Source organism: Podarcis liolepis, assembly GCF_965112155.1.
Source record: "Podarcis liolepis genome assembly, chromosome: 3".
Classification (NCBI taxonomy): domain Eukaryota; kingdom Metazoa; phylum Chordata; class Lepidosauria; order Squamata; family Lacertidae; genus Podarcis; species Podarcis liolepis.
This window is the reverse complement of record NC_139557.1, coordinates 108,390,176-108,533,490: the sequence shown is the minus strand read 5'-3', so window position 1 is coordinate 108,533,490 and position 143,315 is coordinate 108,390,176. Positions and strand designations below refer to the sequence as shown.

Sequence of the window (143,315 nt, the reverse complement as noted above, 5' to 3'; positions counted from 1 at the left end):
ACTTCATTGATAGTTTTCATAGAAAAGTTAAAATCTCTTTGCCCCAGCTGATCAATCTCTAAAATGGATATAACACAAGACTTACAAAAAAACCCTCACAAACCATGTATGTCAGCCCACCAAGGGCTCAATAGATGTCCTGTTTCATTGCCTGCTTGGGACTGCAAAAATTATTGAGGGGTTCGAGCACATGTTAGGGCCCAATCCAAGGCGGAGAAGCTGCCGCGTTCAGAGTTGGATTTAGGCATGGGTTCAAATTCCCATTCAACCATTAATCTTTCTGGTTGGTGTTCAGGCCAGCTGCTAAATCTCAGCCTAAGCAACCTCACATGGTTGTTGTGAGGGTAAAATGGGAGGGGCACTGTAAAAAGAGTAGCCAAATAAACATGTGAAATGAATAGCAGCTGTGCAGGATTGTACCTTACTCAAGAAAGAATGAGCCCACAGGAAACTTTACAAGACCTGGAGGGTACAAACCCAGGCCATGGGTCATCCACCATCAAAAAACCAAGTAAGGAGAACAGGTTTCAAGCAGCCAAGGATGGCTCGGACTGTGCAGAGACTTGGACAGCTCCCAAGAAAGATGAATATCGCTTTGACTTCATCAAAATAACATAAATGTAGACTACTGCAGACTGCTGAAAGCTAACAACATTTTCAAAAGCCAGAGCCCTATAACAGAATCTCACACTAACATTTGTGAGTAACCACCCTCGATGTTTGGGACGCAGGTGGCACTGTGGGTTAAACCACAGAGCCTAGGACTTGCCGGTCAGAAGGTCGGTGGTTCGAATCCCCACGACGGGGTGAGCTCCCATTGCTCGGTCTCTGTTCCTGCCAACCTAGCAGTTCGAAAGCACGTCAAAGTGCAAGTAGATAAATACCGTAGGCACCGCTCTGGTGGGAAGGTAAACGGTGTTTCCGTGCGCTGCTCTGGTTCACCAGAAGCGGCTTAGTCATGCTGGCCACATGACCCGGAAGCTGTACGCCGGCTCCCTCGCCCAATAAAGTGGGATGAGCGCCGCAACCCCAGAGTCGGTCACGACTGGACCTAATGGTCAGGGGTCCCTTTACCTTTACCCTCGATATTCACCTTATATCTGTTTACAGTGGAGAATGGAGCCTTAAATGGTTGGTGAGGTGAGGAATCCTGCATCACCGTTTGAGAAGTCAAAACGATGCCAGAGAGGGAGAAGTTAATTTCTGCATTAAATGTGAGTTTTCACACAACGTAAAAGCCACTTCCATAAATCTAGCAGAATATAGTGGAAGTTTAGTGCTCATTTCCATGTTAATTTCTTCCAGAAAGAAAACCGTTTGCAACCCCCTTTAACGCAGAATATCGTGGGCGTACAGAGATGGAATTTGAGGTGGAATACCTGCATACAGTTCATTCCTGCTGTTTTCATGGGTGACTCAAAGGGGAACAGAAGCAGGTGTGTGCTGAAAGCATAGGGGAGTAGCAATATTGTCCAATAATATTCATTGCTGTGCCACACCACGCCCACTGGTATGAATGGAATTTAGCACGGCATGCTCATATACCAGTCAAAAAGCCACAGTTCTATAACCCAGCAGGTACGGCAATCAGAAAGAAACATGAGAAAGCAGGGCAGAAGTACTAGTAATATAATCAGGAAAACTAGTGAACTGTTTTCCATATCCGAGGCTACATTCACTTGGCAGTTTATTCTGTTTTCGCAATGTTTCTCTGACTGTTAAGTTCCACATTACGTTCGAGCTTTCACACAATGTAAAAGCCATTTCTAGAACAATAGTGCAAAATACTGCAAGTTTGGTGCTAACTTCCATATTATTTGCTTTCGGGGGGGGGGGGTGGAATCCATTTGCAAATAATATGGAATGGAGCGGTAAACTTGCACTATATTCTGCTATAGTTCCAGAAGTGGCTTTTACTCTAATGTGGGGCTGCCCCTGAAGTTGACTCAGAAATGCAGCAGCTGAATTGCTCGCTGGAGACACCATCATGTTATGCTGCTAGTGAAAGAATTGCAGATAGCGACTGGGCTAAGTTCAAAGTGCTGGTACTGGCATGCTTGGGACGGCGCTGTGGTCTAAACCACTGAGCCTCTTGGGCTTGCTGATCGGAAGGTCGGCGGTTCAAATCCCTGTGATGGAGTGAGCTCCCGTTGCTCTGTCCCAGCTCCTGCCAATCTAGAAGTTTGAAAGCACACCAGTGCAAGTAGATAAATAGGTACCACTGCAGCGGGAAGGTAAACGGCATTTCCATGTGCTCTGGTTTCCATCACGGTGTTCCATTGCACCAGAAGCGGTTTAGTCATACTGGCCACATGAACTGGAAAGCTGTCTGTGCACAAACACCAGCTACCTCGGCCTGAAAGCATGATGAGTGCCGCAACCCCATAGTTGCCTTAGACTGGACTTAACTATCTAGGGGTCCTTTGCCTTTACGTTTACCTGAAATGTCATTTTACCTTGTTCATAGTCAACTGAATGATGCATTCTGCAGGAGAGAGCCTCCTATAGACACCATTTCACCAGGTGGTTTGTTCCATACAATGTAGGAACTGGGCCTTTAATGTAACAGCGCCTACCCTCTGGAACTCCCTCCCACTGCTTTTTTGATAGGGGCCATCTCAAAGCCTCCCTGTTGAAGACCTGGCTTTCCTAACAAGTTTTTTAAAGTGGAGGTTTTTATCCAAGTCTGCACCTGTATTGGATTTGAAAATGTTTTTATATATGTTTCCATTGTTAAACTGCTTTCAGAAATAAACAAATAAATAATACACATCTGTAGCACTGTTAGTAGGGGCAGGGGGTCTTCATGCAAGGAATACAGTCATGAGAATATTTCGATGACACATGCATCAGTGTGCTTTTGGATGGAGAATGCAAAGGATGAAGTCACAAGACTCGCAGTATGGTAGCTGTACCTACAGTATGCTACTAAATAACTGGCATGTTCTCAGAAATTTATGTACTAGCCTAAACCATCTGGGTAGCAAAGTTAATTCAGAAACCTCTCAAAACATGTCTTTTCTAAAGCTGTAGTTCTTAACTGGGTTTGTATCCATCTCATTTTACTTCTGTGCTTGAATCCATAAAATATCGAAATCTCACAATCTTCTATTCTTAAGGCATCATTTATTTTGAACCTTTTTGATTATGTGTTTTATGGTCTTGTTTTCTGTCATTTGCCTAAGTTTTCTTATTAGGGCTGTATTTTAGGTGTTGTTATTTTTAAAGGGTATTTTGGTCATTATACACGCACATTCTGTATGCTGCCTTGAGTACACATCATCATAGAAAGGTGGTATATGAATACTGAAACAAACAAGCAAACACATGTAACAATTTAAATTACAGAATGAAACATTTGGGGGATAGGAATTAAGAAACAAGGATTTGGGGGGGGGGGACTGAAACATGTATTGAAAACAATAATAAAAATATGTAGGCATTTATTTTGGTTCCTTGTTCATACCATTTGAGATCAGCATGATTATTCGGGGATTCATCTGTTATTGCTTTTTTGTTATTTAACAGCTGCACATTAATAACAACTCCATTTATTGAAGGATTTGAGTTGGGATTGCTATAATAAAATATACAGATTTATACTGTTCGCTTAAGAGAACTCTTTGCAAAAGTAGAATTTCCCCTCAAGTGATTATGAGGTCCAGAACATATTGTTTTTGCTCCAAGCTGCAGCAAAGCCCCATCACTGCTGAGCATGGTGACAGATGTCTTGTGTTAATGTTGAATGATTAAATATCTCTGTAGCCACTCCCTATCTATGTAGCACCACAGCACATCATCCGTGCAATCTGTCTTCAATCTGTTCTTTTTGCTGAAAGCTTCGAGTGTCACCGATTGTCAAGGAACTGACACTGTGGCACAATCTGCATGCTGTTTCTTAGGGCCAAACCTCCACTCACAAAATCCTTGCAAGAAGGGAAGGGCATCCCATTTACATTTCAGGCAGCTGCCGAGATCTCTGGTCAGTGATGATCGCTGCAGACTTTTTAAGAAGCTGGAAGAAGCACCAGGAAGTCTGTGCACCTTATAGTCTTGCTGCCTGCCATCCTTGTTCTAAAATTGGTACCAGCTTTACCGCTCCAGTACGCTAATGGTATCGCACACATTCTGCAGAATATGATCACAAAGGTCTCTGCTGACATGTGTCATGACTCAGAAGTGATCCAAGCACAAATCAGTAGAACCAAAGTTCCTAAGGATTTAGTATCACCACTTTTTATGCAAGTCAGACATTATCTGGAGCACTTTAAGGAGGATATTTTTAAAAAAGATTAAAGGACCCCTGGACAGTTAAGTCCAGTCAGAAGTGACTATGGGGTGTGACGTTCATCTTGTTTCAGGCCGAGAGAGCCAGCATTTGTCCACAGTTTTCCAGGTCGTGGCCAGCATGACTAAACCACTTCTGGTGCAACGGGACATTGTGATGGAAGCCAGGGCACACGGAAACACCAATTACCTGGTGGTGTGCTTTTGAACTGCTAAGTTGGCAGAAGCTGGGACAGAGTAATGGGAGCTCACCCCGTTGTGGGGATTTGAACCGCCGACCTTCCGATCGGCAAGCCCAAGAGGCTCAGTAGTTTGGACCACAGCACCACCCACACCCCTTCAAGGAGGATATAGACAAATTGCAATGGGCTCAGAAGAGCACAATGGAGATGGCCAGCACTATGCAAACCAAGGCTGAAGATGCTGGGAATGTTTAGCTTGGAGGAGAAGAATATGGAGGGACGCAATAGTACTTTTTAAATACACAAAGGACTATCATATAAAATAGGGCAAAGACTTGTTCTCTGCTGCCCCAGAGGACGGGACTAGATCTAAAGGGCTTAAGTAACAGGATGGTAGATGTCAGTTGAATATTAGGAGAAACTCCTTGATGGTCAGTGGAATAATGGAAACAGTTACCTAGAAGGATGGTGGCTTTTCAAGCAAAAGCTGGCTAGCCATCTTTTGGGTACGCTCTGCATTACGCACGGGATTGACCTAGAGGTAACTCCAGGCTGTTAGTATGTTGCAGGATGGATTCAAGCGCACGCACACCAGAACTTTAGGTTTGAGCACTTACAGTGGATTAAACTGTGCTGTGGCCTTAATGGAACAAACCTACTTTTTAAAAGACAGAATCCTTGTGTCTTGAAAAGTGACAGAGGAATGCACTGATTAGTGGGAAGATGTGTAAACACCCCATAAGCAAATCAAGATGAAAGCCTGCTGTCATATAACCACCCCACAAACAAATCAGAATGGCTGCTCAATAAAGATCAGACATAGTCTAACCACCACATAAAGAGATTAGGATAGCTGCTGAATAAACCAGTCACCCTAAGTAGCCTGGCAAGACCCCTTCCAACTATGTGATCGTGGAGCAGCTACATCAGCTGGCAGTTTTTGAATGCCATTAAAGGTAGCAGAAAATGAGACTGAGAATGGTCCTGGGCAAGCCCAGTTGAAATGACCCAAATGTAGGCAAGAACGTTATTCTATTCTTGTGCAATCCCTTCCCATTCATTTCAGTGCGGCTTGATGGTGTATATCACATGTTGATTGCAGGGGTGGGGGAAGTAGTACTATTTGCTTGTTCCACAGGACTCTTCTTACGTTCTTAAGGCCAATGGCCCATCCAGTCCACCATTTTCTCCTCACAGTGATCCATCAGTTGCCTGTTGGAAACCTGCAAGCAGCGTCCAAGCACTCTCCCTCCCTGTGGTTTCTAGCAATTGGTATTTAGCTGCATTACTAACTTCAACTTTCTTGGCCTCCATGATCACTGCAGATGGTGAGAACAGTCACGAAATTAAAAGACGCCTGCTTCTTGGGAGAAAAGCAATGACAAACTTAGACAGCATCTTAAAAAGCAGAGACATCACCTTGCCGACAAAGGTCCGTATAGTTAAAGCTATGGTTTTCCCAGTAGTGATGTATGGAAGTGAGAGCTGGGCCGTAAAGAAGGCTGATCGCCGGATAATTGATGCTTTTGAATTATGGTGCTGGAGGAGACTCTTGAGAGTCCCATGGACTTCAAAAATATCAAACCTCTCCATTCTTAAGGAAATCAGCCCTGAGTGCTCACTGGAAGGACAGATCCTGAAGCTGAGGCTCCAATACTTTGGCCACCTCATGAGAAGAGAAGACGCCCTGGAAAAGACCCTGGTGTTGGGAAAGATGGAGGGCACAAGGAGAAGGGGACGACAGAGGACGAGATGGTTGGATAGTGTTCTTGAAGCTGCCAGCGTGAGTTTGACCAAACTGCGGGAGGCAGTGGAAGACAGGAGTGCCTGGCGTGCTCTGGTCCATGGGGTCATGAAGAGTCAGACACGACTAACCGACTAAACAACTACAACAACTAACTTCAACTATATACATTTTATGAAATAAAATATAAAATGCAGTGGCAAAACACTTCTCAGAACACTTGGTCCCTCCCCTGGATCCAGCTCCTTACTCTCTAGCTCACTACCTGCCTCCTCAGGTTCTGACATTTTGGGGGGGTGAGGGCTTATTTTGCCTCCTGCAAGCCGCTGGCACCCTCCCTGGAGTCCTCAAACCCCAGCTCTCTGAGATCCTCCCACCCTTTCCCCACGATCAGACCATTCCCTCTATGGCATCTCCACGGGACTTACAACATCGGAGGATTTCGTCCCTTACATTGTGCTTCCCACTCTTTTGTCCCCATTTGACACAAACAGCTTGGTGTTTATGCATTCCAGAGGAAAGGCAGCTTCAAATAATCAGATTGATTCTATTTCCTAGCCCCAGATAATGGCTTCTTCGTCCAGCTTTCTAATCAAGTAAACCAATCAGTTAGCGAAGAGATTTGCAAAATGAATGGTGTCTCCTGGTCAACTGAAATGCCAGTTTTTCACCCCATGGGTGGCGCCGTGATTTTCACACACTGTGTGACAGCAGTAATGCCTACACTGAGCCAGTGATAATGGCTCCTGGTTTCAGAACATTAATACACAAAGGGTCTTAGGACCTCTAATGACTTTTGATAATAAAATTTACAAAGGCTCATGAGAATGTTTCAGTTTCCAACTCCTTATGCCAAAGCTGATACTACAAGCCGCCATTGCTAGACACCTGACAACGTCCATCCCCAGCAGAAGTCCATCTGTGGCAACCTCATGGCACTGCTCTTCCTCTTCCTCTTCCTCTTCCTCTTCCTCTTCCTCTTCCTCTTCCTCACTGGTACAGCCCATTCGCTTGCCCTCTCCAAACGTTCAAGCAGGGAAAAGACCAACTTCCAGTGTCAGAGGCAGAACGCTTTGGAGTAACAGTTACTGGAAATTGCAACTGGGGAGGATGTTGCTGAGCTCAGGTTCTGTTTGCGGGTTTGCATCCAGTTGGTCACTATGGAAACAGAGAGCTGGACCGGATTGACCTTCGGCCTGATCCAGCAGGGCTCTTCTTATGTGCTGAAGGAGCAACAGCTGCCCCTCGCCTTGCACTCTCCCTCTGAGCAATTGTGTAGATTGCCGCCGGAGGAAAACAGCAAGGGAATGGTCAGTGGGCAGAGTGGTGTCGAGAGGCCAGCCCCCCACCCAAAAAAAGTCTGGCAGGAAATGCTGCTTTATGCTAAAGGGCAATCATGACATCACTAGTGGAGGTCTGTATAACCTTCAGTATCAAACTGAGTGGTATCAACAGAACACAGTGATTAATAATAATAATAATAATAATAATAATAATAATAATAATGTGCCTAAAAGTTACTAAAAACAATACAAACCCCTGACCGTTAGGTCCAGTCGCGGATGACTCTGGGGTTGCGGCGCTCATCTCGCTTTACTGGCCGAGGGAGCCGGCGTACAGCTTCCAGGTCACGAGGCCAGCATGACTAAGCCGCTTCTGGCGAACCAGAGCAGTGCACAGAAACGCTGTTTACCTTCCCGCTGGAGCGGTACCCATTTATCTACTTGCACTTTGTGCTTTCAAACTGCTAGGTTGGCAGGAGCAGGGACCAAGCAATGGGAGCTCACCCCATCATGGGGATTCAAACCGCCGACCTTCTGATCGGCAAGCCCTAGGCTCTGTGGTTTAACCCACAGCACCACCCACGTCCCTTTTACCCAGATGTAAGTCCCACTATACATAGTAGGGCATTTTCCTTGGTAAGTGTGTTCAAGATACAAGCAAGTTAATTCCTGACCACAGGTTCACGACCTAAAAGACACAACATGAAAGGAAAAAGGAATGCGCAGGGAAGGAGAAGACAAGCAAATTTTGGTATCCGTTCATCAACTTTCCTAACTGTAACTCAGCAAAGAGGGGAAGGGGTTCTTGCTCCTTTTGGCCCTGAGTGGAACTGGTGCATACGTTTTCACTGATGATATGGTGGTTCTTGCTTGTCTTACAAATGATTGAGTGAGGTTCCACATGTATAGAAAACCTTCGGAATCCTGAAACATATCAGCTCCATGAACCACTTCCAGGCACCTTGAGCTATCTGTTAGCCTCTTGCGGTACCTCAATTTTCTGGAGGTAAGAACAAGGAGGCTGCTCCCTGCTGTTTTCCAGCCTTGCTGTTTCTGATATAGCTTGTTGTTCCTGCTCAACATAAGCATGAATAGCTTAAAGAATCAAAGAAGAAAACAGTCAGAAATTCCTTCCTTGCTCCTCTCTAACAAAACAAAACAAAACAAAACAAAACAAAACGCTTCCAGAGGGTGAGTAGGCATGTATCAGCATGTCTCTCCTTGCCTGATGTATGGGACAAGGAGAGGACTAGACAAGGCTATTAAGTCACAGGTGCCTGTAGTTGTGGGTAAGGATCAAATATGGGAGATTTTGTATGTGAAGAATGCATTCCACCTTCTAGGACGGCAGCTCAGCTCTTGAAAGGTTCTCTTGGAGCAAAGCTTCAGTGAAGCAAATAGGCGTGTGTAGCCAGAGAGCAACATTTTTTTTATTTATTTTGTTTGCAAATGCAAGCTCATCTCCCTTGTACAGAACATCTGTATAATCTGGAAGTATATTGTCTTCCCCAAACTATTATCTGTTTGGCATCTGGTTGCAATGACCTACTCCAATGACAAGTCACACGCGTTGTTCTTACACACACACACACACACACACACACACACACACACACACACGAGCCATATGCAAAGGACAGATGAGGCTGTTTTTATCAAAAGGGGCCAACGTGGGGAGGGGAAGCTGGTGAAGCTGGGATCAATTCACATGCTTTTACACATGCCACTTTAACTCCCACAACAAAAAAAGAAAGAAACCTGTTACGAGGGCACTTAACCATGTCAGAAGACAGGACAGATTGTAATAAGGCCTAAATCTCTTAAGTTCTAGTCCAGCTTTCCTTGGCACTACAGTAAAGTGAAATATTTATATATAGTACATGATGAGTGTTCAAAGTGATCTGTATGCCGCTTAGTAATCTTTACAATAGGTAGGCCAATATTAAGGTAAAGGGACCCCTGACCATTAGGTCCAGTCGTGACCGACTCTGGGGTTGTGGTGCTCATCTCGCTTTACTGGCCGAGGAAGCCGGCGTACAGCTTCTGGGTCATGTGGCCAGCATGACTAAGCCACTTCTGGCGAACCAGAGCAGCGCACGGAAACGCCGTTTACCTTCCCACCGGAGTGGTACCTATTTATCTACTTGCATTTTGATGTGCTTTCGAACTGCTAGGTTGGCAGCAGCAGGGACCGAGCAACGGGAGCTCACCCCGTCGAAGGGATTCGAACCGCCGACCTTCTGATCGGCAAGCCCTAGGCTCTGTGGTTTAACCCACAGCGCCACCCGCGTCCCAGGCCAATATTACTCCCCCTCTATTGCCATATTCATTCTAAGAGCCAAATAAGGCTGCTTATGGCTCATGTTTTCTTCCCACATTTCCCAGCAAAGTTTAGTGAAAGCAGGTGCCCAATGTGACACCATCACACTCAGCATTATTATTATTTATTAATGTATACACTGCTTGATGCCAAAATAGGCTTCCAAGCAGTTTACAAAATATTTAAAAAGTCATACAAAGAGTAAAATGTAAATTTCTATAATTAAAATACGCAGTAATGCAATCCCTTTAAAACAATGCAGCAATTTCAAAAAAGGAGAGATTGAGCGATCGAGGGATTGCCTGGGCAAAGAGGTGTGTCTTCAAAAGCTGGAGGAACGTCAACACAGATGCGATGTCTTGTATTTCAGCAGGGAGTGCGTTCCATAACACCTGTGCTGCCAGTGAAAAAGTCTGCCTCTTGTGTTACCGCAAGCCAATAATCACCGGCTCCTGGCCAGATTTATTTCCCTCCCTGCCTCAAGTGGCAGCCAGACTAGCAGAGCTGGGACAAGGAAACACTCAGCATGATGACATGATATTGTGATCCTGTTCCAATTTAAAACACTTCCAGGAGCCATGAGATGATGCAGGGTGGCAGCAGGCGATGCATTTATGGTAATGTACAATCTGGCCTTTAGAGAATGTCTGAAATTAGCCAGTGGCCAAGATGAGAAGAGAGCCAGCGACCTTCCGGATTGCAGCACTTTCCCCTGCATGTTTTCCAATAAGGCTCCCCTAATTGCACACGTTCTTTCAGATACCAGCACCAAGCACCCTTGGGCAGCTGCCAGGGCCCCAGCATCCTGGTAGGGCCTTCTGGTGCTGATGCCTGTCCTAGGCCCTAACTATTGACTTACAGACATTAGGTGTGAGGATTTCCCACAATACTCCCCAACATAGCATTGCTTTGGAGCAATCTTGGGTATTTAAACAGCTACCAGGGGAGCCTGCGGATGAAGACCCACCAGTCTAAGAGGGAACCCAACATAGGAAACTTAGCCAAAGGCCCATCAAATCTGGAGCCGAGCCTACATTCAGAAAAACAAAAGCGTCTATTATCATTGGGTGCTTGACCATTCTCTCATGATCAAGCATCCAATGAAAATGTTTTGTATTACAAGTACTGGGTATTGAGGCACTCCAAAAATTGAACAAAGTTAAAAACAGGCGTTTAAAATATTCAAAAGTAAAACTTCACAGTTAAGCTAAAAACAGATTAAAACATGTATCATCTTCTACATGTCTGGATAGCGTTGTCTGGACAAAAATACGCCAATAAGTATACAGAGGAGCTGCTTGTCTGATGTCAGGGTGGATTCAAATATGGGTTTCTTAGAAGAGCAGAATGAATATTATGTGGCCCCTGTAACCATGCCAGTTCCACATTTTTAACTGTGTATTTGCAAAAGAAGCCAGGCATAACTTGCATGTTCTTCTACCCCTCATTATCAAATATGAAGAACTGAGAAGTTTCAAGAGCAGCTGTAAGAGGGTGGCCAGAAATAAATTTTGGCTTTTTGACAGCAACCCATGTCCCACCCCAAAAAGCCTATCTGAAGTTAAATCCATTTTCAGACAATTTGTGGGACTTTTAAACACACACATACACATTTTAAAATAGGTTGGGAGTTTTTTTAGTGTTTGTCAGCCAGCCTAGTACAGTGGCTTTTTCACTTAGTCAATTGGCTTGAATACAGAGCCTACATATCTTTCCATACATCCCCATGAGTAAAAGGCCTTTCTCTTAAAAAATGAAAGCTGAATATTCAGGGAAAGGGTCTACAACAGCCTGAAGGAGTCCAGCATCTCGCTGCCCCTCCTCCTCGCCTACAATGCTGTTTGGAGTTTATCCATCTAATAGGTCACGCTAAAACAGGGCAGTCCATTTTTTCCCTTCACTTTCCCTACACCTAAATTTGCAAGTTAATAACAGGTTTCCATTAATTATTGATTTTCCTGATAATTCTTGTTAGAGTGGAATTAACACTATTGTTCCTGAACAAACACTCTGCCCAAATGCTGTGTTTAGTGGGCTTGTAATCAGCTTTACCCACTTTTCTTCTAATCTGATTGAAACAGATTTCCTACCCAAATCTTTTTTATTATTTTGTTGATATTAAAAGGTCACATATTCGCGATCCTGCCTTCAACTTTAATTTAAGTCGCAGAGGCTGAGTTATCATGATGGGCAGATGAAGAGAAAATTCCAAATAGCTCACTTTAAATTAAAATTGGGGTGGGGTGGGAGGAAGCAAAGGAAGAGTTTAATGATAAAAATAAAATATAAAATGGAAGAATTCCCCATCTGATGGAATCCAAAGGTGGGTATTTAGTATTATTACTAGATATGTTTTAGCCAGTTTCCCAAGCGGTATGTTATGTAGCTGTTCATCATAATGCTTTTTGACCCTCTGCATTTACTCCATCATAATTATCCTTTAATACTCTTATAAATGAACTTTTAGCTTATCTTTCATTAATTCTCAGAACAAGCAAAGCACTATAACGTAACCAACAAACCCATCTAAATAAAGTGCTTAACCCTTTGGAGAAGAGAGGGAGGGATGTTTTGAAAAGGGTAGCAGCACACTTTTAAAAGTTAGAGGGCGTTAGGGTGCTTGCAGCTTGCAGCAGAAGATCATGCTGTCGAATGTACAAGTGCTCTTCCAAACAGAAAGCAATCTAAGGGTGAAGACAAATATTTCATTTTGGGGGGTTGCTCTGGAAATGCCCACACTGTAAGTCAATCCAAGCAAACTTTAACTTGTGGGTTGTGGGGTTAGGGAAAGATTCTGGAAGTCTGAAACCAGAAAACTGTTGTACATAACACTGGCTGGCTGCCCTGCTCTCCAAAAAGCCCAAATAGTAGTTTTGTACCTTTAAAAATAAATAAATCAAATTTTCAGTGAAAAGGGGGAAATGTTCAGGCAGTACTTTTATAATTTAAAAAATGAAGGCAGACCACTTGCGGCACAGAAAGAAGGGCCAAAACTGATGGGTGAGCCACTGTTTAAGGCAGTTGTATATATACCTATTACTAGTTCAGTTGTGAAGCTGAGCATGAGCTGTATCTAAGGCACCTATACTATGTCTTCCCCTAAGGGTGATGCCCAACTCTGCCATCCTGGTAACATGAGTGGAGGCACAAGCAGGAGGAGAATATACTTTAAAAGAGCAGAAGTGGGTACTCCTAAGGAATGAGAATTTAAAGAGATGTGAATTAGCTAGAGATGTCCATCATGATATGACACATGGCAGCAGGTACTATGAATGAATGAATGAATGAATGAATGAATGAATGAAATTTGTATGCTGCCCATCATTTGGAGATCACAGGGCGGTTCACAACATAAAAAAACCAAAATGAGAACAGAGGGACAGAGGCATAGACCAGGTGGGGAGCTGTCCAGCAAGAACCAAGTCTGCAGGACTCAGCAAGGGAGTGTCTTCATGAGTTATTTGTTCATTTATTTTCCATACTGCAATTACATGTTTTAAAGAAATCAATGCGGTTTGCAACAATTATATATATATATATAAAGTAAAGGTAAAGGGACCCCTGACCATTAGGTCCAGTCATGACCGACTCTGGGGTTGCGGCGCTCATCTCGCTTTATTGGCCGAAGGAGCCAGCGTACAGCTTCCGGGTCATGACTAAGCTGCTTCTGGCGAACCAGAGCAGCACACGGAAACGCCATTTACCTTCCCGCTGGAATGGTACCTATTTATCTACTTGCACTTTGACATGCTTTCGAACTGCTAGGTTAGCAGGAAAATGTATGTAAGGCTGTTTCTGCCTGGTTTCAAACCAGGGACCTTTCGCGTGTGAGGCAAACGTGATAACCACTACACTACAGAAACCCAGCTGTATATATAAAACTTTCATAAGTCAGTAACTTGTTTTAAAAATAGAAACAATTTCTAAGGCTGCAGCCAGGGTTGTCCCCAACTAAATTCTACTTTGAGTAGGACTAGTATTGAACACCGCTCAGTTTTTTCTTGAATAGCAAATCCATTCACCCCCTTTTTATAAAGTAAAGAGATAGTGGTGCTGTTGGCATACATACCTAAAACATATGTCAGTTTAATTACTTAGGAAAATTGTTATTCTGTAGAACTAAAGGTGGGCCAGACAGACACGTGCTCCTAAGTAATAATCACATGTATTCTGAAATGTAGTGGGAAATACTTCTCCTGTCCTCCTTAAATAATGCCTCTGCATCCCAGTCTCTAGCTAAATTGACAAGAGTCAGAATCATAGCTGTCAAGAGTCCGTTACTTGGCGGAACAGTCCCTTATCCCAGCGCCATGTCCTGCTGCTGTCCCTTATTGATGATGTCCCTTAAATAAGCTACTGAAGGTAATGGGGCCCTTTCTATGTCCAGCTGTCCTTTGTCAACAACAAATTGTTGTTTTTTGTGTGTTGAATATATGCTATATGGTAATTTATGGACCTAATAGGTATCTAAAGCCATTTGCACGCAACAAAATATGTATTTTATCAAAGTAATTGTTGATCCCTTATTTTGGCTGCTGATCCCTTATTTTCGAGGCTGCTGGTCCCTTATTTTCAAATCTGTAAGTTGACAGCTATGGCCAGAATACCAACCCACTCCCAAATATTGCAGTCAAAGAAGTTGCTGGGTACCACTGTTTTCTGGTTTGATGATCAATATGACTATCACCCGTTATTCTGGCCAGTTTTTTATTTAGGGGGGCAGTAAAGTAAACAGGGGTGTTTACTCTTCCCATGCACTTTTCCCTTTCTCAAGAAAAACAGCATCATTCTGCTAGAAGCCAATCCAGTTTTCATGGAAACTTCTTTTGTGACATTCTCTGGAAAGGTATTGCATTCATAATAAGGAAAATACCTAATTCTCTTGGAGAAGAGTTTATGCCCATAAGGGCATTGACATTAACCTGGGAGGGTTAGATTATATCTGGTAATGCCCTACAGAGCTTTAAAGAAGATTAGGCCAAGAGTATTGCTAGGCCAGGTGTACGCCTCCTGATTTTCTGTAGTAAATAGAAATAATATCAGTAATAAAAAATGTAGATAATCATAAAAAGATTAGCAGCTCTGTCCTGAGTTTCGAACTGACTTGACAAATTGGTAGCTTTTCAGATATTAAAACGTTCATAAGATGACAAATTAAATAGTCTCTCTCTCCCTCTCACATGTCCCTAACCTACCTTATTTGCTCTTTAATATGATTGGCTTTCATCAAATCCTGTTATATGATTTCCCATGATTCTGATAGCAAGGTGATGGTTTGCAAGGAATCACATGGCTTTATCTTCAGCATAAAACTATCATATGAAATAGAGTTGCTCTGATTTACACCAGGAGAAACCTCTACACCAGCCGAATGCCTGATCCCCAGCAGTGCTTGACTTGGAAGACCCAGATAAATAAACAATGTTATTATTTAGCTTTGACATTATTAACTTTTTATTATAAAGAAATCACATTGAAAGCATTTTTTTTCTAATCAATTTTGAATAACCCAATCCTCTTTTTTGTCTTAAAGGCATAATAACAGTTTCAATCCCATTCACCCCCAGCAGCCTAGCATAGTGCAAACGGCAAAACGTCTATTTCCTGACAGCAATAATCCCCTCATCCTAGAGAATTTGCCACGATAAATATACCACTTTTTCTATTGCCAAAGTGTTAATGGCACAGAATAAAGACACAAAGCTGGTTTGGAACTGACAAGTTTGGGAAGGGAAAGTGTGCAATATGGCATAAGGCTACTACATGAACAAACAGCAATAAGTTCATTGCTTCTTTGGTCAGCTGATGATGTTTTCCACATTTCACTAACAAGGCAGTAGCAAGTCCTCTCAAAAAATTGTGCCACAACCCAATCTGAAGAAATTAAACCCTACCAACAATCATCCATTCTACAAATTAGGGGCATTCATACATTACGGGGAGGCCAATCTGGGTTTTGCCACCAAGTGTATACACTCAGCAGGGAGCTGCAGCCAAGAACATATGAGCATGTGTTTGCAAACCTGTCTTTTTTTGTACTCACGTGTTCCATTTCTGGGTGCACACTTTTTCATTTAGAGAGAGGTTTCCTGTGTTGCTCAATAGGAAATAACAATAATAATAACTACCCACAGACTGCCGTTGTTTTCTGCAACACAAATAGATTTGCATCAGAAGAGCAACGTTCAGCCACTTTTGATTGATGGGGTCTGTGTGGAGAGGGTAACAACGTTCAGATTTTTGGGCATTGAATTACAAGAGGATCTGTCCTGGAGTGTCAACACAAGGGGGCTTGTGAAGAAGGCGCAGCAGAGACTGTATTTTTTGAGAATACTAAGGAAAAACCATCTTCCGCAGAAACTGCTGCTTGCCTTCTATCACTGTGCCATTGAGAGCGTGCTCACTTATGGCTTATGTGTGTGGTACGGAAGCTGTACTACCCAGGACAGCATGGGGTTGTGCAGGGTTGTTAAGGCAGCAGAGAGCATTGTTGGCTGCCCACTCTCCACCTTAGAGCAGATTTATGCCACAAGGTGCCATAGGAAGGCACTGGACATAGTAAAAGATCCATCGCATCCTGGTCACTGTCTCTTTGAGCTCTTGCCGTCGGGACGGAGATACAGGACGATGAAGAAAAGAATGAGCCGTCTTAAGAACAGCTTCTTCTCCAGAGCGATCTCAGCCCTGAATGGGAAGCCCGGACTTTGAAAGTCATCTAATCTCCCTTGCTGTATTATACTGTATTATTTAATTAGTGTTTTTATGGAGCAGTCAAGTAATTTCATTGACCCCGAAGGGGGCAATGACAATAAAGATATTATTATTATTATTATTATTATTATTATTATTATTATTATTATTATTGCATATCTGTAATATGTGTGTGTCATATACATATACGTATATATACATATACATATATATATATATGGGAAATGTAACATCTTCCTTTGTCAAGGAACGGAATCAGAAGCTCCCACTTCCAATTTTTAACAAACCACAGCTCCCATGGTATCTGTTCTAAAGGGAATGTGTGTTTTTCACCACTAGTTAGTGAACAAACTAGAATCTGAAACCACAGTTTGATCTGGTTTATCCCCACTAACTAGGGTTAAAAAAACCACAGTTTCCGAAACTTAGATGTCACAGTGAACTGATATTTGTTTAAACTCAGAAGCTTCTAATCTGCTCCTCTGATAGAAGGTGAAAAGAGAGTTTGCTGCAGTTTATTCACAAAGGCAGAAACCTTTGATTTCCATTACAGGCAAAACAGACCATTGTCCTTCAATATAGTCAAGCTTAAATGTTGTATGATGAAGCATCATCCCTCGTGGCTTGAACACTCCTCTATTATATTGCTTGTTTGCAAATTCTTTGCAGCACTTCAAAAACCTGCAAAACTTGTTGTTGTTGTTGTTTAGTCATTTAGTCATGTCCGACTCTTCGTGACCCCATGGACCAGAGCACGCCAGGCACTCCTGTCTTCCACTGCCTCCCACAGTTTGGTCAGACTCACGCTGGTAGCTTCGAGAACACTGTCCCACCATCTCGTCCTCTGTCGTCCCCTTCTCCTTGTGCCCTCAATCTTTCCCAACATCTGGGAAGTCTTTCCAGGGAGTCTTCTCTTCTCATGAGGTGGCCAAAGTATTGGAGCCTCAGCTTCAGGATCTATCCTTCCAGTGAGCACTCAGGGCTGATTTCCTTAAGAATGGATAGGTTTGATCTTCTTACAGTCCATGGGACTCTCAAGAGTCTCCTCCAACACCATAATTGAAAAGCATCAATTTTTCGGCAATCAGCCTTCTTTATGGTCCAGCTCTCACTTCCATACATCACTACTGGGAAAACCATATGTTTAACTATACGGACTTTTGTTGGCAAACTTACTTGACTAGAAACAATAGCCAGTCAAAGGAAAATATTGTAATACAAGAAGAATGATGGGTGAATCATACCATCTTCAAATCAATTCAAAAATTATTCTCTGACTCCAGCCTAAGATACAAGCAGAAAGTGTTATGTATATAATTCCCCCCCCCCGTTCCCCCCTTAAAGCCAGTGCTTTTTTTCTTTTAAAAAAATGTTTATGGGTACTCTCATTTTGACTCAAGAAAATCACCATTTTATAGTTCAAATCAGGGAGAATAAATACAGTAAATGGACAAAAGTACAGAGATTCACAAAATGTTTAGGGGTACGCGTACCCTTGCGTCCCCCCAGAAAAAAAGCTCTGCTTAAAGCTGTTTCTTCTTCCACTTGTCAAGGCAGAAACAATTACTCTTTTTGTTCGGTGCTCCTCATCAGATTACCCTACTTATTCATGGGACTTCCTTTTATGAAGGGAGGGGAGAAACAACAACAATCGTAATTGAAAATGAAAGCACGCTTTGGGGAGAGGAAGGTAACTGATTCAGGCCTGGATTTACAAACAGGCAATTTGCAAATTAATTGCCCCCTAACAATATGTTCAGCAGACAGGTTGTCCACACAGAGGCTGCATCCTTTTTGTTGTCTGGCGGCTGCCTGGTAATGGGCAGTTGAAATGCCCTTTTAAAAGGAGACAATGGGCTTGCTCATGTGTGCAACAATTTAGTGGAGAAGCTGTAACGCCCACCCCGGGTGGCAAAGGCTTGTTCTGTTTGTGTCCAGCTGCTGTAGCCTGGTCCCGGGAATACAGAAGCCATGTGTATGCAAAAAAAAGCACGCTTGCCTTATTGCCCCTTCTGGCCTGGAAATGCCGATCCGCAGATGGGCCTTAAGGGAATCTGCTCATTTAACAAACCTTGCATTCTCCCTAACAAAATGAAAATGTTATTGGGCCTTCGATCAACCAAGTAGCTCCAATTAAATTCCCCAGAGAGCCACAAACGGGATGCTAATTGGCTTGGCTCATAGATTTTCCACGCACCTCCCCATGAAACAGATTGGGGCATTTTTCAGGCGACTGATTGTTAATTGAAGTAATGAATAGAGGGCTGGAGGGGCATATCACTTTGGTTTGGTAAATTTCAAACCCAAGCTACTCGTGGGAGCATTCTAGCAATGGGAATGCTTTTCATGGGAGATGGGTCAGCAATAGGTTAGCTGGAGGCAGTCTCCAGCCTAGCTTGGTCTTTTTTGGACAATCCAACTCTACCTATTTACTATTACCTAGTGTGGCTTCATCCTTGGGGAATAAGAGAGGGAGAGTTTACATTTGATCAGGCTTTTCTTGACAACTGTTGCTCTTTGGGAGGATCAAAGGAGCTCTTCCCAAACCAAGAGCTATCTGCACTGTAACGCTCCTGCTTCTGAGATTATCACTGTCCAATTTCCATACGGCAACTAAATTGAACTATCACTGGTTTATTGCAGTAAAAAAAAGTTTTTTGTTGATACCAATGTTCTGGTCAGTAAACGCATATGCCTCGCCTTGGTGGATAAGGGTTTTGTCATTTTAAATTTTATTAATATCTAATTGTTTGTTGTTATTATTATTTAACAGAAGTTGAAAATATAAAGTCTTGTTAGCCCTTGCATTTGTTAGCAAAGAGCCTAGTAACAAGTAGGATTAATTCTTGGTGAACGAAAGACCAGAAAGCTGTATGCCTATTATTTATTTTATCTTTGAAAGCAAAAGATACTATCTCTTAAAGAAGAACTGAAAGAGAGGGAGCCTAAATTATTAGTATTGGCATGTCCAATATAATGACTATAGCTTTGTTCAGAGAAAAATGTCAAGCCTTGGAAGAGCCCACACAAATCACATCAAGATTTTCCCGCTGTCAAAGCTGGAAAAGACGAGGTTCCAGTTCATCACAACAACAACCGACCAAATCCTCAGACCCAATTCATTCTAAATTAAAGCCAATGTTTCTCCCCTCATCAACAGGTCTGCTTGGTGGATAAATCAAATTGCAGCAGCTGTGCCTGACTCTTCAGTTCTGTCATCTTAATGATTAATTGAGGGCCAGGGCTTAATTGGAGAAGCGTGTTAAAAGTTAAAGAGGCAAAGGCTAGCTAAGAAGCTGAAGGTTTTGCTGGACAAACACCATAACACTCTATTCTGCTGCTTAGGGGCTTTTATCCAGCTTGCTTTTTAAGGGAGGGGAGGCCTGCTCAGCCTTAATCCTGATGTCAGTCTATTTATGTTTTGCCAGCCTGCTTTACACATTTTGCACTCTGATCACATGCTTATTCAAACGTAAGCTCTTCTGAGTTCAAAAGAACTCATTCCTAAAGTGTTCATAGGACTGCAGCAGAGCACCACCAATCTCTACTTGCTTCACTGAACTGTTTTCTGTGTAAATGTGCATGGGATTTGGTTGCCTGTTACAAAAAGCCACACTGACTTCCATTCACTTCTTTCAATGTTTACTCAGTAGTGAGTATCACTGATTCCACATGGATGTATTGCTGTTGCCTAATCTACATGTTTCAGCCTCCATTTGAAACTCATGAGACTTGAAAGGGCTGAATCATGCCCACCATTCATCTTATAATAATCAAAAGGCACACTCCTCATGTTTTCCGTTTAGCAAGCTCAGAAAACCTGATGTGTAATTCAGTGGAATAGGTGCCCAGTTCCCCAGGTGTAGATGGTCTATCACACTCCCATTCTGAGTGACTATTGCCTGCATAGATTGCTCTAGCCATTTCTGTCTGTATGGTCTCTCTCTCCTCTTTAGGAATCAATTCTATCACAAGCCTTTTTCATCCCTTTATATCAGATTGAGCCTGAATCCTGACAAGACAGAAGTACTGTTTTGGGGGGACGGGGTGGGTGGGTGTGGGGGACTCCCTGGTCTTGAATGGTGTAACTGTGCCCCTGAAGGACCAGGTGCGCAGCCTGGGAGTCATTTTGGACTCACAACTGTCCATGGAGGCACAGGTGAATTCTGTGTCCAGGGCAGCTGTTTACCAGCTCCATCTGGTACGCAGGCTGAGACCCTATCTGCCTGCGGATTGCCTCGCCAGAGTAGTGCATGCTCTGTTTATCTCCTGCTTGGACTACTGCAATGCGCTCTACATGGGGCTACCTTTGAAGGTGACCTGGAAACTACAACTAATCCAGAATGCGGCAGCTAGACTGGTGACTGGGGGTGGCCGCTGAGACCACATAACACCGGTGTTGAAAGACCTACATTGACTCCCAGTACGTTTCCAGGCACAATTCAAAGTGTTGGTGCTGACCTTTAAAGCCCTAAATGGCCTCGGTCCAGTATATCTGAAGGAATGTCTCCACCCACATCATTCTGCCCGGACACTGAGGTCCAGCACCGAGGGCCTTCTGGCGGTTCCCTCACTGCGAGAAGCCAAGTTACAGGGAACCAGGCAGAGGGCCTTCTCAGTAGTGGCGCCTGCCCTGTGGAACGCCCTCCCATCAGATGTCAAAGAGAACAACAACTACCAAACTTTTAGAAGACATCTGAAGGCAGCCCTGTTTAGGGAAGCTTTTAATGTCTGATGGATTACTGTATTTTCATATTTGGTTGGAAGCTGCCATGAGTGGCTGGGGAAGCCCAGCCAGATGGGTGGGGTATAAATAAATTATTATTATTATTAGTCCCCCCCCATCCCTAAAGCAGCAGCAGAGCAACCATAACTGTAAATTAGAGTTGTCAGATGTCCTCTTTTTCATGGGTATGTAAACTGAGTCATCATAAAGATCCAAAGTTAGAAGTAGAAGTCAGCAAATGTGTCCTCTTTTCTGCTCTTCAAAATATGGCAACCCTGCAGTGTAAATGGGCTGAAGGGGCAGGGAGTATTTAGCTCTTTCTCTACACACAATCGTCCCAGTGATCCCCCACCCACCCACAATTTGTCTCTGATGCTATTTAATATCTCTACATGAAGCAGATGGGAATGGCTGTTATGAGTTTTGGAGCAGAGTGTTAGCAATATGCTGATGACATGCTGCTTGGTTTCTTCATAATATCTGAATGTGGCTGTGCAAGTTCTGGACCAATGCCTGAATGCAGTGGTGGACTGGATGAGGGTCAATAAACTTAGGCTAGAGCCTGTGAAGATGAAGGCTCTGTGGGGAGGTGGTTCCTGTGACTGGAAGACAGGCCAGTTGCCTGTTCTGAATGGGATTGCACTCCTCTGACGGAATACACCACCTTGATGTTTTAGGAGTGGGCAATATATACATTTATATTTTTGTAAATAAATAAAAAATAGGGTGTCCAGATGCAAAAGAAAACAGGACTCCTGCATTTTTAATAGTTGTGTAGAAGAGATAATCTCAGCAGGTGTAACTTTCATTTGAAGTCTAATTGGGAACATTAAGAACTTAACCTGACACCTGTGTTCTCCACTGAGCTACAGACCTTCCCAACCGGCACTATGAAAGGCAGTCTGAAAGCGCTAGCAGCTTGGTTCGCCCATGCAAATGTGAAGATAATTCTGTTCCAAGTAAAAGGACTCAGCCTACGCACTTCACAAGCAGGAGTCGAAATGCAAGTTTGCATAGCAAAATGTTGCCCCCTGTTGGTTAAAAACTGTTTTATTGGTTAAAGAACCTTAAAGAATAGAACAATTTCATCACATTTCATGATTTCAAGTTAAGAATGACCCATGCACAATGACTTGGTAGGAAGTTCCACTGAAGCTCAGATGGTCCAAGTCACAAAACCAACAAAATTGGTGTTTAGTTAGGAATTCCAAAACCGCATAGTTCTGTATCTTGAATTTCTCTACCCATATGCACCCCTACATAATTCCACTATACAAGAGGGGCTTGTTTTCCTGTGAATGAACAATAATTTTCTGCATTTAGAATGTGTAAGGATGAGACATGTAGCCAAAGAAGCATAAATGAGACCTTGGGGTTGTAGTGGATAGCTCAGTGAAAATGTTGTCAGTGTTTGTAAAAAAGCAAAAAAAAAAAAAAAAAAAAAAAAAAGGAAAGGGTTCTGACCTCCCTTTGTCTCCTCAGCCTGGTCCTCGGACCCTTGTCGGCACAAAAGAGTCCACGAGAATATCCTTGCAGTTTTATTCTTAAAAGTCTTTGTGCAAAAACAACTGACTAACTATACACACAACACTATCAGCTTTCACTAACTAACCAACCAACTCAACCTCAGCAAGAAACTAACATTTCTCATTCTATATATACAACCCAGTGCAGGCTGCTGACTCATGCTGACCCAGCTTTATTCGCATTAAAGAAACAGCGGCCATTTTAACCGTGACAAATGTCAACCCAATGTATGGCAGGGCAAAATCTATCTTAGGCATCGTAAGGTAAGATTGAAAATAAAACTGCCAATATCATGAAGCTGTTATACAAATCTATGGTGTAGCCATATTTGGAATACCGGAATAGGTTCAACCAAAAGGACAAAGAAAGTGGAGTAACTCCTCTATGAGGAAAGGTTACAACATCTGGAACTTTTTACTTTAGAAAAAAGGCAAGTAAGCAGGAAACTGACAGAAATGTTTAAAGTTACCATTGTGTTGAGAAAGTGGAGAGAAAATTCTCTGCATCTCTCATAATATTAGATCACAGAACCATTCAACAGGCAAAATAAACTATTTATTTACACATGCATAGTTAAAACTCTTTGTGATGGCCTGGGATTCCGATTCAGAGGCTGAACCGGAGGAATCCCAGCCTGCACAGGAGTCCCTGCCTCCAGGGCCAGCTGAACTGGGGCAGGGCCTTGATTCTGAAGCGCCTGCACCTGTGCCGGATCCTCAGCAGCAGGCACCAGGTGAATCCATTCTGGCTCCAGAGGTGGTTGAGGACTCAGTGCCTACAGGTGAGTCTCCCCCTGGGTCCAGTAACCCTTCGGCCTCTCCTGAACTGCAGAGGCTCAGGGCAGAGAGGCGAAGGGAACTGGTTTCTCCCAGGAGGAGTGCTCGCCTTAAGGATCCGGCACAGGTGTAGGCGCCTCAGAATCAAGGCCCTGCCCCAGTTCAGCCGGCCCTGGAGGCGGGGACTCCTGTGCAGGCTGGGATTCCTCCGGTTCAGCCTCTGAATCGGAATCCCAGGCCATCACAAAGAGTTTTAACTATGCATGTGTAAATAAATAGTTTATTTTGCCTGTTGAATGGTTCTGTGATCTAATATTATGAGATTCACCCCCAGAGGCACACTCCATTGTCTCTTGACCCAGAGGCCAATGAAATTATCAATGAAATCACTAGGCATGATAGCTCCAAATTAGAGATGGTGTGCCTCAGTACACCAGTAGCTGGGAATCACACTTGGGAAGAGTACTGGTTGCCTAATATGGGAAGAAGTTGCTGGACTAGATCTCTCTTGGTGTGATCCAGCCTGGCTCTTATATTCTCACTGGCAAATTTTCTAGTGGTTATTTCCAGTTATAGCCACTAGATGTCATAATACCACAGGCAATATCAGATACTGGACTGTACTAGAATGAGGCAAACCTGACACAGATGCTTTCACAGATTTCTACCTCCAGGGCTCTTTTGACAATAACCTATTAGAACTAGGAAAATGAAGATTTTGGATTGATAAAAGATGTATGCATTTTTTTAGATATGGCAAAAGCTGATGCACATAGCCATTTGCCAACTTAAGTAGAAGCGTCTACATAATTGCTTCTCCATTTGTAGCAACTGCCCATGTGGAGAAGAGAAACTTGTCACTTTCTTCAGATTCCTGATTTAGGTGCATTGCAAAATCCCCTTCCCCACTTGGAACTTTCTGCTCACATAAACGACTGTTTCTATATCAAATGTGCAGAACACTAACACACTTTCAATCAGAGCCTAACCAAGCTTACTCGAGAAAGCTAACATCAAGTGTAATTCCAGTACCTTTCAAGGATTAATTGCACCTACAATTCTTATTTTAAGCAGCAAGCATACTTGCTGGCTATTTAGTTTTATTCAGCGTTTATCCTGCCCTTCCTCCCATTGAGGCCCATAGCAGGAAACGTTATCTGTAATATAAAAAACACTTTTGAAAAAAGAACTTTTGAAACGTTTGGAAAACAGGTGATTTCTTTCAACCTCGCCAGGAACTTCAGGTGTATGTTTCTTTCAATAGACAGCCATAGGACACTGCAAACAGTGTTAGCCGAGCAATAAATATTTAACTGCATGGTAAAGGAAGCAGGTCCATATAGTTAAAGCTATGGTTTTCACAGTACAGTGGTGCCCCGCAAGACGAATGCCTCGCAAGACGAAAAACTCGCTAGACAAAAGGGTTTTTCGGTTTTGCGTTGCTTTGCTAGACGAATTTCCCTATGGGCTTGCTTCACAAGACGAAAATTTCTTGCGCTTTTTTCTTAAAGCCGCTTGAAGAGGCGCAGTTGCGACAGACCGTGCTTCGCAAGACGAAAAACATCGCAATACGAAAAGACTCGCAGAACGAATTATTTTCGTCTTGCGAGGCACCACTGTAGTGCTGTATGGAAGTGAGAGCTGGACCATAAAGACGGCTGATCGGTGAAGAATTGATGCTTTTGAATTACAGTGGTGCCTCGCAAGACAAAATTAATTCGTTCTGCGAGTTTTTTCATCTTGCGAAGCACGGTTTCCCATAGGAAATGGTTTTAAGAAAAAGGAAACAAACTTGCAAGACGTTTTCGTCTTGCAAAGCAAGCCCATAGGGAAATTCGTCTTGCGAAGCAACTCGAAAAATGAAAAACTCTTTCGTCTTGCGAGGCATTCATCTTGCGAGGTACCACTGTACAGTGGTACTTTAGGTTAAGTACTTAATTCCGGAGGTCCGTACTTAACCTGAAACTGTTCTTAACCTGAAGCACCACTTTAGCTAATGGGGCCTCCTGCTGCCGCCGTGCTGCCGGAGCCCGATTTCTGTTCTTATCCTGAAGCAAAGTTCTTAACCTGAAACACTATTTCTGGGTTGGCGGAGTCTGTAACCTGAAGTGTATGTAACCCGAGGTACCACTGTATGGTGCTGGAGGAGACTCTTGAGATTCCCGTGGACTGCAAGATCAAACCGATCCATTCTTAAGGAAATCAGCCCCGAGTGCTCACTGGAAGGACAGATCCTGAAGCTGAGGCTCCAATACTTTGGCCGCCTGATAAGAAGAGAAGACTCCCTGGAAAAGACCCTGATGTTGGGAAAGATGGAGGGCACAAGGAGAAGGGGACGGCAGAGGACGAGATGGTTGGACAGTGTTCTCGAAGCTACCAGCATGAGTCTGACCAAACTGCGGGAGGCAGTGGAAGACAGGAGTGCCTGGCGTGCTCTGGTCCAGGGGGTCACGAAGAGTCGGACATGACTAAACGACTAAACAGCAACCAAGGCAGCAGGCGCCAGTGCCTTCGCTGGGGGGAAGGCTAGCCGATTCCGAGCCGATTTCCAGCAACGTCTTTTTCGCTCCCCACTTAATCAATATCCTCGCGTCACCCTCCAGCGCCTGAGGAGGAGTTCTGTGAGACCCAAAAACTCGCTCCCTTCAGGGTGACTTCCAGATCCTACTACACTACAGGCACTCGCCTGCCTACCCTGCCCGTCCCTGAAGGCAGCTCCGTCACCTCGCGATAGGACCGGGAGGCGCGAGACGACAGGACCTCCCCCTCTTGCGCCCCAAAGCCGACTGAGGCGGCGAAGGACACGACGCAGTTTCAAGCGCGCGCATGCGTGGCTCCCTCCGGCCTGCCCCGCCCACTAAGCTCCCCTCGCGCCAAACGGGCAACCGTCGAGTGCGAGGGCAAGATGGGAAATGGAGGCCTCAGTTAGCGAGAGCGGCCGGGGAGCCGAAGGGGCTTCCGAACGGCTGAGCCGCCAGCTTGTGGTGAGTCAGGCGCGTCTCCCACCCTTCCTCCGACTGAGGCGAGCCCAGGGAAGGGGCTTCCAGTCCTGGCGGATGGGGCGCAGCGACCCCTCCCATAATGCGTCTTGTGTGAAGGCTGAGAGAAAGCCGGCGACGGCTTCCGACACGTACTTTGCAATAGGCTAGTCCTCATGGAGCCGCGTCGCATACTCCGAGGGGAGGGCGCTAAATTCGGTGTGGGGGTGGTAAGGGTTCAGGAGGACCGAGGACTCCTCCCGAGCCCCCTTTTTTAACAAAAGTAACTGGCTGTGAAGGAGGGCGGGGTCGGTCGGTGGGACGAGGAGGATGTTCTGGCAGGTGCATCTTGTCGCTAGGAAGCTCCTCCACTGTGGAACTCCCTGCCACAAGATGTGGCGGTGACCCCCTTGCTTGAGGTGGCTTTCAGTTGGGCAGGTTTCTTGCAGGGATAAGGCTGTCGGCAGCAAAGGGGAAGGTCGCAGCTTTTGCGGCTTGTTAATTCGGAGAGAAGGCGAGTAAGAGGTAGCGCGATAGAAGAAAGGGGTTTTCTCTGCCTCTCCCAACACCAGGACTCGCGTGGACAGACAAAAGAAAGTACTTCACGCCGTGTGTTGCTAAATTACAGAATTCGCTCCCGCAGGATTTCGTGTTTGCCACCAACTTGGATGGCTTTAAAAGAGAATTACGGTAGACAAATTCATGGAGGAGGAGGAGGAGGAGGTTATCAATGGCTACTAGCTGTGGTGACTGTGTTCTGCCTCAGTGGTCAGAGGTAGTAATGCTTCTGAATATCAGTGAGGTGTAGATTTCCCACAGGCACCTGGTTGGCTGCTGTGAGAACAGGATGCTGGACTAGATAACCCTTGATCCTATGCTAATTTAGCATATTGACCTCAAAAACGTGTTTTCTCCATGGTTATTCATTTGCAATGAAATACTATGTTTTACTTGGTACTTAATAGTGGGCTATTAAATTCAGTTTTTAAGAAATCAGATTTAGCATGCTTGAATTCAACTTTAATTTTTAACAGTCTGTTTTTAATTGATATTAAATTAAAATAATTAGTTAAATTGTTAATTTTGTTTCACTCTTAACTTGACAGGATTTTTACATGCTAAGAATGCTTTCCAGTCTGCAGTGTGTTGGTTAATGCAGCACAGAGAGCGAAAGAGAAGCATTTTTCAACAGAACGAGCATCTTAGGCATCATAGGTTTTGCATTCCAATTACAGGTGCAGAAAATGCAAGCATCAGTTCAGTGGTAACTTAAATAAGGTCTGATCTAGAGCCTTGATATGCAAGTATGCAAGTGCAACTTCCATATTTGCATGTCCATGCTGTTGGTGGTTATTTTAATTCCTCTGTAAGGCAAGAGCACAGATTCCATTTCAGACAAGGATTTAATTCTTGGGGCCCTACAATCTTCAGGTCACCTTAATAGACTGTTAAACATTACTTTTAATCATATTTTCCAGTTTCTTTCCCAGACCTTGTTAAATTGACTTTGCCATAGCCTTGAGTAAACAATTTACACCACACCTGACAATTAGTTTTACAACTAGTTCTCAAAGAGAATTGAATTGCACTGTTTGGGTGGGGAGGAGGGTTGCCCTCCCTTTATTTCTGAATTGGGCTCCTCAAACGGCGCAGGCTAAAAATCTAAATCTAGTAGCCATGTTTTGCTCTTTCATGAAAAGGCCTGTATTCTTGGAGATGAACTGTACCAGAATACACAACGTCCTTAGGCAAAACACACAGGTTCCTTTCAAGGTGGAGAACAAGTATAAAGATAAACAGTCCTTATGTAAACAGAGGAAGGAACTTGTAAACCTGAAGGAAATGACCCTCATAGCCACCATATTCTAACTGAAACCTTACCCAAGTTAAGAGGCAGATTGTGAAATCTTTATTCTGAATGTGGTTGGTTAATTGTTGATGCAGGAGAAGTGTGTCAAGTTGTAGTGACCCCTCAAAAGGGCATAAATTCAAAGGGTAGATTTCAAGATTGTACTAATACAATTGTTCTGTCGGCAAAAGTGTTTATGCTTGCTGGATGGAGCAATCTCCCATTTCCTTCCCCCAACCATGCTGGGTTTTTTCCTAACGTTTTGGACCATATTTGGCACAGAAGGAGTGGGGGGGGGGAGTCCCTTTACATTAACAGGAGTCTTTGTGCTGGCTTCCACTAGCAGCACAACAGGTTAGTTGATTCTAGCCCAGAGTGTTGGGCCAGTATAACTTTGTATCCACATCATTTTTAAGATGCTTTGATAATTAATTTAAAACAAAAACTTTAACATACTGTTTGGCCAGTACAGAAGACTTTTCAAAGACTGTAATAACCTGTCTCAATAAGCTAGCTTCATTATCTTAACCACCATTATCTTAACCACATACACTTGTGTTCATATTGGTATTCTACCATTTTCTCTTGCACCCCCTCACTTTCAAGCCAATGTGTTGAAAAATTTTAGTGTATTATTTTTAAAAATAAGGTTTCAGGCATTTCCATTTTCAGTTAGCTCATAGGTTTCTAGCCCTAGAATTCTTACAGTTAAATATAGGTAACATTTCTGTGTAGATCTTAATTGTCCTTTTCCCTTCTAATAAATTAATTATCAGTCTAATAATGTTGGTCTAATTGCAAAATATGACCTTGTTCTTTCATCAGTATTTTGTGTAATTCTATAGCATAAACAAGTTTTTGAAGACTAGTCTTCGTAGTTTAAAAAAATTAAATGGCCTATCTTTAGGGATATCTTCATAATTCTAAATATTAAGGCACGTTTTAATCAGTGGGCATCTTTATGTCACACCTGTAACTTTTTATATTGCAATTGATTCTTCAAGACTAAAGACACAAGGAAAATATCAACATTTTGTGCTGTATCAAGACTATAGGATGGATGATTCCCACATATTTTCAGGTTAAGCAGTCTTTCAGGATACTTTGCATTTAACAAATAGGTTCTGGTAACTTTTTCTTAGTGAGCAGGAACATCCAGCAGTTTCAGTTTGATAGATATTTTTGAGTAAATATTGAAAAAGAGCAGTGGATGGAAGTAGCCACATCATACGTCAGCTTTCTCAGTATTTGTTTGTCAAGTTTACGTTGGTGTTACTTTAGTGTATAATTATTTGTTTTTCAATGCAGAGGCATCATGCATAACTCCAGTTTTAAGTGAATCAAGGAAGATTAATGGACACTATGAAGATACCAAAACCGCTCTATGCTTTTGCAGTTTTTACATGTGCTGCTATTTATGCGGTATATGTAAAATGGCATTTGGACTTTAAAACAAAAACTACCGTCAATGATTTGGAAAGCCAGCTCAAAAGTGCGTCAAGAACAGATCAGGAAGTTCTTTATGGAATCATGTTTGATGCTGGAAGCACTGGGACTCGAATACACATATTCAAATTCACACAAAAGCCAAAAGGTAGGCTAACATGTTTCAGTTAAACTGCAAAATTTGTATTGGGACAGTACCTTTATTAGACCAACTGAAATGTCGCAGGACAGCATGCAAGTTTTTGACTTCTCAACAGTTCATCAGGCTAGATAAAGTGAGGGCAAGGAGAGAGAAAAATGGTTGCTGATAAAGCCAGGAGCCTGCATTTTGTAAGAGTCTTAAGATAAAATTGTGAGTAGGCACAAGAGGCTCTGAAAGTACTATGCAGGTTTTCGGTGTGAAGACATAGGTCCTCAGACCAGTTCTGTTGTGTTATCTGTATTATGGCAACATAGTTTGCAAGGCTTCATTACTTCAGGATGAAAGAGATGTGTTGCTAGTGAAACATAGCCAATAGCTAGTTCTTTATCTTAATTTTTATTCTTACACCTAACCTGGAGCCACTGATATCTGTGGGGATGGAGGAGCTTAGCTGATATCTAATTCAAAGGCTGAATTTGAACATTGCCTTCAGATGATGCAGCCTAATTACAGTGTTCATATGAGCCAGTAATGTTAACCATATTGTGTAGCAGGGTTTCACGTTAATCCCTGGACAGTGGCGTTATCTTGGCCTTCAGTGTATACATTTTTTTATTGTAGATTAACTCAATTCTCTTGCACTTCTTTAACAGAAATTCCTAAATTAATCCATACCACATTCAGAGCACTAACGCCAGGACTTTCTGCATATGCTGACAGTGTTGATAAGGTAATTTGAACTTTACTCGTCAAGAGAATATGTCTGTGATTCTCACTTTCTGTAATGTGAAAATTCAGCAATTTATGCTACAATCCTCTCCATACTTTTCCTGGGAGTAAGCACCTCTGAACATACAGACACTTACTGTGTAAACATATAGGCAGTGGCACTATCCAGTTGACACTTTTCCAGTCACTAGGTTACAGAAATACTATGCGTACATTCTGTTAAATAGCACTACACTTGGTACTTCAACAAGATGCCCAAGTCTTGTGGATTTGCAGCTTTGAAAGGCATGTCCTACCAGTTTGTAGAACATTGTGAAGTTCCACTGTGAAGGCTGTTGTGACGTTGTGCTAAAGGACCAAGTTATAACTTAGAGGTTCTTTTAGCTTCAAAATGTCACTGCTGAGCGGTAGGAACAGAGTCTGACCTTGGCACTCAGGATTACTCATGTCAAACAGCTGGAACCAAAGTACTTAAAACACTCTGACGTGCCCTGGAGAGGCCTCTATAACTTCCCTGCACCTTTAGCCCTCAGGCCAGAGGTTCTCTACCCTTCCGTTATGTTGGCTAAAGACTGATGCAGGATCTCAGAATGGTGGTGGCAAAAAAGATCTTCATGTATCTCGAACTGGAAAATGGGAAGTGATGAGCAAAACATGAATACTAGTGTGTGTGTGTATCTCTACCAAAGTCTTCATTTTTTAAGTGCTAAAATTGAAGCACATTTATTTATTTATTTATTTATTTATTTATTTATTTATTATCTATCATCTTATCTATCTATCTATCTATCTATCTATCTATCTATCTATCTCTTCAGAGTGCTCAAGGAATAAATGAACTACTGACAGTTGCTAAAGAAGATGTTCCTCTGGAACTGTGGAAGTCCACTCCTTTGGTCCTTAAAGCAACAGCTGGCTTAAGACTGCTGCCAAAAGAAAAGGCACAGAAATTGCTGGATAAGGTACTTTGCTTCTGCTGTTTTTTGCAACTAAGTTAGCTGCACATATTATATACACTATGCCAAAATAATCCAACATCCATGCTTCTGTCCACTAGCTAATAAACTTTGAGGCATAAAAGTGAACAGCACAGTCTCAAAGAATGGCTGCATCATAAATGAGTTGTTATCTGACAGGGTACAGTTAACATTCTGGAGACTGAAATATAAAATACATAGATGAACTGTGCTTCCTCATTATGCACTTTGGAAAGGTATATAAATGCCAAACATGCAGGATGGATTACAACAGCAGACTTGCAAAGTTGGCAACAACCTTCTTTAAACCTTGGAGGGGGGAGTCTGTGACATGATAGCTAAATGAAGAAAATCCAGAGTATCAAGATAAAATCCAGGATAACATAGCTCTCCAAAAATAAAAGTGAACAGAAGCTAGTCTAGGTTTTCTGGTGACGAACTCATGAAAGAAATGAAGGGAGTCATCATAATAAAAATTCTGAGGTAACACCCTCCTAACTACTCTGCAAATGCTGTGTTACTTTGTCTACAAATGCAAGCTTCCAAACCCTATCATAGCAGTTTTGCATGTGGAGAACTCCACTTCTCCATAAGAATGTGATCTTTATCTGGGCTGCTACCAGAAAATGGTTTATAAATGCTTTACGTGCTTTTTTGCGGGTGTGGAAGGGTGCATTTTTAAAACACTAAAAAATTTAGTCTTATTTCAAATTTAGGTTAAGGACATCTTTCAAGAATCTCCGTTCCTTGTAAGGCGTGACTGTGTCTCTGTAATGGATGGAACAGATGAAGGTAGGGATCTTACCTGTCAGCAATTAAGCAAATTTTCTTTTCAGTGGTTTCATAAAATTACTTTTAATTCAGCAATAAAATCTGAACCTCTGTGAAACTCAGGGAAGTTGTTGCTGCTGCTAAATAGTTACACAGCACTGTATTTCCATATGGCAAGTACAGAGCAAAGCAAACAAATCAGCAAGTCCATGTCTCAGTGAACTTGCAGTCGAAGACCAGCAAAGGCAAGGCAATTTCCATTCCTCCTCCAGCTTTGTTGTCAGTTTTTTTCCATTCAGCCAGACAGCACTCCCTGCCACTGAGTTCTTGCAGGTCTGTTTTGAGAGGTCCCCCTTAGGTTTTTTCCTTAAGATTTGTACTTTTTTAAACCTCAGGGTCCACCCAAATCTGCCGATTCCTCCCACATGTGGGCAAGTGCTACAATTTTGGCTGCATAATAGGATGCATTCTCCCCTGAAGATAAGCTATTTGTTGCAGCATGCATCACTTCCATTTGCTTACACTAATGAATCTTCTCTGCCATTCTCTTGCTCATTTGTTCAGTTTGGAGAGACCCTAACTGAGCAAACATGTCCTGTTTATGCATTCATGTATTATGTATATTGACTACTAGAAGTGGAAAACCACTTTGTGTCTATTCACATAATTTCAATTTTTTTAAACCAGGTATTTCAGCATGGATCACTGTCAACTTCTTAACAGGTATCTATAGAAGTAAATTGTGATCTGTTAATGATGAGCTTTATGTTTTATAATTATTTATGTATCAAATATATATTCTGCCCTTCCTCCCAAAGGAGCCCAGGGCAGCAATTTTGTGGCAATATATGCCGTACTGTGATCCTTAGTAAGTTTATAAATTGGCTTTGTTCTGTAAAACTACAAGATTCTCAGTATAATTTCATGCATTTTTACTTGGAAGTACTGCTGTGTTCAATGGGGCTTACTCCCAGATAAGTTTAAATATGATTGTAACTTCCTGAAGATGGTCTGCTTTCAAATCATATCTGCATTTATAAATAAAAAAATTCCTTCCAGTAGCACCTTAAAGACCAACTAAGTTAGTTCTTGGTATGAGCTTTCGTGTGCATGCACACTTCTTCAGATACCCATCTGTAACTGGAACCATGGAAGGCACCACATTGAGCCGCATGAAATGGAAGTCCATCAGGTATCTGAAGAAGTGTGCATGCACACGAAAGCTCATACCAAGAACTAACTTAGTTGGTCTTTAAGGTGCTACTGGAAGGAATTTTTTTATTTTGACTATGGCAGACCAACACGGCTACCTATCTGTAACTGCATTTATAAAGTAATATGTTGGCAATAGAGGTAAATAAAACAGCTGTATGTTATGACCTTGTAATACAAAAAATACGCTTCTTGCATTTGCACCGTAAGTACAAATATTTAGCAGTGTTTCAGAGCAGGGTGGCACATAACACATTGCTCACTCAGCAGCTAGTTATTATGAGTTGTTGAAAAAAGTAATATTTGCAAATGTATTTTTAAAAGATGCCTATTTAAAATTCTTAGACAGTAACCCTTATTTACTTCTGAGTAGGTATGGTTAGGATTGCTCTTTTAAATGAATTTATTTAATAGGATCTCACATTTTGTTCATAGAGCATAATTCCATGCAGATGCTGTGTCTGAGGTATAATGACTAAACACGCTATTAACTTTGTTTTTTCAAATAATACATTTCAGATAGCTTGAATACTCCAAGAAAGAGGTGTGTAGGAATGCTGGATTTAGGAGGTGGCTCAATTCAGATCACATTTCGCCCAAGCACTAAGGTAACAAGAACACGGGTCCCCTTAGTCATGTCAGTTGTAATGAACGACCAATCGATGTGTTGCTTTTTCCCCTTTGCTCTGCTTCCAGTTTGATTTTTGAGTGTCAAACATATTGCTTGGAGTGTATATTCAGAACTTTGTGCTTGAGAAGAAGCAGGGTGACCTTTCATTCCGGCATTTTCCCCCTCAAGGCAACACTTTGCCCTGGGCTTTAAGGCTGTAGAGCTGAACACATGAGCTGTTACCCTAGTACGATTCAATAACTTTGCGATATGGAGTGTTCGGTGCTATTTATCCATACAAGTTTTTCCACAGAGTTCACGCAATGCCGTCATCAAAACGCCACCCCTTATCCCTGCCAACCACCACTTCATCTGGATTTACTGTTTCTGTGTTATTGTTGTTGTTTGGGGGGGGGGGCCGTGGAACATCATTTTGTTGAGGATGGTGTCATGTGGCTGCTGTGTAAAACATATGGGCGTGAGCACCACCAGCTCCACAAGAAACAATCATACTTTATCATAAGTGATATTCCTAAACTGACCTACCTCATAGGGTGGTTGTGAGGGTAAAATGGGGGAGGGGGTGGAACTTCCTCTGAGTCCCTGTCGTGGGAAAATGGCAAGATATAAATAAATAAATTAAAAACAACAATAATATCTGAGCTCCTTGAAGGAAAGGTGAGAGAGAAATGTAATAAACTTTCAGATATTTCAGATTGGCTACCAGTTCTAAACATGTATGAGCCACACTTTGTCATTTATTTGAAATGGAATGTGCCATTAAAAGGGGTTGGTATTTCATCAGGTTTCCAAACATACCCAATAACCTGCACATTCTTTTTTCTACATTCAACCTGATAGGATGCTCAAAGCCAAGTTTTCCCACTTATTTTTTTATGGTACTTACAATGCCTGGCTACATAAAGACCATAAAGTTCTAAACCCTTCAGAACACTCTTGTTCAACACTCCTGAAATCATTGAGTTTATTATTCTGCTTTGCTTTGTATGGAGCATTCATGGAGTGTTCAATTTATTTCTCTTTATAGACAGCTCTGGAGAGCTCCCCTGCTGGTCGCATCACTTCATTTCAGATGTTTAACACCACATACCAGCTGTATTCACACAGGTTAGTTGTGAGTAGGAATGGGCAAGTCTATCCATTTTAGTTTCTCATTTTTCCAATCTAAAATTCTGTTCAACACATTTTCCCATTTTTAAAGGTCCTTGTGAAAATTCACCTGCATTTCAGTTGTGAATTTCTCCTATTATCTTCTTTGGCGATCACGCGTAGCCGAGTAAGATTGTCTTCCATGAACACGGTCTTAACAGTGAGTCCTTAAGTGACTGTGGAGGCCAATTCTGGATCTACACGTCCTTCCACAGTTGGGGACATAGGTTTCTAGCTGGGAGTTGATCACGGCAAGGGTTTGCCAAACATGCCTTCCTCTTAGCACATTTCTTCCTTACATCCTGAGTTTGAGCATCTTCAAAGTCCATGACGCCTTTGGTAAAGGCTGTTCTCCAATTGGAGCACTTGCAGGCCAGTGTTTCCCAGTTGTCAGTGTTTATACTACTTTTTAAAAGTTTGCCTAATACACACATTTATACGAAGTGATAGTCCCTAATATTTCTGGTTTTGTGCAATACTTTCAGTAATACATGCATTTTTATGCACAATTTACCCTGGTATATCCTCAGAGATCTCTTTTTTTCATATAAAACATAGTTTCTATCTCTGGCGCAAAAATCAATTGTTCATATTTTCTGACAGTTTAAAACCTTAATAGCTGCCAATAGCAGATTCTGTTTCTGTGTGTGTATTATTTACAGTGGTACCTCTGGTTACGTACTTAATTCGTTCCAGAGGTCCGTTCTTAAGCTGAAACTGTTTTTAACCTGAGGCACCACTTTAGCTAATGGGGCCTCCCGCTGCTGCTGCGCCACCACCGCTGCACAATTTCTGTTCTCTTTTAAAAAAAAAAATTATTAACTGGCCAATCACATCAAATTAAATCATATCACATAAATTCCGAATTACAAAGCCGAATTTTAAATTTTGTTGGGGGGACCCATATTTCAAGATCCGAAGGGGGATTCTGATCATCATCTTCTTGCTGCTGCGTTAATGTCCCAATCAGTCCAAATCAGTCCAAACAAAGTTCATAGTTCTATCCCATCTTATCTTGCTGTTTCCACATCACATCTTGTTCATATATTTTCTCTTTTTTCTTTATGATCTCTTCTGATAGTCTCCTTAAGCCGATAAACACCAATAGTAATAATAGTCCTGTGTGAATTTTCCGTTCTTCCAATCCTCAAATCGCGATGGTTTCCATATATCGTCTCCTTCATAGGTAACATCACTCTTTCCATCATAGTCTTGTAAAACTGTCGCTCTTAAGTCCCACAATTTCTGTTCTCATCCTGAAGCAATGTTCTTCACCAGAGGTACTATTTCTGAGCTAGCGGAGTCTGTAACCTGAAGCGTATGTAACCCGAGGTACCACTGTATTTAGAGATGACCCTTAACGGATACCATGTAACAATAAAAATGAACTCTGCCTCAGTGCCAAGAGTGTTGTGTTTGATTATGTTTTACCTCCTCCCCAGTTATTTGGGACTTGGATTGATGTCGGCAAGGCTGGCGATTTTAGGAGGAGTTGAAGGTCAAGCCTGTAAGTATTGCACATTAAGCTTGAGTGACGGGGATTTTAGATTTTTAGATGCTTCTGTTTAAGCTGAGCTTTGTGCTATATACCGTATTTTTCGCTCTACAAGACGCACCAGACCACAAGATGCACCTAGTTTTGGGAGGAGGAAAACAAGAAAAAAAATATTCTGAATCTCAGAAGCCAGAACAGCAAGAGGGATCGCTGCGCAGTGAAAGCAGCAATCCCTCTTGCTGTTCTGGCTTCTGGGATAGCGGCGCAGCCTGCATTCGCTCCATAAGACGCACACACATTTCCCCTTACTTTTTGGGAGGGAAAAAGTGAGTCTTATAGAGCAAAAAATACGGTAGATAACTTAACCAATAGCAACCCATCTTTGTAGATAAGGGATCTTGCCAGCTTTTCTTTATACTGTGTCTGCTTGATAGCTAGAAAATTGATGCTAAAATTATATCTATTTAGATCATTTTGTCTGAAAAAGATAAGATTCCTGCTGCGTCTCAAGTAAAGGACGAAGGTTGTGCAGTTGTAGGAACAGGATTTAAATGTTCTGAGATTTGTGTGGCTGAATAGAGGGACAGGGAAATCCTTTGTGGAGGGGGAAGATCAAGATCTCCATATGAACTCTTTCCCCTTGTGTCAGTGCATTTCTTTCCCTTTTACAGTAACGGAAGGTGAAGATCTTTCAAGTTCCTGCTTATCGCCTGATTTCCAGGGTGAATGGGAGCATGCCAAGATAATATACAAAATTAAAGGGCAGAAGGCAGGTATAGTAACTGGTCATCTCTTCATTTGGTAATGCACATTTCCCTTCAGTATCTCCATTAACTTCGATCGGGAATCGCCAGAGTGGCATGGGAAAGGAGAGAATTTTGAAAGTGGAAGGGGAGAATTTACTGAATTCTGTGCCCCTGCCAGTGATTACACTTTAGAGATATTGGGTCCTTATTTAATCAGAATGCTCTATACTGGGATTTTGTACTTCTGTTAAGTAATATTCGATATGTACTGTTGCCTGCTTGGTGTCCTTATAACTTCACTTGTTTACAATTGAACAATGTTCTAAAACTGTTTGCTCGGCAAATCTCACATACTTGAATGTCATCACTAATGTTGAATTATTAAGGATGTTTCCCCCCTGCTTTTAGGAAAACCTCTCTTTGAATCATGTTCCGATGAAATAGCAAAACTGATCAGCATGAAGGTTCATAGGACAGATGAAGTAAAGGATTTGGATTTTTATGCTTTTTCCTACTATTACGATTTGGCAGTGGATGCTGGCTTAATAGGTAAAATTGCTTTTGATTTCGCTAGTAATATAAAGGTGATTGGCAGTAGTGTTCTGGTTTGAGATTTAGGGACATGCGAAACTGCCTTATACAGAGACCATTTGGCCCATCTAGCTCAGCACTGTCTACACTGGCTAGCAGCTGCCCTCCAGGATTTTAGGCAGGAGTCTTTTCCAGCCTTACCTGGAGATGCCAGTGGGAATTGAACCTGGAACTGTCTGCTTGCAAGGCAGACACTGAGCTATGGCCCTTCCCAAAGTGAGACAAACTCCCATATGAAATTGCTGAGCTAAAATTCATGTGTAGATATGACACAGTGGTCTGAAGAGAGATTGGGAGTGACTAGCTCGCTACAGAAAGTAGCTGTTCTTTGTTAGGTGTTAATGTACCCTCTGTCAATTTAAATGCAGTTGGAACTGAGTCACTCCCAGATTTAACTGGATCTTTTACTCTTCCCCACTGGGTTTTTGCTTTCATTCAACACTGCATAGTAATGGTGATCACATTTAGACTTTGTATTACTGACTCCACTTTGTAATAATACTCCTCTCCTATACTCTTCTATACTGCGCTATTATACTATGTGAGAGTCAGTCTGGTATAGTAGTTAGTGTGTTTGACAAGCACCCCGGAGACCAGGGTTCAAATCCCCACTTGGCCATGAAGCACATGGGTGACATTGGGCCAGTTACTGCCTCTCAGCCTAACCTTCCTCACAGGGTTGTTGTGGAGATTAAATGAGGAGGATTAACCTTGAGCTCCTTGGAGAAAAAAGTAGAATATAAATGCAGAAATAAATACTCCATCTACCCCAGGCCATCAACTGTGGATAACACACTTTTGCATCTCTGTGGTAGGTTATGGCCCATGATGAAAGTTTAAGCCCCAACCATTTTTTTGGTGTATGGCACTACAGGACACGTTATGGGCTGCAACAGAGTCGAGGCCAGTTCTGAAATTTGTCACCATTAACCCTACTAGCCAATTTTCTAAAAGCAAGTATAGTGGAAGAGGATTGAATTCAATAGACTTCTGATTCTTTCTGTTCCCACAAGTCAACTTTATATAAACTGACTTCCTTCTGCTTCTGACACCCAAGAAGCATTAAACTTCCTGAATTTCCCAGGGACCTCCTTCGATCTCTCTCTGGAGTCCCATTGTCAGAGACAAAAAGCATATTATTTTATTTTATTTTATTTTATTTTAATTAATTAATTATACCACTCTTCATCCAAAGATCCCAGGTCTGTTCACCACAGAAAAATACAAAATGAGAATGCAAAAATGATCCCAGGAAGGCTTGGTTTATGCTTCATATTTGTGCTCTTCACAGTCCTTATTGTATCACATTACAATGAAAGAGCATAACTGGGATGGCTGTAAACATAGCCTCTTTGTTGCCAGCATACTGTTACAACTGAACACAAAACTGTTAAGAGGTGTATTTTGCGGCATCACTTCCAGTGGCCAAAGTCTGCTGTTTTTCCCGTCATTCTTAGGAGCATTAGCAGTGATGCATCCAGACAGCTCTGCTCTGTCTCAGTACTTCCCATCCCCACAGTCAAGGTATGTAGGGTGCTTTGACTCATGTTGTTCCACGCCCCAAAACTGGTCCACATGGCTAGCAGAGATTGAGACAGGATTAGCGTGACCAGTACGGTTGACATAGCTGGCTTCTTGTGGTGGGATGTAAAGAGAAGTACCTTCCTTCTTCAGGACTGCGTCTTTCCTGGATGTGCACTCTAGCAATTTAATTAGGAGAACAGAAAACCTCTTAACCTGTGCTTGCATGCATTCTTTCTTTCCTTTTTATGTGGGGTCATTCTGGCTAGATAGTTGTGCCATGGTGGGAGAAGAAAAAAGCTATCCCTGCACCAAACACAACCTGCAGACCATAACTTATTCAGTCTCAATACAAGACAAACTATGTAGAGTCTGCCTCTAGCAAGGGCCTGGATCTCACTGATGATAAACTTGAGTCTCGTCTGTTCCACAATGGACTACAAGTGAGGACTCAAAGAAAGGAATGTTCATCCATGTAGAAGGCTAGATCTTGGAAGGAAGACCTCACTATATACCAGTGTACATCTTTGCCCTCCCCTCCCCCCAGCATGCTAGTTTTCTATGTGCATTTTTCTGAGTGGAGGAGCATTTAATTATGTTCAGTCTGAAAGCCAGACGGGTTTGCCTCCCTCACTGAGCCCTAAGCTAAAAAGTTCAGTTTGAAATGCACAGAGCAGTTACTGCTTGAATTATGAATTTAGAATACCTGTAGGCTGAGTGTTATTCCAGCACAACTCTTCCTTCTCTTCCTCTACAACTGAAGAGCCCCTTTTTTCTCTTTAGATAATGAAAAAGGAGGGACCCTAGCAGTTGGTGAATTTGAAGCTGTTGCAAAGAATGGTAAGCCACTTCACCTTTCTATTTGCTTGCCTACGTGTGAACAAGGAAAGCATCATTAAGAGGTTGACAGTTAAAACAGTAGCCCACCAGAGGACCAGCACTGAAAATGTCATTGTTGCTATTATTAATTACCCACCCTTCAGCCTAAGATTCCAGGGTGGGTTGCAACATTAAAACACAATATTGAAAACAGTATAAAAAAACTTACCATCAGAAAAATAAGGTGGTCCTAAAACTATACACCTCAAGTGGCAAAAGTATTGTGGAAATACAATCTGCTTTTTACAGCTCATTTTTCTGTTTCTATCCCCAAAGTGTGTAAAACCATGGAAGATCAAGAAGGAGAGCATCCTTTTCTCTGCATGGATCTCACATATGTCAGTTTGCTTTTGGAAGAACTAGGCTTTCCAAAGAGCCATGTTCTTAAGGTAATAATTCTTAACCACTGTATTTAGAGCTAAATGTGAGAAGAGGCTATCTCACAAAACAAGCATTAATTCTGCAGGTTTTGAAAAGGGAGGCACATACAGCAGTATTCAACTAACATGTCTTGCATAATAGAATCTCCCCTCCTCTTTTCCTCCTGCTCATGCCTCATGCCCTCCCCAAATCTGCTGCAGAGGGTTGGGAAACCCCTAGAACAGATTAAGGTGATAGGAGAATTCCATGTGCAAACAGAAATCCTTGTGTTGATGAAACATTCACGTAGTGCTACTTTGAATACAGCCCTACTTGCAAATTTCCTCATTTAGAGTTGCCTGTGCAGTATCTTGAAATCTTGGTTTTGTTTTTTAAAAATATTTTTCATCTTGTGACAACAAGGGCTTCAGTTAGTAGACCGCAAAGAGCTTGGGGTGGGAGTGGTGGAAGAGAAGAGACTGAGGACTCTGCAGGAAGGAGGGAGTTTTGCCCAGAACATTACAGCTCCAGCACCAATTGCACACCAAGTTCTTAAACTACGAATCACACTGCTATTTGCAGACTAATTTTTAACACATGCAGAACTTATTTGGAACACTCCATTGACTTTCCCCTTTTCCTATTATGTAATCTAGGTGTCTGTTGGATCACATGACCTTGTTTATTTAGAGAGCTAGTGCACACATGCATATTCATCATTTAACTGAAATGTCAAGTGTTAGCTTGTACTTCTGAATGGGCCATCATGGCTCCTACAAACTCGGAGAACTTACCTATCACCTGAGGCAAAACACGTTTTGAGTTGGCTTGCATATACAACTGCAAATCATGAAGTACAGAGGGGCCAAGTGACGACTGTGTGACGCAGGCAAGAGAAGCATAATCATATCTTTGTCCACTTTTCATTTTAGCTTGCTCGAAAAATCAACAACACTGAAACCAGCTGGGCTTTGGGAGCTATACTTCACTATATGGATTCACTTCACAAACTGCAATATTAGGGCTTTGGGAGCCTTGGGGATCCAGTGAGTCTGGGAGGATGTGATGTGGCAGCATTGTGGAAGCTAAGCAGGTGTGGACCTGGTCAGTTCCTTGGACCGAAGACTACTGGAAGCTGCACTACTGGAAGACGACTACTGTAAAAGCTATACATGTGTGTGTGTGTATTTCATAAATACATTTCAAAAGGCCTTGTCCTCTTTCAGCAGGGAACTCAGGTGCTCGTTTTTGGTAGCTTAACATACCACTACCCTGTGAAATTGTGTACCTTTCTAAAAGTGTCACTTAAAGTCGGGGGTGGTGGTTCTGAAAAGGACTAGGCCATGGCAGCTGAGATCCAAGTCTTGGGCAACATACCTGAGCTGAAATGGAATGAATGCAAAAATCACCCTGTGATTCATGATGAGAATATAGTCATGTTCTTCGGACTGCCAGGGGTACCTCCTTTCTCCTCCTCTGTCCACATTTGCCTAGTTTTCTATATTTTGGGGACAGTTCATTCCCTCCATTGCAGAATTTCTACAGTGTTTGTCATCAGGGATTTGGTCAGCCTTTCTGTCACAGCTTTTCAATGACAGGGCAGCTTGAGGAAGGTTTCCTCCCCTTCCAGCTGTCCAGCATCACCTGATCCTTCAATCAAGTGCTGACTCTACCTCCAGGACGAGTTAACTCTTTCTTGCATGCTCCTCCGCTGACCAGGAGGAAACTTCACAGCAAGCCAAACCTCCCATTCTCTATCATGTTCTACAGTCTCTATGAGAAAAGCACATCATCCTCAGGCAGGCTTTTTGCCTTTCCAGCAAGCATTCTGAACCTAGTCTCAGAAACAAGTGTGACTTTTATATTGCAGTGTGTGCGCGCGCATTTGGGGGAATTGCTTTATTTTTCTTAAATGTATAGAAACTAACAAATGGTGTCTTTTAAAAAAAATATTTTGCTTTGTCCAACTTTACCAGTAGGCATTGAGATTAATCTTCTGAAACTCAGCATTTCTGTTCTTCATAGTCTGTACCATACTGGGTTATTTTGGCAGTGTTCTGGTGGTTTTAAGGCCTTTCTCACAATCTGAAGCCAGTTAGTGTCTCACTTGCTAGCAGCACACTGAATTCTTATTGCTGAAATTGAGTTGATTTTTAAATGAAAGGTTAATAGCAAACTTCTGCCCTCTCCTTAATGTTGATGGCAGAAAGAAAGGTGGTTAAAATGGCATGTTGGTGTCTCTCTGCTGGAAGGTGGGTTTTGTCATGATGGAGACCCCAGTTGTGACCCAACCATTGGTTGTCCTACCAATGATAGCAAGCAGCCCCCAAACCTGTCTTTCTTAAAAATCTTGTTTATTTGAAAATATTAAAACCAGCCTGTGACCGTTCTTGCTATTTCTTCCTTTTTTCCAATCTTATAGAACCCTCTTTAAATTCAAGAAGATCTCTGTATATTCCCCAGTTCTTTTTCCATATTTAGTTTTTTTACAGCAACTGCCTCCATTGGGGATATCCAGCATGGAGTCTTACTTCTAGGAGATCCTTATGCCTTACTCAGACACGATACATACTCTTTCTGATCATGTTAGAGAATCCCTTGTGAACTTCAGCTTTATCATAATTCAGATAACATTGCCACCCATACACTAGATCAAATCCTTTTAAGTCCAAGATACCCGCATCTTTCAAATCCATCTACTCCTTCATCCGGCCCAGACAGGCTGCCTCATAATACATTTTTAGGTCCAGCAGGACAAACCCCCCTCTATTCTTTGTGCCAATTAAAATTTTGTATTTAACCCTAGGTTTTTTTCTCTTGCCAGACAAAATGTGTTATATCTTTTTCCCATTGTTTAAAGCAGTTGGTATTTCTGATCACAGGCAGGGGTTGAAATAGGAAGATCATTTTTGATGACACATTCATTTTAATTGCAAAGATTCTTCCTAACTTTGCGAGGTTAACTCAGTTCCATTTCTCCATGTCTTAACTTCAATCCAAGTTTTATTATACTTGTCTTGGACGAGGTTTAATTTTTTAGAGGCGAGCCATACCTCCAGATACTTAACTTTCGTTTGAACATGGATTACAGAAAACAGGGCTACAACTTAAGGGTGAAACTGCACATTATGAAGCACGTTTGATTTAAATAAGAAGAAGAAGAAGCATGAGGAGAGGGGGACTTATTTTCATTTGGATTGTGGTGTATAGGGAAAAGGAGTTTAGCCTTTTCTTTCCCCACCACAATTCCAGTTAAAAACTGCCTTTCCTCCCTGCCACAAGCTGCTGTTAGCCTGAGAGGGGAAACACTTGCACTGTTGTCAATGGGGAACTTTCCCCTCTGGGCTAAAAGGGGTGGGTGGAGGTGCAGTTTTAGTCTGCAGAGGAAGAAACAGTTAAACTTCTGCTCCCCTGCATACTGCAGTCCTGACAAAAATTGCACTTGCTGCTGTATAGTTACTTTTTAAAAAACCTGACTTGGTTCCTAATGATGTACAGTCTTGCGGGGCACCACTGTATCTAATGTACATCTGGTATCCTGTTCATGTATACTTAATGGAGTATTTCATTTTAAGGCTGTGAAGGGTCTGGTCTAGGAGCCACTGTAGCTAACGGAATGTTAATATTTTAAGCACCAACTCTTAGGTTAGAAAACAAATTGAATGCAAAAAAACTTCCAGTTGTTCGATTGTCCTTGGCTTGTCTGTTGAAGTAGCATGTGTGCAAATGAATTTTGGATATTCAAAAATTATTTTTACTGTCAATTAAAAAAAAAAGCAAGTGAACACCTGTACTGTTCCAATTCATGGAGGTGAATAATGAGTTACACAGCATGTTAAACTGCCATTTTTTATTATCTTCTATCTGGTAGCAGCACTGGGAGAAGAGATGGTGAGAGACCTCTGTTGGCTCAACAGGGACCATCTTACCACCTTCTCAGAACACTCTCATGCAATGGTCCTGGAACATGGGTTTACTTATTTTTTTCCTTTTTCCTTACCGCTCTTCCCCTACCCCTTTGTATTGTGTCTATTGAATTGTACACCTTTATTTTCAAGTGTGAACCACCTTGAGTACATTGGCAATAAGGTATCTTTCCTTTCCACAGGGGAGCATTTGTGCAGTTATCCCAAGTACAGGCCTACGACATAGGCAAAGCTGAGAGAGAATAAGGAGAGACTTGTCGATGGTTACCCATTCCTCACCAAGACTAACACTTAGTAATCTGCCCTCTACTGGCTCTTGGGTTTGACTTCCACAGAACGGAACTTACAATTCATCATACATTTAAAGTGTGTAACTTCCCCCAAAGAATCCTGTCAACCATGGTTTGTTGTGGGTGCTGGGAATTGTAGCCCTGTGAATGATAAACTACAATTCCCAGGATTCTTGAGGGGGGAGTGAGCCATGCACTTTAAGTGCATGGTTTATATGCAGCCAGTTTGTATGCATGCATAGTATGCAAATACAGTACAGCTTTGTGTATGTACCAGATATCAGTATATACTATAGGTAAAAGCATTCCAGTAATTGCCCAACCATTCGGGGATTGTGCTGCTTCAACACCTGATATACACATGCTGAGGAATGAGCTTGCACTATAAATCACTCTGCAAATAGGCAACCAGGAAGATTCTGTCCCACGTCTTTTTGGCTGTTGTGGTTTTACAGTGGTGCCTCGCAAGACGAAATTAATTTGTTCCACGAGTTTTTTCGTCTAGCGAATTTTTTGTCTTGCGAAGCACGGTGTCGGAAAAGTTTTGGAAAAGCTTCAAAAATCGCCAAAAACCTCAAAAAAGGCTACCACACCGCGTTCTATGAGTTGCTCCTTGAAGTCAAGTCGCAACTGTATTAATGGTGTTAAGAAAAAGGAAACAAACTTGCAAAAAACGCAAGACGTTTTCGTCTTGCGAAGCAAGCCCATAGGGAAATTCGTCTTGCGAAGCAGCTCAAAAACCACAAAACCCTTTCGTCTAGTGAGTTTTTCGTCTTGCGGGGCACCACTGTATTCGCAGAACAGATTTTATTCAAAAATTGTCATTTCTCACCTGGAAGCTGAAATGGGGCAGTTTGTTCTGTTGCCATGCTCTGCTTCCGAGGTAGAAAAAGCCTTGGCTTCTTCAGAACTCTGCCTCTATCAAAAGAGGCAGAACCCACAGTCAAAGATCACTTTCTGGAAGCTCTAGTCTAGCACTAGTCACAAATCAAGAACACTTGAGCACTTTTCTCCACACCAGCAAGTTTTCATTATACCACTGAAGAAGCATGCAGCCATGCACCCACCAGTGCTAGCTAAACTTAAACTGGTAAATAATTCCCACAGAGTCCACTAGGACTCATTTCAAGTAAACATGGTTAGGATTAGCTTGCAAAGTGAACAGACAGAAACCAGTCATAAAGCTGCCTAGATATAGTTCTTAAGAACCTTAAGAGTACAGGGGAAGTTCCCCAGGGCAATAAATGTTCTACTTATTGTTTAAAAAGGGAAAATGGGACAACCCAATTGGCATAGGATGACTGGAAGAAAGGACAAGGGTTAAGCTAGATCAAATAGCAGAGAATGAGCGAAGATAGGGATTGCCTTGAAAAGTAGGTTATTGGACTGATTACAGAAGGTGCCTTCAATGTGTTTTAGGTCAGTATTTTCAAAAAGCTATTACCTTGAGGCTGAAGGTTCTAAGCAAGGTGGTGAAGCCAAATTAATGCCTTCATTAAGAGTTACGATGTTAGTGTCAGTAGCAAACTATTTGTTTATGTAGTTCCATCATTGTGCATAGTGCTTCGCAAAGTACAACAGGAAGGATCCTGGTCCTAGAGGACTTATGTTGTCGTTTAGTCGTCCCCGACTCTTCGTGACCCCATGGACCAGAGCACACCAGGCACTTCTGTCTTCCACTGCCTCCCGCAGTTTGGTCAAACTCATGCTGGTAGCTTCGAGAACACTGTCCAACCATCTCGTCCTCTGTCCTCCCCTTCTCCTTGTGCCCTCCATCTTTCCCAACATCAGGGTCTTTTCCAGGGAGTCTTCTCTTCTCATGAGGTGGCCAAAGTATTGGAGTCTCAGCTTCATGACCTGTCTTTCCAGTGAGCAGTCAGGGCTGATTTCCTTAAGAATGAATAGGTTTGATCTTCTTGCAGTCCATGGGACTCTCAAGAGTCTCCTCCAACACCATAATTCAAAAGCATCAATTCTTCAGTGATCAGCCTTCATGGATCACTGCCTTGCTGTGGCGAAGGGGCTTGAATAACTCAGAGAAGCTATGAGCTATGCCGTGCAGGGCCACCCAAGGTGGACAGGTCATAGTGGAGAGGTTTGACCAAACGTGATCCACCTGGAGCAGGAACCGGCAAGCCACTCCAGTATCCCTGCCAAGAAAACTCCATGGACAAAGACAACAGAGGACTTATAATCTACATAATTGAGCGTGGGAAGACGGCAGAGGAAAGGGAGCTAAATTAACACTTAATAGGTATACCTGGGACTTGCACCTTTTTGCTGCCTGCACCTGTAAGAAAAGTGGAGATTGCTTGCTTAATGTTCTTGGAAGAAATTTCTGATGGCTCAGAGCTGTTAAAAACAAGCTGTCCCACCGCAAAAAAAACATAGGAAAGGAAGTAGAACCCAAGGTTAAGGGGTTTTTTCAGTTGCTTCTGTTTTTATTTTGATTGCGCATTCTGTGTTCTTATATCGTGATTTTATCCTGTGAACCGCCCTGAGACCTCCAGGTGTAGGGCGGTATATAAATTTAATAACTAATAAAATAATCATAATAGCTGGTTTATTCCTAATTGTTTATCTCCATTTGCAAAACAATCCCCTCACTGCAATTGTTCCACTGTCCCATATAAGTAGAAGCACAGAATTATAGAGCTGGAAGGAACCACAAGGGTCATCTAGTCCAATGACCCTTGGACTAGACCCAATGACCCTAGAGATCACACCAAATAATCCCTGACAGATGGCTATCCAGCTTCTGTTTACAGACCTCCAAGGAAGGAAAAGCCACCACCTTCCGAGAGAATCAGTTTTACTGTCAAATGGCTCTTAGCACCAGAAAGTCCTTCCAAATGCTTGGTTCGAATCTCCTTCATTTGAACCCATGGGTTTGGGTCCTACTCTCTGGAGCGGCAGAAAGCAATATTGCTCAGTCTTCCATGTGGCAGCCCTTGATGTATTTGAAGATGGCTGTCAGTTGAGTTTCATGTGCATTTGATGCAATACATTCTCTGCCCGGCAAATGCCACTTTAGAATGCTGCCTCACTGCTTTTTTGTGTACTTGTCAAAGTGGGTTCTGGTCTGTGAAGGTTTTTGCTAGAATAAATCAATTAGACCAGCCTTTACCAACGTGGTGCCCTCCAGATGCTTAACTCCCATCAGCCCCCGTCAGAATGGGTTGTTAAAAGGGCTGTGCCAAGTTGGATCAATCATAGCTTACCTCTCCACACACTCTTCTCAGACAACGGCCAAGTCAGTCACAGAAGCTGCAAGAGACAGAGTGGTGGGATTTTCCATTATCTGCCATCGACTCCCAGCTTCTGGCCATCTCAAAGGTACAGGGATTGTCTGTGTCTTACATATGTCTTTTTTCCATTAATGAAAATGGCTGGGATGGCACTTTGCCACTTGGCACATTCAAGGCCCTTGGGCAATGATCCAGAGGCTCAGCGCCATGAGTCTCACTGTCTGGTGTGAGATGGCTTCCATTTAGGCTTTGCCTCCTTTTGATAATTGGCAGGGATGAGGAGACCTTATCGTCTGCATTTCATAAATTCCAGTTGCTGGAAACCAGAGGAGGGGGGAGGGCTTTTGTGCTTCTACTCTGCTCCCTGGTTTCCCTTTGGGCATCTGGCTGGCCACTGTGAGAACAGGATGCTGGATTAGATGGGCCAATGGCCTGATCCTGCAGGCTATTCTTGTCTTTTGCTAATGCAGTTTTTATTCATTTTCATCTTTGAACATGGTTCCACTGAGCTATATCCCTGTTTACATTAGAGCATATGACATGCAACAATTACAAAAATAAAACACTCAGATAAATATTTCTGAATATATTAACAGTTGTATCGATGCATATATACAAAATTATCAGTTATTACAGATGTGAAATGATGCAAAGTAACATGGCTTAGATTGGGACCGTGAGCAAAAGTCATTTTGTATCAATAGCAATTAGAATTAATAGGAATATATAGCAAAGGGAGTGAAAAAAATTAAAAATTGCACTTTGTGCATGCCAGACTGCTGCAAACTACGGGTACCGTTCTGCCGTGTTCCTCACTATTTGTGTCATCAATATGGCAGAAAGGAGGAATTAAAGAGCCTTTAATGAGGGTGAAAGAGGAGAGCGCAGAATATGGTCTGAAGTTCAACATAAAAACCAAGATCATGGCCACTGGTCCCATCACCTCCTGGCAAATGGAAAGGGAAGAAATGGAGGCAGTGAGAGATTTTACTTTCTTGGGCTCCATGATCACTACAGATGGTGACAGCAGCCACAAAATTAAAAGACGCCTGCTTCTTGGGAGAAAAGCAATGACAAACCTAGACAGCATCTTAAAAAGCAGAGACATCACCTTGCCAGCAAAGGTCCATCTAGTTAAAACTATGGTTTTCCCAGTAGTGATGTATGGAAGTGAGAGCTGGACCATAAAGAAGGCTGATCACTGAAGAATTGATGCTTTTGAATGATGGTGCTGGAGGAGACTCTTGAGAGTCCCATGGACTGCAAGAAGATCAAACCTATCCATCCTTAAGGAAACCTGCCCTGAGTGCTCACTGGAAGGACAGATCGTGAAGCTGAGGCTCCAATACTTTGGCCACCTCATGAGAAGAGAAGACTCCCTGGAAAAGACCCTGGTGTTGGGAAAGATGGAGGGCACAAGGAGAAGGGGACAACAGGACGAGATGGTTGGACAGTGTTCTTGAAGCTACCAGCATGAGTTTGACCAAACTGCGGGAGGCAGTGGAAGACAGGAGTGCCTGGCGTGCTCTGGTCCATGCTGTCACGAAGAGTCGGACACGACTAAACAACAAGACTGCATAAAAATTGCCCTACTTCTTTCGGCGTCTTTTGGGGGTCAGTTTCCAGGAACGCTGTTTGCCAAATTTCATTATACCATTGGTCCATCGTTAATCACTGTAACGATTTCCATCATGTCCTGGCAATAGTGGTTCATGCAGCGGTTAACAGACGCGCTACGAGTTCTTAGACTCGTGTGGTATAGTGGTTAAGAGCGGTAGATTCGTAATCTGGGGAACCTGGTTCGATTCCCCGCTCCTCCACATGCAGCTGCTGGGTGACCTTGGGCTAGTCACACTTCTTTGAAGTCTCTCAGCCCCACTCACCTCACAGAGTGTTTGTTGTGGGGGAGGAAGGGAAAGGAGAATGTTAGCCGCTTTGAGACTCCTTCGGGTAGTGATAAAGCGGGATATCAAATCCAAACTCTTCTTCTTCTTATCCTATCGCGCAAAGGAAGCTGGATGCCTCCGTCTTGTTTTTGAAAGCCGCTCAGCCTCCCTCCGCACCGCGCAGGCGCTGCCGCAGCGAGTCCCGGTCCCAGTGGGCGGAGGATAGGCGCTTGCTCGCTGCTTCCCTTGCATCCCACCCCTCTGATGCTCTCAGCCGAGGCGCCTCCCCACGCAGCAGCCGCGGCAGGAGGAAAGCCGAGGAGAGAGGAGGGAGGGGAAGAAGAAGGAAAACACTTCTGCCTCCAAGCCCGCCTTTGCCCGGGAAACTGAAGCCGGCGCTGCGCCATCATCGGCCAACAAGCAAAGCTTCCCCAAGCGAGCGACTCTCCCTTTGCAGCAGCGGGCGCCTATACGAGCCAGGATGGCCGTTCCCTTGACCGACAGCGAGAAAAGAAAGCAGATCAGCGTGCGGGGCATCGCCGGCCTGGGCGACGTGGCCGAGATCAGGAAGAGCTTCAACCGGCACCTGCATTTCACCCTGGTCAAGGACAGGAACGTGGCCACCCCGCGGGACTACTACTTCGCCTTGGCGCACACGGTCCGCGATCACTTGGTGGGGCGCTGGATCCGGACCCAGCAGTATTACTACGAGAAGGATCCCAAGGTAAGGAGCTGCGGGGTTGCCTCCCCTCCGGCGCCGCCTCAGCTTCCACTGCAGGCAGAAATGCATTGGATTCCTCGCCCTCTCCAAAAACCAGGCGCAGCCTCTCTTTCGCTTCCACCCGCGCGCTAACCGCGCAAATCTTTCCCCGTTTCGCAGAGCCGAAGGCAGGCCTTGCCGGCTCTGGAAATGCCCCCCTCTGCTGGCCGACGCTTGCCTGCGCGTGTGTTTTGCCTTTTTGCCCGCGCTGCTGCGCTTTCCTTGCAGGGAGATGGTGCGCCAAGAAGCCGCTGGAGCGTGGCGCGGAGAAGGAATCCCATTTCCCATAGGCAGCAAAGCGGGAATCTAGCAAATGAGTGCAGGGCCCGTCGCAAAGTCCAGGTCCGCATTGCAATCAATGGGAAATCTCTCTCTTCCACCCCGTGTGTGTGTGTGTGTTTTGCGGCAGTGGATCTGCAACCATAATGGTGTCGACTTTAGCCAGTGTGATGGATGTCTCTGTTAGCCCTTTGGAAAAGGAGGGGTATTCCTGGGCAGCCGAAATTAAGGACGCAGCGAAAGAAGATGCTGCCTGTTCATTAAGGGAAGGGCCCTCCGAGATTCGTTTTGTTTTCTGGCCCTGGAGGCTTCAAAGCTTTCCTTCCTCCTGGTCTTCAATCCTACACTGAGCTGCATTACACGGGGAAATCCCTTCTGCTGACTCAGACCTTTGGTCCGTCTGGCTCAGCATCTCCTCCAGCTTTCCAGGATTCAGCTAGATAGAGGCTTTTCCTGCCCTACATAGAGATGCTGGGGACTGAGCTGTAGGCAAAGGAGATGCTCTGTTGCTTGTATTACCTAGTCTTGCTCTGATAAAAACAGGAAATTCAGATCCTGTTCTGATAAGAGATGATGAGCTCGCTTGGGGGCTGTACTACTTCATAATGTAGACAGATATTATTGAATGCTTCCTGCCACCCCACCCTGGTGGCGAGGACAACAGCAACACTATGCATGGGAAACTAGCAGCTGAATGTGCAGTTTATACAGGTCTTCTCAGAAGTAAACTCCGCTGAGTGCAATGGGATTTATTTCTAGGCAAGTGTGTATAGGACTGCAGCCTACGCTCCTTGCTTTGTGCTGCCTTTCTGTGTGGAGGTGGGGACCCTCATGTTTGGGTGAGTATTGCATTCTGGAGTGGTGCCAACCAGACACAGGTTCACCGTGTCCTTGAGAAATAAGCCTACATGATCAAGAGTTAGGAACATAAGGAGCTTCCTTATATCATGTCAGAACATTGCTCCATCTAGCTCAGTAATATTGTCGACACGGACTGGAAGAAGCCAGCCCTAGCAGGAGATGTCAGCCATTGAACCCGGAGTTCATTGAACCTGCATATAAAGCAGATTGACTGCCACTGAGCTGTGGCCCCTCCCCAGAACGCTATCATTTTCATGTGTAATGCTTCTTGCGTCGACATTCCCTTCCTTTTTGCAAGTTTTTCTACGTCCTGGGCAGCAGCCAACAGGAATCTGAAAGCTCTTGGTTGTGTAGGTGATATCACCCAGCTCACAAGAGCTGCTAAACTGCCTCTGTCAGGGCTCACAAGTAATGCTAAACAATAGTTTAGCTATCAAACCATAGCCAGTAACTGATACTTAAGGCTCTCAGCTGTCTTGGGATATGCCAACCCATGGTTTATTAACTATGATTTATTTAAGCTAAAGCAGATCCATAGTTACCGGTGGCGGGGGGGTCTAGCTGGGGTTTTTTGCCCTGGGTGAAGCCTCCAGAGGGGTGCTATTGAGGCTCCCAGCCTATGTGTGCCAAACTGGGTCTTTGACCCAGGTGAAATAAAGCCTGGTTTCACCGCTGCCTAAAGGCTAAACCATAGTTTAACTAAGGTTTAATTCAACCAGGGATGGGGGAAGCTCACACCTGCAGGCCATCCAGCAACTGGTATTCAGAAGCATTGCCACGTCTGACTTTGGAGGCAGAGCGTAGCATTTTCAGAACTTCTGTGTTTTTTGCTCTACTGTGCCGACATACGTTTTATTGTTCCTGGCTTTATGAATACATGCATAAATGTGTTTTTGAGCTGTGAGTGGTTTCATTCTGCTAATTTTTATAGCTCTTGTTGATTCTTCTCTAAAGGCTTTTGTCTTTTATTGCTAACTACCCAAAGGACTTTGTTTTAACTGGGTGGCATCCAAATGATGTTAAGAAACAAAGAAGGAGTTCCCTCATAGTCCAGCATCTTTGGATCGTTCAGAATCGTCAGTGATCGAGGGAGTTCATTTGAAGCTGACAAAAGCTATGAAGGGCAAAGCTGTGGCAGGTAGGAAACATCCAAGCAGGTTATAACTAAGGGACCCGTTATTTTGTGTTGGTCCACAGAGTCTAGAAATCAAAGGCATGGCACTTCTAGCGTGAAACAGAATTTCATTGTCGGCCATAGGTTGAATTGTCCTTTGTGAATTTTGTCACATCAACATCATTCACTTAAAGCTCTCTTGTGCCGCTTTAACAGTCATGGCTTCCCACAAATAATCCTGGGAAATTATTTGTTAAAAGTGCTGGGAATTGTAGCTCTGGGGAAGATCTCCTACCAGCTCTCAGGACCCTTAACCAGTGATTCTTTGGGAGGTGCCATGGTTCTTGAAAGAGATAGGAGATGTAGGGATATGCCATTAACTGTATGGATGTGACCAGAATCTCTCTCTCCTTTCCCCCCTGAAATGATCTCTGATGAAAATGTCTTCATTGGTCCTGAGCTTACCAGGGCAGCCATTTTGTTTCTTGAGGTGACCCTGAGTTCCAGTGTTCCGAGAAAGAATAATTTTGCTCGTGTCACCCTTTCCACACAGCTAGATTTTATTGCCCTTTTCTCTGCCTTCTCCAACTCTGCATTAATGGGAACATAATTCATTGTTTGACAAGCCGCCACCGCAGTCTCTGCCATCCTTCAGCAACAGGCAATTCCAGAACGACAGGAATCAAATTAGGTTCCAGTCACGACATCTCTAGCAAAATGAGCCTCGTGCAGATCAGCAAATGGCACATATACCCACCCCCAAGTCAAGGTGCATAACACCCAAAGCCAACTAAAGTATTTTGGAACCTGAGGCAGAAAACCCCACAGATATATGCCTCCTCTGTCACATGGCAAGAAGTACTTACCTTTCAGGTTTTGAACCAGAGGGTATTTATTCCAGAAGCACTACAAGACCACGTTAAACAGACATGGCCTCCCCACAAATAATCCTGGGAACTGTAGTTTGTGAAGGGTGCCTAGAGTTGCTAGGAGACCCCTGTTCCCCTCACAGAGCTACAATTCCCAGAGTGATTTCTGGCCAAGGATTTCAGACAGAGGATGCCATTTTGTCTATGGCTTCATTCTCCAAAGATCTCTCTTAAGTGGTTATTAAAATATCGCCAAAAATACCAGGGGGGGGGGAATCCACATTTTTACAGCAGCACAGAAAGATTAGATAAGATCCTCTTAAACATCAGTGTAAATCCAAAGTAACTAATTCATGAGGACTATATTAACTATTGGCAGACCGAAATACAGCAGAGGCAACTTGCCCCACCTCCCAGATATCCAAGCATTTATTTATAGGTAGCCTCAGCACTCTCATCTCTGCTGCTATCTCGGTGACTTAAGCTCACTATGTGATAAAGAGTGAGGCCTCCAATTGCCCATCTTTAATGAAGGCTAACTTGGCATCTTTGGGGTTTTGTGGCCTCTCACCTTTATGTCTTCCTGTCGTGTACCTTGCTCAGAGCTCTGAGTTTTGGAGTGGCATCTGCTGTCCACAGACCATAGCAGAACAGAGTCCTAAGTAGTCATGGAAACCGTTGCAGCTTTCCTAGCACGCTCCATTTAAGCACGGTCCGTGTACAGCCTGATCCTAGGGATGTTTGCACAAGAAAATACCTGGGGTTACCAGCTGATCAGAAGGAAAAAGACAGAACAGAACATCCTGGCCTGCATCTGACCCTTCAAGGGAAGCTTTTTTGAGCTGTACATCAGGGGTGGGAAACATCAAACCCAGGGAAGAAGAAGAAGAAGAGTTTGGATTTGATATCCCGCCTTTCACTCCCCTTCAGGAGTCTCAAAGCGGCTAACATTCTCCTTTCCCTTCCTCCCCCACAACAAACACTCTGTGAGGTGAGTGGGGCTGAGAGACTTCACAGAAGTGTGAGTGGCCCAAGGTCACCCAGCAGCTGCATGTGGAGGAGCGGAGACGCGAACCCAGTTCCCCAGATTACGAGACTACCGCTCTTAACCACTACACCACACTGGCTCTCTTGGGACCCTCCAAGTTTCTCTCTCTGGCCTTTGGGTCTCTGGCCACACCACAAACCCCAAAGCTGCATCCTCTCACCCCAGGCCTCAGTCCAGCCCTCCATCACGCCCTCATTTTTGCCTGGCTGGGATTTATCATTGAACTCTGATAATGCCTCTGGCGTGCCTGGATAGTGGATAATGGATTGGGTGAGAGAGGGGGGAATAGAACAGGGGCCACCAACCTGGCACAAGTGAGTCTTTCAGGGGCACCCTCAGCCAGGGTCCCCAGGCTAAATGCTTTTCTCTCTCTTTTTTTAAACTAAGTCTCTAGTGTTCCTAGAAAAAAAGTTATGAAGCAAAAGGTGCAGGTACCCTTCTAAGTGATTTCTATGAAATGACCCCAGGGAAGTGGGTATAGGATTGCAGCCGCTGGCTGGGCTTTGCTTTAGGGGTAAAACGGACTTCTTGTGCCTTTAACGGCTGTGTGGCAGGCAGAAATTCAACAGGCTAGGTCTTTTCTAGTAATCAAATGCCATGGCAGAAAAAGCTGCACCTGTTCACATTATTTGCAGGTGCTTTACACGTGTGGACACTGATATATTTTTGAACCCTCCACTTGTGAAAGAGGATACAACTTTGCATGTCAGGAAGCATATGCAGATTTTGCAAGAGGGGCAGAGAGCTCAATCCACATGCAGAAAACCCTGTTGGCATCCCTGAGTATGTGTGTGCATGAGAGAGACAGAGAGAGATCTGAGGGAGAGGGGCTGGAGTGGGGTGTATTACCGTGTATATTTTTCCTGGTCCTCAGGAATGCTCTGTTGTTAGATAGCACCAGCATCTTTGTGTGAAAGATTGGTTTCCACAATTGGGACTAGCAGGACATGGCAGCCATTTTGTATTATGTCATTCCCCCATGAGAGCCATTTTGTGGGAGGTACCCACAGCACTCTCTCAAAATGGTCCAAAAAGGTATGTTGGTAACTCTTTGTGTAGAAAAGGCTGTACAAAGGGGGGGGGATATTTGTTGCCCTGCCCATTTCCCCCCCTCTGGCTCTGCCCACCACTGAAAAGTGGCCCCTGGGAGGTTGCCCAGAAGGGAATCTGGCCCTCCGGGTGAAAAAAGGTTCCCCAACTGCTGTATTTGATCATCTACAAATGGGTGCAGACCGAACTGCTTTCCACAGGCTGGTTCAAAGGTTGACAAAACTCCTGAGTAACAGTGCAGTCCTAGCCATTTCTCTAGGAGAGAGGAGAATTCAATGGGACTTACTCCCAGGTAAGTGGGGCTAGACCAGATTTTTTTCAATGAATCCGGGGACACTTTTCAACTTCAGTAGGAATGATAGGATTTTGTCAGGGGACTGATTTGTAAATCCGGAGACTGTTCCTGGGAAACGGGGACGTCTGGTAACCTTAGGCTAGGGTTACAGCTTTAGAAACATAATTTGGTACCATTATCAGTCTCCGTGGCTCAGTGGCAGAGCATCTCTTTGTATGCAGAAGGTCTCATTTGCCTCCATCTCCAGGAAGGGCTGGGAGAGAGTCCCTGCTGCTCAGCACAGACAAAGCTGAGTTAGATGGACTCCGTATAAGGGAGCTTTCTGTGCTGTGCTTGAAATCTGCCTGACATATATGGATCACAAAGTCTACAGTGAAAAAATTGTCTTAGATCTGCTACCCTGCAGAGAGTTCTTTTGCGTTGACCTGTCGCTAGAGCAATTCAGGCCATCGTTGTTGTTTTCACACAACAGAGAATAAAACAGCAAACGGATGGATGAATCCTTTCCTCTGAGGTATACAAAGGACCTATGACAGCCTGGTCCCTGGGCGTCCTGGATCAATTTCCTATTTGTGCCCTTGGATACCATCTGGCAGACATAAACAGCACTGCAAAAACTGAAGTCGTCATGGTAGCTCTACCCTTGCAGAAAGAAGCCAGATTTGTCAGCTGAAATAATCTGGAATTCACGGCTGGGAGGTTTTCGAACCACGTTCTAGAAAAACACTGGATTTCACCAGCAGAGACGAAGCTCTATGGTACAGCATCTACATTTGCATGCAGAAGTTCCCACATTCAATCCCCAAGTAGGGATTAGGGATAAATTCCTGTCTGAAATCCTGGCATTGCTGCTGCCAGTCTGTGTAAGCAATACTGAGCTTGACTGACCCAAGCTTCCTATGAAAGCTTCCTATGTTCCTAGATTTTCAGGGCGTCCTTGTTGAGCTGATCAGGAATGGCAAATGAGTTTCGTACTTGCTGCCTGTTAATCTTCCTCTACGATGCGCACCCAGGAGGGAATGTCTGGCTGTACTCCAAAGTGCACACTTGGTTCATACACAAAAACGTTTTGCTGCCTGAGGCAAAGGACAAGACGGCGACTCCTCTCCAATCCACATACCAAACCTGGACAGGACTGGTAGCTGAATGACTGGGACCTGGAAGATCAAGGTTCGAGTCCCCACTCAGTCATGAAGCTCGCTGAGTGTCCTTGAGTCAGTCACTGTTTCTCAGCCTAGCCCTACCTCCCAGGCTTGTTGTGAGGAGAAAATGGAGAGCGGTAGAACCATGCATGAGCTCCATAGGGGAAATGTGGAATATAAATATAATAATAATATCATTGGAGGGTAGCTTGCTGCACCTTATCTGAGGCAGCAGGGCAACTAAGGGCCCCCATGAGAGGCTATGCAACACCAGAGCAGATTGCTTGGGATGTTCAAGAGGAACAGTTGGAGTCAGCTGCTGCTTGAGGTGGTACCAGGGCCATCTTAAGCATTTTCGGCGCCAGGGTGCAAAGGTCTGCCTGGCGCACCCCCCGGTTGCCCAAAGAAGTTGTTGACCTTTTTTTAAGGCGGGCTGGCAACGCATGCATGGCAGAACTAGCCTCAGCAGCAACAGAGGAGCCCCAAGGCGCTGGCGGCAGTAGAGCAAGGCTGGGCCAGGCGCCTGGGGAGGGGTGGGCAAGCAGAGCTCAGCGCAACAACAGTCGAGCCCGAGGCGGCTGCTAAGCAAAGCCAGGCGCCTCATGTGAGCAGCATGTGGTGGGCGGGCCTCTCGACGGCCCGCCAATCCCAAGCACGTAGGAGGGCGGAGCCGGCCGGCTGCCTCAGTGCTTCGCTCGCCCGCAGCAGAAGAGCTGCGGCGCTCCGGCGGGCTCTGCTCCGCTCGGCAGCAGCTGTCAGCTCTTCCCAACCCCCAGACTCCAAATCTCAGCCCCAGACTCTTAGCCTGGTGCCCCTGAGAGCCCGGCGTCCGGGTGCCCCGCACCCCTAGCGCCTATGGGTAAGACAGCCCTGGGTGGTACCTTGCCTCCCTAATGGTAGGGCCGGCCCTGTTTCTATATAATGCTGTGGCCAGAGACAATGTCAGCAGACGGCGTTCTTGGGCAACTCCTGAGGAACCTGCCACTGGTGCTCCTCTGATGACTGCCTGGCAGCTACCATTGTAGTTACCCACAATGCCCTGCTGTAATACCATAGTGCCAAACTTTTCCTCAGGTAGGCCCCAACTGTCCCTTGCACCCAGGAAAATAAACAGGAGGAGGAGAGGGTTTGCCTGCCCTCTTGAGGGAATCCCCACTAGCGGGCCTTGTGCTGAGGCGCCCATTGGAGAATGTGCACCGGCCCTGGCCGTATTAGTAGTGCCCAACAGGACAAATTAGGCCCTATCTTCATTATACATTTAAAGCAGCATCATGCCACTTGAAAGAGTCGTGGCTTCCTCCAAAGAATCCTGGGAAGGGTGGTTTGTTAAGGGTGCTGAGAGTTGCTAGGAACTACAGTTCCCAGAACTCATTGGGAAGAGAGATTGACTGTCAAACTACTTTGGGAATTGTAGTTCTCTGGGGCCTAGGTTTCCTGTGTTAACTGAGTGTTTACTGTAGAATGCACCTTCAAATCCTGTACCATTGTTCCCTCTTTACTCACACACTCCCTGTCAATAAAGATTTACACCAGTTTAGGTCCCATTATGCAGCTGTCTTTTTATAAAAACAGAAGGCGAGCTCTGCTGGAACAGGTACAAATTCTGTCTAATCCTGCATCCTGCTCCTCACGGTGACCAAACAGATGCATTTCCTGTAGCAGGAAACACTTGTTTAAAAAGTAAAAATCCTTGTGTTCTGCAGTTGTTTTTAGATTGCTAAATAGATGGTGTTTACAACTGCCTGGTACTTTTTGAAAGTATTATACTGAGGCTTAATATCACTTGGTATCAACGGGCCACTCTCGGGCTAATTGGCTCTATAAGGTTGTTGTGAGGCAGAGAGCCACTGCAGTTTTGAGGAAGTTTTTCCCTCTGTGTGGTTGGTTAAATGTCTCCTTGCTGTGTACAAGGTCTGAAGAAAGACAAAAACCTCTTTGTTTACTTCTCAAATTACACGCTGTGTTTGTTCAGTTTTGCTCAGTGAAGTGTTGCCAAGATCTTTTTGCCTTCTGGACTCCGTCTGTGTCATGCAAATGACTTTGCTAATGCGGAAGATTGCAAGACTAGCCCAAGGTCACCTAATGAGCTTCATGGCTGAGCAGAGATTTGAACCAAGGTCTCTGCAGCCCTGGTCCGATACTCACACCACCATACACAAGTCACCTCTTGACATTATAATCATCTTGGGGATGAATAATTTGATTTTATTTAAATAAAGTGATGAAACATGCATGTGCAATCTCCCCTTTAGCAAGGAACAGATAGTTTTTAAATGTGTATACTTATGTGTCATTAAGGGATGCGGGTGGCGCTGTGGGTAAAACCTCAGTGCCTAGGACTTGCCGATCGTATGGTCGGCGGTTCGAATCCCCCGCAGCGGGGTGAGTTCCCGTCGTTCGGTCCCAGTTCCTGCCCACCTAGCAGTTCGAAAGCACTCTTAAGTGCAAGTAGATAAATAGGTACCGCTTTATAGCGGGAAGGTAAACGGCGTTTCCGTGTGCTGCGCTGGTGCTGGTTCGCCAGCTGCAGCTTCGTCACGCTGGCCACGTGACCCGGAAGTGTCTCCGGACAGCGCTGGCTCCCAGCCTATAGAGTGAGATGAGCACGCAACCCTAGAGTTGGACACGACTGGCCCGTACGGGCAGGGGTACCTTTACCTTTACCTTTTTATGTGTCATTGGGAGTCCATTCTTTGGGGGAAGCCATCCATCATGGATGCTTTAGTTGAGATCCCTGCATTGCAGGGGGTTGGACTAGATGACCCTCAGGGTCCCTTCCAACTCTCCAATTCTATGATTCTATGAATCTAGAACCTGTGGCCCCCCAGCTGCTGTTGGACACTATTCCATCAGCCATAGATAGCAGAATCATTGCTTGGGGATGATGGGTGTTGTAGTGCAATAACCTCTGGAGGGCCACAGATTACTCATTCCTGACTCAAGTTGTTCATTTAACTATCAAATGGAAAAGAGTTATGTTGCGGGGTGGGGGTGGGGTGTCAAGAAATGTGGAAGGCTGTGGTGCCTATTTTCAGGAACAATTCCTCCTGCAATTTTCCAAGTAGATGAGAGTCTGCTAAAAGTAAACCCCTTTTTCTCCTTTATGCAAAGGCACTTAACATTATCTACATGGATTCAGCAGAACAGTGCTATTAATATTTTTGGAGCTGGCAACTGGTTATCTCAAGGGAACAAATATGCTTCACCATTCCTCTCACGGGAGTATTGCCAGGAAAAGAAGTTAAGAAAGGGTGTCCAACCGCATTCTTTTTCCAAAACGTTCTGTAGAAGTGTCAGAGTGCAGGGAAACATACAGCAAATGTGTGAGGAAGGAGAAAGCCCCATAGTTTTCAGAATAATAAAAACCAATCCATTAAAAGAAAAATGATCTGGAAAGTTTCCAAGAGAGATCTTGTCTAGCTCTCTGTGGTAGGGTGAGGGTCTGGACCATGGAAGGACTACTTAAAATTAGGGATGGGCAACCTGTGGCCATTTGTTGTTGGACTCCAATTCCCATGAGCTCCAGACAGCATTGCCAGTGGTCAGGGGTTATGGGAGCTGTAGTCCAGCAACAACAACCTCTGGCAGGCCACAGTTTCTCCACCCTTGGCTTAAGTGGTCTATCCTGCCAAACCAGTCTGGCTTTGTTACATAAAGTAGCAACCAAATACCCTTCTTTTTGTTAACTCTCCTGCAGCTGAACTTTTCTGGAAGGAAAGAGCCATTCGGGAACTTATCTCTCTTCCTCCCTGTGGGTGATGATGCCATGAGCTTCCTTTTATGAGGAAGCAAGTTTAGATTTAGGAGAGAGCCTAATAGAAGGGTTGAAAGCTGTAGGACAGGGGAGGCAACCTAAGGCCCGGGGGCTGGATGCGGCCCAATTGCCTTCTCAATCCGGCCTGTGGACAGTCTGGGAACCAGCGTGTTTTTACATAAGTAGAATGTGTCCTTTTATTTAAAATGCATCTCTGGGTTATTTGTGGGGCATAGGAATTCATTCATTACCCCCCCCCAAATATATAATCTGGCCCCCCAAAAGGTCTGAGGGATGGTGGACTGGCCCATGGCTGAAAAAGGTTGCTGACCCCTGCGCTAGGACCTCTGAAGGACCTGGGTGCCTCCTCCAACCAGTAGAAACCTAATGGGGGGAGCAGGATCAATTGGAGTGTTAATACTGTGAAGATTCAATTATGCTTAGTCTGTGTCATGGTTACTGGCCTGAATCTTCTCCTGGCTCAGAGCTAACCTCAGAAAGGGAGGAGACATTGTCTTGGAGAATGGTTGTCCTGTGCTCCAGGACTGTCAAGGCCAGAGGGTGTGGCTTTGCCCAACTTCTCAGACCCAGAGGGCATGCCCCAATGCAGCCCTCACTGCATCCATGCTATAGGAACCAGATGCTGCACAACCAGGCAAGTGTCCCTTTAACAGAGAGCTCCACAGAGGGAATGGAATTAACAGTAGTTCCGGATCAGCCAACAACCTTCAGAAGCCCTCAACATGCCGCTAAGACAACAGCTCTCCTTAGGTGAGTTCCAACTAGAACTTGCTACAGAGAGCTGTCCAGGGTCCTGATGGATTGTGCTCTACCTTGTCTGTTGTGATCGGGGAGAATCTCCCTTCACTCTTCTCTATAGGTCTTGGCTTTGATCTCTTGGATCTGACTCTGCTCTTCCAGATGTTACCCTATTCTTAGAGTGATTCACTGCGTCGCCCAGCCTTCCCTGGGACCCTTGAGCCAAACTAGGGCACAACAGCCTGTATATATCAGCAGAGGATTCTTTCCCCACCATTTTTTGGTCCAGTCACCAACCCACCAACGTTCCTGGTCTGTATGTTGCATTTATGGCAAGATGGAACAACAGGAAGAAGGCATGTTGGAAAGAAGGAGACTCATGGCAACCAGTGCTAGGAAACGGTCGCTAGGAGAGAGGGAAGGTGGTTGGAAAAGGATGGGAAGGGAGGAGAAATGAAAGGGCAGGGAGAGCCCTATCAGCCTGGATGAGGAACCCGTGGTTTCATAAGTCACACAGTCTGCTGGAAATTCTTGGTTTGCTGCCTAGCAACCACAGGGCCTATGTCTTGATCTCTCAAAAGAGGGCCTTCCTCAGGATCAGCCATCTCAGACACTACAATCAGAAGGAGAGGCCCTCTGAATACATGACCCATAGCAGTGCCTTCTTGGTGGTGGTTGCCTATTTGTGGAATGCCCTCCTTGGTGAGGTGCACCTGTCTCCCCTGTTGCTAACATCCACAAGGAATTTAAAAGCATACCTGTTCACCCAGGCATTTGATGGCTCAAAGATACAGGTCCAGTAGCTGAGGATAATCACACAGCCTGTGATAATCTGCTGGTGTTTAGTGGCCTCGAGATGGTTAACAGAATAAAGTGGGTTAACAATGTTTTGTTTTGTTTTTAAATGGAACAGACTGCCACTTAGATCAACTACAAAGCCGGATTCAAGATCACTGGAGCAAGAACAAGCCTTTTGTTCCTGCTGTTCCCCCAAACCTGTCTGTTCAAGTGAATGATGACTCATCTTCACCCTTCTATTCTTTCACTCAGCTCTTTCACCTTGGACAATGAGGTTTGCCTCTCTTGGCTTCCATCAGCTTTGCAATCAAAGACTCTTCCAGCTTCCCGGACCTTTATTTAAGTACAAGGTGGCGTCAGTATTGTTGCAGTGCCAGGCCTTTCTCAAAAATCACAAAAATGCTTTGGGGAAAAGTAAACGTACACATTCAGGCACACACTGGTGTGAGCAAAGGCTTGTTCTGTTGCAACATGCTTGTTGCGTTAGTTCATAGAATTGTCATCTAGTCCAATCCCTTGGACTGCAACTGTCAGCTGCCAGTTTGTGCCAATCGTGAGGGACAGGACCGTGGCAGGGGGGCAGAAGCATGAAGTGCAGGCCCCAGTTCATCTTTAAAAGCCATGGGAAAACCCACACTACTGTGTTGTGTATTAGGAAATCAAGAGGTTGTTGGCTACCCTGCCAGAGCCACATTCCTCTTGTCTATGCTTCAGCAACAGTGAAGATTTTGGGGGACATGGGGCCAAATTCCAACCTTGGAGCAAGAGGGCGAGTTGCCCCCTTGCAAGTTAGATAAAACTTTATTCGCATTAGCCAATGGCCATAGCAACAGTAAAACATTACAGTATATGCAGAAAAGGAAATTTGATATAAGAGCACAATTTAAAGTCCTGAATCAGCCGTCAGTTAGTGGCCCTTATTCTGATTGCCCCTGCTATGAACCTAGCAACCTTTGCTGTTAACTGCTCATTTTGATCTGATAGAAGACATTTTTCTGCCCCCTTGCAATGTTGTTGGGATGTTCTCTCTGGACCCTACATTCCACTTGGGGGCTTTCTGGAGGCACCTGATTGTCCTCTGCAGGGGAACAGGACGTTCCTACTAGCTGATGCTTTGGGCTGAGCTAAATAGGGCTTCTCTTACGTTCTGATAGGGCAGAACCCACAATCCATTTCCTTCAGAACAGTCCTATTAAAATTATAAGCATTGCTGCAGAACTAGTGGAGTGTGGGTTCTGTGGTCATTTATCTTTTTTAAAGCAACTTACACTGAAGTTTCTTAAAGAGACCTACGTGGTGCAAAACTTTAATGCATCCACTTTGGCGCTGGGCAGTGTACTCATTTCTTGACCTGAGACAAACCAGACCTCTCGGTAATAGTCCTAAATCCTCTTTTGTGTCTGGAGTCTCCCTTTACTTCAGACTTGGTCTGCTGCTGCTCAGTGTACAAAGGGGCCAACAAACATGGTCATCACAACAGAATTGCAGAGGATCATCGAGTCCAACTCTCCCTGCAATGCAAGGAATCTTTTTGCCCAGTGTGGGACTTGAACCCTTAACCCTGAGATTAAGAGTCTCAGGGCTCTACCAACATCATAATTGACTGATTGATTTTACGATGGCAGTGCCTAGGCTACAAGGGAGAAATGTGCCATTTGCTACTATCTCTGCTGCCCAGTAGTTTATCAGCAACGGTATCCAAATAAACCTTACAGTAGGATTTTCGTCAGTATATTTGTGTGATTTGGACTATCTAGCATATGTACTTGGCCACTGTTTCCTCCTTATACAGAGACAGGCACTGACTGCCAGTGGCACTCCAAGACAGCCTTTCCAATGTGGTGCCCTCCAGTTGCTTTGAACTACAACTCCCATCAGCCCCGGCCAGCACTGCTGGGGTGGTTGTTACTTCGTACGAATCACAAGGGTGATCAGCATGCCTCACAGCAAAGACGTGTGCAAACATCAGTCTTGCAAGCTGGGCATGCAAAAGAAACATTTAAGAACTAAGAAGAGCCCTGCTGGACCAAACCAAGATTCTGTCCAGCATCTTATTTCTAGCTGTACTTGATCCAGTGATGCCTATGAGATGCTCACAAGCAGGGTGTGATGCTCCCATTTAGTGGTCATGACTAATAGCTGCTGATAGGCCTTTGTTCTTCATGGGATGGTAAAACTATTGCCTAACAGTAGGGACCCTGAACCGTAATTCTGTGCATGTTTACTCAGAGGTCCGGCTGTGTTAGGTGAATCTTACTTGCAGGGAAGTGTGTGTATAGGATTGCAGCCTTCGCTCTTGGAAATGGGAGCATTCATGGAGCAAGAGACCAGACCCAAGTGCAGGATAAACAATGTGAGCCAACACTGCCATTGCTTTTGGTGCGAGGTACTTGCTAGTGTAACTTGCACCAAACGCTGACATGTCATAGAAGGTAATCAAAAAGTGTGGCAGTGAGCGAGCAACAGAAAGGGATTTTCACTCTCAGGCTCCCCCTCCCTCCCCCTTTTGTCTTGGTTGAAAGCAAGACTGAGAGGTAATAAATATTTCAGAATTGCTTAAGTGTTGTTCTACTTTCATTGATTTCCCTCCCCCAAAGAGGGATTTCTGCTTAGTCACTTATATCCTCATCCTCCAAGGACTCTCCTAAAATAAGATCCATTAAAATGAGTGGACAAGACTGTCAGAACTCTTAAGTACCAGAAACACCAATTATTGAAGTTTCCCCCCCCCCCCAACTGACTATTCTGATCCTTTGAGCCAAATCTCCCTCCCGTGAAACGGTACCTTCTGGTGGTAGCAACATAAGAATGGCTGCCTTTTACTGAATCAGCCCCATCTAGCTGTCCACACTGACTGGCAGGGTCTATCCAGGATTTCAGGCAGGGTTCTCTCCCAGCCATACCTGGAAGTGCTGGGGGTCAAAGCAGATGCATGCAAAGCAGATGCTCTGCCACTGAGCTGTGGCCCCTTCCCCTTTGTAAAGAGGAGGCTGCCAGATATATTGCCAAGGGAAAGAGAATTATCACAGGTTGCAACGTGATGAGTACTGCCCAACCCTGATCCAGGGCAGTGTGTTTACAAAAAAATTAAGTTGTGCAGGTTTTGTTACTACATTTTTAACCTGTCTTTTCTCAGATAAGGTTAGGGCAGTGTGCATAATTCACACTAACGTACACACCATTTGATTTCACACAACAATTTTATGAAGTAGATTGTGCAAAGAGAGTGACGGGCTCAAGGTCACCCACAGGGCCTCAAGGCCGTTGTCTGAATTAAAACTTGTCTCTCGTCATTCCTAGTCCAACACTCTTCGACTACTAAGCCACCCTGCAGAGTTCCTTTTGTGTTTTCTCATTTGCTCTGTTCCTTCTAAACACAGGGAGTGCTGGTCAAGGCAGCCATGCTGGGCATTCAAAGCTAGGAGGATAGGAAGATGTTTATACCAAGTCACACTCTTGGTCCATCTACGGTAGCTGAGGAGTGTTGACATCCTGATGACAGGACATCTCCTAGATTTTACGCAGGGGACATTCCCGGCCCTACCTGGGACCTTTTGCATGCAAATCGGGTCTTCTGTAAGTGAGCTCTGGCCTTTCCCCCCGGAAATCTCTGTCTCTGACAACTGGAAACGTTATTTTATCTTCTCAGATTTTGCTTTACATTCTTCCTGTTGTCAAGCCTAACTTTGCATTTGTAAGGCCTAGAAACTTGCTTTTTAAAAAAGGAAAGAGAAGATGGCCCAGGATGCTGAAATCTGTGCCCCAATTCCATGTGTTTTTGGTGCTTTTGTGGAAATGTGCAGACACAGCGGCCTTGCAGTGCCCGCCAGAATTCATTGTCACTGTCACCATTACTCTAGTCTAGAAGCAGGTGAGGTGTGGTTAAAGTGTTGGACTAGGATTGAGAAGACCCCTTTTAAGAGTGATGAAGTTCCTTGGGTGACCTTAGGCTGTTCACTCTAAGCTACCTCACCTAACCAACCTCACAGGGTTGTTGAGATGACAAATCAGCCTAGGACCCTCGTACCTACGGGGCCACCTCTCCTGGTATGCCCCATGGAGGACCTTAAGGTCCATAAATAGCAACACCCTACTGGTCCCGGACCCTAAGGAGGTCAGATTAGCCTCAACCAGAGCCAGGGCCTTTTCAACACTGGCTCCAGCCTGGTGGAACGCCCTCTCTCATGAGACCAGGGCCCTGCAGGATCTGATTTCTTTCCGCAGGGCCTGTAAGACAGAGTTGTTCCGCCTGCCATTTGACCTGGAATTAACTTGATCCCCTCCCCCCCTCTCTTTTTCCCTTTTTCCTTCTGTGATGGAACTCCTACTTGGGGACTTCCTTGGCTCTTAACTGGCCCACGTAGGACCAGTTTGGATAGTTAGCCTTGGTGAAGACAACGTTTTTATCCCCAAAAAAGTTTTTGAGTTTCTGCTGAAATGAGGCTGCATTTTAATGTTTTAATGTTGTATTTTAATCTTGTTTTTAAGTTGCATTTCAATCAATTGGTTTTATATTTGGTGTTAGCCGCCCTGAGCCTGGTCTTGGCTGAGGAGGGCGGGGTATTAAAAATAAATAAATTTATTATTATTATTATCGAGGAGAACTATGTTTCCTGGTGTGAGCTTGGTAAAATATAAAATCCAGCTTTTCTTTCTCACTGCTTTCCTAGCGCATTTACTACCTGTCTTTGGAATTCTACATGGGGCGGACCCTTCAGAACACAATGGTGAACTTGGGTCTGCAGAATGGCTGCGATGAAGCCATTTACCAGGTATGTTCATTCCTCCTTTGGGGGCTGATGCTTTTTGTGGATTCATCATCAGTCCTGTCCTTTTTCTGATGCAAAAATTGTGGCACTATGCCTAGGGGAATCTCACGTTGCAGCAGGGTCAATTTAGTCTGAAAGCTTTCAGATTCTGAGGAAAACTAGACAGTGGAACAAGTTGCTAATGGGAACCGTGGAATCGTCACTGGCAATCACATCGGTTAGATCAGTGTTTCCCAAACTTGGGTCTCCATCTTTTTTTTAGGACTACAATTCCCATCATCCTTTACCACTGGTCTTGCTAGCTGGGGATGATGATAGTTGTAGTCCAAAAACAGCTGGCTGGTAAACTAGCCTAAGATTGTGGTTTCAGAGTCTGTTTTTATAGTCATTTGCAAACCATGGTTTGCCAGGTGGTATTGGTTCAGACATCACAATGAACTGTGGTTCTGCTGTGCAAACCATGGTTGGCTTTACATCCAAACCATCTTACTTTGGAGATGCACCATTTCTCTCCTCCTCCTGCTCCTCCCTCTCTTTGTTTTTAATAAGTTTTTTCTTCCAAAATACGCTGAATCTATTCTTTTTTGGCACCTGGGCCTAAACTACAATAATAGAGAGCCCATTAATTTTTACAGCCTACTTAAGTTTCACTCTTGGCCCCATGGCATTGCTCTGAATGTTTATTGCTAAAAGGAGCATGACTCAAGGATTCCATTCCTTTTGGCAGAGCTACCAATGTGTTTTGTCCCCTGGGCAGTTACCTTATTATCAGAGTCTGGAATAGGATGAAAGCTTTGGAGGGAGTGTGGAAGAGCGGTAGAGAGAGAGACTTGCTTTGCTTGGACAACTACCAAGTCAGTTGGCTTTGAAGCTCAGATTTATCGCTGATCGGAACTCCTGACGTTTCTGTTTTCAGTTAAAACCAACGGCAGTGGGTTCCGATTCTGATCAGAGAAGCTATGGGAGCTGGGTTAGCGCACGCACGCGCGCGCGCGCGCACACACACACACACACTTCCCAAATCAGAATTGCTCCTGAAGCCACAGTTCTCCTTGTTGGGGAATAAGGTGGATGAGATGCATGTATAAAAACAAGTTTCAAGTCCAGATGCACATGTTGGCAAGAGTGATGGAGATAAACCATTGATTCTCCAGCCATGGGTGGCTACCACTGACAAAGGTGTAGAGGTAACAACGGAACTGAATGGAGACCCCATTATCCCCCCAGCCGTTGACTGGATACTTTCTTCCCACCAACCTTACTCAGAAGTAAGTCCTATTGAATTCAATGGAGTGTTTTCATTGCTGTTTCTGCTTTTCACAATAGCTTGGGTTGGACTTGGAAGAACTGGAGGAGATTGAGGAAGACGCTGGCCTGGGCAATGGAGGACTGGGGCGTCTGGCAGGTGAGACCTTTCTGGGCGGGCCTGGGAACGCCTCACTGTCCTACAGTGTGGTGTAGTGGTTAGAGTGTTGGACTGAGTTCAAATCCCCGCTTAGCCAAGAATGCTCACTGGATGCCCTTAGGCCAGTTGCAGTCTCTCAGCCTAACCTACCTCAGAGGGTTGTTGTGGCGATAAAATGGGGTGGAAGGGGACCAAGCATGCCACCTTGAGCTCACTAGAAGAAAGATGGGATATAAATGTGTTTAAATAAAGGAAAAGTATACCTGCACCAACCGCCGCCACTGCTTTGGCTTTGTACTGTGCTAGGTCTTGGTTTGTTTCTGTTTTTGTTTTTATTAGGCATTCTGTGTTTTTTATGTTGCATTTTTATGTTGCGAACCACCCACAGATCTACGGGTTAGTGTACAAATTTTAATAATAATAATAATAATGTCTTAAACATGAGTCCCAGTGGGTGGCGTTGGTAGAGTGGCTTTCCTGGACATTTACTTCTGCCTACTAATGAAATATTTTGGGCCCTTCCTCTTTTAGCTTGCTTTCTGGACTCTATGGCGACGCTGGGGCTCGCAGCCTACGGTTACGGAATCCGCTACGAATTTGGCATTTTCAACCAGAAAATTGTCAATGGCTGGCAGGTGCGTTGGTGAGAGAATTCTCGTTCCTTTTGGGCCGCTGCTGTTGTCTCCATCGTTCCTAGAGATCACCACGCTTGGGAGGGCGGAAGATGCTTTATCGCTTAGGGTGAGGCCTACCCAAACGTTTTGGGAGGGAGAGAAAATAGGTGTCTGTGTTCCGGCCCTTCCTGAGGAGGGATCTTGTGGCACAAGCATCAAGGACGTTTTGGAAGGGACGCTGCAGGGGTGGGAGAGTACAAAATCAGCCAATAACGGTGAAGGAGTGGAAGAGGCTGTACCCATACAGAGATCAAAGGCAGTCGACTGGGTAGATCACAGATAAATATAGACAGCAGCTTTATACCTTTGGTTCCTTTAACTGAGATTCTTTGTCGCTGAAGATACAGGACTCGAACCTGGGACCTTCTGCTTGCAAAGCCTGTGCTCTTCCACTGAGCTATGATTCTACCGGATGTAAAGTGCGTTGCTGATCAAATGACCTGCAATGAAAGCAAGTTTCACATCCCATTTCTCCTTCTTTCAGGTGGAAGAAGCTGACGATTGGCTGCGTTATGGCAACCCTTGGGAAAAAGCCCGCCCAGAGTACATGCTTCCTGTACACTTCTATGGCCGGGTGGACCACACTCCGGAGGGTGTGAAATGGGTCGATACTCAGGTACAGCAGTAGAAACCTACCTGTGGGGATGCCACAAATAATATTATAATAATTTATGTCTTGTGCTTTGCCCATCTGACTGGGTTGTCCCAGCCACTCTAGGCAGCTTGCAACAGAATAATACAGGATACAGGGTAACATCAGACATTAAAAGCGTCACGATACAGTGCTGCAGAAGGTCATATGACTGTTTGACATCTGATGGGAGAGTGTTCCACCTGGGGGAGCCACTACCGAGAAAGCCCTGTTTCCCTGTAACTTCACTTCTTGCAGTGAGGGAACCGCCAGAAGGCCCTTGGAAGTGGACCTCAGTGTCTGAACGATGAGGGAGATGGGTGTGTGTCCGTGATGAAGTGGAGGTGTCAGGTTTGGAGACGTTGACTGTCGTAGCAAATATTTATACAGCTTTCCTCACTGCAGTGTATTGCAGTAATAATAATAAGGCTTTCCTCCCTATGAGAGGAAGCTTGATGGGGTGATGAAATAAGTAAATACAGTGGTACCTTGGCTTTAGTACTTAATTCATTCCAGAGGTCCGTTCTTAACCTGAAACTGTTCTTAATCTGAAGCACCACTTTAGCTAATGGGGCCTCCTGCTTTTGCCGCACCGCCGGAGCAAGATTTCTGTTCTTATCCTGAAGCAAAGTTCTTAACCTGAAGCACTATTTCTGGGTTAGCGGAGTCTGTAACCTGAAGCATATGTAACCTGAAGCGTATGTAACCCGAGGTACCACTGTAAATTCGTAAATAAAATATTAGAAACAAAAGGGTTCAAATGGCAAGTTCTCAGGTACGATGAGCTCTTCTACAGGAAACGGGGAAACGAATAGGACGCACGAATAGTACACGCCTGCCTCGCTCAACCAGGGGCTGATGGGAATTGTAGTCCAAGACTTCTGGAGGGGAGCCCTGAAGCACATTTGCACTCGTCTGCAACTGAAGTCTCACATTTTGAAAGAGCCCTAATTAGGCCTGGTGCCTGACTCACTGAACAACAGCATGTGGTGGAGGAGAAAGGAAATACATTGCGTGGGGAAAAAGAAACAGGGGGCTTGATCCACCAAGAATTTCTTCTGTCGGTGCTCCACTGGCAATAAACGGGAATTGGTTCAAGAACAGCAGAACCTTCAAAGCCCAGAGGCTTAGATAGCTTTCTTTCTTTCTTTCTTTCTTTCTTTCTTTCTTTCTTTCTTTCTTTCTTTCTCCCTCCCTCAGTATTTCCCCCCCACACTTCTGATGCCCATACTCAGGTTGGTTTACAACAGTTTAAAAATCACAGTGCCATAAAAATGCATGCAAACTAAATTTATCTGTAATGTTCTGAAGCTAAGAAAGCGAATGCGAGTTACAATATAGACAGTTTTGGGAATGGAAATAAATAAATAGGATACAACACCTGTCAGGGGTTCAGGAGCAGAGGCAAGGGCAAGGGAGGAAACAGAGAGCGAGGGGGAGGAGGCAGAAGAAAAGATGAGTGATGACGACGACCCGAGATCTCCGAGTCTTTCCAGTGAATCAGAAGATTCACAGAAAGGAGCACCAGTGGCCAGGGCAAGGGGGGAGCCTAGGGGGACACCCCAGGAAGATAGAGCCAGAGGGGACTCAGAGGAGAGCAGTTGGAAATCGGGACCAGCGTCACCGCCAGAGAGCAGGGAAGAGGAAGGGCGCCAGGGATCAAGCGCTGGCAGCTCACAACAGGGGGGAGGGCACGAGTCAGGAGTGGCCACACCTCCATCGGGGAGCGAAGAGACGGTTAGACGGAAGGTGGAAGGTTGGGCGCGCGCGCCAAGTTCAAATGCACAGGAAGGTGGCGCAGTAGGCAGCCCGGAAAGGGAGCCAGGTCCTAAAGCCCGGCGCGAGGAGACAGGAGGGTCCGGGGGGTCGGCGTCAGAAGAATCCCGGAAGGAAGAGACCCCGGGGGGCAGAGGGACCCAGAGAAGAACAGTCAGGCGGAAAAGGTGGAGCAGGGCTAGGATATTAAGTTGGTGTACAAGGGGCGGAGACTCAGACGGAGCTTCGCCGATCTAACCCATAAGACGTAGAGTTGCACGCAGCAGCTTGAGAATGGAAACTGTAACTCAATAAAGACTTTTACTTAATGATCGCTGGCTAGCGTGATCCTCTGTGAGCTAGGATCTGGAAGCAGCTCTGACAACACCAAACTATAATGCATTAAAAAAGAGACAAAGCACCCCACTCCTCCCTGTCCTGACCCCCAACTCTGAGTGGCAGGCTAGGTATCCTGTGGGACCTTAAAGGCATGAGCTTTTTAAAGCTTAGATCCGATGTATTAATTTCTGTTGCTGCCTTTGCAGGCCATATTTGGGCCTGCTCCGCCAGCTTGCCCTTTCCATGTTTTGATCACTTCCACATACGCAGAGTCTCTGGTGTTCCACATTTGTTGCTTGGAAGCACGTAATTGGTTTAAACAGCGGCATTCCTCTGGGAAGTTGGCTAGGCCAGCTATTAGCTATTATTCTTTGGTAGAGAGAGGCTCAATAATAATACCAGCTTCTGGCTGTTTTGGAGGATATACAGTGGACGCTCGGGTTGCGAACGTGATCCATGCGGGAGGCACATTCGCAACCCGCAGCGCCACGTATGCACACACGCAGGTCGCGGGTCGGCACTTCTGCGCATGCATAAAGCGCAATTTAGAGCTTCTGCGCAAGCGCTGCAACCCGGAAGTAACCCATTCTGGTACTTCCGGGTTCGGCACAGTGCGCAACCCAAAAACACACAACCTGAAGTGTCGGTAATCAAGATATGACTGTATAGCCCTGGATTGTGAATTTTCTGTAGCTATTGCAGTTGTACAGGCATAGGCAAACTCGGCCCTCCAGGTGTTTTGGGACTGCAACTCCCATCATCCCTAGCTAACAGGACCAGTGGTCAGGGATGATGGGAGTTGTAGTCCCAAAACATCTGGAGGGCCGAGTTTGCCTATGCCTGCAGTAGTACATAGGTGATTGACCCACCTGCCAATTACCGATGTCATTGTGATGTCTGATGATTGACAGTTGCATTGCCGTACATACCTGCCAATGCCTGATGCACAGCACTTTTCCAACAGCCCACAGGGTGCCGAGTGTGAGGGGCTTTGCTGCTCCTGCAACCCCAAGTGGATTGCCTTGAAACCTCTTCTGAAACAGAGGGGCACTCTCATTGGAAATGTCTTGCTGCCATTGTCGGAAGGGGCTTTCTCCCCACACACCAGCTGATTGACAAGGGGAACACACTTTGCTCCAGCAAAGGAACAATCGGCAGCTCATTTCAAGCTCCCAGTTGTTGCTTGGTAACCATGCCAGTACCCGCCCCATCCCAGGTGTCACATATCACATCAGGTGGGTGCAGTTTAGGGACAACAGCCTCCCGAGCCAAATGGGGAGGCCTGGTGGGCTCAGCCTTTGCCCACAGACTATTGGGTGTAATCTTCGACACCTCCCTTTCCATGGAGGCGCAGATTGCAGCTATAACAAAGGCGGCATTTTTTCATCTCCGCCAAGCTAAGCAGTTGGCTCCTTACCTCTCTCGCCCTGACCTACCCACTGTGATCCACACGACGGTGACCTCCAGACTGGATTATTGTAACTCACTCTATGTGGGGCTGTCCTTGAGACTGACCCAGAAACTCCAGCGGGTGCAGAATCCCGCGGCGAGACTCCTTACTGGTCCCTCGCATTCACCCGGTGCTATACCAGCTGCACTGGCTCCTGGTGGAGTACAGGATCAGATTTAAGGTGCTGGTTTTAACCTTTAAAGCCCTATACAGCCTAGGACCCTCATACCTACGGGGCCGCCTCTCCTGGTATGTCCCACGGAGGACCTTACGTCTTCAAATAAAAACACCTTGGAGGTCCCGGGCCACAGGGAGGTTAGGCTGGCCTCTACCAGAGCCAGGGCTTTTTCGGCCATGGCTCCAATCTGGTGGAACACTCTGTCACAAGAGACTAGGGCCCTGCGGGACTTGACATCTTTCCGCAGGGCCTGCAAGACAGAGCTGTTCCACCAGGCCTTTGACCAGGGCACAGCCTGGCAATCCTCATAGAACTCTAGCCCAATGGTTGGCATTAATCTGATTTGAACTGATTTTATAATGAAATGATTTTAGAATGTTGTATCATTTTACTATTGTTAGCCGCTCTGAGCCCGGCTTCGGCTGGGGAGGACAGGATATAAATAATTTTTTATTTTATTTTATTTTATTTTATTTTTACCCCCAGTTCCGCTCTAGGTTGTGCCAAACATGCTTTTTGCAAAAGACCTGATGTCTTCTGCTTTATCTCATCTTCACCGAATCCCTTCTCCTTAAACTAGGTTGTACTTGCTATGCCTTACGATACGCCTGTTCCAGGATACAGGAACAATACGGTGAACACCATGAGGCTGTGGTCAGCCAAGGCACCCAACGATTTCAATCTTGAAGAGTGTAAGTGCCATCTCGTTCTCTTTTTCCTTTTGGAAAGTGTTGGTCACATGTTGCAATGAGGAGTTCCCTCCTTTTCGTCACGTTGTGGGGTTTTGTGGGGTCTGGTTTAAGGAGCTGGGTGACATTGCTTCTTGCTTACCTACAGCCAGGCATTTTCAGGAAAGCAAGGAGTGCAAGCCAAACAAACAAAGCTATCAGCCTGGATAGCTCAGTGGGTTAAAGTGTGGTGCTGATAAGGCCAAGGTTGCAAGTTCGATCCTCCTAAGCGACAGCTGCATATTCCCGCATTGCAGGGGTTGGACTAGTTCCTCAGGGTCCCTTCCAATTCTACAATTCTATGCCTCAAGTATTATTTAATTTATAGCACAAAGCTATAACATGTCTACCAATCAGGAACTCCCACTGAGTTTAAATGGGGCTTGCGCCTAGATAAGTGGGCCTTCTTTGGGCCAAACTGCACTTCACATAAAACATGGCATCCCATTTAACTTGGGGGTTTGGTTCTTTTCTGGGAACACAGGAAGCTGCCTTAGACCATGGCAGTTCATTGGTCTACCCAGCTCAGTACTGTCTACACTGGCAGGCAGCAGGATTTTACAAAGGAGCCTTTCCCAGCCCTGCCTGGAGACACTGGGGATTGAGTCTGGCATCTTCTGCATGCAAAGCGGATGCTAAACCACCAAGCCGTGGCCCTTCCTCCGTTAAATTAGGGTTGGCATATATCCGGATTTCCCCAGACATATCCGGAATACAGTGTCCAGGTGGAAATCGGGGGGAATGTCCGGGAAAATCTGGACATATGGCTGCAGTGCTGCTTTTTTCTGTTTTCCCATAAAAATAGCTCAAAAATGGTATTTTGTTTAGGCAATTTTGCCCCAAAAACTTAACAACTTTGCCAAAATAAACTCAACAACTTTGTCTGGATTTTCAGTTTGAAATATGGCAACCCTAGTTAAATAGCAACTGGGGGGTGTGCATCTGGATTGGGTTCAAGACAGCAGGATCTAACCCTTCCTTCCTGCACCATAGCACAGACAAAATCCCCACCCAATTGCTATTTGCTGGGAAAATAGGGCTGCTGCTGATGCCATGGGACTTTTATCAGGAAAATATGCAATTATTCTAGAGTTTTGCATTTTATGTGGTGGGCTGCTCCGCTGAGATGCGTTCCTTCTCTCCACCTAGTTAATGTCGGTGATTATATCCAGGCTGTGCTGGATAGAAACCTGGCAGAAAACATCTCCAGAGTGTTGTACCCAAATGATAACGTAAGTGGCTCTTCTGTGTTGCATTAAAATCTCTCCTGGTTAACCGCGAGCTGATTAGAATTTGTTTTTATATCCCCTGCGTTGACCATGGTTCGCCTTAGCATGGCAGAGAAACAGAGCACAAAACAACCATGGCAACCGCCACATCACCAACTACAGTGGTACCTCGCAAGACGAATGTCTCGCAAGACGGAAAACTCGCAAGGTGAAAGGGTTTTTTGAGCTGCTTCGCAAGATGATTTCCCCTATGGGCTTGCTTCGCAAGATGGAAACGTCTTGCAAGTTTGTTTCCTTTTTTCTTAACACCGTTAATACAGTTGCGACTTGACTTCGAGGAGCAACTCATAGAACGCGGCGTGGTAGCCTTTTTTTGAGGTTTTTAAAGACTTTGGTGATTTTTGAAGCTTTTCCAAAACTTTCCCGACACCGTGCTTCGCAAGACGAAAAAAATCGCAAGACGACAGAACTCGCGGAACGAATTAATTTCGTCTTGCGAGGCACCACTGTATTCTTACCATTTTTGCGCTGGATATCATTATTATTATTACTATAGCAGGCTTGTCAGCACTGGCTGCAGGAGTGACGATTCTTCTCTCTCTGCCTTCCAAAGTTCTTTGAAGGGAAAGAGCTGCGTTTGAAGCAAGAGTACTTTGTGGTCGCCGCCACTCTCCAGGATATCATACGGCGGTTCAAGTCCTCCAAATTCGGGTGCCGCGACCCCGTGAGAACCTGCTTCGAGACCTTCCCTGACAAGGTGAATATTTAAAAACGAGGGCCGAGACATAACTGCAGCTTTCGTTCCAAAGGACACCTTAGGTTTTTGCCTTTGGGGTGGGTGGAGGAGCACTCGACATTTCACAGAAATGTTTGAGAAGCTAGGAAGTCCCCAAGCAAGCTCTGGTTGAACTCCCCCCCCCCCAGTGGAAACAGCTTCAACTTTAGATGTCCATTTTACAGGTTGCCATCCAGCTGAATGACACCCACCCTGCCCTCTCTATTCCTGAGCTCATGAGGATCTTTGTTGATGTGGAAAAAATGGACTGGGATAAGGTAAGAGGGAAATGGACACAGCCATATTGCATGTGACAGCAAGGTTCTCTCCATGCAAACTGTCCCAAGAGAACTGTGATGAAAGTGACCATGTGGTGATTGATAATACCGTCATTTATCTGTTTTAGGCCCCTAAGTAGTAGCAGTTGCCAGGACATTGCCCCGATATATCGCAGTGTTTTGCTGGTGATATATCACGATGTTGAGAACCAGCTATCGGCCAACCCTCATACACGTTGTGATCTGCCAGGTCAAATGTTATGAAACAGTTATCACGATGTGAACTTCCCAAACAGGTTTTGGATGATATATCGATATATCACCCAGCCCTACTGTTGACCAGCCACGTCCTCCCTCCGCAGCAACAGAAAAAGACACCAAATTTTTAAAAGCATACTCTCTTTGGATTCAAAAGAAAAAAATAGGCTGTGTATGTACCGCCGTTTACTCTGGCTCTCTTGCGCTCCCACCACTGGTGTTTGAAGCAGAGTACATATGTGTGTTCCTTGTAGTTTCTTGAGAAATACTGCTGTTTGATTACTTTTCCTTCCAACCAGCATCCATCCAATTCAAAAACGGGAGCTGTGGCTAAGCTGAGGTGTGTCTATTTGAGACAGCCATTGCACATGCTCAGATGGCGGCTTTGTTGAATTCAGCATGGGTGGCCCTGCCCAACTGGCCTGCGGTGCTACTTAGGATCTTGTTGAACAGCCAATCCCTGTCCCCTCTCCCCCTATGCCAGAAGTCAGTCACAATCCAGGTACATTTAGTGCTTCCACAATGCGATTGCAACTGACAAGCCGCAGATCGGATTTAGCCAGACCTGCTTAGTGAGCCTAAGAGAGTGTAGCAGCTTGGTTGCTCCCAGGATCAGATTCTTTTTTTTCTTTCTTTCTTTTTTTTAGAATTTAAATAAATTTTATTAGTATTTTCCACACAACAACACGTAAAATATCGAAAAATAACAATACACAACACACAAAAACCATTTGAAAAACTAAAAAAGCAACAACAACTAAAAAAACCAAAACAAGTTCATATCTTACAAGTTAACAATATAAACACTAAAAAAACACACAAAACATTGACTTCCACCAACCCCACAGCACCTCCTTTATCTCTCATTGTGTCTTCCTGTTTTCCTTATCATCTCTATCCTAACATCTAGATATAAATCCCTCTTTCTTATCCTTTCACTTCACAAGGTTATTCCAGACTCAGCCAGATTTCTGTCCTCGAACTTTGACTTTTGAGGTATTCATTTAGGCACTCCCATTCTTTTTTAACTTCACTTTTTGGTTTTTGACTTATTATGTCTGTCAATTTGGCTAATTCTAAGTATTCTGAAAGATTACATAACCACTCTCCCCTAGTGGGCAACTGATTCCCTTTCCAATACTTAGCCACCAGGATTCTTGCTGCAGACGTTGCGTATAAGAAAAATGTAGTTTTGTCTTTTGGAATATAATCATTTAAAATCCCTAAAAGGAATGCCTCTGGCCTTTTACTATATGATATTCTTAGTATCTTCATTATTTCTTCGTGGATCAGATCAGATTCAGTCTGCAGTGCCCTTGTGTTATCTCATCCGTTGTTTTTAATTTTTTGCTCCAGGCCTGGGAAATCACGAAGCGAACTTGCGCGTACACCAACCACACCGTGCTGCCTGAAGCCCTGGAGCGCTGGCCTGTCTCTATGTTTGAGAAACTCCTGCCAAGACACTTGGAGATCATTTATGCTATCAATCAGAAACATCTCGACGTAAGGAGACGGGATAAATGAGGTGGTGGGGAAAGGGGGGTTGGGTTGACTGAGAGGCCTGGAGACTCAGTCTGTACCTAAGCCACAAGTTGCCCATTGCCAAAGTCAGAAGCTTTATAGAACTTTGTGGAATCCTATTGGCACTTGGCGTCACCTGAGCCCTGCTGAATTAGGAGCTGCAATACTGGCCACCTTCAGTGGTGGCACTATGGCACAGAAGGGAGGTGATGGCTAATTCTTCTACGGTGTTGCCAGCTGCCCAGGAGGTGGTATTGCAGCAGCAGTTCAGCGGGGACCAGGTGACAGAAAGGCAAACTGCTATGGTAATGCAGAGCAAGGAAGTTAGAGATTAAAGGGCTCTTTTGCCCTGGTACAACAAAATCGGGTATTCTGCTGTTTGGAAAGTAACGTGGAAATGCCTGCAAAAGTGTAGAGTGTGCAAATAGCTAAACAGATGTAGTATAAACACACCACAATAAAAACAGAAGAAGTGTCCGTTGTTGTAGAAGCAGCCTGCAGACAAATCAGAACAGATGCTCAGTAAAGATTAGACATAGTCTAACCTCCATGTAAGGGACGCGGGTGGTGCTGTGGGTTAAACCACAGAGCCTAGGAAATATCAATCAGAAGGTCGGCGATTCGAATCCCCGCGACGGGGTGAGCTCCCGTTGTTCGGTCCCTGCTCCTGCCAACCTAGCAGTTCGAAAGCATATCAAAGTGCAAGTAGATAAATAGGTATCGCTCCGGCAGAAAGGTAAACGGCATTTCTGTGCGCTGCTCTGGATCGCCAGAAGCGGCTTAGTCATGCTGGCCACATGACCCAGAAGCTGTACGCCGGCTCCCTTAGCCAATAAAGCGAGATGAGCGCCGCAACCCCAGAGTCAGTCACGACTGGACCTAATGGTCAGGTGTCCCTTTACCTTTTTAACCTCCATGTAAGTGTTGTGTAAGCAAATCAGGATGAGTGCTCAATAAGTAGGTCATCTGGAAGGGCCCAAAGACCTCCAACATACAAGCTGTGGCGGTTTCTAGGGGAGAGGAAGTAAAATGGACTCATGACTTCAATCGTCCAGGAAATTTCTTCACATTTTTTTCTGGTGTAAAGGGTTCTATTGTGGGATCTCCTTTAGATCTTGTTGTTAATACCCCCCTCTCCTTGTGTCCTTGCAGAATGTGGCGGCCCTCTTCCCAGGAGACATTGACCGCCTCCGAAGGATGTCCGTGATAGAGGAAGGAGACTGCAAGAGGGTCAATATGGCCAACCTGTGTATCATTGGCTCCCATGCAGTCAACGGAGTGGCCCGGATTCACTCGGAGATTGTAAAGAGCTCTATGTGAGTCCTGCTTCCTTCACTTTTTTGCAACAGGCTGTCAGCTCAGGAGAAGACAGGCCAGACTGTCAGCGTCTCCCCGGGGATCTATGAGCAAAGATAGTTTATTTTCTGCATATGCATCGCTGCAAATCCTTTGCCAAACTTTCTTTTCTGTTTTATGCACCTCTTTCTTTCCATTTGGCCCAGACCCCAGAGATAGCTTATTTTTCTTATTTATATAAATTTATATACCGCCCTATACCCCCAGGTCTCAGGGCAGCTCACAGAATAAAATAAAAATATAAAACTAGAAAATACATAATCGTTTAATGTTTCTGCTCACTGTTACTAACTGGCCCTAAATGACACATGACCCTTCTTCTTCTTCTTCTTTTTCTTCTTCTTCTTCTTCTTCTTCTAATGTCTTGTGATCCATCTTGTGCTTTTTTAGATTCAAAGATTTCTACGAAATGGAGCCGGAGAAGTTTCAGAACAAGACGAACGGCATCACTCCAAGGCGATGGCTCCTGCTTTGTAACCCGGGACTCTCTGATGTCATTGTGGAGGTGAACTGACTTCAGCCAAGAGGAATTCCATGGAGCAATTACCCCTGTTGCTGGGTCCTCCTCCTCCTCAATGGATCTGTCTTCATTCCATTTTTTCCTTAGATCAGGGCCATTGAACCTCAGACCTAGGGCCTGAATGTGGCTTCCCAGGCTTTGGTTTCTGATGCGTTGGACTCTCTGCAGACCACACCCCACATTTTTGCTTCTGGCCCCACCCACCTTGACATGTGGCCTCTGCAAGGTTACCCAGAAGGAAACGTGGCCCTTTCATCAAAAAGCATCCCCCACCCGTGGGGTTTCTTGGATTTGGGGTGCGCAAGAATTCAGTCGCCACGTCCCTAACTTCATGGTTTTTTTGTCCCTGGCAGTTTATAGTTTTTGTAGTGCAGGGAGCGCAGAAGCAAACATAAGCAGGTCTGTCGATTGATGGTTTTCTTTCTTCTTTTCATTGCAGAGAATTGGGGAAGATTTTCTAACGGATCTAAGCCAGCTCAAGAAGCTGCTAAGCTTTGTCAATGATGAGGCCTTCATCAGGGATGTCGCCAAAGTTAAACAGGTGGGGATGGCAGCATGTTAGCGAGAAACACTGTGATATGCTGGGCTGCGGTCAGGACAAACCGTATATGTTAATTGCTGGTTCTAAACATGTTCCAATGTATTTTAATTACTGCTTTTTTAACTAATTTGTTCTTGCAACTTTGTGTTTTCTAATTTTGCTTTAAAATATTGTAAGCTGCCTTACAGCTTGGGTGGAAGGTGGGATATAGAATCTCAGCCTAGACCAAACTGTGCAGCTAGAGTCAGACTTAAATGTCCTGGCCACTAACTTCAACCCCAAATTTCCTTTTGCCAGGAGAACAAGCAGAAGTTCTCAGCCTACTTGGAAAAACAGTACAAGGTGAAAATCAACCCTGCCTCTATTTTTGATGTGCACGTCAAAAGAATTCATGAATACAAGAGGCAGCTCCTCAATTGCCTGCATATCATCACACTCTACAACCGTGAGTAGCTTAGCCCAACAAAGCAGCAACTTTGGGGCTACGGAATGCTTTTGGGCAAAAATATGCTTTTGGTCTCCTTCTTTGGACGATTAGGGAGCTGGGCATGTTTAGCCTGGAGAAGAGGAGGTTAAGGGGTGATATGATAGCCATGTTCAAATATCTAAAATGATGTCATATAGAGGAGGGAGAAAGGTTGTTTTCTGCTGCTCCAGAGAAGCGGACACGGAGCAATGGATCCAAACTACAAGAAAGAAGATTCCACCTAAACATTAGGAAGAACTTCCTGACAGTAAGAGCTGTTGGACAGTGGAATTTGCTGCCAAGGAGTGTGGTGGAGTCTCTTTCTTTGGAGGTCTTTAAGCAGAGGCTTGACAACCATATGTCAGGAGTGCTCTGATGGTGTTTCCTGCTTGGCAGGGGGTTGGACTCGATGGCCCTTGTGGTCTCTTCCAACTCTATGATTCTATGATTCTAATCATAATAACATAGCACCAAATGTACGCAGGAGATGGGAAAACTAGCTTGTTGGGGAGATAGTCTTCTTTCTCTATCTAATGTGCGAAGTTTTCTTACATGCAAGGATGCTTTTGCAAGCATTCAGAAATGCAGTCACCCCACCTGCAGATTGAAGAGTAATAATAATAACAATAATTTATTATTTATACCCTGCCCATCTGACTGGGTCTCCCTAGCCACTCTGGGTGGCTTCCAACCAAATATCAAAAACAATACAACGTCAGACGTTAAAAACTTCCCTAAACAGGGTGTCTTTTAAAAGTAAAATATTTGTTTATTGCCTTGACATCTTCTGGGAGGGCGTTCCACAGGGCAGGCGCCACTACTGAGAAGGCCCTCTGCCTGGTTCCCTGCAACCTCACTTCTCGCAGTGAAGGAACGGCCAGAAGTCCCTCGAAACTGGAACTCCAGTTTCCGGGCAGAGCGATGTGGGTGGAGACGCTCCTTCGGGTATACTGGGCCAAGACCCTTTAGGGCTTTAAAGGTCATCACCAACACTTTGAATTGTGCTCGGAAACGTACTGGGAGCCAATGTATGTTCTCAGCGGCCACTCCCAGTCACTAGTCTAGCTGCTGCATTCTGGATAATGCCTTTGAATACTACTTGCTGGGAGTCGTGAATAGGGAGATGGCTGCTGCATTCATTCTCTGCTCGATGTCAGAGCAGGATGCGTTGCCTGATCCTACAGGTCTCTTACGTTCTTAATTTTGCCGTGTGTGTAGATTAGGCTTAAGAGCCGTGCCATTTTACTCTACAAGTATCGTCTGTGTGCCTCTCCACCAGCGATACTGCATTGTCTTTGGCTCAAGATCCCAGGGCAATGGGCTTTGCCACGCTGTGAGATTTCAGCCTTCGTAGATGCATGTTTAGGAACTTGATCAGAACCTCATGTAATTAATAGAAAGGGCTGGCAAACATCAGCTGACAGGCCAGAGCGAGAATGTGGATATCTTGCAGGAAGTCATCTGTGTGGTTTGCAGATCATGTGCCAGAATGTGATAAGAGCTAGACCACAGCTGATGAGAGCGAGGCATTTATTTTGCAATGTTCTTATTGAGGCATCGTCCATCTTGCATTTAAAAGCACATCTCAAAATAATATTCTGCATAGCAACAGCCTCGATGGCTGAGTTCAACCATTGCTTTTCTCTTTTTTCTTTTTTGCATTGCTTTTTATGAATGTATTTGCTAATCTGAGTGAGAGAAAAGAAAGACGAAAGAAAAAGGAGGGAAAAGGCCACAAATCTCTTAATTAATATAATAGTTTTAACAAAAAGAATTAAGATGAAATAATTATATAAGTTGAAATAGGTTGGGCGGAGGGGGAAACGCAACCTGTAATTTTCTCATTCCAATAATTGATAAAGAGAGACCATCTCTCAATGGGGTTATTGTTTTGTTGTTTTGGTTTACCGTATTTTTCGCTCTATAACACGCAGATTTTTGCTCCTAAAAAGGAAGGGGAAATGTCTGTGCGTGTTATGGAGCGAATGTGTGCTCCCTGGAGCCGAAAAATGAGGCAAAAATCAAACCGCGCTTCAGGGAGAAGGGAGCTCCGTGAGACAGGAAGCTGCTGCTTTCCTTCATTCTGCCTCAGGGTCTTACTGCCCACCCTCTCTGTTTCGTTGCTGTGTTTGCTCAAACGGAACAAAGAGCAGGGAAAGCCCCTCCCCTCCAGGCAAGTAGAGAGGAGAGCAGAGCGTCGCTCTATCCTGTCCCTGCTCCGGAGGGAACAATGTATGTGAAGGGAAGAGAGATTACAGGTTCGGCTTAAAATTCTGATTTGACTTCCTACTTTTTGTTTTTGGAGACACACAGCATTCAAATATGCTTTCTTCCATTTAAAAGGATGAAATCCTTAAACAGTGTTTTGCCTGTAAATTCATGCGATCTGGAAGATTACAGTGTCTGTACCTCTTAAGGGATGGCAAAGCTTAGGTTTCGCTGCTAAATAGTTCTTAATGCAGTTAAAATGCTTTCTTCTGTCATGCTGGTGGGAGGGAGAGAGAGAGAGAGAGAGCGCACGCTGGCTGGCTTGGGTGGGTGGGTGGGGGGAAACTTTTGCCTTCCTTTCCTCACGTTATAGCCCTCTCCTGCATTCTTAGCCTTCTGTGTTTTTCCTTCCCTCCCCACTTAAAATGTGGTTACAAAGCATGGATCCACATGGATCCTCAGGATCTTTGCATTGGGTCACCCCAAATTCACCATCAGAGCACACAGCATGTCCATGGCTACAGCCTGCCCCCCCAAAATCACACACCCATTGTTGCCTGGGGCTGCAATGGTGCAAAAACGTGGTTACAAAGCATGGATCCACATGGATCCTCAGGATCTTTGCATTGGGTCAGCCAAAATTCACCATCAGAGCACATAGCATGTCCATGGCTACAGCCTGTCCCCCCCCCAAAAAAAAAATCACGCACCCACTGTTGCCTGGGGCTGCAATGGTGCAAAAACGTGGTTACAAAGCATGGATCCACAGGGATTCTCAGGATTTTTGCATTGGGTCACCCCAAATTCACCATCAGATCACATGTCTGTGGCCACAGCATGAAGCACAAAAATGATACGTCCACTGTTTCATTCAGAATATTTTTTCCCTTGTTTTCCTCCTCTAAAAACGATGTGCGTGTTATGGTCAGGTGCGTGTTATAGAGCGAAAAATACGGTACATGTGTTTTATCTTGTGTTTTATCTTCTGTGAACTGCTCTGAGATCTTTTGATGAAGGGCGGTATATAGATTTAATAAATAAATAAATGACACAAATTAATCACCATATTGCTTTTCCCAGGCATCAGAAGAGACCCAAAAAAGTCCTGCGTGCCAAGAACAGTTATGATTGGAGGAAAGGTAAGGGACTTGATAGGTGGCGCTGTGGGTTAAACCACAGAGCCTAGGACTTGCCGATCAGAAGGTCGGCGGTTCGAATCCCCGCGACGGGGTGAGCTCCCATTGCTCGGTCCCTGCTCCTGCCAACCTAGCAGTTCGAAAGCACGTCAAAGTGCAAGTAGATAAATAGGCACCGCTCTGGCGGGAAGGTAAATGCTGTTTCCGTGCGCTGCTCTGGTTTGCCAGAAGCGGCTTAGTCACGCTGGCCACATGACCTGGAAGCTGTATGCCAGCTCCCTCGGCCAATAAAGCAAGATGAGCGCCGCAACCCCAGAGTCGGTCATAACTGGACCTAATGGTCAGGGGTCCCTTTACCTTTACCTTTAAGGGACTTGATGCTCAAGCAAGCTTTCTCCTCAGTAGCTGGGACAGTGTTTCCTAAACTGCAGACAAGCACATGCACACATTCCCTCCCTCGGTTAGCACTGGGAGTGTGTTCCATCTTGCTCCTGCAGGGTTTATTTTTCGAGCGTGTAAACATGAGAACTGCCCTGTTTTCCTGACTTTTAGACAGAGGCTCTGTTATCAGTGAATCTGTACAGCACCCTTCCTGAAGCTGTTTGCCTGATTACACACCCTGTCTCTTTCCCACCAATTCCCTTTTGATCCACACGTATCTTCCCTCTCTGCCTCCAGGCTGCCCCCGGCTACCACATGGCAAAAATGATCATCAGACTGATCACGGCCATTGGAGACGTCGTCAATAATGACCCTTACATAGGCGACAGGCTGAAAGTCATCTTCTTGGAGAACTACAGAGTGTCCCTTGCTGAGAAAGGTAAGAGGACGGAGATGTTCTTAGGCGTTGGCACAAGGCCTCTGGAGACTTTTTTTTCCAAAAAAAAATTGTTGATTTTCCACATTTATAACAAAATGACAAAACAAAACACACAACAAAGAAAAACACACTACAATACAATAAAATTAAACCCAGAGAAAAATTATTTCTTCAAATACCTAATTCTCTTAACATTGATAACTGACTTCCTCGAATCCCCTCTAACAGAATTTCATTATATCATCTTTATAACAGTTCTCCAAATTCATATTTCTAATAAAAGGCCTCTGGAGACTTTTGCCTTGGACTTTGGAACCAGGCAACACAGCTGTTGTAGTACTGAGCTACAATCTAGGCAAAGGGTGTCTGGGTGTTTTAAGTAGGGGAGAAGCATTTTTTACCAGAATATCTTTTTTTCACTCCGCCCCAGTGATCCCTGCTTCAGATCTGTCTGAGCAGATCTCCACCGCGGGGACTGAGGCTTCAGGAACAGGGAACATGAAATTCATGTTGAACGGAGCCCTCACCATCGGGACCATGGATGGCGCCAATGTAGAAATGGCCGAGGAGGCCGGAGAGGAGAATCTCTTCATCTTTGGCATGCGGGTGGAAGACGTGGAGGCGATGGATAAGAAAGGGTTTGTATGAACAGCCGCGTTAGCCTTGCGTCCTGGAAACAGGCTGTGTAGCAGGGGTGGCTTTCCCTTGACGTCCCTTGGCCTTAGCCTTGCTTCAGCTGCATGAAAACTGCTCAGATTAAATGGAGCAAAGGAGACCTGTTTTGTGAGGTTGATGGGGGGACAGGACCTCAAACCCAGGGAAGGGATGGGGCCCTCCACACTTCTCACGCTCAGGACTCTCCACTGGCCACACCTCCTCCCTAGCCACGCCCTCTTTCTCCAAGCCACACCCCCTTGGTGGTCATCCTTTACACACACCCTGTGTGTGGTTTTACCTGGCTGGAATTCTGGTTGTTGTGCTCCTTGATTGACTAAATGGAGAATAAAGAGGGGTCTGCGAGTGTGTAGGAACCAAAGACAATATTTACATTTGCCTCCAGCCCTGTCTGCTTGTGGCAAGTGGTCCCTACCAGGTTATACAGCCCTTGTTGGGGAAGGGCTGGGAGGAATCTTGGTTACCCCTTTTCTAAATCATTGCCACAAGATGTTTGCTCTGGTGATAGCAAGAGGACACACCATTCCAAAAAGAAATAGATTTTAAAAGTGTTGGTGTGGGAGACGTTCTTCAAATACTACAGCAACTTACAAAAACACATAAGTGTCATGAGCACAGTACATAAGTCTATCGATCTGCTTGTGGGTTGCTTTGGACTAATTAACTCTACATAACTTGTACTAGATCTAATAATGGCAGACCGCTTGGTAATAATTAGCCGAGCCTATGCCCGTTAATTTGACTTGGTGTCATCATGGACAATCGCTTCGAAATCAAGTCCAGTTCGTCAGTCATTTGGACTTGGGCCAGCCCTGTCATTAGGCCGAGTGAGGCAGCCACCTCAGTCGGCAAATGCTTAGTGGTGGCAGGATGTTGGAGGGGAGCTGCGTGTGCCATGTGGCTTGCCTTCTGCCCCTCAAACTACCCTTACGCTGCCCTCAGGTGTGGTGGAAGAGCCCGTCCCATCAACAGTGTTGACGCAAGGTCCAGCTGCCAGAATGTCATTTGCCTCAGGTGGTAAAATGTCTCTTTGGATCACTTTAGTACAGGGCTGTTAACTCCTTTGAGTGGAGCATATAAAGCAACGTGTTCTGCAAGCGGTGACGAGGAGGCCAAACATGTCATTTGTTTCCTCGTTTAGGTACAACGCTAAGGAATACTATGAGAGGATTCCAGAGCTCAAACAAGCTGTTGACCAAATTGGCAGCGGCTTCTTCTCACCAGATGATCCCGGGTGCTTCCGAGATGTCGTCGACATGCTTATGTATCATGACAGGTGAGAGGCAGCAATCATGCGCCTTCCCTGCATGCTCTAAACCAGGGTTAAGCAGTGGTATGCGTTTCATGGATAATAATAATAATAAATTTTTATTTATACCCCGCCCTTCCCGGTTCAGGAAACTGGGCTCAGGGCAGCTAACAACAAATTTAAAACACTTAATTGATGCTACAAAAAACAGCATAAAATGCGCTATAAAGCGTAAATAACAATAAAATCAAGAATCAAAAATTAACTTAGGGGGGAAATCCATCCAATAAACATTAGATGATCACCAGGGCTAGCTGGCTAAATTAGTCCCACTTGGGCCAGCGAGGAGACCAGGGGAGAACCAGCTGTGGGATCCCAGAGCGGGCAATCTTCACAAATCAGGGAGGGGGAGGGAAGAAAGGGGAACAAAAGGTCAGGCTAAGTTCAAATGGAAAGCCAGGCGGAATAGCTCTGTCTTACAGGCCCTGCGGAAGGAAGTTAAATCCTGGAGGGCCCTGGTCTCATGGGACAGAGCATTCCACCAGAGCCATCACTGAGAAGGCCCTGGTGGAGGATAGTCTGACTTCCTTAGGGCCCGGAACCTCTAAACTATGATTATTCATGGACCTTAAGGTCCTCTGCAGGGCATACCAGATGACATGCCATCCCTGGCTTCACTTTTCTGACAGTCCATGGTGTGGCTTTTCTATGCCTTTGCAGCCACCCAACTGTCTCTGTGTCTCCATATTACGTTACTATCGTCGAGAGGGAAATGGGCAGCTATTTATAATGGCTGACACTCATTTTATGTCAAAGGCGTATAGACTTTTGTATATGCCCTGGCCTTTGCAATGGTGAGTATAAGAAAAAGCTGGAGAGAACACGCAGTTACTCTCAGACGCTTCTTTGTTTCAGGTTTAAGGTGTTTGCCGATTATGAAGCCTACATCAAAGCTCAAGGGCAAGTGGACAAGCTGTACATGGTAAGACCAACATTCAACAAGTTTTGAAGATTTAAAAAATGGGCATATTTGTGAAATAGATAGAAGACTATGGCTCTGGTATCCTAGGGTGAACTAAGTGGTGGGAAAGGTCCCCTCTGCACAATGGGTTTGTAGACTGAAAGTGCATTTCAGCAGTTTGGGTTGTCAAAATGTGAATTTCAGCAGTCAGCAAAATGCTGTCGTCATTCATTCATTCTGTATCCTACCTTTCTTTACAAAGATGCCTGAGGCAACTAACCATGTAAAATGAAAAAATATATTAGAAAACCATCTAAACGCAGACAGAAGGGCAGATGATATACAGGTCAAGTAAGCAAAAGATCAATGATTTCTTCGAACAATAGTGAAACATCAATGGGGAAAGTGCCAGATTGTGGGCAGGGAGTTCCATGGCCAGGGTGCTAACACCGAGAAGGCCCTGATAGATTAAAGTAGGTTGGAGAGAGGCTATACAACAGGCCAGAGGAGGAAACAGGCCTTGGCTGCCATATATTCTGCTGCTGTAAGAGTGTTAGGGGCATACGACTATTCTATGGGGTTGTAGATTCCCAATTAAAGGTTAGCTATTATATACAGTGGTACCTCGGGTTAAGTACTTAATTCATTCCGGAGGTCCGTTCTTAACCTGAAACTGTTCTTAACCTGAAGCACCACTTTAGCTAATGGGGCCTCCTGCTGCTGCCGCGCTGCCGGAGCACAATTTCTGTTCTCATCCTGAAGCAAAGTTCTTAACCTGAAGCACTATTTCTGGGTTATAGGAGTCTGTAACCTGAAGCGTATGTAACCCGAGGTACCACTGTATATGTATATTATATACATTTTAGGCACATCCATTTGACACACAGCTGCCAACGTGCGCATTGTTTTGGCCCTGGGAGGGAATGGAACGTACTTAAGTGCGACTGTTGACACGTGCAATGACACAGAACACAACACCCACAAAAACAGAGTTGTCAGCTGGCAACTCTTAATTTGCGCACATTCGAAGCACGCACGACCACACACGCAGTGCTTGGCACTGAAAGATTGTGGGGCGGACTTCTGCGCACGAAGACCCAGAACATAATCCCCGCGTAAATGGGGGGGGGGGCTGCCTGTAATTATAGCCTGCTTGTGTCTTTTGGGGTTCCTCTGCTGAAGCTACCAAACTTCCCACTCCTTTCCTTTCTAGAATCCCAGAGAGTGGACTAAAAAGGTAATCAAGAACATTGCGTGCTCTGGCAAGTTTTCCAGTGACAGGACAATTACCGAGTACGCCAGAGAGATCTGGGGGGTGGAGCCCTCTGCTGTGAAGATCCCTCCGCCCAACATCCCGAGGGAGTAAGTCCGCTGCAAGAGGTGCATGCAAAGGCTCTGCTGCTCTGGCAATTCCTGCTTCCCAATGAATATTCCACAGATGAATTCAAAACGTGCATTTTACCACCCGCTGGGCTTCTCATATATTTATAAAAGGCATGGTGGTTACTTGAAAACGGAGGCAAACTGGTGCTCTGCAGGATTGCAGCCGATAAGCGTTGACCTTGTTGGCAGTGATAAGATTCTGAGCCTAAAGCAGGGAGCTTGAGTGAGGAAGGTGAGATGAGGCCATTCTCTCTTTTAAAACCCCTATTTAACCAATGCAACCTGCATGCATGTTCTGTATTATTGAGACGGTACCCGACTTCCCAGGCCCTTTTGCTCCCATGCCAGGCCACCCTGTTTAGTCAGGAGATGCTTATGTCTGTTTGGGGGGTGAAAACTGCAAAGACAAGAGTTGGGTGCTGTCAAATGACTTACTTTGAAGAAACATGTGCTGCCTCTGTCGGAAGGTTAGGCCGGAACTCTTCAATGACCCCCAAAATAGAGAGATCTATTTCAGAGATCATGTTCTGAAGAAATTCCCATCCTTCCTGTTATTAGACGCCCAAACGGTTGTTATTAAGCTGCTCCAGTTTTAAACTGTCAATTTGCATGTGCTGAACTCAAGTGGGTTTTTTTAATCGAGAAGATCTCTCTCTATATATATATATCTATATGGAAACTTCAGGCAACACAACACCCAGAGAACACCTGGGGGTTTAAGAAGGATGCTATTTAAGCAGTGCTGAAAGGACTATTGCTGTCATCTAGAGTGCAGACCATAGCAACAAGTGAACATGAAGCTACTAGAGAAAACCTGTAGTCCCCTAGATACTTGGCATTCTTCAAAAAAATCCTCACCCAAAAAGCCAAGATGCTGTTTTGAGCCTTCAGGTACACCACCATCTGTGGTTTGTAGGCTCCTTTTGGCTTAGTGGGTCATCAGTAGTGCAGCTTTGATACAGAAGTTGCATTTCCTACAGGAGGGGTGGGGAACCTGTGGCCCTCCAGATGTTGGACTGTCAACTCCCATCATCCCTGACCATTGGCCAGGCTGACTGGGGGCTGATAGAAGATGGAGTCCAGCAACATCTGGAGGCCACCATATAGTCCATCCCTGTATTACACTCCAGTGTAGAAGACCACACCTGGCAATACATGCAGCTAGCTTGTTGGAGTCACAGCTCCACTCCCAGCCCAGTGGCCTTCATTCATCAGTTACTGTTTCTGGGTCTCACATTCCTACCTTATTAAAAGAAAACGGCACCTATCGTTTGATTCCTTTTGAGTTTTAATTTCAGACCGTACCATTGGTTTTCCAGGCACCTGAGCCAGCCCTTTGCGACCTGGGCTGCTAAATAAATGGTTGCTCATTTCTAAGGGCTGGGGAAATGGGCTGGAAAAGTGGTTTGATTCCAGCTGGGCATGGACTGCCAACTCAACATGCACTTTAATGCAGAATACCAGGACCGGAAATGAATGTATGTTATTATATAAAATTCCAGAACCAGAGGGTTCATTAAAAGTGCTAGTTCCCCCCCCCCCCAGAAATCACCAGTAAATAATTGTATCTAGTTAGTATTAATTTGAAGAAATGCTGAAACACATGCCATATGAAACGACCACCCACATATATTTCCCACTTCTTATAGGGGTCTTAGTGGCCCTACCAAAAAACTTGATTAGCGTTACTGAAGTTGACCATCTCTTTTGATGTGGTAATGCTTAAGCCAATGCAACGAGAATGCTCTGGGTATTGAAAATGAAAATAAATAAATCAAAATGACACTAAATATGTTTTCAAAGCAAATTAAGTCATGTTACAAAAATTGGTTGCTGAAAAAATCCATAAAACATAACTTTGTGAAACGAATATCTGAAAAGTAACGCCCTTCATTGTCATTTTCATTTCATGACAATCCACTGTATTTTCATCTTTAAAAGGTTTGTGTAGTTTTGCCGCAGCTTGTGCAAAGGATCTATATTTTTGTATTTCTGCTGTAAAGTACAACACTTTCTGTTGTGTGGACCACCAATGTGATTCAGTAAGCACCTGTGATAGACATTTAAATCTTGCATGTTTATGCGACATCCAAGTGTATTGTTGGATAAATCCTTCACTACAGCATCTTTGCAGTTAGAGCATCCCAAAACACAGTTATGGTTGTTTTAGAAAAATGCATAAATGTATCTTTCTGAATCTAGCAGTAGGCATCAATTAATAACCTAAAAGGTTTCAGCAGTGCTTGGCAGGTGCTGGTAGTGCAGCCCAAGAAGCTTGCATTTGCTTACCAAGATGGTGCCTTTCAGATGTTGTGGACTACAACTCCCATCATCCCTAGCCATTAGCCATGCTGGCTGGGGATGATGGGAGTTGAGGGAAGGGTGCTTTTTGTTTTGTTTCTACTTATATCCTTTGAATCTTTGTCTTACCTATGACCTTGGTAACTATGGGCTAGGAGTGTGGTACCAGAAATAGTCACTATATTTAACAAAGATGTTAATGTTTATTGAGTACACAAACCTATGTGGTTACTTTAATATGCTATTGCCTCTTTTAATTGGCATACACTGTCTGACTTGTTGCTGTCAATTAAATACCAACTGCTTATTTTGCGCTACTATTAGTAAACCAAGAGAATGTTGAAGAAGCAGTTACCGTATTTTTCACTCCATAAGACGCACCTAGTTTTTAGAGGAGGAAAACAAGAAAAAAAATATTCTGATCAAAACAGTAGATGTATGATTTTTGTGGTTCATGCTGTGGCCACAGACATGTGATTTGACGGTGAGTTTGGGGTAGCCCAATGCAAAAATCCTGAGGATCCATGTGGATCCGTGCTTTGTAACCACGTTTTTGTGCCACTGCGGCCCCACAAAACAGTGGATGCGTGATTTTTTGGTGCAGACTATAGCCATGGACATGCTATGTGATCTGATGGTGAATTTAGGGTGACCCAATGCAAAAATCCTGAGGATCCATGTGCTTTTACCTCCCCCCTCCCAGGCAGCCTCCTTTATCGCTAGTGTCCCTTATCTCCCTCCTGGTCGCTTGCCGATCAGCTGCTCAGTGGCTTTGTTTCTTAAAAAAAGCACGATCTGCTTTTTGCCCCTGGGCAATTCAGCTCCAGGGGCCACGCATTCGCTCCATAAGGCGCACAGACATTTCCCTTTACTTTTTAGGAGGAAAAACGTGTGTCTTATGGAGCAAAAAATACAGTAGTTATCCTGTTAAAACCCTTTTGCCAGATTGTCCTTATATTTTACTCCACTCTTATTGAGACTTACCAATGCTGTTAACTGAGGACTTTTGTGGAAGCCCCCAGAGATCTGTTTCTGCGATATTGTCCTGGAATCTTCCTTTGGTTCTTTTACCAGACATTCCAAAATTCCTCTCACTTCTTCTCCCTCACTTGCCCAAGCCAAGAGATTCAGCTACCTAAGCAAAACTTTGGCCACCAAGTCACTCTGCCTTCCTTTCAGGTCTGCTTGCTTCTTCCTTGATCATCTGCTGTTGTCTTCTTCTTCTGGCTGTCCACCACAGACACCAAGCCCCAACCAACACGGACTGACCCAGACTGACTAGCCCCCAGCCTTATATGCCTCACCCTGTCTAGCCCCCAACCAATCACATGGTCTAACTAAATGTTCTAAACCTGCAACCACCAATCAGAATAGACATACTCTCTAGCTTTCTTTTGCATACTCAGAGTTCCATCTCCAACTGCTCCTCAGATGTCAGTTAAAGTCCTCCAGTGATAGTTAAACCTGACTAAACAGAAGATGTCCCCCCATATTACATTACAAAACAAATTACATTAACAAAACAAATAGACATTATAACAGAAGTTCAAATAAGCAGGATATATTCAAGGGGTCCTGTGAAGGCACCGTGTAGGCTAGTCCTGTTAAAGAAACACTTCTTTAATCAGAGAGGGTCAGTCGCAAAGTGCAAGAATTATTGAAATTAGTCCCATTCTATTAAAGCAGAAAAGTTAATAGTTAAGGTGCTCTCATGCTTGAGTGGACTACAAACTTTAAATGCAGAGTATACTACATAGAATGAACCCAAGGGTATGAATATAAAGTCAAAGAACCAACTAGGCGACACTGTGGAATAAAAACAGCATTTGAGTGCGTAGAGAACAGTAAATTAGCAAAAGATTGAAGACAGGGAAGAAAAGGTGGGGTGGAGAATGGCAAAGGTGAGAATCCTGATTAACCATGCTCTTTTTATAGCCTTCTGACAGAACCATCATAGGCCCCTTTTATAGTTTTCTGCCACCTCTACCCCCCTCCAGATGTTGTTGAACTGCAATTCCATCAGCCCCAGGGCAAATAAACAAGAACTGTAGTCTATGATATCTGGAGGACACCATAATGGTTGCCACATATCTGGAATGGTGCTACCACATCCTCATCGAACCCTCCAGGTGTACAACAGACTAATTTTGTGAGGTGACAAAGACCTTGCCTAAGGCCACCAGACACAGCTGCCTCTAATTCAAACCCAGCTCTTTCAACTCCAAATGCAGTGGACAAAAAATAGGTTTAAAATAACTGAAGTTCCCTGCTTCGGCTAGGGCTTGCAGAAAGGCCATCCATCGAAAGAGTCCCTACCTTCCTTGCCTTGCAAGTTTGCTCCGTAGGTTCCCATAAGAAGAATGCATGTTGACCCTTCTTAATCATTCCAAGAAATAAAGATGGCTTAACTAAAACAGCAGGAAGCCAGCAAGTTTATAAGCAAACAATAGGAAATGCTTGGCTGTAAAGACATTTCCAAGAGGAGTGGAGAAGTTTGCAGCAACCCAGTGTACACCATCTCTTCATCGATTGATGAAGGTTTATACATGTAAACATACTTTTAAGGGCATTTGAGACAAGGGCTAGAATCTGCTATCTCCATTTATGCTGAGTAGGCTTGTGGAAATCAACTCTGTATTCCAACCTCCTCGTTAGGAAGCAACCATTCTGCTTGCCTTCCTTTGCATATGCAAATCTGTCCCTCCATTGAAGTGAGTGGGAAAGCCCCTACCAACACACAAGCACACTGGGTGTGAGGTTGGTGGACTGGAGTTGATACATCATGTGCTTTTCATTCATTTTATCAAAAGCAGAACAAACAATTGAAGGATTTCCTGGAAGGACGGTTTTGGAATTTGAACATTAGTGCTGTTAATCTCACCCTTGATGGAACGGTTTATAGTTTGATTACAGGTCAGTATTTGTGTGCCTTGTCCTGATGTGTCCATCTAAAACTCCAAATAGAGGGTTGTGTCTAACATTGGCATAGGCAGTTGAAATTAATGGACATTACTAATTCCAGTCTATTATTTTCAATGTGTTTAACTCAGCTGGATACAACCCAAGGGAATGACATTGTGCTCTCTTGAGTGTTTCTCATTATATCTATTTAAATATACTTTTAAGCAATCAGGAACATCTCTAATGATAATAGCACTGTCCCGCATTGAGTCTCAAGCATAAAACGTCACATGCAGACATTCCCACTTTGCAATGCAACTTTGTTTATATGGCCTAAAAACCCAACCTAGTAATTAACTTGTACTGCAAAGATGGCATTTCTTCAGACAAGAGTGGGCTGGAGTAGCAGAACTGGATCATTAATGAAGATCTCTGACTTAACCAAAACGGTCCATTGCTTGCAAAATAATTGTTGTTTGTCACTCTCATAGCACTTTCAAAACTTTTGAGATTTTGAGTTTGTGTATGTGTGTGTTTGATATACTACTGTCAATCTCTTGTGCTCTCAAAATTATTAAAAGTCACACAGCCATCCATTGTAGTCACTCTTTATTTCCCTATGCATTGTACAGAATTATTGCATTACATGGACACAGTGCTGACTGTGAATGGACATTGAGTGGGATTCAGCAGGTTGTTGTTTTTTTAAGGAGTGCCAGCATAATCTCATGTAGTTCTGCTGGTTTGGTTTCCATAGAACGGGAACCTGTACATCAAAATATTCTTAACAGGGTGGCTTATCCTAATGAGAAGAATGGGGGAAAGGCTTTGGGGGGAAAGGCCATCCAGTGAAGTCTATTGGAAGATTAGGACGTATATAGGGTTGCCATTATGTCCTCTTTTTCCAGGACACGTCCTCCTTTTCATGGGTATGTAAAATGAGTCTCATCATAGCGATCCATAGTTAAAAGTAGAAGTCAGCAAATGTGTCCTCTTTTTTTGTTCTTAAAAATATGGCAACCCTATATAGAAGGAAGTCCTTCTTCACACACTGCAGTTAAATTGTGGGCTAGGCCACCAACTTGGCTGCCTTGAAAAGAAAACTTAAGACAATTTAATGAGTGTCTTTCAATGGCAGCCATTCATGATGGCTATATACTACATCCAGTACCAGGCTTCTGAATTCCAGCTGATAGGGAACAACAGCAGGAAAGGGTTTTTTCATTCATGTCCTGCTTGAAGGAAATGAGCAATAGAGATGGCTTGACCCTGTCGCATTATCTCCCCCCACCTCACAAACTCTGTATGTTTAAGTATAATCTGCTAAGTAACATTTAATATAGCTGACCAAGTAGGCTCGGGTCCAGAAAATCTTGGGCCACAATCAATGTTAGCCCTTAAGAGTATCATCAGGCTCAGAAACAGAGCCCAAGCTGTGGGTGTCACCACTAACTTTTCCAGGAGTGTACACTTTGGTAGGAATTCAGAGGAGTATTAAATCCTCAGTTACATAGCTCTACCACCAGGGGACGGATCATTACTGAACACAGAAGTATTCCATTTTGCTTGCAGCTCTTTGTAAACAGATATCAGACAACGGGAGGTCACAAGACTTGCAACAGAACAAACAAATATGGACAGACTAGCTACATACGAACGATTTGCATGTCGACGCAAATTAAGAATGGATAAATATGAAAAAATCTGGAAGGAATACTTAAGCGATAAAGCGGACAGTGGTAGGAAGTAAGGGGAGGAGAGGTGGGGAAATATTGTTTAAAAGGTGTAGTTATAGGTATATCAGTACTCAAATCTGTTTTGTTAAATTGTGTTATTAGTGTTATTGTAGTTTTTGTTGTATGTGTTTTTTGTGGTTGTTTGTATTGAAAAAATTGATTAAAAAATTAAAAAAAACAACTAACAAATACTGAAGAACTCGGGAACTTCAAACAACTTTTACCTAAATTACACCTTTCTTTCATCCAGAAGCCTCTTTTCACATGCTTCAAGAAAACTAGGTTTCTGGTAAATGTTAGCTGTGTCAGTATAGCCAAACGATATACCCTTGTCTCAAGCAACCGTCGTGAAAGGGAGAGGCCTAGGGACTTCTCCAAACTGCAGTTCCCAAGATTCCTTGGAGGCAGCCATGAAAAAGTAAGATAGGAACATAAGAAGCTGCCTTATACTGAATCAGACTCTTGGTCTTGTTTAGCTCGGATTTCAAGCAGAGGACATTTCCAGCCCCACCTCCCCAAAGCTATACTGAGGTGTAAGATGCTCCTTGGGCAGTATGTTTAAAGCTGCAACACAAGTGGACAAATGTGGGTGCCAATAAAGATTATGACTGTAGGACACTTCACAATGTAAAGTGCTACAGAAATGATAATGAACAGCTAAACACATGGACCGCAATCCACAATTTCAAAGGACAAGAGAGGAAGTCACTCAGCAAATGGAGAATAGAAAAACTCGCAACCCTACATTCATATTGAAAATTGGTTGCCAAACATCACAGTATATATACCAACTCTACGAAACAGAAATCCAAAGTCCATTGTAAGTACGCAACACACGAGTTTGTCAGACTTGGGGCAGTGATGAATCACATGCTGCTGGCTACTTAGTACATTTCTGCTGCTCAGGGGAGCTTTGAAAGAAATCAGTTCTATCTCTGTTCCGCCATTAGCCCCAGACAAATCACAATGGGCAGGATCCAATATTTCCTTGAGTAGTCAGAAGGTATTTCTGCTTGCCTCTTTGTCCCAGATCCCCATCCATACCCAGCTGCACCCCCAAAAAAAACCCCCACACCCACAGCATTTGAGAGGGTTCCTTAACCCATAACCCCAAGGGCTGAAGCAGAAAGTCCAATTATACAAGCAAAATTCCATGCACAATTATTTAGAACGCATCCAATATGCCAGCCATTTTAAATTCTACATGTCTTTTTGATAGTATTTTCCTGGGCAGATCCAGAAGCCCATAATTTTAATTTTTAAAAAAAGGCTACTACAACAAAAATTCTTAAGTAATTTGTTTTATTAAAACTACACACTTTTTAGATAAACATTTCCATTTCAATGTGTATCACTGGCCTAATAATTGGAACATATGTCTCGGGATAAACAGCACTGATACATGCGCTGGAATCTAATTTTTGTTGCATGGGAGGAGGTGACATTTCCACATTGGTTTGTACTTTTACCGACACTAAGGTGGGCGATAGCAGCAGCGGCGTTACATGGAACATTCTGTTTGCTTCGACAAGCAAGGCAAAGTTAAGTGTTTCTGTCCTTGTTAGTGTAGTAAACCAAAGCACATGGAATGTAGGGGGGAAGAGATGGGATTGTATATGTGGCACAATTTGCTCAGAGGTTATGGTGAATCAAAATCTTGGTAGATCTCACTACAGCAGAAAGTCTCACTGCAAAGAACAAGCTACTGTCTGCTTTGGAAGTATGATAATCTCTAAAATACAACTCTTTGATGCATGCAAAACCAGAGTATTCCATATACAGACAATATTAGCAAACACTGCTCTCTAATACACTTCAGGCTGAATAATTCACTTCTGAACACTAATATCTAAGACTACTATGCCAAATGCTTGTTATGTGTGTGGAATGAAACAGTTCAGGGCCAATGACACAAAACCTGGAGCTACTGTAAATCAGTCTGCTAGGACCCAACAGCTAAACTGCCCACGGCCCCCTGATTCCTACTCACAATGTCTCAAATTGTCTGCCATGCCATGCCTGCATGAATGGTGGACTGAGAATCCTGAAGAAGAGCATGCTGAACTCACGTCTGGTTTAAGCAGAAGCCCTGACATGAGTGAGATGGGGAAGGAATGGCAGTTTTCAGTTAAGAGCCATGGTGAACTGCAAGCCATCAGGACTCTTAAAGTCTAGTATTGCACTATGTAGCATCTCCTTTAAACACCTCCAAAAGGTTACTAAAGTGGTCTTTACTGTCGTCTTCTCAATATGGATGGATTAATGCATTTTAAAAAAATATTCTGTAAATTCAACAACATAATGGCTAAATGTGTCAATTTTTTACGCACCAAAAATGGACTCCAGCAGCCATAATGAGACCGAATCATCATGAGGTATATAAGGCCAAAGCCAATAAGGGAAAGGAATATGAATTTTAGATTCAGCATTTGCTACTATTAATTTACTATCGTGCTGTCTGCTAAAATTTAGATTCAGGCCAGGATTGTTTTGCTAAAAAAATGAAAAATAAGTATTTGTTCCTGGCATGTGCCAACTGAAGGAAACATTCAAGGCTGGTCAGGAAGTTTTCATACATCTCTAGCTTTTAATTAAAATATATATATACCAAACTAAATATTTTATGCAAAAAAAGAATTTTGTTTTCACTTTCAATGCCTTTGCTTGGTCTGAAAAAAATTAGGACTTTCAAATATAATTGCTAATATTTTGCTGTTAAGGAAAGTCAGAGCAAATGTTTTATTGCCAATGAAAACCAACATAATTTACCAGATGAGGATAGCTGCTTAAGTATTTAGTATTTTGATGTAATTTCTCTCACAGAAGTATTTTGATGTAATTTCTCTCACAGAAAACTTTTGACCAGCTTTAATGTACCTGAGTATTTTTTTTTTTAAGGACATGAAAGGGCTGTAGGGGTATTAAGGATCATGATTATGAAAAATGATACCAATTTTCTCATCCCCAAAGTGCTTATATGTCTCTAGAGGAGACTGGAAGACATCTTCATCACAGCAGAAAAAAAAAATCTCCACCCATTCTTGACAAAGTATAAAGACACCTTCTATTTACTGAAGGAGTCTTTCAAACAATGTTTGAGGGTGCAATTTGTATTCAATACATCTCACATCGCCCATTGAACCTGTACATCTAAATAAAATGGTTTGGAGACAAGAAAGAATCTCAAAGTCAGAGGAAGAAAGAATCTCAAAGAGGATGTGTCTGTATATGAGGTATAATAAAGATTTTTATATATTATCTATATGTGGGAGACAACTAAGAAACTTCAAAGCGAGGCAACAGAGAAAGAGAAGCTTAGTCACTATTAAATAGTTGCCTCATTTTAAAGGAGAAACATCCTTCATTGCATTCTGAAATGTTTTCTTGAAAGCATCCTGATCTCTTGAAAGTTCTCAAATGAATTTCAGAACCAAAAACCATATTCAGCAACTCTGCAGTTGACAAGGGTAGGGGAAACTCCTCACTGAACTAAATTCTATTAAAAGAGCAACCTGCAACTCAGATAAACCAGATGCAGCACTGAAATATTATAGCAGTTACATTTTTAAAGACAATTGCAGTTCATTTGCGTTTCCGAGTGCAAGGGTTTTTTGTGTTCTAAAAAGCTGTTGCGGCCGAACAGACACTTGTAGGAATGTTCATAATTTCCGAAAGGTTTTTGCCAAGTCCTTCTTGTGCTTGAACTTAGTTGTTGTGATTTGTTTGGTTCTCTTGTTCTTTAGAAGGGGCTTGTGGGGAGAGGGAGAGAGACGAGCCAGCTACATTCTTTTCTTCGTATCTCTATCGCCCCAGAGGCTGGGTTTCCAAGTGTATGCATTAAGACTGAAGCAGGAATCTGTGACTTATTCAGTGTCTGGGTTTAAAAGAATGGCAGACCTTTTCTTGTAGATGACAACTTAAGTCAACCATGCAGTTAGTCCTCAGTGACGATGCTCATGTCCCAATTTTCCCAGGAATTCCCTAAGAGGGAAAAATACACACACATATGTATCAGCAGTGTCAGTTGTTTTGGTACTTCAACTACATCCATTCTCTTCCCACCTGCCCTTCTGGGGCCAGTAAATTTCAGAACTCCAGTCAACTTAAGTTTTCCCACTTAGATGCTCTTAAATGCCCTACATTGCAGAGCAATCGCTCTCTTTCAAAGATAGGATCAGGATACTTAAAAAACAAGCAAAACAGATGAAGGGACACAAACATAAAGTAAAGGTAAAGGTACCCCTGCCCATCAGGGCCAGTCGTGACCGACTCTAGGGTTGCACGCTCATCTCGCTCAAGAGGCCAGGAGCCGGCGCTGTCCGAAGACACTTCCGGGTCACGTGGCCAGCGTGACGAAACTGCACATGGAACGCCGTTTACCTTCCCGCTAGAAGGCGGTCCCTATTTATCTACTTGCACTTAGGGGGTGCTTTCAAACTGCTAGGTAGGCAGGAGCTGGGACTGAACGACGGGAGCTCACCCCGCCACGGGGATTCAAACTGCTGACCTTTCGATAGGCAAGTCCTAGGCTCTGTGGTTTAACCCACACCGCCACCCGCGTCACTGGACACAAACATACACATAGTCTTACCAAGCTTGAAATTATGTTTGTGGCTGTTTTTGTTTTCATTTACATTAGTTTTCTATATCTGAACTGTTTTACAAAAAACGTTTAATGAAAATCTTAACACAAAAAAAGCCCTTGAGGTTCTGGGGTGCAGCCTTTGTTTGCTTATTCACCTGTCAACCCCCCTTATACATTTAAAGCAAGGGTGTGTTGCTTTTGACAGGGGTGATGAGAGAGGATGTATGAAAATAATATCAAAAGGATGCATAGGGAATGAAACTTGCCCTGCCTTAGAAACACAGCACACTGAGTTTCAGACTTGGCTCTTTTCCAGCCCTACTTCTAAGATACTAAGGATTGTTTTTATGATATGTTTGTAAATCACTCTGATGTACATGCAGCAGGCTATTGCAACGCGCTCTACGTGGGGCTACCTTTGAAGGTGACCTGGAAACTGCAATTAATCCAGAATGTGGCAGCTAGACTGGTGACTGGGAGCGGCCGCAGAGACCACATAACACCAGTCCTAAGAGATCTGCATTGGCTCCCAGTATGCTTCCGAGCACAATTCAAAGTGTTGGTGCTGACCTTTAAAGCCCTAAACGGCCTCGGTCCTGTATACCTGAAGGAGCATCTCCACCCCCATCGTTCAGCCCAGACAATGAGATCCAGCGCCAAGAGCCTTCTGGCGGTTCCCTCATTGCGAGAAGTGAGGTTGCAGGGAACCAGATAGAGGGCCTTCTCAGTGGTGGCGCCCACCCTGTGGAACACCCTCCCTTCAGATGTGAAGGAAATAAGCAGCTATCCTATCTTTAAAACATCTGAAGGCAGCACTGTTCAGGGAAGTTTTTAATATTTAACACTGTACTGTTTTTAACATTTGATTGGGAGCCGCCCAGAGTGGCTGGGGAAACTCAGCCAGATGGGCGGGGTATAAATAATAAATTATTATTATTATTATTATTATTATTCATCAATTAACTGCAACAATGGACCTTTTTCATACAAAGCATGTGATCTACCACCAAGCTTCCTTCCTTTCCCCTCTCCTAGACCTGCTCAGATACTGGATGTGAACCAGGGTGAGGAAGATGCGCCCAAAGTGAAGTGACAGATCAAAAGGAGGCAAGACAAGAGGGCAGGAAGGGAAAAAGGAGGATTGGCTACTCTCACCCACACACCCATTTTTATGCAAAACCCAAACCTGCCATCCTCCCTTGCTTTAAATGCATTGTAAAAAGAGGAGACATGCAAACATGAATGACTGCACCAATCATATTTTGTTTGGCCCTCAGTCTCACCCAAGTCACTTGGCAATTGTTGCCAATTTAATCAGCAGTTACTAGCAATGATGTGCTTTTGTGCTTGGGTCCTACAATAAACCTCTGGGGTAAAGTGGAAACCAAGGGAAATTATTCCAGAATAAGCACATGCACGCACGCACACACCCTTTATGTTGTACAGCTCAATTGCATCTGTCTGTGCAAACAGCAGAACACAGATTATGAGCAACCCTTTTAATTACCGCAATATTCGAGGTAGTTCTGGGCTCTTGTAGATGTATTTATGCCTGTAACCTAGGTCTGTGTGAAATGGAACAAACTGTACTTTGTAATCACGGAAGCTCCGAGACGGGGCAGCAATGTTGTATAGCTGTAAAAGACATTTCAAAACAAAGGCAAGTTAATGAAATGTATAGCCCCTCAATACAGAGCAGTGACAACGTTTATTTCTGTAACTATATTTGATGTAGCTAATTAAGCACCAGTTATTGCACAGCAATTTCTGTGCCCAAGAAACAATCATACTTACTTCATGTCAGCTGGTTATATCACTCTTTGACCATTCTGTTCTACTTGAAACTGGGTAGTTACAAGAACGCTGAAGGGATAAAGTCTCAAAGTACTTTTCAAATGTGACTTTCTGGATTGAAGGAGAGATCAGAACTCACAGGTTTGTGATATGTGGATCTGTGATATGTGAAGCTGAACATCTGTTGCTCAGAATTTTTTTTAAAAAGAGCTTTGAGTTTTAAGCAGCAATGGAAACTTTTCCAATGTTGTATAACAATGAACATGCACAAAGTTCAGTTGTTCATGACTTGTGTACACAAATATTCGCAACATGGGCTCTTGGACAGGTGTTGTTTTCCAAGGGAGGAAACCCATGTTATCTTTTCTAAACAGAAAGGTTTGCCTGTGGAGCCTGATTTTTTCTGATACATGCTGCAGAGAGTCAAACTGATTCTCAAGTGAAAGTCCCCTTGAAGGATAGGTATTTATGTCAGACACTTACGTACCACTTAATCATTTGCATGTGTGAACAGTATGCATAAAAACAAACTTTAAAATTGCTTTATCATAAAACTGAACGCTGCTGGAATAAGGAACTTTTATTGATGTGTTCAGCAAGGAGGGGGGGGGGTCTGTCTAATCCCATCTGGGAAGGAGTTCTACAGGCTCGGTCCCATTACATTAAAGACATGGCTTCTAGTAGTTGCAAGTCATGCATTTGAGCCATGGGGGACTACCAACAGAGACTCTCACAAAGCCTCTGTGATTGGGACATGGGATCAGGCAGTCCTTAAGTTGTCCTGGACCAAAGCTGCTAAGGGCCTTCGTAAAATTAATAGAAGAACCTTGGAACCTTGTCTGGGCAGCTTTTAAGTACCAGAGTTAGTCCTGGTGATAGTTTGTCCCCATCAATAGTCCAGCTGCAGCAATTTGCACCAGCAAAACATAGTTCCAAACTCATGCTATTTTTAAAAATATATATTTTATTCAGGATTTTTTTGTTTTACAGAAGTGTAGTGCCTCGTTTTTTGTTTTTTTTCATGTAACATTTTTACAAGTCCGTTTCATTTGTTGAGGCATTAGGGGGAGAAGAAAAGAAAAAAGAAAAAAGAAAGGGGGGTGGAGAGAGGGAGGATGGATGGGGGTGGGGTCGGGTGGCGGTGTTTCTATTATGTTTAATGTATGTAGAGTTTGGTGTCAGCGTTGCTTGTGTTGTTCACTTGTGTTCCAGCCCAACAGGACAGTGAAAATAATCCACCAACAGCATACAAATCAATATGACTAACCTGATCCAAAACACCCACCCACCTCACCCACCCACGAAAACAAAGATCACCACAGCCAATCACAAGCAAACAATCACACCCTAGGCCAACCCCAACCTCTCTCACCACCAAACTCATGGTATTTATGTTTTGCATCACACTGTTCCTGAAGGGATAATGTCCTTGTCTGTCAGATAAAGAGGCGATTTCCATGAAGTCTGAGCCCTCAGAGAGCTGGCTTAAGAGCTTCTCACCCTAGACATGGGATAGCTGCCACTCCCTCAAGACTGAAGCACAAACTGGGCAGCAGAAATTACTCAAGATTAATTAGTGCAGAGTACAAAAGTTACAGTCATGCATATGCAGCATTATTTTTGGCACCTCCCTTTCACCACCACCTCTTAGGAGCCAACTATTCCCAGCAACTTTAGGAGCCATCTGTGCAGAGCCCTGTGAGCACCATACAGAGAAACAAAATTTGCTTCAGGGCAGCTAAATGATGGACTGTTCTGGATTGTGGCAAAGGAAAGGAAATAAAAAGGAGGTTCATACAAAGCCAGATTCTGCCCACAGTTCTGTTCTGGTTAGCCCAGGTCCTGGCCCAGGGCTGAATGGAAATGTGTATAGAACAGAACCTTAAAGGCTGCTTACTCCTTGAAGGGAAAATAAACCAGTCACAGGGTTTGGTGTTAGTTTGGTCCATGGAACCTGGAATTAAACATGGCCCTCTCTACTGTACACTGAAGCTCTCTACAGGTTTTTTTAAAGAATTTTTATTGTTTTATAGAAACAAAACAGAGAATCTGTTACAAACCATATGGACAGTGGAAAATATATTTTTGTCATATAAACATGTATTGATAGAAACACATGTTTTATTATCAGGCCAACAAACTTCACCGAAGTTGTGAGATACAGGAGATTTGAGTCCTTCTGTTTGGGAGTTAATAAAATAGATAAACTGAAACCAAGCCATCTCAAACATGTCATTTGTAGTTTCTCCTCTACCCACTCTGCACTTTGAGGTTGCTCACCCAGTTCTAATTCATTCAGGATATTTATGAGCAGAGATTGGGGGGGGGGGCTTAAGGTAAGGAAACACACCTTTTTTCCAAGATGAAATGGTACTACAGGATCATCTTCAGCATGAAGAATTAGCAGAGAGCAAGAAATATGCTTCACGCTGTAAAAAAACAACACAACATTAATATGAATTTTTAGAAGTCCAACCAACTCAGAATATCTGCAGCTTAAGTCTGTATGACGCAGAACAAGAAGTTTTATTTAAAATAAAAAAGAATATTTCTGGTTAAAAATGAAGTAGGCCTTATAGATCCCAACTTTGTAAGTCAACAAGTTCAATAACCAAAAATTTCTGTTATGAAGGCAGCAAAAAAGCAGGACTGTAGAAGCTATCCAGTGAGCTCGAGATTGTCACATGCCTACTAGGCAGAAGTTATGGGTGTACTTGGTGAAATTAGCTCCTGGCACTAAGTTGCACAATTTGATCCCTTGAAATCAAGGTAGATGACCTAGAGAAGCTGGTTGAAGTGGACTAAGGCTTCAGGGATAATAATATAATAATAAATTTTATTTATATCCCGCCCTCCCCAGCCGAAGCCGGGCTCAGGGCGGCTAACAACAATAAAACAGTACAAAAGTACAACATAAACAACATTCTAAAATCATTCATTATAAAAATTAATTAATGAGACAGCAGCTTCTGATTCTCAGGATTTAGAAACCTATCAGGAAAAGCATCCGTCAGAAAGACAAAAGCAAAGAACATTCAAGAGATTTACTTACTTCTCATCATTTGCAAACTTAATTCCACTCGATGTGATGGGATCAAGGAAGAACCAATCAAATCCTGGGAAATATCTATAAATCTGAATAAATAAAGTTTACAAGTATGTGAGTGATAAGAGTATTGAAGTTTCTTTAGAAGATTTCGGGTATTTCTGAACAATTAAAAAAATACCAAACCCTAAATTGACTATAGTCACACATGAATCTAAGAACAGGCAGAACAATGCAGACTGTGGAAGCATTTTTTTTTAATGAAATGTTGAGCTGCAACCATTAGAAGGTGATGGTTTTAAAATCTTCAATTAACTTATTTTTTAAAAGGTGCAATCTGTTCTATTACTTAAGATGTCTGTGAATGGTTTAGATGGAAACGATGGTCATAATATCAAGAGCTTGCACACAGTAGCTCAGTTCTTATCGGGGAGGAGAAGGTGGGGCCAAATTTATTGAGAAGAAAAGACATATTCACACCCTGCTCTTTGCGCTTGCACAGCTCATTCGTATAATAGAAAAAAGGGAATATCAGTTCTCCATTGGATGCTAATTCAGGAGTTGCTTCAATGAAGCAGTGGGAAGCAAATGGGAAAGTGGACTTCAATTCTTCCTTTCAAGAGAAGGACTGATGCCTCCTCATTCCCTGGTGATCATTTCCTATTAAGGGGTATTTTGACAAGGACAGAAGAGCTGCATCAAGCTAACAGCCAATTAAAAAAAATTATGGGTCAGAGTAACTGGGAGGATGAAGGTTTCTTCTCCAATCCTAGCTTTTCAATCTAGTGCTAATATTTGACACACTATGCTAGAAGGACTCTCCGTCTCACTCCTCCCTCGTTAATGGAAAACACTCACATATGAAAAAGGAAGACTTCAGCAAGCAGCTTACACTTTCCCCAACCAACCAACAAGTGAAGCACCAACAATTACTCCTCACAGGGATATTAGTGCAAATGGCACCAGGCGTTCCCAGGATGTATGGCTCTTCATAGGCTCAGCAAGGCCCTCTTTAGAAGATATATATACCTGGAAGGTGTAGCTTACACCCGTTTACATTTCAGAGTAACCTCAAAACAATGATGGTTTCTAAGACCCAGTTGCAGGCATACAAGAAGCATTTAGAGCTCCTTGATAGATTATCCCAGCTTTGCGAGTCAGTATGAAAAACCGAGAAGTGCAATATCCCATCTTCTGAGTGCTGATGCATATTACCTTTAATTTCTACACTATCTCTTAATAACATCGGAGTCAAAGCTTCAATTTTACTGTACTATTAGGAATGTATTAGGAATGCATTTGCAGAGTGTGCTTCTGACATGGAATATTTTTGTACCTCTGTGGATTGGCAAAGCTCTTGCAGAAGAAAAAACATTTCCAGAACATGGAAAAGACAATACTTGATTTTCAAAGGCTAGCTAGCTCATGAGCCAACAGACTTCAGGTACGATTAGAATTCTCAAGTGAACAAATGCATATGCATTTTTACCAGATGCCAGATCACACATGAAAAGATGGGAAATCCAGCATATAAATCTGTACTTGCCACTGAAAAAGGATGGCTTTTTGCTTCTTCACGTATGTTCGTAAAAGGTGACTCTAATATTAGGGCATCAGGGGGAGTTTCTGAAAAACAAATAACAGAACTTCAGTGCTGTCCAGTTAAGACAATAATGAGGGTCACTGGTGATTAGTATTGCTAGGCTAGGGTGTGGGAGACTAGGTTTCTAATGCTTACTATGTGACCTTGGGCTAGTCACTAGTCTCACAGGGTGGTTGTTAGAATAAAATGGAGAGGGGGAGACCTCTTTCCACCAACTTGAGCTCCTTGGAGGAAAGGTGGAATATAAATGTAATAAATAAATCTCTGTGCTATGCCCACTGAAAGATATGGAAGCTGCAAAGCAAATACTTGGTATAATGCACCTAAATGAAAGGATGTTTGAATGATACAGCAGAATATGAATCCAGAGCCTGAATGAAACATGAGCTGCAATTCAAGAACATGTTCACCTGATCAGAAACGAGACAATATTCTCAATTTCCTCACCCCTCCGCCTGAAAGGGCAAGAACTGATTATATTTTTAAAAGGTCAGCAGACAGGTGACACTCAATTGAAAACAAAGGCTTTGAGACTAACAGAAAGTTGTGAAGCAGAGCATTTCTACAAGTATGCGCCCTAAGCTTTGATGGCAACTGGAATCTCTGCAACACAGAATGGCACGGACTAAAATTAAACATGTAAATGTATATATGGCTTAAGCTCTCAGTCCTACTTTTGCTGAAAAGTGACAGACAGGCACGCCAAGACCATATAAATCCTATAGCCTTTAAAAATGATAATAAAAGTTCACCTGCATCTATTTTAAAACTCCCATAAAGATTTTTAAAGCTCAAAAAATCATTACTGCTAAACACAATCACAGTAACCCTTTTAATCTATTTTGAAAGACAGCAGGAAGCTGGGATGGTATGAAATGCTTTTTAATAACATCACCAAAATATAGCTCTCTTACCTCGCTCACAAAGACGCCTTACAAGATTGGTTGCAACTCTACAAAAATAAAATCAACAATTAAAGATACCAATTACAGAAAATTGTATCATCTTCCTTACAACCCAATCACACCCATGTTTACTGAAAAATAAGTCCTACTTTGTCCAGTGGGGTTTACCCCATCTGTGCATAAGATTGCAATCTCACTACCAAGTGCTGCTCTGCCTTTTGGAATGCCTACAGGAAAAAAACAAAACCCAGAGCAAGACTATACACCACAACTAAGAGGTGCATCTTTAGTTCTGTGATATCATCAAGATTTCTTCACTGTGAGACACTATGGGTATCCAGTTTGCAGAGTTCACTGGCTGGCAGTCATAATAATGCAGATTTGAAACGGGAATAAATTGGCGCTGTAGACATGTCCCAATAACAGGAACGAATAAAGAAGTGAGATTTTAGGTTGACACATCTCCATTATAATTTCACTAGAGGTGAATATGCTGCTCCAATAGGCTCCTTATATCCTAGGTTCCTTCTATCTTATTTTCAATTCATATTCTCTTGAATTCCATTATCTATGCAATATAGTCCATACTATGATTCACTATTTGTTCAAAGAGTAAACACAAAAATCAAACCACAACAATTAATTTTAATTCACTGTTAATCCAACAGAATACAATATACTACAATAACTGTATTTAGCATCAAATTGTTGTCTCAAATGCAATGTGTTGTAATAACACAGCCTCTTATATTAAATGACTGCTTTGTGCAATCTGGCCTTACCCAGTGCCCAAGGAGTGTCCCCATATATACACTGGATTGTCTCCACTTCTTGCTTTTATCCAGTCAAAAACATGAAGAGCATCATAGGTCATTCCACTCTCTGAGGGAGTGCCTATTGAGTCTCCCCAGCCTGCAAAGAGAAAAGCTACTTTATTCCAGGAATCATGTTTCAAGCCAATCAAAATAAAAGTGTTCTGGTTTCATGTCTGAATTAAGGCCAAATAAACTGAGTGGCCCAGGGCACTGCAACTTAAAATGTCAGTTCTTAATTGTCTTTTAACACCCTGGACCTAGCTGAGATACCCACTGAAGAAAAATTGAACTGGCAGAATACCAAAACTAAAGTCCTAGAATCTTTTTACTCAGTCTGGTTCTATTATAGCCTGAAATATTCCGAGGCAAACCCTCCAAGAGTTCAACTGTGGGGGTTGAATAATACTGTAAAATGAATGGTACCAATTCAGACTGTACGTGGGAAATGCCATTTGTGAATAGATGAACTCTCTTCAAACAGAACATCAGAAAGGAAGTCTCTGACCCAGCCCTTTATCTGTTGTCCTGCTTTGCAGTGAGTTTTAACAACACAATTGTTCAAAAATATGAGCCCCCCCCGCCAATATTCTGAAGAAGTACAGTCCATTCTACTTTCTTACTCTATCAAACCTGTCATTGCTTTCCAGAGGTTTCCACCCAACACTGCTTAAATGTGCATGGAACTAGTTTGAAAAAAGTAGTATTTTTAAACTTTGCCCTTCTTATCCAAGTCTATCGGCTAGGGAAGGGAGAGAAAACAGAAGAACACCTGCCTGCTGAGAAAGAGTTCAGTCACACCCAGCACTGAATGGCTGAAGGCAGAGCAGTGAGCTTTGTGCAGCTTCTCTTCTATCTGCAACAGCTGTCACATTATGTTCTCTAACAAAACCTTGTTCCATGTTCCCTCAATAAAAGCCATTAGAACTATTAGGACACAGGGCCTTTCAGAGTCACGGGATCATCTCTGTGGAACATCGTTCTCAGCAAGAGTCTAATCTAATCCAGCAGGTCTTTAGGAAATTATGATTATTGGTTGTTTTAGGAAGTGATGAGGTTTTATCTTTAAAGCGACTGAGTGCCACAGGTTCTGTACAAGTAGTGTTTTAGGACTTTTTTTTGCATTTTTAAAGTTCTAGTTGTGGTTTTATTGTTTAAAAAGGCAGGGTGAAAATGAATAAAAAGCCTCACTCTAAGAGTGAACCTCACTCTAAGATTAAGTCAAAATATGGCTCAGGGCAAAGGTACAGGCTTCCCAATCATGGCTGCTTTCCTCCTCAGTCGTTCTGCTGCTGTGCTGAACTAAGTCATGGTTTGGCATTGCATGTCATCTGAACCTGGGCTTGTGGTTCCGCTGCCTTCCAACAAATGACAAGCTATAATCAAAGTCTGTGCCATAGTTTACAGCTCACTGTTTGTCTGGAGAGAGCTAAAATATGAGCCATGGTTCAGACAACATGCTACACCAAACCATGGCTCAGCACAACCCAGCAGAAGAAAAAGCAGGGGAAGTTGTGTGTGGCAGTTTCCAAAGTGCAGGCACTGTCACACCAAGATATCAGTCTCTTGCAAATGCAAAAAGGCTGTTCTGCAGCACCTGAAACAGTGCCAGCTCTACAGATCAAAACTATCAAGTCGGCATATGAGGCAGGCCAATCTCGCATGTAAACTGGTCCCAAGTTGTTAAGGGCTTTAAATGCTAATAGTAACACCCTGGACATGGCCCAGTTGCAAATCAGCAACCAGCGCAGATCTCTGAGCACAGACGTTATTTGCTTACAAGCAGGCATGCTTCAACATTCTGCACTAGCGGCAGCTGCTTGATCAAGTGCAAGGGAAGCCCCACATACAGAGCAGACTGCAGGAATCATTTGGTGAGTGTAGTAAGCAAGGATACAGCCCCTAGAAAAGTAATAACATGTCATCTGGATTTTCAGAGTTTATGAAATAGACTTTTATTCATCAGTCAATAGGATAGTAGTTACAATTTGTTAGCCTGAGTAACAGATGCCAGCTCAGGACAAAAGAGTAAGAATCTCACCTCGATAATCAAACGTGACCACATGGTAACCAAGAGAACTCAAAACCTATAACAGAAGGCAAACAGTCACAATTAAGATTATGAAGTATTTTAAAAGGACAATAAATTGGTACATACTTTCCTGTTAACATAAATCTTCTCCCCAGTACTACATATTTCCATGCAAAAAAATATTTTTTTTACAAGGGTAGAGAACACGCAAACAAAACCATTCCAGAACAGGTTTTACCACTTGAGATTCTGTAAAGCACATAAGCAGCCTGAGGTAGAGTCTAAAGATGCATAGCTAGGAGTTGATTACTATTACAGCGCTAGCACTTTATGGCTGTTCCTCACAAAAACTATAGAAGATAAAGAGAAACTCCTCTGGAAGCAAGCTTAGATAGCTAAGCTATTAACAGAATTGCATATAGTAGTATTCAGGTCATTTGACTAATATTACTGCTTTTCTCACCTTGTAAAGTTCCACACGGTGATCCCCTCCTCTATTAAAAGAATTTGGAAAATCACACATTAGTTTTAAAGCCCCAAGACATATGGTTCTGGTACATTATTTCCCTGATCTTTCAATACAACTAGGAGGACCTTTTTCTTTTAAAGACTAGCTAGTTGAGCATGGTTCAGTCAAATTAGCACACTGAAGCTGAATGGAATAGTTAAACGCATGCAAAAACTGCAATCCTATACCCAGTTAACTGAGAATAAGCCCCACTGAATCAGAACATCTCAGTAGAAATGTATAAGATTGTGCTGTAAGGAACTGCACGTCAAAGGTGAGCTTGCCTTGCCCTGCCCAGTGACATGGCTGGCCCTCACCCAATCTAAACCAAAAGAAACAACAGGTTATCCTCCTTCTCACCCTTTCATTTATCTCTCTCTTACCTAGTCCCTGCATTTCCATGTAAGTAAAGGATCACAGGGTGGCTGGAACCCAAAGCATCCTCATACCACAGTTGGTCCTTGCCTTGAGCATCTTTCCATACAGCTGTGGGAACCGTGTGCCTGGAAGGAAATGGGAAATCAGGGGAAAACTGTGACCCTTCCAGGGCGCAAGTCTGGGCAGTATGTACTGAGGTCCTAGGCTGCCCAGAGTTAAAACACAGCTTAAACTTTAACTGTGGTTTTACATGACATGTTGACCAAGCCAAAACATGTACATAAGGTCAAGTTGAACTAGACATTATACATGGTGGGGGAGTGAACTAGACAGTGGGCTGCAGCAACCCCAGTTTCTTTGTAATGTGTTTTTCTGCCCTCGGTTTCTATGAGAGGTCAGGAAGAATGTGCCTGTTCTTCTAGGACAAGCCTTCCATGGTCAAGTGACCATATATGAACATACATGGTCAGCTCACTGGTCCATCTAGCCCAGTATTTGTTTGCTCTGCCTAGCAGCAGCTCTCAGACTGAAGTCCTTCCCAACTGCACCAACCTGAGATCCAATTTAAACTGGAGATGCTGGGGATGGATCCAAGATTATGCATGTGGGAGGCATGTGCTCTACTACTGAATTTTGACTTCCTATATAAGGAACAACCATCCTACCAGTTTCAACTATAGAAATATTATTAATCATTTATTAGACTTATTAGTCCCATGAATATTTAAAAACAGGTGACTATCTATTCAGATAGATTGTAGGTGTTCATATACAATTCATATACACCTACAATTCATATACATGTACACAGTAACAACCCTCCCCTCAAGAACTACTGGAAGCTTTGGCAGCACACTAACAGCAAAACAAAGTAGTTTTGGGCTGCTCCAAATCACAAAAGTTTTAGTGTTGGCAGTTAATAGCTTTTCACTATAATGTGGGGCACATTGGTATCTGAAGTCTATTAGTTGTATCACTCAGTGAGAAGTTATGGAAGTTCTCACAAAAGGAAAATGAAGAAACCAGACACAGCCAGAAAAACTTTGGCAGAGAATTTAAAACTGCTTGCTGCAAGAGATCTTACAACATGGTGATTTACCATAAATCAAATGCACCCACTCATATTAATCATGCACCTCAGAAAAAAAAAGCAATGACACCAAAAGTCACTTGAGGCTTAAGTTTTTCTCCATGAACTAGGACAATACTTCTTCATTTCAGTTAAAAGATAAATCATCACTGAGTTTTGATTAACAATATTGCAGTTTTGTAAATTTTCATTTGTTTTGATTATTATAGCTCAACACAAAATCAATGAACTAAGTTGCTCTAGGTCTAGGAGCCAACACAAACACTATTACCAAATAATAATAATAATAATAATAATAATAATAATAATAATAATAATAATAAAAATAATTAACAGAGCCGAGCTGCTCACATCATGTTGATTCACTTTCTTAGGTCTTCTCTAAAGCATGACCTTCAACATTACAAAACTAAACTTTCAGCTTTGTATCACCAGTCTTCATTGCATTTTGGTCTAATTGCTCAATTTAGTTTAGCTGCAGCCCAGAGAACAGTGTATCTTTCAAAAGAAAACACTGCATTCTCAGCAGCAAATTATATACTCCCACACAGAGACAAAAGCAACAATTGCAGGAGTTTGCATGGTGTTACTGAAATCTCTCTCAACAAAGGGATCAAAAGCCTCTTTACATAGGCTAAAAAGGACTCCAGTGGATAATGGGAGTGGCAAAGCTTTCCTTACCAGACTCCAATTGTCACATCTTCTTCTGGTTGTAGGTAGTAGTTACAGGTGTGGTTCAGACCTTGATCCTGAGGCTTTTTCAAGTCAATGAAGTAGGGTACTCTCACTGAGAAAGAAAATAAATATCAGTTTTACATTCCGTTTACCTACTGCTTGAGACCAAACACCCTTCACCAAAAAATAATTTTAATACAGAACCTCATAATGGTTATTGCATTAAAATTAAAATGCATTGGCAATGGCATTTTCAAATTTCATGAAAGAAGTGTACTTATTAACTGTAATGGTTTATTGTCAAAACAGATACCAAAGTGGCTGCCCTATCTCCAAGAATCAGAACAGATAATTTAAAAATATTATTTCAAAAATCCTGGAGACCTAAATTTGAAGGGCAGAATGGAGGACAGTTTGAAAGACAGTGCCACTAAGTGACAGTTTTCCCATACTGTATATAAAACATTTGAGAAAATTGACAGTGAGCTTTCTACTATCAGGCAGGCACAGATTTTAGAATATGATCATACCAAGCACAACATGGAAGATGTCACTAAAGAGAGCAGGCAGGGAACAATTGCTTTTTCACTAACTGGTACTAGAACATTCACTGCAGATGCTAACAAACAAACAAAATATCCAGGCAGCATCAAGCTTTTCCTCTATCAGCACTTCATGAGCAAGTAATGAAATACAGGCAGATGCTAAGAAACATAGATCTTGGTATTCTTTTCCTTCTTTCTATCATTATATAAAATCTGACACTGGATTTTACTGCTGGGAACAGCAATCGAGAGAAAGTTGCATGTGACTATGCAAAATGATTGCAGATCCTAATTTTATATTCTCATATGCATATGATAGAAGAGTTATCATGCACACAAGTTGGAAATGCTAGAGCCTAGATGGTGTCTTTTGTATAAAAAACTAGGAACTTGTATATTAAAATATCCACATGGTTTTAAGACACACAGAGAGAGGGTGGGGGAGAGTGAAAAGCAGGATTCTTACCAAAATTTAGGAAGACAAGCTTTGCCTGAATAGCGGGACAAAGTTTTACTAGAAATGGAATGGCTATGTACACTCCCAACAACCAGATTACTACCTTCCGCAATCGAAACCACATTCCATGTCTCCTGTAAAAGAGGAGGGGAAAATATAATTTCACACTACATTCAAGACACTTGTGAAGCAAGATCTACTCTGCCAGGAATATAGTGGGTACTATCATAGAACTGTAGAGATGCCGCTGAAAGTTCAGGCTACTTCCATGCTCAAATACATAGCTATAGTCATCTGTTTTAAAACATGTATTGTTAACATTAATAGCGTCCCGTTTTTCTAAGCACAGCATAAACAGTTCCAGAGTTGAGGATACTTCTATTATTTATACACTGCCATCACTTTACGTGGCCCCTTGAAAAGAGTTGCACAGAGAGTTCTTGACCAGAAAGCTTAAAAATTACACTGACAGGAGGATGCAGAAGGCAAGAGTAATAAGAAATGAAGGGAGGCGTCTCTTTAAAATGTAGGGGGGAAGCGAGAGAGATTTCTTGATCTGTCAGTGTCATGATTTGCCCTGGTACTGTTACACACAAAGATGCATTGTGGGGGAAACAGATATATCTGAGCTGCTTGCCAACTGTCTAGAAATGGAGCTTACTCATAAGTGTCAGTCTAATTACATTTGGGAAACTGTTCTGTCTTACTTTGGACTATTCTTAGCATAATTTCAGCATCATCCAGCTTTACGCACAGAACTAGAAAAGCAAAAACACCCTGTTATTACAATTACAAAAAGAGATAGAAGTCTGGAACAAGGACCTAAGGATATATGGGAATTTCCTCACACAATCTAAGTTGCTAGTTTCCCGGTGTATTAGAATTTGCACTTAATTCATAAACTGGAATATCCAGCTTTGGGCACGCTAAAGAAAGTTAATTTGGTATTTCTTAACAGGTGAATTTGAAGCTGTGTATGGTTTTATTATCACCACTACTAAGACAGATATTAGTATAGATAGGAATAAACTAGCATAAGCTAATGAAGGTAACAATAGAAATGTCAACAGGCACCAATAAATACAATACACAGGCGAATGTACAAGAGTATGCCTACTGGAATTATTTTTAAAACTTTTCTCCTTTGAAGGGTAAGACATCATGCAACCTCACAAACATTTCTGGAAACTCCTCGCAGCTTCAAGGGCGAATTTTATTGCAGGATGGTGGCTACATGAGAAATATATGCCCAAGGCCCTCTTATGCATCCCAAACTAGTTGCTTCAGGAAAAGAAAGCCATGGACAAGAGGCTTAGCCCACATTTTCCCATAGAGGAATTGACTGCCAAAACACAGATGGATCTAAGAAGTCATGGATCTTCAGAGTCATCCCAAGACTTTAACCAGCAAGTGGGGGGGGGGGGGCTTCTTTCTATATGGCGGCTGCAGTCTAACTTAGTTCATTGAAGCTTCTGTGAGCTTGCAAACAGTCCTCGCAGCCAGAGGCATCTGAAGGTGTTTAAGGGAGAGGCCCAGAGTACTGTGTCTCAGTGTGCCTAGGACTAAGAGACATGGAGGGTGAGGAAGCTGCTGCAGACCTGCAACATCTGTGCCATGTTTTTCTGCCGGAGAACATGTAACAGTAACACAAGTATTTTAGTATTTTGTAAAATATCAGAAAGGGGAATGTTCAGGCAGGTAGAAAATACACAGAAAAGCATCATCAGAACTGAAGTGCAGGTTTGTTGCTAAAAAGCGGTCTTAAACCCATTTGATATCCTTTAATACAGGTATGCTTGTCCCCCTTATATCACAGGTGGGGAATCTTTTTTCAGCCGAGAGCTGCATTCTCTTCCAGGCAATTGTCAGGAGATGACATGCCAATGCTAGGTGCGGCCAGAGCAACCAATGTAAATTTATCTTTGTACAGTAAGCTCATTTCTGCACACACCCTTTTCTATTGTCCATCCAGGCAATCACAAGCATTGTCCTAGTTCAAGGACATATTCCAGCCATTCAAGGAGGGTGGCAAAGCAGGGCTGGTGAGGGCCAAGTCCCAAGAATCAGACAGAGAGGCTTGGCGGGTTACAGGTGGCCCCCAGAGCCGAGGTTGCCCATGAGTGCCTTACATGCACAACACGTTCTGATTCTACTTCTAACCTATGGCAAGCATGTGGAGGAGCTCAAGAACCATCAAGCCTATAATAAATGACAGGACTGACCAGTTTTGCTCACCTGCAAGGATGGGCAAACCTGACAAAAACTCTTGTTAAATGGTGAACTGATCCCTCGCAGATACCACACAGCTCATTAACTCTAGATTTTCTTGTGGAACCAAGCGTTTAAAGAACTAGCATTTTACTAAGTCCAACTCCTACCTGCATGACGTGGGTGGTTTATTACATTCCACTCATTGTGGTTTGTATATGAAGTTGCCTATCTGATCCCTGGTGTCATACAACCAGATGAAAACCTAGTTTCTTGATACTTGGGTCTTATGGCAAGTTTATCCTATATGAGACCATTCCCAATTTGGCACTGTGTTTTGGAAACAGAACAATAAATTACAGTAAGAGTCATTAGAATCTAAACATGCAATCATGAATGACTGGGAAGGTAATGGGTTTTGGGGTGTGGATTTTTGCATTTTGTTTTTGTTTTGGGGACAATTCCTCTATAGAAAAGCACAGGGGTTCCCAACTGTTTTTGGGTCCAGGCGTCCATTTGGATATCTAAGCAACTGTCGTGGGCACCACAAAAGGCCCATTTCTCAGACAAAACCTGGTGGGTGCATGTGCCTGTTTCCAGGAAGGAGCAGGGGCATACAGCCAAAGCAGAAGGATTGAACTCCCCCACTCATCAGCTGGGTTGCTAACACAATGAATTGGTGGGTGTGGGAGAACTATGTACATCACTTTCAACTCCTTGAAGGAAAAGGAAGATATAGTTCAAATATTATATGCTTTGTTGAACAGTTTCAAAAGCATTCAAACGGTATTTATAAACAATAATTCCTAAAACTTACAATAATACCATCTTAAACATTGAATTTTTAGCTCCTCCAAAGAAAGGTTATAGCGAAACGGACACACTTTCAGGGGCACAATCCCCTGAGAGGCAGGATCTGACAGATTCTGATTTTCAAGGAGACCACCACTGGGTAATTGTTATCTTATTAGCAGGTAGAGGCACCTAGACTCATCATGAAAGGAGAGAATGGAAGACAGCACAACTTAACCCTCCCCACCAGTTCATGTACTGTATTCCTAAAGATTTGGATTACCTTCCTCACCAGACTTCTGCTTTCTTAAAAAACAACCTTCCAGGCTTCTCTTCCTCTCCCCCTTCCAAAATTCCTTTATATAACCCACACCTTCCCCAGCTGCAGTCCATTTACTTTAATTGCAGGTTGGACTACTCGTGAGTAAGCAAATGCTCTGGCAGCTTCTTCTTTCCTTCACCCACAGAAACCTTTTTCTGGGCTGCCTCATCTAATTATTGCAAGCAGTAACCATTAATGCAACATATTTACCAAATTACCAGGGCAGTACCTGTTTAAAAATGGATCCAGGACAGATTCAGTATCATTGTTCATCAATAACCAGAACCACTACTATGATGTTGCTGGGTTTTTATTATTATTAATTATTATTATTACTACTACTGGCATGAACAGAGAGTATGACTGAAGTCTCTTTCATAGAACTTCTTTTTAAACAGAAGAGGGAATCAGATCTTAATCAATTTTCCCCTGGAGAAAAGTACTGCAATAGAGCAAACAGTTCCTTTTCTGATTGTGCAACAGTTGGAAGAAGTTTTAGAAACTGGCTTATTTTAGATTTGCCCAAGCTAAATTATTAAGAGCACAGTCATGAGACAAATTCACTTACTGAAAAGTTAGCTTGTTTTTTTTTAACAATTGCATTCTATGTAACAATTGGAATAATTCACAAAGGAGGAGAATGGGGAAAAACAGGAAGAGAAACCAGTCACAGTCATATGACTACCAGCGGAGCTTTGTTGCTTAAGCAGTTTGCAGATAAGGGCTCATGCTTCTATTAAGTATTTACAGACATTTCTGCTGAAGTACAAAACCAGCTAGAAATAGGTTTTCGTTTACAAGCTGCTTCTGTGATAGAGGCTCAAGATAAAGATAACTTTCAGTTTAGTGCAAAAATGTGGAAATAGGGGCAAAAAGGCTTCTCCTCAGTAATTCAACCTTTGAAATATTTTTCAACCTACTGTAAAAGTTAATGTGTCCACTAAGAATGCAATCTATAATGCACAGGCTATACTTCCCTTATTGTTGCAGCCTGCCGGTTGTAAAAAATACTAACTTAGCAGGATTTGGGGTTCTTCTGCAATTACATCTTATGACTCCGTTACCTGTAGTCTCTATAAGCTATATTTATTGGTCACTTTTTTATTAAGGTAACTCAAAGTAACTTACAATACATAACACACATATACCATATTTTTTGCACCATAACACTCACTTTTTTCCTCCTAGAAAGTAAGGGGAAATGTCTGTGCGTGTTATGGAGCGAATGCCTGCGGGTGGCGGGGGGGATCTGCTGCAGTCATGAGCAGAGGATCCATGGTTCCCCTTCCTTCCCTCCTCCATGGTTACAAAGCATGGATCCACATGGATCCTCAGGATTTTTGCATTGGGCTACTCCAAACTCACTGTCAGATCACATGTCTGTGGCCACAGCATGAACCACAAAAATCATATATCCACTATTTCGTTTAGAATATTTTTTTCCTTGTTTTCCTCCTCTAAAAACTACATGCGTGTTATGATCTGGTGCGTCTTATAGAGCGAAAAATACGGTACATTAACACCAGCATGAAAGAAAACCAAAGAAAAATCTAAAAGATAATCCTATTTTTAAAAGACAGTATTAAAACATCCCACCCACACAAGGATGCTACAGATAATTAAGAGCCAAGGCACTGGATAAAAATAAATGCTTTTTCCTGATGCCTAAAGCTATGTAATGATGGTGCCAGGTAAGCCTCCTTTGAGAAAGCATTGCACAAGAGAGGAGCCACCACAGAAAAGGAATTTTCTTGTGTTGCCACCCTCCAAACCTCTCAAAGGGGCACACAAAGAAGGACCTCAGATGATGACTGCAAGGCCTGGGTCAGTTCATATGGGGGAAGGAAGTCTTTGAGGTATTGGGGTCCTGAACCACATGAGGCTTTATAGGTCAAAATCAGCACATTAAATTGGGCCCAGAAACTAATTGGTAGCCAATGTAGTCAGGCTAGGATTGGTGTTATGTGCTCTGACCATCTTGCCCTGGTGAGCAACCTGCCCACCAAATTCTGCACCAACTGCAGTTTGCAAATCGTGTTCAAAGGCATCACCTTATGTAAATTATTGCAGTAATCCGACCTAGAGGTTACCAGAGCATAAACAGAAGTCAGGCTATCCCTGTCCAGATAGGGATGTAGCTGGACCACCAGCTAAAACTGATGAAAGGCAGGAGTACCTCTAAGCTATGTATCTGCTCTTTCAGAACGACTGTAACCCCATCAAGAACAGGGAACTGGAGGGTAGGACCCAAACCAATGGCTTCAAGTTTACAAGAAAGGAGATACTGACTAAACATCAGGAAGAACTTTCTGACCGTAAGAGCTGTTTAACAATGAAACGGACTCCCTCAGGAAGTTGTAGTCTATCTGAGAGCCAGTGTGGTGTAGTGGTTAAGAGCGGTAGTCTCGTAATCTGGGGAACCGGGTTCGCGTCTCCGCTCCTCCACATGCAGCTGCTGGGTGACCTTGGGCTAGTCACACTTCTCTGAAGTCTCTCAGCCCCACTCACCTCACAGAGTGTTTGTTGTGAGAGAGGAAGGGAAAGGAGAATGTTAGCCGCTTTGAAACTCCTTAAAGGGAGTGAAAGGCGGGATATCAAATCCAAACTCCTCCTCCTCTTCTTCTTCTTCTTCCTCCTTCCTTGGAGGTTTATAAGCAGAAGCTGGGTGGCCATCTGTCATGGATGCTTTAGTTGAGATTCCTGCATGGTAGGGGGGCTGAACTAGATGACCCTCAGGGACCCTTCCAACTCTACAGATCTATGGTACTATGAGTCTACCTCCCATCCACCCAGTCTCGGAAACCACCCACTAACAGTGTCTCAGTCTTAGCTGAATTGAGTTTCAGTTTATTGACTCTCATGTAGTCCATAACTGAGGAAATACATTGGTCCCCCACCACACCTGCTGTACATTTTAGAGCAATTAATTCATATAATGAAGATTCTCTCTTGCACACAAACACAGGTGAATTACTCATCCTAAGAGACTACTGAATGTCAAATCTATTAGGCATTGTTAATAACAAAGTAAATACAGTATACAGATTCTGAATAAACCAGGAGTTCGTACTCACTATTAGTTTACAACACAGCATTTTACCCTTAAACTAGGCTTAAAGTCATAGCTCAGCAGTGCGGAGCAAACTCCTTTGTATACAGACTCTCACTTGCTTTTCCAGTTAAGTGTTTCCATACTGTGAGAACTGCTGCCAGAGAGAATAAATACATAGTGTTACGGAATGGAAGTCAGTATAAATCAACTTTATATGTATATATTCAGATCAGGCAGCATTTTAAATAGCGTGTTAAGCACATGCTCTGCAGCATCACAACTACACACACAAACATACACTATTCCTATTCAATTATTATTTGTTTCTTTTCTGAGGGCACAACCCAAATGGTGGCAAAAAGATTTCTCACTACTGAGATGAAAACTGCCTAACCTAAGCCAGCCATCACCATCACCCTGATCTCTCACAATCTTCCACTGGCTCCATGAAGTAATAAAGAGGTGAGACAAGAACCAGAGCTCCATAGGCAATTATATAAAAGGACATGGTTGTGTATTCATATTAATTTCTATTTGTCATTGGACTCTAGCCCGAGATGAACCAGACTGTCTGTTGTACACCTCCCTCTGACCCCAGTTTCCAGGTTACTGAGTCCTAGACTTTGACTGACTCATCCTACAGCTTCATCAACTATCATTAGCTTCTAGTATTTAACACCCACTCCCAATTATGATTTGAATCTTATTTCATAGCTAATAATCAACCTTTTGCCTTGTGACTCAGACCTAAACCTTGGTCTTGTGCCAGACAGATAAGCCATCTCTTATAGATCAGCAGTCAGGCATGCCAATCTGCCAAAACCACAGAGAACGTAAGACCTAAAGGACACCTTTAGGGCAAACCAGCCTGTAACACATACTAGTCCACAAGCACCTATATTAGTCAGTATGACCTAAAAGTGAAAGGGTGCCAGCCATTTTAACAGTTCTCTGCCTAAGCTTTGGCCCCAGAGGAAACTAAGAATTGGCTCCAAGCAATGGGGGGGGCGACCCATAGGGTGAGCTCCTGTTGCTCGGTCCCAGCTCCTGCCAACCTAGCAGTTCGAAAGCACGTCAAAGTGGAAGTAGATAAATAGGTACCACTCCTGCGGGAAGGTAAATGGTGTTTTCATGCGCTGTTCTGGTTCGCCAGAAGCGACTTAGTCATGCTGGCCACATGACCTGGAAGCTGTACGCTGGCTCCCTCGGCCAATAAAGCGAGATGAGCATCGCAACCCCAGTCGTCCGTGGCTGGATCTAATGGTCAGGGGTCTCTTTACCTTTACGCATTACCAAAATGCATCTGAGATGCCAAAGTGGGCTTTGATGAAGAACAGTTGACTCCCCCATTACCACTTTCTGGCCCAAACAGGGTATGCACCCTTAAAATCCAATTTCCGACCCCAAAGATCCCTTTGGGGAATGAAGTTGGCCCACTTTTGCTGCTAAAAGATCTAAGTGGAGGAGGAATTGGGCTCCCCTGTGCTTTTGTGCATCTGTTACTGATGATTAGCTCAGTATCATCTGCCTAACTGGAAGTGGCTCTCTGGGGTCTCAGATAAGTGTTTCCATCAGCCTTGATACTAGGGATTGAACCTGTGAACTCCTGCATGCAAAGCATGCTGCCCTGCAAGACACCTATTGTCTCTGTTCCAAACAACAATTGCTTTAGCTATTTAAAGCCCTTTGCACAAACACTGAATAATTACTCCCAATGGTGGTAGCAACTATGACACTTTGGGGATGGAGAAACAGAGACTGTAGGGAATAGTTTAAGATTTATTTTTCCTTTTGGCTCTTCTTCAGCAGCCAAAGGACTTTGTTGTCTCGTCTTTGTGTGTCCACAAGTCAAAACAGTGCAAAATGAAGACTTAGCATCTAGATTTTCTTAATTGCATGTAAACCATGTAGAAATAATAAAACAAAGTAACGTTTGGGCATTTCTTAACTGCATGTAAACAAAAATATTAGTGTTATTGCTACAGACGACAATTTACAGAACAACATAAGCAAAAAGTAGGGCCTCCCAAGGAACTCCCAAGGGAAAAACAAAGAGAGGAGAATGAGAGGCCAGGGTAGTAAAACATAAATAGATGTAGATGAAGTTAGACATACTTGGGTTTCATTGGGGGGGGGGGAGAAATAAGGGTTATGAAAAGGCTTTGCAGATAAAGGTAAATTTCAAAGAAGGATTTGAAAGAATTTATGACTAAGACAGACTGGACCATTTTAGAAAGTAGGAGATTAAGTTTGGATTGCAGAGGATAGGAGCGCGATGGCCCTCTCATTTGCCTAGCTAGGAATGCTCATGAAGTTCCCTTGGCAATCAGTATCTTAACTGCAACAATATCATTTAAAAGCTTGATTTTTTTAGGATGATGATGATGATGATGATGATGATGATGATAATGTCCTATAAAGTAACACAGAGATTTTGGAGGAAAAAACCCCACTTCCAGACACAGTACACAACATGTTCATGTGTGGTCAAGAAACGTAGTAAAAAAAGGAACACTCAGAATACAAAACGCTATAACAAAGCCTGCCAATACATAGAAACAAAGAAGTATTGAAAAACAGATATATACACACCCTCACAGTGTCAGTTGGGGGGGGGGGAACTCCATCCATATCGTAGAAACAAGTTTTATTTTGACCCCCTAAAGTAATAAAATAAATAGGGCTTACTGTAACCTCATCTCAAGCATATCAAATTTGCTTCCTTTATTTCACTCTGAACTATAAAGCTGATCAAGCTGTATTGCCAGCTACATGAACACGTTAACAGTATATTTTTGGAGGACAAAGTAAACAAAAGACATGACCAAAAACAAGCTACATACATAACTGATGCATCTACATGATACAAAGGACCTTGTAGAATGTAATTTACTGATTTCATAGTAAGAATCCAGTCTTCATGACTGGGAAATTAAAAATGTGACAGAAAAACATACTAAAGGATATGAAGGCAACTGGAATGATTAAAAGTCCATGGTTTTTGTAGCTAATGATTTAAGAGCCTGCTGATTTTTCAAAAGGCTGGCTCAAGTTTCTCATATAAGGAAAATATCTAAATAAAATATTGTAAGAAGCAACACCTCTGCCAATTGTAGTTTGTCATCATCAAGTTGATAAGATTTTTGTAAATTGCAGAAGTTAGCTACAAGTAATGCATACAAAGCTGTGCCCTACATAGTATATTATTCCAGATATGGTCCTCAGTACCAAACATATTTTCCTCCTCTCCTACATTACAGCAAGGGGAGGGGGGACACAGAGAAATAGTCCTCACAGAAGCACAGGAAAGCCCAAGTTTCTTAAAAAAATATGCAGTTAACAAGTAGCCTACAAAGAGGTGGAAAGGCTTGAGGGCAAACAGCAGCAGCATATTGAAGGACTTTTATATCTTGTAAAAATCAAGTTTCAAATACTGTGCCAGATCATTACTGTGGTTGATTTCAAAGTCATTCATTCAGTAATCCTAACACTACACATGCATTTGTTTATACATTTGTTTTTCCAGCAGCAGGTTCAGCTATGATATGAGTATTGGACTTCTTAAGAAAGTTTTCCACTATAGATTGCATGAAAAAGATCACATATGTATTTTTTTTAATGCCCTCTGTACTTCACTGCCAGACAATGAAAAAGTTCACACAAGTAAGCTATAGAAGGCTAAGTACAGAGACAATTCCCAGGGGATATTCCCAGGGGAACTGAAGGAGGCGGTGGTGCGTCCGCTCTTAAAGAAAACATCATTAGATCCCTCAGATCTATCCAATTACCGCCCGGTCTCGAATCTTCCATTCCTGGGTAAGGTGATTGAGAGAGCAGTTGCTGAACAGCTTGGTAGGTTTCTGGATGAAACATCTGCTCTAGACCCATTCCAGTCCGGCTTCCGCGCTGGTCATGGGACCGAGACGGCTCTGGTCGCCCTAACAGATGATCTCCGCAGGCAGCTGGATCGAGGCGGGTCAGGGCTGCTGATTCTTCTAGATCTGTCAGCAGCCTTTGACATGGTCGATCACGAACTCCTGGACCACCGCCTTGCCGACGTGGGGATCCAGGGCACAGTCCTTCAATGGCTGCGCTCGTTTCTCTCTGGTCGGGGACAGAGGGTGGCGCTTGGGGGGGAATTGTCATCACGCCACTCCTTGGTGTGTGGAGTGCCTCAGGGTGCAATTCTCTCCCCGATGCTTTTTAACATCTTTATGCGCCCCCTCGCCCAGCTTGTCCGGAGTTTTGGGCTGGGTTGCCATCAGTATGCTGATGACACCCAACTCTATCTGTTGATGGATGGCCATCCTGACTCGGCCCCAGACACGCTGACCAGATGTCTGGAAGCGGTGGCTGGATGGTTACGTGGGAGCCGGTTGAAGTTAAATCCTTCGAAGACAGAGGTCCTCTGGCTGGGGCGGGACGATATGGGATCGAGGGGGCAACTCCCATCTCTTGCGGGGGTGCAATTAGTGCCAGCACCGTCCGTTAAGAGTTTGGGTGTAATCTTCGATACCTCCCTCTCTATGGAGTCGCAGATTACAGCTATAACAAAGGCGGCATTTTTTCATCTCCGCCAAGCTAAGCAGTTGGCCCCTTATCTCTCTCGTCCTGACCTAGCCACTGTGATCCATGCGACGGTCACCTCCAGACTGGATTATTGTAACTCGCTCTACGTGGGGCTGCCCTTGAGACTGATCCAGAAACTCCAGCGGGTGCAGAATGCCGCGGCGAGACTCCTTATGGGGTCTTCGCTGCGAGAGCACATTCATCCGGTATTATACCAGCTGCACTGGCTCCCGGTGGAGTACAGGATCAGGTTTAAGGTGCTGGTTTTAACCTTTAAAGCCCTATACGGCCTAGGACCCTCGTACCTACGGGACCGCCTCTCCTGGTATGCCCCACAGAGAAACCTACGGTCTGCAAATAATAACATCCTCAAGGTCCCAGGCCTCAGAGAGGTTAGGCTGGCCTCAACTAGAGCCAGGGCCTTCTCGGCTGCGGCTCCAAACTGGTGGAATGCTCTGTCACAAGAGACTAGGGCCCTGCGGGACTTGACATCTTTCCGCAGGGCCTGCAAGACAGAGTTGTTCCGCCAGGCTTTTGGTCAGGGCGCAGCCTGACTCCCTCCTCTGGCAACCTGCACAGAATTTTGTTTAATCGGTTGCCATCAATTTGATTTTAACTAATTTTTATAATGAAATATTTTTAGAATGTGTTATTATTTGATTGTTTATTTGATTGTTGTTAGCCGCCCTGAGCCCGGCTTTGGCTGGGGAGGGCGGGATATAAATAAAAATTATTATTATTATTATTATTATTACTTAATGGCTGTGTCTACACAAAACTAAATAATGGTTTTGCGTTCAGAGAACAAGCTTCAATGAGTCTTGGGACAGTACTCTCTTCTCCTCCTCCAGCATGGTTTCAAGATCAGAAGCTTCTGCTTCCTTTTTAGATTAACCAGCAGTTCAGTGTGTTGCCCAAACCCTAAATGGTGGCTAATTTTAACTATGGCAGGTTGAAACAAGCAAGCTTTATAAATTACAGTTTGGTGCTAGCTTTTTGAACCAGTTTACTTGGGTTCAAATAACACAGAGGTTGTAGGAAGTCATGCTCATGGATACACCAGAGGAAGAGGGGAGAGCAAACAAGTCTAAGGCTCTTTGTGTCTTTTTCTCGTAACACTAAACTATGGTTTAGCATTACATCCAAACCACCCCATTATTTATACTGATGCCAAACTCTGATCAGTGTCAGACTGAGATAATGAGACTCAAAAGTAAGATAGTTTAACAAGGCTGATTGGAAAAATGGGATAGAAAGTTCAGTGGTACAAAGGGAATGTAAAATAACCAAAACAATTTACATCTCCAGTAGAAAACTCTCCCAAGACTTTACTGATTTACCGAAGCATGTGAAGCACATGCTTCACAAACATTTTAAAGCCCAGATTCTATTTCCTGTTAAAGTTCCACAGAAAGCATCTCTGAAAGAGAATTCTGACACTGCTTTTAAGAATAGACATTGGTGGACTAAGGATTGACTCTGATAAAGCAATTTATATATATCTAGATTTTAAAAATGGTTGAACCTCCACTCATTTTAAAGAATACTATCTTATTGCACAGGGAAAGCTCCAAGATGTCTTCCATGGACTAAGTGAGGAAAAACTATATTCACTTTTCAGGATTACACATAAGCCTGGGCACCAATTTATAGAAGCAGGAAAGGTTCACCAAAAATTTTCAAAATAAAATTGAATTAAACTGGTCTCAAAATTAAAAATTCCGAAAGGGAAAACTTGGAAATCTGTTTGAGGGAATATATAAATCTTGTTTTTATTCAGCAAAGGTAGTATTATAAATATTTTAAATAAATATTTATGGTGTTTCTGCTTTAAGTATTCATTGTTAATAATGCCTGAACTCAAAGAGGAATTGAAACAGAAAATTTACAACAGCATAATGAATTACATTCATACCAGAAGCAAAGAAACCTTAGGACAACTTGGTAAACGTAAAAGAAGCCTGAGAGAACTGTCCTGAAATAGCTCTGAAATTGTCAGTTATTAAAGGCACTTTTAACCCATGTTTCATCAAAAAAAGATGAAAGGGTACAATATATAATTCACAAGAACATTCACAAGACCGATTTAAAATAATAAAAAACTACGAATCAACACAACCACAAGAAATGCTAAAAATACAAAATTAAAGCTTAACCTATCCATCCAACACACACTCTAATGACCTACAAATGCAAACATGAGACTCTTTAGTAGGTAGAAAAATGCTAAACGTGTTGGCACCAGGAATTATTTCACTGGAAAGACACTCCACAATCAGGGTACCAACAGATTAGGCCCTTCTGTGCATCACCACATATTGTGCACATGCCACTGGTGGATCCCAGAAAAATGACTTCTCTACAGATTATGACTCTTTTGTACATATATGAAGCTTATAATCCTATGTGACTGAGAAGTACGTAGGTTCTATTGAACTCAGTGCTGCTTACTTCCAAGTAAACATGCAGTGGATTGCACTGTATGTTCTTCAAGTGCTTATTGAGTGATAATTTCATTTGTTGAGAAGTGATCTTTGTGAGAGAAATTCTTGGATTTCTCCACACACATTTATTTGATAGAGTTCAATTGTAGATGAAGTGATGGATCTGACATGCAGGCACCCAGGCTCATTCCTTGCTAAACTCTGAAGTTTGCTACATGGCCTGACCAATCCTTAGACCAACCTTGTTCACAGGTTGCTGTGAGAATTAAAAACAAAGATAATCACCACCAAGTTCTAGAGCACTTATAAATTGCAGTGTGTATAAATTGCAGGGAAGAGGTGGTCAAAAACTGATGACAGTGTAGAGAGGACTAGTCAGCTAGCTGCAGAGGAAAAGATGAAATGAGAAAACATTTGCTAATATGATGCTGAACAAGGGCTTTGGCTTTGTACACATTAGCAACATAAAACAAAGCTAGATCATTATTTTTCTCAATCCAGATCAAAGCTGGTTTGGGGGGGAAATAACTCAAAGCATAGTTTTACATAAGAAACAACAGAATAGATGTGGATTGTGGCTAATGTGTGTACACCGCTTCCCAAACAGCAGTGGGAGTGTGTGGGATGCAGAATAAACAGGATTGTGGAGACAGCTATATTATTATTTAACTACAACTACTCCCATGCATGGGGTTTGTGAGGCAACATCTTCAAACTAATGTACACTCTGGTGGCACCAGATTCCGCTGAGGACTGCAATTACAATAGGGATGCTCAGAGGACACCTTACATTTTATATTTATTTGAGATTTAATTAATCTTTTCTACTTTACCGTCAGAGATTATTGATTAATGGTTACTTGAGATTTGAAGGCTTGGAAGGTCAGTGATCACAGCTGTGAATTCACCATGCCTAATTACTTGCAGCAAGTCCCAGCAACCACAATAAGGTAAAGGTAAAGGGACCCCTGACCATTAGGTCCAGTTGTGGACGTCTCTGGGGTTGCAGCGCTCATCTCGCTTTATTGGCCGAGGGAGCCAGCGTACAGCTTCCAGGTCATGTGGCCAGCATGACTAAGCCGCTTCTGGAGAACCAGAACAGTGCACGAAAACACCATTTACCTTCCGGCAGGAGCGGTACCTATTTATCTACTAGCACTTGTCTGATCGGCAAGCCCTAGTCCCTTGTCCCTCCTAACCACAATAAGACTTTCTACCAAATAAACATGCATGGGATTAATATGAAGGTCTCAGTGTGCTGACCTCCAGCACCTCCACCCCTTTAATAAAGGTGACAAAGAGGAGAAGCACAGATTATATAAACAGTGGTACCTCGGGTTAAGCACTTAATTCGTTCTGGAGGTCCATTCTTAACCTGAAACTGTTCTTAACCTGAAGCACCACTTTAGCTAATGGGGCCTCCCGCTGCCGCCGCGGCACGATTTCTGTTCTCATTCTGAAGCAAAGTTCTTAACCCAAGGTAATATTACTGGGTCAGTGGAGTCTGTAACCTGAAGCGCCAGTAACCTGAAGCATATGTAACCCGAGGTACCACTGTATTGTCTTTTAAACTGGTAATGTGTACAAAGGCAAAGTCCCTTTCCAGCAATATAACAGGCAAGCATTTTCTCATTTAATCTCTTCCTCTGCTGCTAGCTGACTGGTACTCCACTCATTCATCAGTCTCTGACCACCCTCACCCCCATCATTTACTATTCTCTAACACTTTGCAATTTAAAATACGGAACGGGAAAAGAAAAACGATTGTGTGCGTTTTAAAATATGCGTTGTTGACAAGCTGAGTCAGGATGCAAGGAGGAGGGGGAGGGAGAAAGGAAAACCTCCCTCTATCCTACCACTGGGTCAAGGGCACATAGTTTTCAATATTTTTCGGGGTGTGTGTGAAGATACAGTAGTTCATTCATAAAAGGTTTGTAACCGATAACCCATTTTGCAGCAAAGCAAAATGCTTATAAAGACAAACACCATTCGAGGTCGACTAAAACATCTCCAAGCTGTGTTTTTCAAAGCCATATCGAACCCCACCACCCCCACCCCACGAAAACAGCCATCCTCCGCAAACCTGAATCGCCGTCCGGCTCTAACACACCCTCCTCTTCTTGGCCTGCAGCCGCACTCGGTGAACCCATTGCAGCAATAGGGGAGGGAACACCCAGCAGCGAAGGCCTCCGACCCTTTCACGAGCAAACCAGACAGCCCCTTCAGGCAGGGGCTCATTCCGTCGCAAGGGCCGCCTTCGCCCCCCCCCTCCCGTAACCTAGAACAAAAAGGCGGACGGAGAAGAACACAGCCAAGGGCATTCCAGTATGAATCGCTCGGGGCTATGGCGGCTGGCGACGGGGCTCGGGAGGGTTGCCATAGTAATGCCAGGCCCCCGTGTGAGGGTTTTTCTTGGGGGGGGGGGCAGAGAGAAGAGGCGGCGGTTGAAAGGGTCAGAAGGCTCGGCGACGTCCAGCGGGCCGCCCGTTGCCATGGAAACGGGGAAGGCCGAGGCCGGGCTGGCGGTTGAAGAGAAGATGGAGGGGTTGCCATAGCGACGGGGGCCGGCGGGGGGGGGGGGTCGCCTCACCTGCCGAGCGTTCGCTTCATGCCAGAGTCGGCGGCGGGCCGGGAGCTACCAGGCAGGCGCAGGCTCGGTCTCAAGCTGAAGCCCTTATCCGGCTGCTGGGAGGAGCAGGAGGAGGAAGACGCGGCAGCCGCTGCCGGAGCGGAGGAGGCGAAGCGCTCATGCTCCAAGGTGACGGACTCGTTCCGCTTTCTCATGCCGGCGGTGCGAAACGCGCGGGCGGTGCCAGCTCAAGCCGCTCGAGGGAAGACGCCTCCGTCCCGAAACCGACGCTGGCTTCCCCTACATTATGCCAACCACAGCCCAGCAACCGAAAGACTAGCGGCGCCTCTCCGACGCCACCAATCAGAGGCGGCCTCGGCCCACCTGACCTCCCTACGCGGTTAAGTCACAGGGAAGGGCAAACGCGACTGCCTCCTGGCTCCGCCTTCATTTAAAAAACATGGTATTGTTTTGCTCACAAAAAATATGGCTCCCGCGTCGTCGGATGCCCTCAGACATATCTGAGTACAGTACAGTGTTGCAAACGCCTTTTCCTCTGCCCCGCCCCACTCTGCCCCGGCCATTTTGAATGAGGGCAACCGCGAAGTCACAAGCTTGCGGACTGAACTGTTTGTCTTACCTGAACTCTGGGCTTCCCATCCGACATTGCGGCATTATATTATATTATATTATATTATATTATATTATATTATATTATATTATATTATATTATATTATATTATATTATATTATATTATATTATATTATATTATATTATATTATATTCTTATACAGTGGTACCTCAGGTTACATATGTTTCAGGTTACAGACACCACTAACCCAGAAATAGTGCTTCAGGTTAAGAACTTTGCTTCAGGATGAGAACAGAAATCGTGCTCCGGCTGCGCGACGGCAGCAGGAGGCCCCATTAGCTAAAGTGGTGCTTCAGGTTAAGAACAGTTTCAGGTTAAGTACGGACCTCCGGAACGAATTAAGTACTTAACCCGAGGTACCACTGTATTATGTTTTTTGGACCTGTAGTCAGTCACCTACATGTTAGAGACTACACTCTGAAAACATGCTGCAGGCAGATACTCTTTATAAAAACTTGAATGCAAGGTCATATTTTCCAAACCTCTAGTAATAGCTAAGTGCCTCCAAAATTCCAGCAGCATGATTCCAATGTTCCTGTTATTAAATGCTCTTTAACCTGACATCCGACTGCCCTCCTCTTTTGCTATATGCATTCAAGAGCTTTTGATTTTTGCACAGCACTCAGCAGGACTGGCTCACCTATGACAAGGTGAAGTGACCGCCACAGGCAGCAGGATCCACAGCCGCAGCAGATCCAGCCTCTAAGGCAGTGTTTCCCAAACTTTTTTGGGCAACGGCACACCTGTTTACTGAAAAAAAATCTCACGGCACACCACCATTAAAGCCCCGCCCCGTGACGTCAGCGCGCAGCGTCACGCCGGGAGGGACGCACGAAAGTGAAAGTTTTTTCCCTCCCCCCTCAGTCCCTCGCTCGGAATTCAGCTCGTTTCGGGCATCGCTCCGGCTGCTCCCTCTCCCGCCGCGCAGGAGCGATGCCTCTCTCTGGCTCTCCCTCCGCGCAGGCTGAGGGAGGGAGGGAGGTGCGCGTGTGACCCGTCTCTGCTGGGAGACCAAACCCAGCGAGGCAGAGTCGCGCGGAGGCGCCCAGGCAGCGCTGCCGGCTGCGAGGAGGAGCGCCAGGCAGCAGCAGGAGGCGCGGCCTCTCCTCGCCGCCGCCGCCCCGCCTCTCGCCGCCCGACTCGCCCGCCTCCCTCCAGGCATCTCGCGGCACACCAGCCGATGTCTCACGGCACACTCGTGTGCCGCGGAACACCGGTTGGGAAACACTGCTCTAAGGGATACATTGCCTACCACTGTGGCTGCTGCAGCAGCACTGACTTCAGGTAAAATGCTCCTTGGAGTCTGGATCTGTCACCACATCAGCAGCCCCACCCCAGTGTTGCCTCTACATCAGTCTCTCAGCAAATAACAGGCAGTGCTGGTCTCCTCCTACACCTAGGGAGGCTACCCTCTGGTCTCTGCACCCACCCAGCATAATTAAGAGCAGGCTCCTCCTCTGCTGCAATGGTTTTTGATTCCTACTTCAACAGCTGGGTCAAGTTGATTTGACACCCCCCCTTCCCAATGTAGATCTTTACTGTTCCTGAAGAAAACCCAGGACCTTGAGATTAAGAGTCTCATGCTCTGCTGACTGAGCTATCCCAGTGTGTTTGTCTGCATATATATTTGTATCTGGCTGTCCCCTTGTCCTTCTGCTAGCAGGTCCCAACAGGCTTTTGAGAATTGACTGAGGTTTTTTGTGTGTAATTATTTGTATGTTTTTGCTAGCTTTTATATATGTATATAGTTTTATTTCTACCAGTGTTTGTTTTTTCAATTATTGATTTTTCTATGTTTTTAGCAGTTTTCATTTTTATCTGTAAGTCTCCTGCCTCCGTCTCCACCATGGACACAAGCCATGTACAACCATCAAGCTGGACTGAGTCACCTAAGTGCTGGGCCACACTGGTTCTCAGAGACATTGCACTAGATCCATGTGGAATCCATGGATGACACCAGCCATCTACAACATGAAAAGCTCAGTCTGGGAAGGAGAAGATGTGCTGGAGGCTGAACGTGAGGCCCGCTGGTTGTGCTAAGGAGCCCTGCTTTTGGCCATAACCCAGTGGGGGTCAAAACTCTCTGGAGTGACATGTTCGTAAACTGGCCAAAGCTTATCTGTTCCCACCCGCGACTTTTAAAAAGAAGAAAAGGGTGGGTTAAATAAAAATCATCATCATCATCTCACAGAAGACTTACAATGTGAGATTTTTTACAGAACGAAACAAAACCAGCTGAATCATGAAATGAATGTCACTGCAAGGTGCCGCAGAAAGAAAGTGGAAAACGTTATTTCCCCAATGGAAATGTTTCACACATTCGGTTGCTTGAATCACATCCCCAACGATCTCTCTTCCCGCCAGCTGAATCCCTAACGGTGTAAACGTATGCACAACTCCAGAGGTTTCAAACACTGGCTAGGTTGTGATACGAAACTCCGTGTACTGTTATTGCAATTCCAAACAACCGCCGGCCGCAAGCTATAGGAAACAGCTGCGAGGGAGAGCTAAGTTTGTCTCTTCTCTTTTCCCGTACCGTAAGAGGCGGTGCTTCTCTCCCTCGCCTCGCCTTCCTATTGGCCGAGGAGTTCAGTGGCGCGGGTTTTGCTGCCGCGCGCGCCGAGCGAAGGCCGTTGCGCGTCTGAGGGGAATCGAGCAGTCCGGCCGCGACCATGTTCTGCGAGAAAGCGACCGAGCTCATCCGGGAGCTCCACCGCGCCAGCGACGGGCAGCTTCCTTCCTTCAATGTGAGCCTTTGGCGGCGCGGCCTCCCTTCCCTTCCCCCTCCTCCGAAGGGCCGCCCAGCCGCCCTGAGGGGACTTTTGTGAGAGAAGCGGGCGGGGGTCCTTCGGAACTCCCTGCCTCTTGATACCAAGCCTTCCCTGAATTCCTACTTAGTAATAATAATATTAATTTTACCCCGCCCATCTGACTGGGTTTGCCTGGTACTCGGGAATGGCTCTGTGGCTTTTCCCCTGCTTTAGCATTCTAACTTCTTGTGTGTTTTAATGTATTTCCCCCCGATTTTATTTTATTTTTACAACCAAGCGGTGTATAAATTTTATGAAACAAACAAACAAATGATTGGATGGCTGGGATTGCTCCACAAGGCTATTCCTTTATGAGGTTGGCTGTTAAAAGCAAAGAGAATGGCGAACTGGATTGGCGTTAATGCCATAAAGCCCACCTTGATAGAGGGTTTGATGGTGAGTGGGAAGAGGTAGCAGACTAAACTCTTGGTAGCCATTTCCCTCATGATTTGAGTGAGTGGATCTGGGGGTACCTGACTGCCCAATAAAATAACGTTCCGCAATATAAAAGGCTTCCCATTAATTATCTGGTTGGCTAGTCAGCCTGAGACTGAAATCCTATGCATGTTCACTTGGGAATAAGCTTGCTGGGATTTACTTAGGGAGCATTTCCCCACAAACTTTACAAATATATGGAGAGGAAAGTTGGACTGAAAATCTAAATGACTACTGCACCTGAAAATCAGCACTGAGGTATATCGCAGTTGACTTGGATGCACATCTGACCAATAAATGTTTCACTGATGCACCTGGAGAGAGAAAGAGTGGTCTAAGCTATGTTGATTGTATGCATCTTTTCTTCTTTAGCTTCTGTAGAAAATACCCTGCAACCTACACATGACCTTAACAGCTGAGTATTTTCTATGAGGCTTGTAATCATGCTGAAACACTCATCTTATACAAATATTTAGTCATTGTCTTATCTAGCAGCTCAAAAGGAAAAGAAGCAAAGGGAAAACTTCAGAATATTGATAGAAACAAATTCTGGATAGTGGACAGAGAGGAATAGAACTAGAATAGAAATATGTATGCATATTTGAGTGTAGAGTTGGCGCATGTTTCCTATTTTACAATGTTTTAAATAAATATTACAACTGGTGATATGCCAACTAAAGCTAGCATATGTGTGCATATCTCCTTCTGTCGGTTGAGTTGCATATAAATATTTCTGTGGTTGTGGTTGATGGCTACTTCAATTTTTATAGGAAAAAAGGCGTGCATTTTTATTTATTGTGGTTTTTTTTAATTAGGCAGAGTAGTAATGTCAAATTATTAATGAAATTGGTACTTTCCATGTTGCAGGAGGATGGAATCAGACAAGTACTTGAGGAGATGAAAGCATTATATGAACATAACCAAACTGATGTGTAAGTAAGGTTTTTTCAGGAAAAACAGACCAAAAAAAAAAATCTCTGCTAAAGAATTAAAAAATAAGTTGCAGAAGTGAGAAATAAAAGACTTTAATATTATGGAAACAACTTTATAACTACCATGAGTTTTCCACGTAACTTTGTGGCTGTCAACAGACTTGGATTTGGTTTAGTAGGCAGCCTTGTGTGACTGTTCTCTACTCCCACATCCTCTGGTGCATGCAGAAAATTCTGTGGAAGAGTGGAAGGAATTGGTCTGTCACTTTGGTGGCAGCATAATCCAGTGTATAGTGTGATGGACTATGCCGAAATGGCAAAGATGACCGTGAAGATCAGACACCAAGATGATTAAAAAATTTTAGACAAGAGTGGGGGGAAATTATAGAGTATCTTAAAGACCACTGAAGATATCTAAAAACACTAGCAGGATTGTCATAACACTTATAATGTAATATCACCTAAGTTAAAAAAGGGGATACAAAATGAATTTGAAAAATGTAATTAGATGCAGTAGAATGAACAGAAAAAACTGGAAGCCAGGGGAGGGTGGGGTGGAAGTCTGGGGATTTAAGTAATCTCAGATGTAAAAAATTGAAAGTGATTTAAATGTATAATAATATTGTTAAACGAAAATAAAATATTTTATATAGAAAAGATAATACCTACAGCCTGCTGTACCATTAACTGAGATCCATCTTCCTCACTTACTTTGTAATGGGCTTTAGAGAGAGGCAGGAATTGTAACATCACATTTTGACTGCTTCTGCCTTCCCTAAGCCACAAGTTGAGGTGAGATAACACTCCTTCATATCCTTTCTTTGCTAGCCATTGGAGGAAGCAACATGGCTTCTTGAAAGCCTGTTGTGAAGTAATAAAAATGCCCCATTCCCCAAGACCATTGTGTGTGCCCAAGGACTCGGGTTGAGTCTTGTTTAACTTTATACCGGGGCTTAGAGCTAGAAGAGACCAACCCTGTCATTCCCTGCACCACAAAGTTCTCTCTTTCCAAATACAGTACTCTGCAGATCACAGAAAAACTGAAAGGGAAGGGATTTCTGTGCAGAATACAGATTATTTATTTACTTTATTAAATTTGTATACCGTCCATCCAAAGATCACAGAGCAGTTCACAACATAAAAACACAAAATGAGAACATAAAATACACAATAAAAGATAAACAAACCAATAAGCCCCTTCGCACAAACACATTTAAAAGGCCATGGAATGTTAATCAGTCAAAGGCCTGCTTATAGAGAAATGTTTTCGCCTGGCAGCTAGATATATGTAATGAAAGTGCCAGATGAGCCTCCCTGAGCAGAGCATTCCACAAACAAGGAGACACTGCAGAAAAGGTCCATTATCGTGTTGCCACACTCTGGAGGAGGCACATTATCGTGTTGCCACACTCATGGAGAAGGCACATAAAGAACAGGCTCAGATGGTGATTACAGGGTGCTGGTTGGTTCATATGGGGAGAAGCAGTCCTTGAAGTATTTTTACAATGCATTTACTTATTGACATTCTTATTCATAATTGTTATTTGTGTGTTTTAATTATTGATGTTTATTTGATTTGTTGTGAGCTGTTTTTTGGAGAAGAGCAGCGTGCACAGAGTAAAAGAACTAATGCAGTCATTGCATGATGGGCTAGGTTTACACACTAATTAAAGTGGTCCCCCTAACCACAATGTGTACTTTTATGTTTCTTGCTTTCAAAGTGTATGTAATATAGCTTGTCATTCTATTATCAGAAATGAAGCTAAATCAGGACACAGTGAGCTGATTCCAACCATCAAGTTTCGCCACTGCTCTCTGCTGAGAAATCGCCGATGTATTGTTGCATACCTGTAAGTTTCTTGCAGTCATCTGTGACTAGGGAAATGAGATAAAAAGCATTTCAGAAATTGTTTCCAATTCCAAGATTTTATTCCTTCACTTCTGGAACAGGTAGATTTCAGAGGGATTTCCCAAGGTCACTGGATTTGCATGTTTGGGCTTATCCATATAACCTCGCAAATCATTCCCTGTGATTAATACTCCTGTGATCTGTAGGAGCAGTTTGAATAGCCTCAGGCCAGGAGCTGGTAAACATGGCACTATAATCCCAAATCAGGGACTGTTGCAATTCTCAATACATTGAGCTGAGCTGTGTGACACCAGAGCAAAAATCTTCATTTTTTCATAATTAGTTAAGGAGTTAGTTATCAGATTGTAATAAAATTCTGATTAAGAACACTTCATTATTCATTAAGGGATTAAATGATGTCTATTTCTGATTATGAGTACTTTTGTTATGCTACCATGTTTGTTTTCTCAGGTATGACCGCTTACTTCGCATCCGGGCGCTTAGGTGGGAATATGGTAGCGTGCTGCCAAACGCTGTCCGATTTCACATGTCAACTGATGAAGTAAGCCAATTTGTTATATGTATAGGTTGAAAGGACAATGATTGTACTCGAAATAAAGGAAAGTATACAGAGTATATTATTCATAAATGTTGAGTAACTTAGCCATGTAGGCACACTTAAATAGACACTTGTTGCAATTTAATGTAAGCTGCATCACAGTGGCAGAACGCATGCTTTGCATGTAGAAAGTGTCAGGTTCAGCCCCCAACTTTGCCAAATAAACTAATCTGATAGCAGGGCTGGGAAAGATCTGCCCGAGAGCTTGGAGAGCCCACTCCCAGTCAGATATTAACTGTGGACTGCTTACTTGCTAATTCATAACTCTTCTGTTGCACATTGACAAAAAAGGAGTACAGTCATACCTTGGTTTTTGAACAGCTTAGTTCTCGAATGTTTTGGCTCCCAAACACTGCAAACCCGGAAGTGAGTGTTCCGGTTTGCAAACTATTTTTGGAAGCCAAACGTCTGACGGGGCTTCCGCAGCTTCCAGTTGGCTGCAGCCAATCGGAAGCCGCACTTTGGTTTCCGAATATTTTGGAAGTTGAACAGATTCGAACTATATGCTCTATAGAGGAGGCTAGATAGAAGTAAGCAGTTCCAAAACTTGCACATTCATCCCCTCATATCCCCATGTCTTTTGTTTTAAATCTTTAGGTAATTTCTTGCTTGACAGTTTGAAAATAGCATTTCAGGATTAATTAAGCCAACTTTTTTATAATTCCAGGTGGTGTGGTTCAACCAGTATAAAAAGTCTTTGGCTACCTATATGAGATCTTTAGGAGGAGGAGACGGGCTGGACCTCACACAGGACATTCAGCCCCCCAAAAGTTTGTACATTGAAGTAAGTGAAATTTAGAACTATGGAAGGCTTATTGTATTTGGATGTCATTGGCAGTGTAGTCATATGTAGGTACTAAGAAGTCAGTTCCTTGTTTCAAACTGGAAGCAGTTTGTTGCAGGCAGAGGAATCAGAATTGTAGAGTTGGAAGGGACCATGAGAATCATCTAGTCCAACCCCCTGCAATGCAGAAATACGCAGCAGTCCCATATAGTGTTCGAACCTGCAACCTTGGTGTTATTAGCACCTTTTCACAGAATTGTTGCAGTTTATTATCACAGATAATAACTATTGTTTAACAGGGTAATAAAAAGCTAAATGAAACTTACTGATGTGTTCATATATTGGAAGTATGACTCCTTTTGTCTACATATAGCTTTGTTGTTTAGTCGTTTAGTTGTGTCTGACTCTTCGTGACCCCATGGACCAGAGCACGCCAGGCACTCCTGTCTTCCACTGCCTCCCACAGCTTGGTCAAACTCATGTTCGTAGCTTCGAGAACACTGTCCAACCATCTCGTCCTCTGTCATCCCCTTCTCCTTGTGCCCTCCATCTTTCCCAGCATCAGGGTCCTTTCTAGGGAGTCTTCTCTTCTCATGAGGTGGCCAAAGTACTGGAGCCTCAGCTTCACGATCTGCCCTTCCAGTGAGCACTCAGGGCTGATTTCCTTAAGAATGGATAGGTTTTATCTTGTTGCAGTCAATGGGACTCTCAAGAGTCTCCTCCAGCACCATAATTCAAAAGCATCAATTCTTTGGCGATCAGCCTTCTTTATGGTCCAGCTCTCACTTCCATACATCACTGCTGGGAAAACCATAGCTTTAACTATACGGACCTTTGTTAGCAAGGTGATGTCTCTGCTTTTTAAGATGCTGTCTAGATATTGCTAGATATAGATATTGCTACATATAGATAGTTTTTCTTAACACAGATTTCCTGACAGTACTTTAAATTTGATGGTTATTTGTTTCTTTTTACAGGTTCGGTGTTTGAAAGATTATGGAGAATTTGAGATTGATGATGGCACAACAATTCTGTTGAAGAAGAACAGCCAGGTATTTATGATAAGATGGCAAACAGAGCAAGAACTCAATTTGGGTTCCCTGTTGTTTAAGGAGCTAGATGGAAGTGGTTCTCCTCTGCTTCTGGCACAGTTTAGGATACAGGAAGTTGCCCTATACTGGATCAGGTGCAGTTAGCCTAGTATTTTAACTGGAGATCCCAGAGATTGAACCAGAGCAAACTCCAGGTTTACATGGGCCCTTGAGATTCTTTCATTGTCCTGCCCCTCTGTCCTATAAAAGTCCACTGGCTGATGGGTGAGGGAAATCTCACACAAAGAAGGAAAATTGGGAGGAGGATGCAGCAGTGCTGATGAAGAAACCAAGTGGCATGGCGAGGAAGGAAGGAGCAAGGAGACGGTGCAGCTGTCTGTTTGTGACCTTCTGTATGCAAAGTGTGTGCTATGGTTCCTCCACACTCTCATTATGCTTACCATTGTCAGCTTTCATGTCATTCTACTCATTTTCATGAAGGAAAACGCTGGAGCCATTTTAGTACTTTCTGTCTGGAAAGATTCAAAAGCATTTCATTATGTTGGTTTATTTAAGACATTTATCTACTGCTTAATCATTCATATTTCTAAACAGTGTTAATAACAGCAATGCACAGAACATGGGATTTACAGTAGCTGTGGCTAAAATAGCAGGGGTTATTCTATTATTGGACCTCATTTGAAAACAAACAGTACAGGTAGAGTCAGGAGTTACTACCTTAACTACACCATAAATAAGACCAGCTTTAGCTTTATAAAGGGGACGATGAGAGATTGCAAATGTTTGCCTCAGCTTTGAAAATTGTTTGCTTCCCCACAGCATTTTTTACCACGCTGGAAATGCGAGCAGTTAATCAGGCAAGGAATTTTGGAACACGTCCTTTCTTAACTTGCTGTTCGCAAGACTGATTTAAGTACCTATAAACATTTTAGCAGATTTTAAATGGGGTAAGTATAGAAACATGCCACAGTGTCTTGTGTTTTTGAAAAAAAAATGCAGAGACTTAGTTACTGTTGTGGGAACTGCATGGATACTTAGTGAAGAGGACAAAGAAGAAGATGATACGATCAACAATTTAAAAATATCTAAATCCCAAAACAAGTGGAATTTCTTTTAAGCTCATAGCTTGCCTTCACTTCTGGACACATTTTGAAGTATCATGTTTTTATTCGCTGGCCTTTTTGTATGAACCAGACATCGTCTTACTGTAAATGTCATGCTTAGAAGAAAGCCACAACATTTGTACTATTAAGTGTGTGCATTGTTAAAAGACCTTTGAAACGATGTAATGATAAAGTTACTTAAGGAGTGGTACTGGTTAAGTTGCAGTTGAATTGCTGCTAACCCTTGTGTTTTCTCTCTAAGCTTTTATGCTATAGTACTCATTGAGCAGGGCCTTGAAGTAGATGAACTACAAGGCTCCTTCCAACTCACAGAACAGAGGTGGGCTAAGTTTTATTTGGCCCGAGGCCTTGACCAGCATTCAAGTGGCTGCAGGCCAGCAGTGGGCGTGACCATTCCACATGCACACAGATGCCCACTTTCTACAACTGATTTGTGCAAATTGGCTGGGTGGAGAGACTTATCACCCCCTCTCCACTCATCAAAACATCTATCTGGTGACTAGGAAGGAGGTGATTTGCACCCCACTCTAACTACCACCCACCTCAATTCTGTGTCCATTATAAATAAATAAATGGCTCCATTGTCAAGCTGTTTCTTGTAAGATGTTCAATAAATTTTTTTGCTGCTTGCACCTTTAGCCTGTTAGCTCTAGTCCTGTCCACTGGAGCAGCAGAGAACATATCTTCTGTGTGTCAGCCTTCATCCTTTCTCTCCTCTAGTTAAACATACCCAGTTCCTTCAGTCTTTCCTCATTGAACTTGCTTTCCATACTACTGGCAATCTGTACTGCCTTATCCACTGTACCCTTCCAGTTTGTGCAGTGTCCAGAACTGTACAAAGGGACTCTAGATGATTCTGCATAGTGCTGAATAAATTGCAGTACAAGAGTTGAATTGTTAGATGTAAAATTATATCATTTTGTCTTAATTACCAGATTGTGCCATATTAAATATTTCCTGATATTTGATCAAGAATTTTATCTCCAATTTCATATGCCACAAAACTTCCAGAAATTATGATATTTCACCTGCATTGAGGTTGTTTGTAATGAGTCACTCCCATTTCTATCAAACTCAAGAGTAAGCCGTTCTTGAGCTTGTGCATAACATACTTGGTCACAGGACGACTGGTTGGGGGAGACTACAGGGAGCCACAGACTTTGGCTCTCCTCCTGGGCACAAGATATAGAAACATGATTAGTCGCACCAACAGGGTAAAGAACAGCTTCTATCCGTGGGCTGTTAGGCTGCTGAAAGAAAAGATAACAACAGGGCAACTGACTTTCGGGTTTGGTGGGTGTGCGTCAGTAAACGGGG

The 143,315-nt window shown here is 43.6% G+C and overlaps 4 protein-coding genes across 10 annotated transcripts; 3 read left to right on the top strand and 1 right to left on the bottom strand.

Moving 5' to 3' along the window:
• The first annotated feature begins 26,352 nt into the window (after window positions 1–26,352).
• ENTPD6 (ectonucleoside triphosphate diphosphohydrolase 6) lies at window positions 26,353–43,421 on the top strand. Of its 2 annotated transcripts, XR_014523476.1 has the most exons (15): window positions 26,353–26,540; window positions 29,692–29,977; window positions 30,625–30,701; window positions 31,519–31,662; window positions 32,394–32,469; window positions 33,136–33,171; window positions 34,180–34,268; window positions 35,319–35,398; window positions 36,883–36,947; window positions 37,607–37,708; window positions 38,090–38,230; window positions 39,730–39,796; window positions 40,577–40,633; window positions 40,949–41,061; window positions 41,965–43,421. XR_014523476.1 is itself a non-coding variant. In XM_083493846.1 (14 exons), exons 2-14 carry the CDS (start codon window positions 29,737–29,739, stop codon window positions 42,052–42,054), a joined length of 1,311 nt encoding a protein of 436 aa, XP_083349972.1. In that variant the 5' UTR covers window positions 26,389–26,540; window positions 29,692–29,736; the 3' UTR covers window positions 42,055–43,421. The 2 variants fall into 2 exon arrangements, 1 of the variants encoding a protein (XP_083349972.1); XM_083493846.1 differs by lacking the exon at window positions 39,730–39,796 and having other exon boundaries at window positions 26,389–26,540.
• Window positions 43,422–50,567: 7,146 nt separating this feature from the next.
• PYGB (glycogen phosphorylase B) lies at window positions 50,568–96,212 on the top strand. Of its 2 annotated transcripts, XM_083494311.1 has the most exons (20): window positions 50,568–51,106; window positions 67,782–67,883; window positions 69,207–69,285; window positions 69,817–69,920; window positions 70,444–70,575; window positions 74,893–75,004; window positions 76,190–76,272; window positions 76,883–77,026; window positions 77,230–77,322; window positions 78,937–79,083; window positions 80,254–80,417; window positions 80,848–80,962; window positions 81,417–81,518; window positions 81,816–81,963; window positions 85,273–85,331; window positions 86,007–86,148; window positions 86,579–86,786; window positions 87,965–88,099; window positions 88,988–89,054; window positions 90,247–96,212. In XM_083494311.1, exons 1-20 carry the CDS (start codon window positions 50,864–50,866, stop codon window positions 90,397–90,399), a joined length of 2,532 nt encoding a protein of 843 aa, XP_083350437.1. In that variant the 5' UTR covers window positions 50,568–50,863; the 3' UTR covers window positions 90,400–96,212. The 2 variants fall into 2 exon arrangements, with proteins under 2 accessions (XP_083350437.1, XP_083350438.1); XM_083494312.1 differs by lacking the exons at window positions 50,568–51,106; window positions 67,782–67,883 and adding an exon at window positions 68,872–69,067.
• Window positions 96,213–98,639: 2,427 nt separating this feature from the next.
• On the bottom strand, window positions 98,640–132,391 carry ABHD12 (abhydrolase domain containing 12, lysophospholipase). Of its 3 annotated transcripts, XR_014523565.1 has the most exons (14): window positions 131,255–131,716; window positions 115,794–115,918; window positions 114,789–114,894; window positions 113,023–113,142; window positions 112,595–112,625; window positions 112,141–112,186; window positions 110,070–110,199; window positions 109,297–109,334; window positions 108,326–108,405; window positions 106,786–106,868; window positions 106,084–106,162; window positions 103,447–103,574; window positions 100,176–101,335; window positions 98,640–100,136 (listed from the first exon to the last, which is right to left on the bottom strand). XR_014523565.1 is itself a non-coding variant. In XM_083494596.1 (13 exons), the coding sequence occupies exons 1-13, from the start codon at window positions 131,953–131,955 to the stop codon at window positions 101,296–101,298; spliced, it is 1,200 nt and encodes a 399-aa protein (XP_083350722.1). In that variant the 5' UTR covers window positions 131,956–132,391; the 3' UTR covers window positions 98,640–101,295. The 3 variants fall into 3 exon arrangements, 2 of the variants coding, with proteins under 2 accessions (XP_083350722.1, XP_083350721.1); XM_083494596.1 differs by lacking the exon at window positions 131,255–131,716 and adding an exon at window positions 131,762–132,391 and having other exon boundaries at window positions 98,640–101,335; XM_083494595.1 differs by having other exon boundaries at window positions 98,640–101,335; window positions 131,255–131,717.
• GINS1 (GINS complex subunit 1) lies at window positions 131,793–142,973 on the top strand. Of its 3 annotated transcripts, XM_083494889.1 has the most exons (8): window positions 131,793–131,929; window positions 134,199–134,548; window positions 136,506–136,570; window positions 138,325–138,420; window positions 138,891–138,981; window positions 139,706–139,822; window positions 140,800–140,874; window positions 141,694–142,973. In XM_083494889.1, exons 3-8 carry the CDS (start codon window positions 136,536–136,538, stop codon window positions 141,760–141,762), a joined length of 483 nt encoding a protein of 160 aa, XP_083351015.1. In that variant the 5' UTR covers window positions 131,793–131,929; window positions 134,199–134,548; window positions 136,506–136,535; the 3' UTR covers window positions 141,763–142,973. The 3 variants fall into 3 exon arrangements, with proteins under 3 accessions (XP_083351015.1, XP_083351016.1, XP_083351014.1); XM_083494890.1 differs by lacking the exon at window positions 131,793–131,929 and having other exon boundaries at window positions 134,196–134,548; XM_083494888.1 differs by lacking the exons at window positions 131,793–131,929; window positions 134,199–134,548 and adding an exon at window positions 134,590–135,140.
• The last annotated feature ends 342 nt before the right edge of the window (window positions 142,974–143,315 follow it).

Coding starts and splice junctions, on each gene's coding strand:
- ABHD12 (XM_083494596.1), bottom strand. CDS start 131,955: ATGAGAAAGCGGAACGAGTCCGTCACCTTGGAGCATGAGCGCTTCGCC. Junction 112,626..113,022: donor CATGGAAATGCAGGGACTAG/GTAAGAGAGAGA, acceptor TTCTTTTAATAG/AGGAGGGGATCACCGTGTGG. Junction 101,336..103,446: donor GAACTACCTCGAATATTGCG/GTAATTAAAAGG, acceptor TTTCCCTCTTAG/GGAATTCCTGGGAAAATTGG.
- PYGB (XM_083494311.1), top strand. CDS start 50,864: ATGGCCGTTCCCTTGACCGACAGCGAGAAAAGAAAGCAGATCAGCGTG. Junction 69,286..69,816: donor AGGACTGGGGCGTCTGGCAG/GTGAGACCTTTC, acceptor TTCCTCTTTTAG/CTTGCTTTCTGGACTCTATG. Junction 81,964..85,272: donor TATCATCACACTCTACAACC/GTGAGTAGCTTA, acceptor TGCTTTTCCCAG/GCATCAGAAGAGACCCAAAA.
- ENTPD6 (XM_083493846.1), top strand. CDS start 29,737: ATGGACACTATGAAGATACCAAAACCGCTCTATGCTTTTGCAGTTTTT. Junction 30,702..31,518: donor ATGCTGACAGTGTTGATAAG/GTAATTTGAACT, acceptor CTATCTCTTCAG/AGTGCTCAAGGAATAAATGA. Junction 41,062..41,964: donor CAAAGAGCCATGTTCTTAAG/GTAATAATTCTT, acceptor TTTTCATTTTAG/CTTGCTCGAAAAATCAACAA.
- GINS1 (XM_083494888.1), top strand. CDS start 135,066: ATGTTCTGCGAGAAAGCGACCGAGCTCATCCGGGAGCTCCACCGCGCC. Junction 138,982..139,705: donor TTCACATGTCAACTGATGAA/GTAAGCCAATTT, acceptor TTATAATTCCAG/GTGGTGTGGTTCAACCAGTA. Junction 139,823..140,799: donor CCAAAAGTTTGTACATTGAA/GTAAGTGAAATT, acceptor TTCTTTTTACAG/GTTCGGTGTTTGAAAGATTA.